This window comes from Hyaena hyaena, unplaced genomic scaffold, assembly GCF_003009895.1.
Source record: "Hyaena hyaena isolate Hyena2069 unplaced genomic scaffold, ASM300989v1 scaffold_609, whole genome shotgun sequence".
Lineage (NCBI taxonomy): Eukaryota > Metazoa > Chordata > Mammalia > Carnivora > Hyaenidae > Hyaena > Hyaena hyaena.
Genome location: NW_024081240.1, coordinates 850,581 through 994,759, shown reverse-complemented (window position 1 = coordinate 994,759; position 144,179 = coordinate 850,581).

The window sequence follows — 144,179 nt, the reverse complement described above, 5'->3', positions numbered from 1 at the left end:
GGACTCTGTGTTCCACTGTTTATAGAATCCCACTGGTATAGAAACCCTCTCCTTTCTTCCTGTCAATGGTCTTGGGGAACAGATTTTTTTATTCAGTCCCCTGTAATTTTCATTCTTTCTTTTACTCTCCAGCTAGTTTTTTGGAGGGAGTGCTTTCCTTGTATAATCCTGATGCACCACTCTCTCCCCCTTCCTCTTTTACTCTTGTTCCTCTCTCCATGAAAATGGCTATCTACCTTCTGTGGCTTTTCTCTCCCGCAGTTAACTCTCTGCACCACAATCCTGCCATGTTCTGTGGCTCAGTTTATACAGACTGTTGTGTTAATCCTCAAATAAGTTTCCTAGGTGTTCAAAAATGTTTTGGTGCTAATCTAGCTGTGTTTCACTGAAGAGACAAGCTCAGGGTCTCCATTCTGCCCTGCCATCTAAATAGTCTAAAAACTAATTATAAAATCTGTATGGTATGGAACCACAAAATAATCCCTAAATGACTTGAATCCTGAAAAGAACAAAGCGGGATGTATTTTACTATCTGAGTTCACACTATATTCCAAATCTATAGTAATCAAAGTGGCATGGTATTTAGTACAAAAGCAGACACACAGATCAATGGAACAGAATTGACAGCCCAGACTGTGCTGACAGCTCAGAGCCTGGAGGCTGCTTCAGATTCTGCATCTCCCTCTTTCTCTGCCTCTCCCCCACTTGCACTCTGACTCTCTTTTTCTCAAAAATAAATTAAAATAAAATTTAAAAATAAAAAAGAATTGAGAGTCCAGGAATAAACCCACATGCATATGGATAATTAATCTATAACTAAGGAGCCAAGAAGATAAAATGGAGAAAGGTCAGTTTCTTCAATAAATGATGTTGAATATTGAACAACCACATAAAAACGAATGAAACTAGACCACAATCTTACACCATACACAAAAATTAACTCAAAATGTTAAAGACTGAATGTAAGACCTGAACCATAAAATTTCTAGAAAAAAGCATAGGCAGTGAGCTCCTTGATATCAGTCACAGTAATATCTCTGTGGATCTGACTCCAAAGGCAAGGTAAACAAAAGCAAAACTAAACAAGTAGAACTACAAACTAAAATCTTCACAGCAGAGGAAATAATTTAACAGAAAAAAAGGTTTTTAACATTCCTTTATGTTAAAATACTATATTACTTAATTAATTCAATTAACTTCGGATTTCTGAGATTGTGTTTTATAATCCTTTTATATACTGGTATATTTAGTTGAATAACATTTTATTGTGGAGTTTTAAATCTACATTCCAAAAGGAAAATGGTCTGAAAAAATCAATAAAAGAAAAGGCAACCTATGTAAACGGAGAACATAATTGCAAACCATACATCAAATAAGGGGTTAGTGTCCTAAATATGTAAAGAACTCACACAGCTCAACAACAAAAACAAGTATCAAACAAATTAAAAATTTGAAAGAAAAATAACTAGACATTTTTACCCTAAATAAGTCATCCAAATAGTCAATGGGGACTGGAACAGATACTCAATATTACTAACCACCTGTGAGATGTTAATCAAAACCACAATGAGATATCAACTTCACACCTGTTAGAAAATCTATCGTCAAGAGTACAAGAGGTAAGAGGTGTTGGTGAGGATATGAAGAAAAGAGAACCCCTGTACATTGTTGGTGATGTAAATTGCTTAAGTCATTATGGAAAACAATATGGAGTTTCCTCAAAAAATTAAATACAGAACTACCATAAAATCCATCAATTCCACTTCTGGATATATATCTAAAGGAAATGTAAAGAGGATGTGAAAGAGTAAAATGCACTCTGATGTTTATTGCAGCATTATTCAAAATACCAAGATATGAAAAAATCTAAGTGTCAATCCATGGATAAATTGATGAAAAAATGTGGTGTGTGTGTGTGTGTCTGTGATATATAATATTCAGCCACAAGAAAGAAAAAGATTTTGCCATTTGCAATAACATGGATTGACCTCGTGGATGTTATACTAAGTGAGAGAGTCAGATAAAGAAAGACAAATAAATATTCTACGATGCCACTTGTACGTGAAATCTTAAAAATCCAAAATCAGTAGAGAGGCAAGATGGCAGAGAAGTAGGGAGCTCCGTACATTTCACTCACCCCCATCTCTCAAACGGACAGCCATAGGAACTCTTACAGAATCCAGGAGTTTGGGAGGAAAAGGAGACAGAGTCCGCTGAGAAAACCTTATAGTGTGAGTGAGGACTGGGGAAGACAAAAATGGGCCAGGACCAGAGGCACAGAGGGAGGGGAGGGAGCCCCGTTTGCGGAGAACCATGGTGAGTCTAGGGGGAAAAAGAAAGAGTGGCCAAAACTGCTCAAGACACTGTCCCTGTCACTGGAGAAGAGAAAAACCTCGGCTCAGGACACAGATAGATCCGGTATCCTGCTGTCCAGCTGATCCTAGGCAGGACGCACTCATCCCACGTGACCCCAACAGAAACTGTTCCTTGCTCGCCAGCTTGACCTGGAGGGGAAGTAGTGGAACCTGAAGCCGTGCAGCTGTGTTTCTAGCTAGACTTGATTCCCAGGTGGGAGGTGAGAGGCTTGAAACTGCTTGGAGAGACTTGCCTGCAAGTTTATATTTTGGGTGATATCAATGGAGCACGTGGACTAAGATCTGGAAACAAGGCCTGGCTTGGGATATAGAAAACGGCCCACCTTGGCTACACCCGTGTAATCAAGAGATTCCATAATGTTGCAACCATAAAGTTGGTTTTTCATATACTAATAATAAAATACTTAACAGGAAATTTAAAAATATCTCATTCACAATAGCATCAAAACTAATAAAATACCTAGGAATAAATAATGAAAGAAGAGAAAAGTCTATACAACAAAACTATAAGACTTCATTGAAGGAAAGCAAAAACACAAACAGGATTCTCAGATTTGTATGGAACACTGAAGACCCTGAATAACCAAAACAATCTTATGAAAGGAGAACAAAACTGGAGACATCATACTCCCTGATTTCAAGCTACATTATAAAGCTATTGTTATTAAAACAATGTGATATTTGCATAACAATAGACTCCAGGATCAATAGAACAGAATAGTAAGTCTAGAAATAAAACCATTAATATACAGTCAACTAATTTACAATAAAGGAGCCAAAAATATACAATGGGGAAAGGACAGTCTTTTTAGTAAATTGTGCTGGGAAATTGGATGACTATGTAATATTTTACACAGAAAAGAATTAGTTCAAAATAGATTAAAGACTTGAACAAAAACATGAAACCATAAAAATCTTATCAGGAAAAATGGACAGTAAGTTTTCTGACATACATCCTGATGATGATTTATAGAATCTGATACCTAAACAAAACAAAAGCAAAAATGTACAAATGAGACAACATCAACCTAAAAATCTCCTGCAAAGCAATGTCATCAACAAAATGGAATAGCAACATGCTAAACAGAAAAAAAATTGTAAATCTTATATCTGATAAAGAGTTAATGTCAAAACTTATACAGCACTCATAAACTCAACAGCAAACAATCTGATTTATAAATGCTAGAGAATCATAATGAAAATTTTCTAAAGCACATGTGCTTATGACCAATAGGCATATAAAAAAGATATTCAACAACACTCATCATTAAGAAAATGCAAATCCAAACCACAATGAGATATTACATCACAACTGTTAGAATGTCTACCATAAAAAAATAGGGGCGCCTGAGTGGGTCAGTCAGTTGAGCATCTGACTTCGGCTCAGGTCATGACCTCACAGTCCGTGGGTTAGAGCCCCGTGTCAGGCTCTGTGCTGACAGCCAGCTCAGAGCCTGGAGCCTGTTTCAGATTCTGTATCTCCTTCTCTTTCTGACCCTCCCCTACTCACGCTGTCTCTCTCTCTCTCTCTCTCTCTCAGAAATAAATAAAACATTAAATATTTTTAAAAAATAAAAAATAAAATAAAATAAATAAGACATAACAAGTGTTGGTGAGGATGTGGAGAAAAGAGGACCCTTGTACACTGTGGTGGGAATGTAAATTGGTGTATCCATTATGGAAATAAAACCATGATGTTTCTTCAAATAAGTAAAAATAGAACTACCTTATGACCCACAAATCCACTTCTGGGAATCTGTCAAAAATGAAGAAAGAAAGAGACAGAGAGAGAGAGAGAGAGAGGAGAGAGAGGGATGGATGGATGGAGGAAGGAAGGAAGGAAGGAAGGAAGCAAGGAAGGAAGGAAGGTAGGAAGGAAGGAAGGAAGGAATCAAAATAGTAACTCAAAAGTTACATATATCCCATGTTTATTTAAAATAAATAAGTTGTGGGTATGTAATGTATAGCATGGGGAATATAGTCAATAATATTATTAGGCACCTGGGTAGCTCAGCCAGTTAAATAACAGACTTCGGCTCAGGTCATGATCAAACGGTTAATGGGCTCCAGCCCAGCATTAGGCTCTGTGCTGACAGTTCAGAGCCTGGAGCCTATTTCAGATTCTGTGTCTCCCTGTCTCTCTGCCCCTCTCCATTTGCACTCTGTATCTTTCTCTCTCAAAAATAAATAAACATTAAAAAAAATTTTAATGTATATAGTAATTGTACATATATACACACCGACATAAAATGTAATATTATTCAGCCATAAAATAGATTGAAATCTTGTTATTTATGACAACAAATACAAATTGCAAACAGGTATAAAAACTGTTCAACACACTATTCATAAGGAATTCAAAGTATGCTGGGAAAACTGTATAACTACAGGTAAATGAATGAACCACCTCACTTCACATTCAAAAATAAGCTAAAAATTAGTCAAAGTATAAATGTAAGAAAGCTAGAAGTTTAACATTTCTAGAAGAAAACAGTAGTAATTCACAATCTTGGATTTGGCAAAGGTTTCCTAAGGTATATCACCAAAAGCACAAGCAATAACCTTAAAAAGAGATCAATTACTATGAAAAGTGAAAAGACAATCTACAGAACAGTAGAGAACATTTGAAAATCAATGTTTAGTATTCAGACACTATAAGGAACTATTCCATTCAACAACAAAATGAAAACCCAAGTAAAAAATTTGAGAAAAGACTTGAACTGACATTTCTCCAAAGAAGATATACAAATGGCCAATAAGTGCATGAAAATATGCTAAAAATGGTTTGTCATTTGGGAAATGCAAATTCAAACCACAATTAGATATAAGTTAACACTCACTAGGATAACCATAATTAAAAACCCAGAAAATAACAAGTCTTGGCAAAGAGAAATTGGAACACTCATACATTGCTAGTGGGAATACAAAATGGTAATCATTCTGTGGAAATCACTTTTGTGATTTTTAAATGATTTAAACTAAGAAAAACCCATCTGATCCAAAAGTTCCATCTTATATGTCTAAAATTTTAAAATATATTTAAACAAAACCTTATACACAAATGTTTATAGTAGCGTTACTCACAATAGAAATATACAGAAAACATCCAAATGTCCATCAATTGATAAATGCGAAAACATTATGTAGCTTTATAATGGATATCATTCAGCCATTAATAAATTCTGATACATGCTACAATGTGAATTTAAATCTTAAAAACTTTATGCTAAATGAAAGAAGCTAGATATAAAAGTCACATATTTTATTATTCCATTTATGAAATTCATTATGAAATATGTAGAATAGGTAAACTCATAGGGACTTGAAAGCAGATTAGTGATTTCCAGGGTCTGAGTGAAGAAAGAATGGAGAGCTTCTGCTTTCTGGTCAAGGAGTTTCATTTTGAGGTAATGAAAATGTCTTGGTACTAGATAGAGATGATTATTGTACATTGTGAATACAGAAAATGCCATAGAATTGTACATTTTAAAATAGTTGATTTTATATTATGTAAATTTCACTGCAAGCAAAAAATAGAGACCAGAATAGTCTTAGAAATGGGGTCAGATATTGAGAATGCTTACCATTTTCATTTCATTTATGTGAAAGCATGATGTGTATAGTCAAAATTGTATTAAATTAATCCTATTGAAGATTTATGTATTTTTGAGTGAATTTTATACTAACAAAACCACAGACCAGGGTATTTCTATTATTCTTAATACTACTCTGAGCTTATATTTATTGAATATCTACTGGGTGCTTTACTTACATTATATTACATAATCCTTAAAAGAGAAACATAGGTATTGCATTTTCTGTATTTTCAATGAGCAAACCAAAGCAAAGGGTGGTGACATAATTTTTCTCTGTTATACAGCTACTAATTGTCAGAACCACAATTTAAACTCCGCTTACCCCTATAGCCTATACTGTCTCCATGTTGGCACTCTGCCTCTTGTCACCTACTCATAAACAAGGTATATAGGCTCCCTCTAGATGTAAAATAATACTGTATTTGATGGCTACATTAAACAGAATTCTGTAATTCAGTCATTCTTCCTGGCTTTCAAACATTTCTGGTGGTAGTTGAGTCTGGGGATTAACAGTCTCAAAGAATATTTTATAAGCTTGAAAAATGGATACTTTATAGTGGTGCCTAGATTTGTGCTGCACTGTAGATGGGTGTTAAGAAAGCCTATTTATTCTAAATGGTGGAGAAAGAGCAGACTAGGAAAAATACAACTTTACTGAAGGTGATAAATACAGTTTTCTATGAAATATTGTGATGTTGTTGACACTGGACAAATTAAAAGTCTAATATTAAAATATTTTACCTTCTGATATCAGCTCAGATGTTAGGATAAAGTTTGTTCAAACTATTATGAGTTTTACAGTATGTAAAATGATAAACTGATTAGTAATGCTTATTTATATGGCATACATTTATCCACTAGTGGAGTTATATACTATATTAGTAGTCTCAGAGGTGATCTTTGAGTAACTCTCAAATCTTAAATAATATTTTGCTGATTTACAATTTAAGAAGTAGCATAGGAGATAATTTATATGTATCTACTTTCCTCTTTTTTGAGTGAAAATGACACTATATTTTAAGTAAATAAAATGTTAACATCAATTAAAATTCATATAACTGAATTTAAAAATGTGAAGGCTAGATCATATATTGAAAATTAATAGAGTTTTAACTACTAATATAAATTAGTTGTCCACAAGCTGAAAAAATACCTGTGTCAAACAGTATATCTATGTATTGATTTGAAGATAACTTTGCATGTTAAACCTAAAACAAGGCATTTTAGTGAAGTAGAAAAACAATGTTTAATTTGGAGCATAAGCTAACATGATCAAAATTCTACAGCAGAGAAATTATTTGCCTGTTTCTTTTGATTGCCTGTACATTTTCACCACTGCTATTTGTGGCATTGGGTGACATTAATGATCTTGTGATTCTAACTTAACAACTTCACACTTTGTGATCTTAAAGATGGATATCTATGAAGTTGTCTAGTTTTCACATTGCTTTCCTCTTAGAGAAACCCTATATATCATAAATAAATCAAAACAAATAAAGATTACAGGCAAATAATGCTTATATAATCTCTTTTGATCATTTACTTAAAATAATAAAATATTTATTGCAATATAATTCATCTCTAACATTTTTTCTCATGCCTACTTTGACTTCTCTTAATGTCACAATTGTGGCAATTTTATGTGCCATTTGTGTTACTTTTCATGGATTTATTTTTATTTATGATTAAATGATGTGCTATGTGTGTATTAGTGTGTGCGTAAAGAGAGGAGCATGCATGCATACAGGAATGGAAAAATAGTCTAACAATGATGTATTTCAGTATGACATAGTTCTACTCTAGGAGCCAAGCACTCTGTTTATTTTTTTCTTTTTTAAAATGTTTTATTTATTTCTGAGAGAGAGACAGAGACAGAGACATCGTGAGCAGGGGAGGGTCAGAGAGAGAGAGAGATATGAAATCTGAAGCAGGCTCCAGGCTTTGAGCTACCCGTCAGCACAGAGTCCGACGAGGGCCTCAAACCTACAAAACTGAGATCATGACCTGGGCCGAAGTCGGACACTTAACCAACTGAGCCACCCAGGCCCTCCTATATCTGTTTAATTTATACCATTCAGATACATTTAGCTGTGTGTACAATTATATGTACAAATATTAACATAATTTAGATATTATTCTATAGTTTACATTTACTCATTCAATATAATACCATGGGTATGATTCAATATCAGTGTTTAGGAACTTACAGTTTTCATAACATTTTTACATTAGTTTATGAATATACTATATTTTATATAAATATTGATAATCATTACACTTATTCCAGTCTTTTACTACTACAAATGCTATTTCTATAAACACTCAACATATTTCAACCACATAAAAGGAAAATATCTTAGAAATTAAATTTTGTAGTCAACATTTATACAAATTATACGGTTTGAAAGATTATGGCCAAATGCCTTCAAATGGGGCTATTTATTTAATTTTCTTCTTAGAATTATCCATTAATATTTTAAATTAACTCTTGTACATAGAGATATAAAATTCATTAGAATGGGGTACTGAATCTTATAGAGGACTCTATTCAATTGCTATCCTGACCTCAATCTTTGTAAATAAATAGCGGATTTAAAAGTATGCATCAGATGGGGAGAACAGGTCACTCATTCACAAAACCAGAAGCCATGATGAAAAGGAGGTGCTCCTTCCCTCATGTATTTTTTCACTCTCCACTATTAACCTAAAATAGCCTTTGCTACAGCCTTCACTAACCTTCATATGTTAACATCATTTGAAAAGTTACAGTCCTGATATCACTTGACCACCATTTATTACTTTTTAAATTTTTCCTGAGACAGAGGAGAGAGAGAGAGAGAACACTTGTGATTGGGGGAGAAGGGCAAAAGGAGAGAAAGAGACAGACAAGAGACAGAGAGAGAGAGAGAGATGCGGAGCTCAATCTCACCATCATGAGATCATGACCTGAGTTGAAATCAAGAGTCAAATGCTCAATGGAATGAGCCACTCAGGGGTCCCTGGACTATTTTCCTTTAAGTCAATAAAACTACTCTGTTCTTGTTAGCCTCTTACTTCTCTTAGCTCTTTTTCTAAGTCTTTTTAAATTCAGCTTTGTTGAATCTAAATCTTCAAATACTCATATTTAAAAAGTCTTAATAATATAAACCTCACTCAAGAATTTTCCAGTCCTATACAGTAGCCACTAGCCAGTCATATGTAGCAATTGAATACATGAACTATGGCTTATTTGAATTGAGATGTACTGAAGGATTAAATATATATCAGATTTCAGAGACTGTGAAAAAATTCAAAATATACCCTTAGCATTTTATATTTCTTACATATACAAATGATATTTTGAGTACAGTATTAAATATTTTATTAAAATTATTTTATTTTTTGTATTTATTACTGTAGCTACTAGGAAATTAAAATTATATATATGAGTCACATTTGTAGTTCAGATTATATTTTTAATATACTGTACTGTTCTAGAACATAAAATACAAAATGGAATATGAGGTTAGACTAGAATAGAATTGAGTAAAGATACTCAACCTCCATTCATATGTAAACAATTCTGGAATATATTACTTGCTGTCCCATTTGTAAAAGGTGTGTATTCTCCAGTTTGACATAAGATTACTGACCTTTACACTTTCTCTGATTACTTTCTTGGACTTTGTAAATATACTAGCTTGTAATATCCATGCTATAGAGGTTTATCTTTCAATCTAAAATATTCCATCGTTTATTTTCCTATAAAAGAACTTGTTCCTCCCTTAAAAGAAATTCCTCCACCAGCCTCTAAAATAATGCATTTTTACCTACCTATTTAAAATTTATTAAAATCATCTTTTAATAAGCTGAACTCATATTTTAAAATTAAATTTGTTCACACTTGGGTGAACAGGTACTTATACAACTTAAACATAGAAAATATGCAAAAATATGTAAAAACTATGTAAAGCTGATTTAATATTAATTATAATATATGTTCATTAGGATATATCATACTATAATTACAAATTTCCCCCAAAGATATTGAATGAGTCAAACAAACATATACATTATTTGGATAACAGTCACATATACATATTTCTTATCAGCAGGTGATCTTCCTCTAAAAGGACCAAAAGATCTGGGTGCCTTCCATGTTCTGGATTCATTACCAGTCATCATTTGCGTCCAGCTGGAAGAAAGGCTAAGTGAGTGCAGTGGAGACATAGCCAATTACTAAAAGTTTTGATCATTAAATTGCTTACATGGCATCCTGAAATTCTAGCAGCTATGCAACTCAGATACAATGATATACCTAATTTCAAGAAGATGTGATGCACAAGAGGAGGTACAGATTTTGTTGAGCATTTAGCAGTCTCTGCTATAAGTAGGATAGAATTATACATGAGCTGTCTCATAAATGTATATCAAAATAAAAATCATAGTTAAATTCTACCAAATACATTTCATTAAGTAAACGGGAGTATAAAGAGTATGTTCAAAGAATATATTTAATTTATTGTATTCATTTAGACTTATAACAGCCACATAAAAATAACTTCTTTTATAAAATAATGCATTCCCACACATATCAGAGAGACAAAAAGAGAAAAACACCATCACTTCAAAAAGACAGAAAAACAGCTACTCTGGAAAAGAGTATGGATGTTCCTTAAAAAATTAAAAATAGAGCTATCCAATGACCCAGTAATTGTGCTATGAGATATTCATCCAAATTATTAAAAAGCGTTAATTTGATGGGGCACCTGCACTCCAATGTTCATAGTAGCATTATCAACAATAGCCAAAGTAGGGAAGGAGCCCAAATGTCCATCAAGTGATGAATGGATAAAGAAGATATGGTGAATATATATATATGGAATATTACTCAGCAATAAAAAAGAATGAAACTGGCCATTAGCAACAACATGGATGGAATTAGAGTGTATTAAGCTAAGTGAAATAAGTCAGAGAAAGACAAATATATGATTTCACTCTTATGTGGAATTTAAGAAACAAAATAGATGAATATAGGGGAAGAGAAGGAAAATAAGAAAAAAACAAACAGGGAGATACACCATTAGAGATTCTTAAATACAGAGTACAAAATGAAGGTTCCTGGATAGATGTTGAAATGGGGGGAGGGTTAAATGGGTGCTGGGCATTAAGGAGGACGCATGTTGGGATTGAGCATTAAGTGTCATATAGAAGTGATAAATCACTAAATTCTATTCTTGAAAAAAAAGTTTAAAAGAAATAAAGCCCCCCAGCAAAAAGACAGAAATAAATTTTCATATATAATTAATATCTTATTTTACAACCGAAAATCATTTGCAAACTAGGAGTTATAAAGAATTTTATTTCAAAAAGCATTTTATTTTTAAATTGTTTTTACTTTTTACTTTTTGAAAAAAAATTATTTAAATCCACACTAGTTAGTATATAGTGAAGTAATGGTTTCAGGAGTAGAATTTAGTGATTCATCACTTCCATGTAACGCCCAGTGCACATCCCAACAAATGAAAGTTTGCGTTACTTTCTGTTTTAATCTTATTTTTCCTTCTCTTCCTGTATGTTCATCTTACTTTTTAAAGTGTATTTATTTATTCCGAAAGAGAGACAGAGTAAGTGAGGAGCAGAAAGAGGGAGAGAGAATCCCAAGGCTCCACAGACTGTGCTGAGCGCAATGTGGGGCTCAGTCTCATGAATCATGACATCATAACCTGAGCCAAAATCAGGGGTTGGATGCTTAATAGACTAAGTTACCCAGGCATCCCTTAAGAAAAAAAAAAAAATTTAAATCTAACCCAACTTTTGCCACCAAGAGAAGAAAATCAAAATACGCATATATATCAAGCCTTGAAGATGCTAGAACGGCAGTGATTTTTTTTTTTAATATTTTTATTTATTTCTAGGAGAGAGAGAGAGACAGCGTGAACAGGGGAGGGTCAGAGAGAGAGGGAGTCACAGACTGAAACAGGCTCCAGGCTCTGAGCTGGCAGTCAGCACATAGCCCGACGCGGGGCTCGAACCCACGAACCGCGAGATCATGACCTAAGCGAAAGTCGGACGCTTAACCGACTAAGCCACCCAGGCGCCCCAGAACGGCAGTGATTTTTACCCTTATGAACAATGATCTGATTATTTAACATAAAAAGACACATAAATAAAAGGTCTACTTTTTCAAAAAGTTAAAGTGGAGTTATCATGTAATAAGTATATATGATGATGATCAACTTAGAAAACGTAAAATATTCACTTATAAAGTCATTAAGACTAAGAAGAGTTTTAAGTTACATTTTAGGCTATGAAATACATATACATAAAAATAGTTGTCCCACTTAAAAATATGGAGAGTTAAAATTGTACATACATATGCATGCATTCAATAATTAAAACACTTTTAGAGGGAATAAGAAGTATGAAGATTATTCATGTCAGAAATTTACTACAGGATATAAAAAAGGAATTGTTTGTTAAAAATATAGTGTCCCAATTTTATTAAAAAATATATTATCTTATAAATTAATGTATAAGATTAATGCAATTTCTTTCTACTTTCAGGCAAAACTGTGGGGAAGTATTGGAGAGTGGAGAACACATTTCAAAATTTTCATGTTTTTATAAAAAGAAATAGTCAAGAGAATCATTCACCATAATTAAGTAGGATTTATTTCAGGGATGCAAATGTGAATGCAAATGTATTCACAAGTCAATCAATGTGATACATAGTCATGTTAACAAGAGAAAGGTTAAAAAAACACATGATCATCTCAATAGAAGCAGAAAAAACACTTGACAAATATTGCATCTATTCATGATAACTCTTAACTAAGTGGGCTTAGAGGAAACATATCTCAACATAAGACCATATATGAAAAATTCACAGCTAAGATCATGCTCAATGGTGAAAACCTGAAAGCTCTTTCCCCAAGATCGGGTCCACTTTCACCTTTTTTATTCAACATAGTACTGGAAGTTCTGGTGGACTTCTAGTCTTGGTGGAAAGCAATCACAAAAGAAATTAAAAGCATCCAGATTGGTAAGGAAAAAGAAAAGCTCACTGTTTGTAGATGACAGGATACTATATATAGGAAATCCTAATGATTCAATCAAAACCTATTAGAGGTAAAAAATATTTCATTTACAATAGCCAAATTATGAAAGCAGCCCAAGTTTCCATTGACTGATGAATGGATAAAGATGTGGTATATATATCTATGATGGGATAATATTCTTCTATAAAAAATAATAAAATCTTGCCTTTGCAAGGACATGCATGGAGATAGAGTATAATCCTAAGTGAAATAAGTCAGTCAGAGAAAAACAAATTGCATATGATTTCACTCATATGAGGAGCAAAGATTGAGAGAGAGAGAGAGAGAAACTCTTAATTATAGAGAACAAAATGATGATTACCAGAAGGGAGGTGGCTGGGGAAATGGTTTGAAAGGTGATGGGGATTTAGAAGTGCACTTGTTGTGATGAGTGTTGGGTGATGTATGGAAGTGTTGAATTACTATATTGCACATCTGAAACCAATGCATGCTAACTATACTGGAAATATAATAAATATAATTATTTACTACTTCCAGAAATAAAAGGTATCAGTAAATATCCCCTGGAATACACACACACACACACACACACACACACACACACACACACAGTATAAATAATGTTATGAACATCTCTTTGGCTGTAAATTTTATAACTTAGTTGTAATGGAACAATTCTTTGAAAGACAATATTTTCTAAAACTCAAGAAGATATCAAGAATCTGAATAGGCCTATCTATTAAAAGAATTGAATCAATAATTAATAGTCTCCCAAGAAAGAAAGCACCAGGCCCAGATTGATTTCCTTTAAATTCTACGAAACATTTGAGGAAGAAATTTTATCAAATTCTAGAATCTCTTTCAGAAGATAAAAGCAGAAGAAATACTTCTTAATTCATTCTACTGATGAAGACATTACAAGAAAAGTCTACAGACTAATATCTCTCATGAACATACATACAAAAATCCTCAACGAGGCATTAACCAAAAATCTAACACTGTATAAAAAGTTATACACCACAATTACGTGGAATTTTAACATTTAAAAAAATAATCTAATCTGGGCATCTGGGTGGCTCAGTCTGTTGAGCATCTAACTTCGGCTTAGGTCATGAACTCATGGTTCATTGAAATTGAAGTTAAAAACATATTCCCATTTATATTAGCACCATAAAATATAAAATACCTTGTGTATATCTAATAAAATATGTCCAAAATCTACATGAAGAAAACTAAAATACATTGATTAAAGAACTCAAGTGAGAAATACATATATGGGAGAATATTGTATGTGTATCAGTAGAATAAGAATACTCTCATGTCAGTCATTCCCAACTTGACCTATAGATATAGTGAAATCTTAATAAAAAATCTCAGTAATTTGTGAATAATGCCAAATTAATTCTAAATTTTATATGGAGAGGCAAAATACTAGAGTAGCCATCATAATACTGAAGCAGTTAAGTAAAGTCAAATGATAGACAGACTGACAGTTCCTGGCTTCAGGACTTATTATAAACCCGCAGTAATCAAGACAGTGTGGTGTTGGCAAAAGAATAGACAGATCAAAATAGAGAAATAGACTTTCATAAATATAGTCAACTTATTTTTTACCAAGGAGCAAAGATAATACAATGTAGAACAAATAGTCTTTTCAATAAACTGTACTGGAATAAGTAGACATCCACATTCAAAGACCTGCATCTAGACATAGGCCTTATACATCAGAAAAACTAATTCAAAATAGATTACAAGGAAACCTTGGTTAGGCCTCCAACACTTGATTTTGGCTCAGGTCGTGATCTCAAGGCTCCTGAAAGTTCGAGCCTCATGTGGGTTTCCCTGCTGACAGTGCAGAGCCTACGTGGAATTCTCTCTCTCTGTCTCTCTCACATCCCACACTTGCACACACACATTCTGTCTAAATAATAAACTTAAAAATTGATTATGCACCTCCATGTAAAACATAAACTTATAAAACTCCTATAAGATAACATAAGAGATAATCTAGTTGGCTTCGAGTTTGGTGATAACCCTTTAGATATAATAACAAAGGCACAATCCATTAAAGAAATACCTGTTAAGATTGACTTCATTAAATTAAAATGTTCTGCTTTGCAATAGACAATGTCAAGAAAATGAGAAGTCAAGTCACAGACTAGGAGAACATATTTACAAAAGACATATTTGATGAAAGATTTATCCCAAATATCATTAATAAGAAAAAAACAATCCAATTAAAAAATGAGCTAAATACCTAAGCAGACACCTCACCAAATAAGATCTACAAATGGCCAAAAAGCATATGAAAAGATTCTCCACATTTTATGTCACCAGGGAAATGCAAATTAAAATATGAATGAAATATCACTACTTACCTATGAAACATACCTAAATCTGAAGTAGATATGGAGCAGTAGGTGGTGGTGTTGATCTGCTTATTGTTGGTTGAAGTGCAATATGGTACCAGCACTGTGCAAGAGAGTTAGGCAGTTCCTCACAAAAGTGAACATATTTTAAAAATTTGTTTCAGTCTTTGTATTTCTTATTATTTATCCTAAGGATATGAAAACTATACATATAAACCATATATGTACTTTTCTTGTTAGCAATAACTCTTTTTAACCATGAATTTTAAAAGAGATTTACAGTGGGGTGTCTGGGTAGCTCACTCAGTTAAGTGTCTGCCTTTGGCCCAAGTCATGATATTACAGTTCATAAGTTTGAACCCCACATCAGGCTCTGAGCCTGCTTCAGATTCTGTGTCTCCCTTTCTGTCTGTCTGTCTCTCTCTCTCTCAAAAATAAACATTAAAACTGTTTTAAATGAAATACATTTACAATATATGTAAGAATATGTAAATATATATGTAATTGACATATATATGTATCTAATATGGATGGATCATTTTTCAGCAGTAACTATATTTCTATTTAAGTCATCTTGCTAGTTTAATTTAGCTCTCTGCTTCATCTGATATGTGTCACTCTTTTGGAAAATGTTAACTTTCTGCTCCAATTCACTTCATAAAAATTCAGCACATTATTTTGACACTTTTGATGACCCAAAAGGAAAAGAATAATTAGAAATATTATTGCTGTCATTGGAGATTACACAATAAATTGAATATCTGAAATTAATAGGTATTTGTACAGCTTTATTTTAACAAGCTGTTTGTAACTTTGTGCAGTGGCAGTATCTCTGCCAATGAGATTTATCCAAGGCATAATTATTGCTAATTAAGAAATTGTTTGTATATATCATTATACTGATAGGCACATTCTTTTTCTGAATTTTTTCATTTCTCTCTCCATAAATTTGTTCAACGTCTTTCTTTCATTCTTTTTTTTCTTTTTTGAGCATCATGAGTAAATAGTATTTTATACAATTTAAGAACTCAAAGCAACAAATGAATGACATGATTGCTGATCGTAAGCAATAATCTAATAGTAGGAACAGCCTCAAAATGGAGTAGAAGTAGGCTGACTAAAAGATAGTTGAGTTCAGAACTAAAGATTCTGTTAGCTATCTAATATGTTAGCATATTCTGTCTCATAGGCACAAAGTTTGTCAATATGATAAAATTAGCTCTCCTATTTATCAATATGACATCCACAGATAAGCATCTTAGTCCAAGGATTCATTTCCTTTCCACCATTTATTAACCTTCCAACTTTTTCATTCTCAAAGCAGAGCTTTACACATCTTTATAACCTGTACCATCCTCGAACATTCCCAAAGTGTTCATTCTACTAGAGTATTGCTATGGAGTTCGCCTATAATGACTAATAGTTTTACACTGTGACTCTTTTCTTTTTCTCATCAGTAAGTGAAGTAATTTTTGTACAACTTGTATCTGGATTGATCTTGTGAATGTCTTTGACCACTACAATATGGCACAAGTAATATTATGCGTTACTTCCAAATCAAGACCTCAAGAGGCTTTGCAAATTATACTTTGACATTCTTGGAAGACAGCTGCTGTGTACAGTAGTAGGTGGCAAGGCCTTGGAGAAGTACACCAAGATGTCTCAGCCACTAATACCACACAACAGCCACATTGTGAACGAGTGAACCTGTCAACAGCGTGCGTGAACCCTATTTAACACCCTAGGGAGCAGAGAAGAGACAACTTGCCTGAGAACTGCACAAATTATGAAACCACAGAATTGTGAAGAAAATAAACAGAAACTAAAGCTGTTGATAAAGGGTGATATTTTTAATTATAGATATATGATACAATACCTTTCACACATTTGGAGTAAGAGAAGAAGTGGAAGTTCCCCCTGAAATTTGTTATATGAATATATAATTATTATTATATTTTTAAATTTTTTAATGTTTTATTTATTTCTAGAAGAGAGAGAGAGACAGTGTGAGCAGGGGAGGGTCAGAGAGAGAGGGAGTCACAGACTGAAGCAGGCTCCAGGCTCTGAGCTGGCAGTCAGCACAGAGCCCGACGCGGGGCTCGAACCACGAACCGCGAGATCATGACCTAAGCGAAAGTCGGACGCTTAACCGACTAAGCCACCCAGGCACCCCTATAATTATTTTAATATATTTAGAACAATCCTTCCCTTTCTATATCATAAAATAACAGCAAAGCGTTAGATAATTCAAATTTAGTAGCTGCTGAATTTATGTTATTAATAACATTGTTAAACATTAAGTTTGTTCAAAATTATTACTATGTAAATAAAATGCTATCTATGAGAATTTTACATTCTAGATATCACAGCATTGCCTACAATACATGTTAAATATTTTTCATAAGGAATACTGAGAGTGGGTTCACAAATGTATTATTCTTAGAGGGTTATTTATATTTTTTGTCATGTGAATTAGCATTTAATTGTATTTTGTCATTTTAATATGTAGATTGTAGTTATTTTAACAATTTTTTGTCAAATGTTTTGATTTTTAAAACAAATATATTTTTAAAACAGTTTTATTTTCAGCAAAATTGGACAAAAGTTACAGAGATTTTATATATAGTGGAGGCCTCTGAACTTGTACAGCCCCCACCATTATCAGCATCCTCATCAGAGTGATACATGTTATATTTAAAAAAACTACATTGGCATATCATTGCTTAGAGTCCATTGTTAACATTAGGGTTTATTCTTGGTGGTGTACATTTCATGGGTTCAGACAAATGTATTGACCTATATCCACCATTATAGTTTTATACAGAGTAGTTTTTCTTAATAATCCATCCCTCCCCATTGTTCACTAAAAACTACTTATCTTTTTACTGACTCCATAGTTTTTTTTCCTAAAATGTCATATTGTTGTAATCATACACTTAATAATATGCATTTGTTTCCTTCATGTCTTTTCTTGGCTTGATAGTTAATTTCTCTCTAGCCCTGAATAATATTTCACTGTGTGGATGTACCACAATTTATATATCCCAACTGAAGATCACTTTGTTTGCTTCCAAGTTTTGACAATTATGAATAAAGCTGTAATATGTATATATATATCTGTAATAAGATTATATAATACATAAAATGAAATTATGCAAAACTATACACACCTTCTGAGGTTCATAAGGTAAGAAATTGTTCTGATGGTTGAATATATGTATAACTACACAGAGTAATACCTCTTAGTTACTAGTTACTAGCACAGTAGGTTTATCAGAGATCAACTTTAACTTTTCAGGTACTCTTCATTTTCTATTTTCTCTACTGAAATTCTACAATTCTTCCTGGAGGCTCAGGGTGTTTTATAATATCTTTGATAACTTTCAACTTTAAAAAGAGAGGCCCATTATCATATGAACAAAGTGGAGGCAATAAGTTTAATGATGAAGTTAATAAGTAGTATACCTACAGCACTGTCATATCCACAGAAAACTGTACCAAGCATCACAATATTAATGAAAATCATTTTCATAATTTATTTGTTCTGATGATAATTGACATCTCTTCCCTTTAAATCATTTTATAACTGTTAATTCAGGTAAGACTGTTAGGCATGTTTCATGATACCTAAAACTCATAATATGTGCATATATGTATATGCACTCAGAAATATAACCTGGATGGATATGCCTAAACATTTAAATCTGTTAATATTTTTATGTTTCATTATTACATTAACATTATACTTAATTCCCTTCATTTCAACATGTTTGCCTCAGAGGTCAGAGTGTAAGCAACTAAAAACTATTTAAAGTGACATTCCTGTACCTTACAGTTCGAACTGTCTATGGGCACCTGGGTGGCTCAGTCAGTTGAACGTCCAACGCTAGCTCAGGTCATGAACTCACGGTTTATGGGTTCGAGCCCCGCATCGGGCTCTGTGCTGACAGCTAGCTCAGAGCCTGGAGCCTGTCTTTGGATTCCGTGTCTCCCTCTCTCTCTGACCTTTTCCTTCTCTCTCTCTCTCTATCTCTCTCTCGGAAATAAATTTTAAAAAACATTAAAAATTAAAAAAAAAGAACTGTGTAAAGAGATTTCAGTGGATAATTTTCCAATGTCTAATCTATAGTGGATGCCACCACTGACACTTGACTACATACTAACCTAAACAAATTTTAGTCCATAGAGAAGGAAATGGGAATTGTTTGTGGGCCTCAAATAAATTAAAGTATGAAAAAGTTATGGTATTATTTTCTCTCTAATTTATCTCTACCTTTCTGGTATGAGACAAACTGGACACTTTTAGTTCTATGAGAATCCTTTTAGTTTTCTCAGTAGTTTAATGGAAGAAACAATCAAAGTACTTGTGTAGTTAATCCCAAATTTCATAAGGTATCCCATTTATTTCATTCCATGCTTGAAAATTCAAAAATGTATATTTCTCCCTGATTTTACTCTTAGAAGGAGAGCATAGTTATCTCCTTGACATATATAATCTAGGGAACATGATAAGTCAGACACATGCCACAGGTTTCGTGAGGATCATGGGCTCTGTGAGAATCTAGAACTATAGTCACTAGACATAGAAAAATTTAAATACATAAGTTTACATATACAATATATGATCAGGGAGCTTATAGATGTTATAAATCATTTTCATAGACCTTCTCATAGACATTCTAGAGTATATGGGCTAAAAACACCCATTCTGATAGTTGAATTCATATATATATTATATGAATAATATATTATATAATAATATATGTGCCATATATGAATGTTATACAATATATACAATATATTATATTGATGCATATTATGTATGAATAATACATGGTATATAAAATATTGTATTTTAATATATATTACATTTGATATGAAATTGTTATTGAATAGCTTGTGCACATATTAGCTATAAATTTCTGAGAAAACAAGAGAACTCTATTAGCAGTTTGTTTTTTTAAACAAAGATCAGGGCACCTGGGTGGCCCAGTTGGTTAAGCATCTGACTTCAGTTCAGGTCATGATCTCATGGTTCCTGGGTTTGAGCCCTGCATCGGGCTCGGTGCTGACTTCCAGCTCAGAGCCTGCTTCAGATTCTGTATCTCCCTCTCTCTCTGACCCTCCCCTGCTCAAGCTCTCTCTCTCTCTCTCTCTCAGAAATAAATAAAACATTAAAAATTTTTAAAAATAGATCAACTTATTGCCATCTTTAAACCTACCTACAACCAGAAATATATATGTATAAAAAACAATAAACACATATGATAAACAACAAAGCCACATACATTTGTAACCAAATATATTTTATCTCATTTTAAGTAAAGCTTTTTGATTGTTTTCTTTAAGCATTGTTGTGGGGTTGCAATGAGTCTAAAAAGGCAGCAAGGGAAGCAAAAATGATCTGAAAGAGATTTTTGCAAAAAACTTGAACTAAGTGAAGGGAATATGTTAGGGGCTTTAAAAAGGGATTGCTTTTGAGAAGTGGTAACTTGAACAGATTTCCAAGGATCAGATGGGTCATGGTTCTGTATGTCTTCAAAATGCCTGGGATCCAAGCTCTATTTCAAGGAATGATACTAAGGAGTTTTGCTAAACCTCTGAGAGAAACACTGGCCATTGTGTTTAGGAAGGCAAGGTTAGGTAAAGTGTTCCCTACCAAAGTCTGGCACAGAATTGGCAGGACTTCCTGAGAACACTGAAGAGATGTGCAAAGACAATAGAGATGGTGTATTAAGAAGGAAGCCATCTTTTGATGATGATATTCACTTGATGAGGAACACAGAGACAAAGAAGGTTGTACCAATGTGGAAATGATACAGTGGCATTAGATAAAATTATTATTTTATTAAAATAATTTGGCCCAAAATGTTATTAAGCCAGGAAGAGATATCTAATAGTCAGGTAGATCTATGAAACAAAAGCACAAAGACAACTGTGGAAATGTCATTTGGGGAACCATTATGTATCATGTCCAAATACCCAGACAAATTTGATCCAGAAAGATGATTATAACAGTATTATAAAATACTAATTAAAAATAATCTATTGTACAGTTCTGGTCATGCAAATTTCTATTCTCTGCATCACATTTTCTAAGAAATACTGATTACAAAACTCATATCCATAGTTTTGTTGGATTTTTAAAATAACTTAATTTTTATGTTATTCATTTAATATCCCAATGAAATAGTCTAATTTCAATGAAATAACTCAAAATATTTATTTATCACCATTTTCCACAAAGGAAAACACACACATACATATCTTCACCCATGTGTGCACACACACACATACAAGGGATATAAGGGAAAGAATAGAATGAAAGTTATCAGTCATTGATTCAACAATCTCTTGCTTTTAAAAATATCAGGCCATGATGAAAGTATACTTGTAGCTACTAGACAGAGTTCAAATGATTTGAGAAAGTTGGTGTTATGCCATTAAAAAAGTCCTATAAGTTTCCTAAGAGTAGATATTTCTCAGAGAAAAAAAAAATGTATGTGATAGTCCCTGATTAAAAATAAGTAGGGTTACATGCTTATTTAATCAAGATGTAAAGATTTGACCTGACCTCTTCAACCATGAAATTAGAAGTTCTGGTACACTATGCTAACTATGTGGTGGATAGAAAGTATATATAATTGCACAAAAGTGACTGTGAAATGACAGCACAATGTCTTTTTATTTGTAAAATGCCAGTCTTCATAAAGCCAACATTTAGCTGTCAATACTTTAGCATTTATCTTCCTTAATGTAAAAATCAATATTTCAATGGAAGCTAATTACACTGGGTATTAACTAGCAAAAACATCTTGTCTTTTCAAGTGCCTTGGAAATAAAAGATGCTCCAGGACATTCAGCTATGAGTTGATGCTAATTGACCTGTTGGCAATTTATTTATTTGTTACATGGTAAAAGTGATTTATTTTGATGATACAATTTTAATATTCTGCTCTTAAATTGGCAGAAGCTTCCTTATATTCAGCTACTCTAATTGGTGATCAGAATATCTAGTTTTGAATATGTGGAGAAATGAGGATCTATATACTTCTAGAAAAAGAAGACAGGATGTCCACTGCAGCTAAAGGAACTCTTTTGACTCAATGGAAAAGGCCAAAAGAAAATGACTGTGTTGTTTTCACTGAGATTCTTCATGTATCCTTATTCTTCCTTTTTAAGACCCCTTCCATTAATCTCTGGTCACCCATGCACATATTTTGGCATACTGACAGACATGGGAAGATTATACAATATCATGTTTCCAAATCAGAACATCCACTAGAATATGAATGTGGAATCACACTTATATACAATTAAAGTGAATATTTAAACACTCATGCAATTTTGTCATTCCTTAAAGGTTGATATTATCTATTTCCACCTAGAATGTGGAAAATCACATTTATGTGTACTATAGCTGCTGTAACAAATCACCACGAATTCCATAGCTTAAAATGCAAATTTGTAGTTTCATAGTTCTGAAAGTCAAAAGTCTAAAACAGTTCTCTTCAGGTTAAGATATCAACAGGGATGCATTCCTTTCTGGAGACTCTAAGAGAGAATCTGCTTCTTTGTTGAGGCTGCCTTGCATACATTGAGTCCTGGCCTCCTTTCTGCGTCTCAAAGCCATTGATGTTGCATCTCTGTCTTTTCTTCTGTATTTGAATCTCTCTCTGACTACTGACAGGAGAGTTTCTCAGCTTTTAAGGGCTAGCATGGTTGGGTTGGGCCCTCCTGAATAATACAGGAACATTTCACATCTTCATTTCCCTAGTCTTAATCACAACTGCAGAATCCACTTTGTTGCAGGTTCCAGGGACTAGGGTATGGACTCTTTTGTTGTTATCAGTGGGATGGGAGTCATTACTCTGCCTCTCACAATTAAACTTCCTCAAAAGAATTTTTGCTGTTCACTAATCAGGAACTTTCAGGAAACTTCTGCATATTTCATTTACTATCTCTCACTCTAAAGTGGATGCATGGAAAAGAAACAAAAGACATTGGAAAAGACTGACCATGAGAAATCCACATAACTGTCATCACTGCTGATTGGAAAGATAAAATGGTACTGATTCCCTTCCAAGCCTCAAGCTAATTCATCTCAAGGACAGAACATAAATCATGTAGAAAACTGGATGCAAATAAATCTGGGAAATGTAGTTCCTAAGCTTCCAACATTTGTTAAAAGATAAACACACACACACACACAGAATAGAAGAATACATATTGGTACTAAAGAAAACATAACCCTTGAGTGGATTAAAATCAAATCATTGACAGAGGTATGTCATGAGTCAGACTATTAGTGTGATAAAGAAAAGTTTTTTCAATTATGCTTGTTCTAAAATATGCTTCAGGTATTAAGTGGTAAAATAACAACTCATATTTCTCTCTGTGTGTGTTTGTGAACCTTTATTTTTGAGAATCATACTTCTCAGAATTGTGAACAATATTATGAGTTTACCAAATGAGTTTACTTTCCTATTGGCAGAGAAAGCTATATGTTTGAGCCACTTTGCATTTCACTGGGTTCATTACTAATTCCAAAGATTGAAAGATAGACAAAGCGTAGTATCCCTTATCTCAATTACATCCAGTAAATGAAACTTCATCTTCTTTCAGCTTTCATGATAAGTTATAGACCCGTGTGTTGGAAATAGGCCAGTTTCAAAAGGGAGAGAAGCATGCATGCATGTGACTTTTACTTTTTTTTCCTTTTTATTGCTTTAAATTTTTACATTTGAGTGTAGTTGACACACAATGTTACATTAGTTTCAGGTGTACAACACAATGACTCAACCTCACTATACATTGTGCTATGCTCACGATAAATGTCGCTATCATCTGTCATCATACGCAAGCATGAATGTGACTTTAACTGAAGGAGTAATAAGCGGTTATACTGTTAATCCGTAAAGTTTGAGGACTTTACTTGATACCATAATATGGATTACCCTCTTTTGACTTCTATAAAAATATTCTCTGATTTTTAAAATTATTGATGAGTATAGGAACATTTTGATAGAAAATAATAAATGTATCTAATACTTATCATTCCATTTGCTTCCTACATTTTCCTTAATTTTCTATCTGTGTATGGCATTGTGCTAAGCAGAGATGTGCCATATTACAAACGGACCTCAATGTAAAATAAAAAATTTTAAGTATATAAAAAATTATTGTGACATGTGAGATGTTATATCTATATCTATCTCTCTGTATATGTATATATGTTATTTCATATTCATAGATTATTTCATATATATTTCATATATATTAGCTAAGATGTTCATTGTGGAAACCTCAAATAACTTCAGAAAAGTTTACTAACTCCTTTGATACAAATGTGAGAGTGGCAAAATCTTACCACCCATTATATAGATAGTTATACAGAAGCACGTAAAGGCTAAAAGATGAATCCAACAATGATAATAGGAGGGTATCTAAGTCCCTTTTTCTGACCTACACATGTTTTCTATTTTTTAACTTGTATCAACTGATTCTCTGGTATATATTTGACATTTGGGAAATGAGAGAAAATTCTCTCTTGGGAGGATAATGACATTGATAAACTTTGCAGAGACCTGACTGTCATTTCCCCAATTTAAAAGACTTCCTTTCTGACACAGAAAATTCAGTAGGTATAAGAAAAAAAGGGGAAAAAAACTTAAAAGAAAATTTCTTCAAAGAAATAGTTTATATTAAAAAACGAATAACAAGAAATATAATTACTCAGGAAAAAGAGAGGATTTTCTTTTTTATTTTTTTACAAACAAATCTGAGTCATCTCTAAAGGTATAATTAACTGAGATGGAAAAGAGAACACGCACCAAACTACAAGTAGGTCAGCTCATTTGAGGTTCTCTGCTGCATAGACTCTGACAGCTGGTGGAGCATATATATATATATATATATATATATATATGATATACAGATTCCAGTGATTTATTGGTCTTTCTTTCCCTAATGCCTGTTATATATAAAATAATGGAAAGGAAAACCTATAGTTTTTCCTTTTTGCTTAGGATAAAACCTGCATTGGGGACTTGAGTGTAATTATGAAATGGAGCTAGCTGTACCCAAGTGCATGAAACACGTTTCTAATTACATTTAAACACAGAGGAACCATGACTGATGAAAGAAACTTTTGGTATTTTCTGGCTCTATAGATATTTAACCTAAATTTTACTTTATATAATAATTAATTTGTAACATTTTAAATATTAAAACTAGCTACCCTCCTCACTAAACATCCATAGACAAATAAACACATAATATTGGCATTCCTCACCTTAAATGTCCTTAAATTTTGTGAGTGATAAAATTCTAGAAAATTCAAAGTGACCTGTTTTCAAACACGGGCAAATGTCACCATGTTTGATTCATGAGGCTCATTTGTCCCATTTCAAGGACATCCACAACAATATATCACATGTGCCTCCCTAATTAACCCGTTATTTGCAATATTCCACTGGGGAAAGTATGCTTAATTGTATCCTCATTTTGGAAAACTAAATCCTACGCTCTGAACATATTTGAAATATTTTATCTCTGAATCTTGGCTCATAAGTTTGGAATATTTTGCACTATTCCCATTATCTCATTTTTGTCACTCTTACTCCAAGAAATTTTCCAATCCACTTTTGCTCAGTAGACCATGTTCTTCAACTCATGTCATGTAATATTTTGCAGACCCAGCTCAAGTGTAACTGATACACTCTCTTTACTACCTCAAATTTCTGCAAATCTCTGGGCATTTACTCCCCTCAATCTACTGATGATATAGATGATATAATTGCTAAGGGCTGTGGAAAATATGGCCCATGTATTACCTAAAATTGGCCAGAGGTGAGCTATTACACTCTGTATCTCATTTATTACTCTTTTCCCTTATATGGTTTCCAAGAAATTATAATTCTACCTCTCTTTGTCTTTTTTCAGAGCTCTTATTTTCTAGCCAGAGTCTAGAGTCAGAGATGCTGTAAAAAAACCCTCTGCTCCACATTTCATTTCCTTACTCTTTGAAATATTTGTGTAACTATAGGCTGATGATTATTACATTTATATATTCAACAAACACACAGATATGCTTACTAGTACTTCTTCATTATTATCTCATCTGCATATCAAACTCAACATATTTGAAATGGAGCTAATATTCTAAAAGTACTTAGACACTGGCCCACAATAAACAAATATTTGTTATGTAGAAATAAATTTTGCATAATGGAGTATTTAAAAGTACGAGCTTTATAGTCAGTCATGCCAGATTTGAATACTATATTTAATAAATATGAAATCATAATACTTGCTTCATGCTGTTTGTCTTCATGAAGATTATGTAAAATAGTTACCATACTGGACAGCATACAGAAATGCTTATATACAGGTTATTATCATTGTTAATAGCACTTAATCTTTTAATGTTTTATTTATTTTTGAGAGAGAGATAGAGACAGCTTTAGCAGGGAAGTGTCAGAAAGAAGGGAGTCACAGAATCCGAAGATAGGCTCCAAGCTCTGAGCTAGTTGTCAGCAGAGAGCCTGATGTGGGGCTCGAACCCACGAACTGTGAGATATTGACCTGAGCCCAAGTCTGACACTTAACTGACTGAGCTACCTAGGAGTCCCAACACTTTAAAATAGACTGTATTTCCTATTTAATTTTCCTTCTACATGTCCATTAAACTATCCCCATTTTATCATTCTTACTAACAATGCTTTAGATCAAGCCCTTATCATTTATTGCTAGTATTGCTGAAATGTCCTTCTAATAAGGTCCTAACTATTCAAGCTCACATCTCAAAAAGTCCATGAAAATATTCTTCTAAAATATCAAAATCAGTCATAATACTTTTGTTTTTAAATTTTATTCATGGTTTTTGCATATATTTACTCAATACTTTTAAACTCCTTGATAAAGCATTCAAGATTTTCTTCTACTTTAAGTTTACCTCTCTTCACTACTGCTCTTACTTTTGATACCACAATCATACTCAGTCACTTTTAGTACCCCTGATGGGTCATGTTCATTGTCATGTTTGGGCCTTTAGACATGAGGAACATCCTCTCTTGCCTTAAGTTTCACTTGGTTTGCATAGCACATTATTTTCCTTCCCTCAACAATTTTTTTGATCCTTCCATCTCAATTCTTAACCCCTTTTCTATTCTTACATAGTACTCTGAGTATTTCCCTATTGTAACACATAATAACCTATATTTTAACTCTTAGTTCACTTGTTAGAAGTACAGAGAATATGATTGTCTTTGTATTCTTCATGTCCAGCCCAGTATCTGTTGTATTGTATAGCAATAAAACTTATGGCAGAATATGATTAAAGTGATATTGAATCAAAGCATCATTGATTTTAATCTAAGATTTTGAGGACAAGGATTATATATTATTGCCTTGTATTCTTTATGGCTTATAACTAATAATAATTTATTAATATTTGCAACTTTTCCTTTTTGGTTTTAAATAATTTATTATTCATTTGTCTTTACCAGGGTAATAAGTTCTAGCAGGTTGATGTATAGACCTGTGACGGCATTACAAACTTAGGAAGTAGATTTGACAGGAAAGTTCAGTCCATTTCTCTCAAGAATGTTATAATAATGCCTTCCAATATTTGTCTTTTTAAAATTTTTTAAAATGTTTTTTATTTATTTCTGAGAGAGAAACAGCATGAGCAGGGAACACTCAGAGAGAGGGGGAGACACAGAATCTGAAACAGGCTCCAGGCTCTGAGCTACCTGTTAGCACAGAGCCCAACATGGGGCTCGAACCCATGAACCGTGAAATCATGACCTGAGCTGAAGTCAGATGCTTAACTGACTGAGCCACCCAGGCTCCCCAATATTTGTCTTACTATCATTGATTCTCCTAACCACAAATAGTGCCACAGTGAACAGAACCCCCAAAAGTTTCTGAAAAGAACTGTTGGTCCTTGAGGAATTAAGTACATAGATAAATATACTCACGAATTTACACAGAAATTTGATTAGGTTTTTCAGAAAGCTTATTCTAACATCCTAATTATTTCACATGAGTTTTTAATTGTGAGTATTAAAAGTGTTAAATAAAATATCCTAAAAAAAGTTCAATACATTTTATAAGTTAGTTTAACTGTAGCAATTTACTTGGTAAAAATCCCACAAATTTTAACTTGTCAAGCAGCCTTTGTTCTTTAAAGGAAGCAATTACCTTGTAAATTATTCGAAGGTCTCAGAGATGGCATTAATAGGGCTCCAAATATGATTTTGTTCCTGTCCTCACTGCAGAAAATTAAATAATTTGGAGGCATATTTTAAGAACATATGTACTTATATGAATTTAAACGTCCCAAATTTTTACTATCTATAAGGGCCATGAAAATTATTCTGTCCATTATAAATATTCAAGACAGTCTCGAATGCAGGTGTTAGCAAACTATGATCCACATGTCAAATATGGTCCATTCCTTTCATTTTATAAAGTATACTGTACCACAGTCATACCCTTTCTTTGCATTATCAATGGCTGCTTTCTCACCAGGATGGGAGAGTTAAGTAGTTGCAGGGATTATACAACCATCAAAGCCTAAAATATTTACCATTTTTATTTAGAAAAAAATTGTTGATAGCTGCTGAAACTCTTACAATAAATTATATCTGATGAAATCATAAAATGTCTTCCCAAGCAACATTCAACTAGTATAGATGTCCAAATATTTTGACAGGGACACACATGTGGGTGCACACACCATACACACACATATATGTACATGTATACATAGTATTTTTTTAATCTGACCACATAGAAAAATTTTTTACCATGACAATACAAATTGCCAGTGTCCTTTAACAACATTGAATAAGAGAGCCACATAAGATATTCAGGGACTGACCCATCATTTGATAAATGACTTATTAGGGCTGCCTTAGCTTATAATATTATGAAACTCATATTTGATTAGTGAAAAAAACAGATAATTCAGCCCAAGAGTATGTTTTTAAAATAGAGGTTGGGTTAATTTACAAAGGGCAGTAAATGGAAAATGAAACAAAGGGAAACATTAGACCAAGATGCAGTAACACAGCTTGAAAACTGAATAGCAACAGTGGCTTTCAGCTTGAAAACCTTTTATTTATTTTTTATTTTTATTCATTTCTGAGAGAGATACAGTGTGAGCAGAGAAGGGTAAGAGAGACAGAGGGAGATACAGAATCTGAAACAGGCTCCAGGCTCCGAGCTAGCTGTCAGCACAGAGCCCCATGCAGGGTTTGAACCCATGAACTGTGAGATCAGGACCTGAGCCTACGTCGCATGCTTAACCAACTGAGCCACGCAGGAGCCCTGAAAATTTAAAAAAAAAAAACAAACATGGATAATATCTATGCAATATGGAGTCTCAATAAACTGTATATCAGATAAGAAAGGACTATAATCCTTAAAAGGTAAAAAAAAAAAAAAAAAAATGGAGGTCAGTCCAACAATTTTTGCAGCTTTCTTGCAAAGTTGTTGTTGTTGTTGTTTTAATTCTTGCACAGGAAAAACAAACAGTCTAGCCCAGCAGTTTTCATGAGTTATGAAATGAGACTGGGCTTTTATGAAGGTCAAAGCAGAGTACTGACAGGGAGAGGACTGCAGAGAGAGAACTCTGAAGACTTTGAAGAGTCCTATCTTAGTATTCAGCTAAATGCCTCATCAGCTCCCATATATAAAGTAACTACCCAAGGCTGAGAGGAAAACAAAAACAAACAAAAATATTAGAGAAAACTCCTTGCATTTACCAAAAGCAGTGACTGGGGGCTGTTCCCAGTAGCCAGAGTAGAAACTCTCAAAACTTGTTAACATTGGATAAAGTATTCAGAGGGTTTAGTTTAATAAAAGACAAATAACTCTAGACCAAATACTGCTCTGGTCTTACCTCAAAAGGTTTAAAAGACAGAACCTAAAGGATCAGCAACCAGGTCCCAGAACAATTTTAAAAATATTTTAACAAATACAGCAATATTCACAATTCAACAAAGCAAAATTTGCAATATCTAATGACCAAATAAAAACAACAATAACAACAACAAAATTATTAGCATGCACCATAAAAGCAAGTCTATCAAACCCTAAGGGGAAAAATACCAATCATTTGAAAATGGCCTGACAATGAACATATGAGAATTAGTAGACACAGACACAGAAGTAGTTGTTAAAACTGTTTTCCATGATGGAAAAATAGAGAGAAGACTGCACATGTTAAATAGAGACATGGTAAATATAAATAAAATCCAAAACAATCCTTTAAATATGAAAATTATAATGTCTGAGATTAAAAATACTTTAGAGAGATTAATGCTGGTTAAATATTGCAGAAGCCAATTTCAATAAACTTAGAAGGCACTAGAAAACAAACTACAAAAAAAGAAAAACAAACAAATAAAAAAAACGCTGAAAAATAAGAGAACCAAAGTGAGAGAGATGTAGAACAGTACTGAAAAAAAACAGAACAAAACAAAAGATTAAATTTTTCCAGGTTTTATGAAACATAAAAATCTACTGACTCAAAAGTTAAGTCAATTACAAGCACAAGAACCATGAGGAAAACTAAACAAAGGAACATCATAATCCAATTACTTAAAATCAGTGATGAAGAGAAAAGCTTACAGTTTTTCAGTATACAGGTCTTTTGCCTGCTTGGTTCAATTCATTCCTAGGTATTTTATTCTTCTCGATACAATTGTGAATGGAATTGTTTTCTTAATTTCTGTTTCTGATAGTTAGTTGTTTGTGTTTAGAAATGCATCATATTTCTGTATATTGACTTTGCATTCTACAACTTTACTGTATTTGTTTAGTTTTAACATTTTTTTTCTTGAGTCTTTAGGGCTTTCTACATATAATATCATGTCATCTGCAAATAATGACAGTTTTAGTTTTTCCTTTCCAATATGTAGGCCTTTTATTTTGTTTTCTTGACTAATTGTTCTGGCTAGGATTTCCAACACTATGTTGAATAAAAGTGGTGAGATAGCATTGGTGTCTTGTTTCTGATCTTAAAAGGACAGTTTTCATCTTTCTACTGTTGAGTATTGTGTTAGGTGTAGGCTTGTCATATATGGTCTTTATTATGTTGAGGTATGTTCATTTTACATCTACTTTGTCAAGAGTTGTTAATCAAAATGTATGTTGAATTTTGTAGGAATATTTTTCTTGAACCTGTTGAGATGATCATATCATTTTTTATCCTTTTGTAAATGTGGTGTATTACATTGATTAGTTTGCAGATGTTGAAATATTTTTGGTTCCCTGGAATAAATCCCACTTGTTTATGGTGCATCATCCTTTTTAAAGTATTGTTGAAATTGGTTTGCTAACATTTTGTTCAGGGTCTTTTTCTTCTATGATCATCAGGGATATTGGCCTGTAATTTTTTTTTTCTTGTGTTACCCTTGTTTGTTGCTGGTGTCAGTTGTGAAGTGAGTTTATAAGTGCTTTTTCTTTTTCTATTTTTTTGTAAGAATTTGCAGATTGGTATTTATTCTCTGAATTCTTAGTAGAATTCATCAGTGAGGCTTTCTGGTCCTGGACTTTTGCTTGTTGGGACATTTTGATTGGTGATTCAACCTTCTTGCTACTAAGTAAAGTTTGTTCAGATTTTGTTTCTTCATGATTTGGTATTGGAAGGTTATATGTTTCTAGGAATTTATCAACTTCTAAGTTATCTGATTTGTGGGCCCGTAATTGTTCATGAAAGTCTTTCTGTGTTCCTTTGTATTTCTGTGGTATCAGTTCGAACACCTCCTCTTTCATTTCTGATTTTATTTATTTGAATTCTTTCTTGGTGATTTTAGCTAAAGGTTTGTTTTTTGTTTTGTTTTGTTGTTTGTTTTTTTTTTTTACTTTACAAGAATCAGCTCTTGGTTTCATTGATCTTTCTAACAGGTCTCTTAGTATCTATTTTATTTATTTCTGTTTTAAAACTTGTTATTCCTTTTCTTCAACTAGCTCTGGATCTTGTTTTTTCTTTTCTTTTCTTTCCCCTTAGTATTATGAAGTATAAAGTTAAGTTGCTTGAGATTTGTTTGTTTTTTTCTTCTGGTAGGCACTGATTTCTATGAGCTTCCTTCTTAGACTGTATTTGCTGCATTTTGTAGGCTTTGGTATGTTGTATTTTAAGACTATGTGAAACTGATGAAAGAAATTGAAGAAGATACAAATAAATGGAAATATATTATGTGCTCATGGATTAAAATAATGTTTTTAATTTTTTAACGTGTTTTCTTTTCTTTTTTTTTTTTTTTTGAGAGAGAGAAAGAGACAGTGAGGAGGGGAGGTATGGAGAGAAGAGACAGAATCCAAAGCAGGTTCCAGGCTCTAGGCTGTCAGTACAGAGCCCAGCAGAGGGGTTTGAACTCACCCGAACCATAGATCAGAACCTGAACTGATGTCAGATGCCTAACTGACTAAACCGCCAAGACCCCCCTTAAAAGAATGTTTTCAAAATGTCCACTTGCCCAAAACAATCTACAGATTCAATGCAATCCCTACCAAATGCCAATGGCATATTTCAGAAAAATGGAACAAACTAATCCACCCAAGATCAGATACTAGGTAGCTGGTACCTATGTGATTTAGATAGATCTATCATTTGATAGATTTTTATGTAAAACATTAAAGTATGATCCAAAAGAAAAAAATTGGCTAAATTTTTTAAATTTAATAAATTTTTGTTTGAGAAAGACTGTTAAAAAAATAAAATGACTAGAGCAGACTGGAAGAAAATATTTGTAAGTCACATATGTGAAAAAGACCTGTATCCAGACCATACAAAGAAAAAATATATCTGAAAACTCAACAAGTAAACAAAACAAATGGACAAATAAAGTTGGCAAACACCTTATGCACACACTTTACCAAACAGAATATACAGATAGTTTATTAGTGCACAAAAAATATTCAACATCATTGGCCATTAAGAAAATGTAAATATGAGCAACAATTAAATATAACTGCAAATCTATTTGAAATAAATGATGAAAAAAAATGTTGACAATACCAAGTCCTTATGAAAGTATGGCACAACTGAGTTTCTCATATTTCTGGTGTAAATGGGAAATTATATAATTACACAGAAAATTGGTTTGATAATTTTTTTTGGATCACTAGTTTCTTATATGGTTTTTACTAACATATAACCTAGCTATTCTTCTCGTGGTTATTCTCCAAGAAAAATTGAAGCATATAATCAAAGGGGAAAATACCGCTGTATAAGAATTACCATAGCAGCTGAATTTTAATAAACAAAAAGTTAAAATTCAAATGGATGAAAAAATAGTGGTATACATACAATAGAATATTACTTAGGATGGAAAAAACTGAAACTATTGATACATGCAACAACTTAGATGGATCTCAATAGCATTATGCTTGGTGGTAAAAGTTAACCTCAATAGGTTACATACTGTATTATTCCATTTTTAATATGACAAAATTACACTAATGAACAGATGAATATTTGTTGAGTTAAAGTTGAGTAGAAAGTTGGTTTATAAAGAAGAAATCTAAGCAATCTAAATTTCTCTGTGGTGACAGAACAATAATGGATCCTCACTGTGGTGGTGGCTACCTGTGGTATAATTTCATAGCACTATAAACTGAGTTAAAAAAATAATAAATGCATTTAGTGGTGCCTGAGTAGCTCAGTTGTTGGGTTATCCAGCTCTTGATTTCAGCTCAGGTGATGGTTTCACGATTCATGGGGTTGAGCCCTGTGGCTTGTGGCCCCTCCTTCTTTCTCAAAATAAATGAATAAACTTAAAAATGCATTTAAAAACTGATAAAATATGAGTTCATGTACAATATTGTACCGAAGTCAACTTCTTGGTTATGATGAATGTATGATGGTTACATAAGTTATCATTATGGAAGATTGGCTAAGAGGTAAATGGGAATTCTCTATACTGTTTTTCAGCTTCTAGTGAGTCTAAAATGATTTCAAAACATTAACTGGACTATAGATCTATACTTAACATTTCCTTCACTATAGTGCTCCATTATTTACAATATAGCACAAGTATCTTATTTTAAATCAGAAGCTCTATTGCTGACTTTTTCTTTTTAAGTATTTTTGTCTTCCACCACATAAGGCAAAACATGCTATTTCTTACACACATGCTTCTATTCAACAAAATCCTTGGTCTAGCATATTGCATTATTTATTTTTCTTCCACACAGTACTTTTAGATTCCCCTGAAATGTTACTACAAATACACTTTCATCATTCCTGGTTAAATTTGAACATTCATGACAGTTCTACTCTTTTAAGTCATACTGATTTAAACTCCAAGGCACATTAACCATAGGTTTCTATGACATCTCTAGAGTTTAAGACTTATCATTCTTTATTTATGTTGATTCCAATAGTTCAGTAAATTCCATTGCTGCAAGTCTAAGCCTAAGATGTCTTTGGCAGTAATTGATTCCAGAATCAAATGCCAGATTTATATTGATTATTACCATGAAACCCATCATGATCATTGTGACTCCTATAACATGTTGGTTAATTTCATGTGGCATATCATTCTAACCCAGAATAATGAGAACTGACAGCCTGTCTGGCTCAAAATGATTGTTTGATCTCCCAATAAGGTGAAAAATAACAGTTTTCACCACATAGCGAATTAGGTAATATGACAGAACCAAGGAGACTGGATTAAACCATGGCTATAGGTCAAAGTTAGAAATGGCTGGGAGAATGGTATATCATATGTTAAGACTTATTGAAATGTAACTAAAAATACACTAGCAAATAACTGTTTATTATTAGTTTCCAAGAAAATGCATATCATTGTTTTTTCTTTAAATGTTATTTCATTATTGTATCCAAAGTTTTGCAGGTGGTTGAAATGGTGATTATCAAACTAGGTGTTTGTATTTATGTCCAACAAAGATAATGAACCAATCTTTAAGTGTAGGATTTTTAATGCAAATTAATAATATTAGGCATAAAATAAAAGAATGACTGATACCCAACAAATGCATTTTGGAGTTTAATCACTGATTGTAGTATAAAATAAAGCTTCAAAGACTGGCATTCTAACTTTTGAGAGATGCTAGCATAACTAAGCTCAGACATAATGTCTTCTATGTAGGTCTATGTTCTCAAACAAAAAGAAAACTCGAGTCTCTGCCTGCCTGCCACACTTTTAGCATATGTTAAATTGTTTTGAAACTGTTTGTCTCTTATAGTTATTTGAGATTCCCTTGTGAGAAAGGGTTTTTGTGCTGTTTTATTCAATGTTCACAGCATTTAACACAATTTCTGGGACAAAGCAAGTGCTGATAAAATTTTTCTCTGAAGTAAATAAATATGTATCTAGAACCTGCCAAAGTGAAGAAAAATAGAAAATAATTGTGAAGAGACTAGAAAACATTGCACTAAAATATAATGTAATACTAAAATAATGATTCCATGAGTAATTGAGAACCTTGGGAAGAGGGATACTAAGGATATTTACTAATTAGCACATGTAGTCTGGCTAGTCAAACAGATTGTATAAATTGATACAATATACAGTTTTTTAGAATTATGTGTAATACAAGGGAAATAAAAACAAACAGAAGTCAAAATATGAAAAGAACTTTTACTTAAATAAAAAGTTACTAATACATGCTATTTTTAACATTTGTATTTAACATCCAGTTAGTGAACATACAGTATAATATTAGCTTCAGGTGTACAACACAGTGATTCAACACTTCCGTACACCTGGTACTCATCACAAGTGCATTCTTTAATCCCTATCTCCTATTTACCCATCCCCTCACGCTTCTCCCCTCTGGTAACCAGCAGTTTGTTCTCCTCAGTTAAGAGTCCACTTCTTGGTTTGTCTCTCTCTCTCTTTTTTATTCTCTGTTGCTCATTTGTTATGTTTCTTAAATTCCACATATGATTGAAATCATATAGTATTTGTCTTTCTCTGTCTTATTTCTCTCAGCAGAAAGCTCTCTGATGTTTACAGCAGCATTATCTGCAATAGCCAAATTACGGAAACAGCCCATGGAATATTACTCAACCACAAAAAATAATGAAATTTTGGCATTTACAACAACATGAATGGAGCTAGAGAATATTATGCTAAGCAAAATAAGTCAGTCAGAGAAATACATCTTCTTTAAGGTATAAAAACTGGAAGAGAATGCCTTTTACTCTGATAATGAAAATAAGTAACTTTAAAAAAATCATAAGTTTTGAGCCCCTGAGACATCTGAGGTCATAAGATAACCATGCTTTCCAAAGTTTGATAAACCCTTCCATGAAGACTAGGCATAAAATGAACTAATATTAAATTTTTTTACTCAATGAAACCCATGATGCTTTGTGGTGAGAAGTATTCTGTAATATTTTAATTTAGTCTCATTATTTAAATGGGCCTATGCCTCTTGGTTGTGACCTTTACTAATGCTTTAGCTTCCTATTCACAAGATTACATGGAACTAGAATGGGGAAAATGTTATTTTCTCCAGTAGAATAAGCTCTTCTACCCTAAAGAGTAGGCCTTTGTTATGAAGGTACTTAGGAGTATCTCATAAATATTATCTCTCCCCTTCTTGTAACAGAAGAAATGTTTTTCATTTTTGTATTTTTCAGATTTTTTGTTGTTTTAAGAACAGAATTGACAATTTCCAAGTTTGTTACATGTTGGAGCGAAAATTTTCTTCTTTCTTCTTTTTCTTTATTTATTGAATCACAGTCGTGGGTTATAGAACAAATGAATAATATTGTAAATTATATTTAAATTACACTTATTTACAATATTATTATTGTACATCATTTTTATGCCAATAATTGAGTATATTTTCTTTTTTCTTTTTGTCAAGCCATTACTGTAGAGTTTAAGTCCATCTCAAATATAGTTGGTCTTATTATGAGTATTTTTGCTATAATTACCTTAAGTGCAAAATAGACCTCAAATACGTACAGAGATGAATGGGCACTGTCTTAGGTTTAGTGTGAGGACTAGAATGCCAGACCTCTATATGCCTGTTCCTCAGATTTAAGCATGCCTGAATCATAGGGGTGACTCATGCAGCATTTTTGTTCTTTCCTTTGCAATAGATAACAATTGCTTGTCACTCAATGTAGAAAATGGATAATTTTGATTCTCCTACTTCCTTCTTAGTCATAGGCCCTGTGCATCTGTACCCCAGAGATGGGAATTTCTCTTTTGTTTCTCATAAATGGCAATTAATTTCTGTTCTTCTACTTATTACCAAGTCTAGCAGAGCAGACTTCCTGTTCCTCCCATAATAACAGCCTATGTCTCCCTGCTTCAGTGAATGTTCAGAGATCCAAGCTGCTTTCCCAACCCTGTCCCACCAGCAGCTATACTTTACTTTGTAGCAGAGAAAGATTAGTTCACTGGTGACATTTCCTGCCTAGAAGTCACCAGTACCTAATATTAATATGTAATCTAAAATGCTTCTATTGACCTTAAGATTATCTAGTTTCCTTTCAAATCTTGGCAGGCCTTACATTCATGCATCAGGGGAGGCTGGTGCCTATCAAGTTTCTAGCCCAACTCCTAGTTAGACATACATAAAACCTCATGCTAAAAGCCTAATTACCACAGTTTTTATTACTTGGTAACCATGTTTCACTTTCAACCAAGTTTTTAAGGCATGCTGAAAAAGAAGAAGAGCCAATACAAACATTAACAATATACACTGACATGACAGGTATAAGAATTATTGTAAACATAATTTAAAATATCAACCATTAATATGTTAAAAGTTTTAATAAAAAACTATACCATACAAGAATATGTAGGTAATCAAAACAAAAAGATGTGAGCTCTTTTTTAAAATTCTTAATGTTTTTATTTATTTCTGATATAGAGAGAGAGACAGTGTGAGCAGGGGAGGGTCAGAGAGCAAGGGAGACACAGAATCTGAAACAGGCTCCAGGCTCTGAGCTGAAAGTCAGCACAGACACCGACATGTGGCTCAAACCAATGAACCGTGAGATCATGACCTGAGCTGTAGTCAGACACTTAAATAACTGAGCCACCCAGGTACCCCAAGATAAGAACTCTTAAAAACCAAAACAGTGTAATAAAATAAAACCAGATAAATAAAAATTTTAAATGTTTATTTATTTATTTTGAGAGTGAGAGAGAGAGAATGGGGGAAGGATAAAAAGAATCCCAAGCAGGCTTCAAGCTCAGTGTGGAACTTGACATGAGACTTGATCCCATGACCACAAGATTGTGACTGAGCTGAAATCAGAGCTGGACCTTCATCTGACCTAGCCACCCAGGCACCCCTAGGTAAATAACATTCTTAAGAAATCATTTTAAAAGAAGGAAGAATGTATTTGATGGAGTCATTAATAAATTGGACAGGCCAAGGGAAGAATTAGAGAGCTTGGAGATAGGTTAATAGAAGTTTTCCAAATTGAAACTCAGAAAGGAAAAATGAAAACAAAACCACAGCAGAAGAAAATATCTAAAAACTGGGGTACAATTTCAAAAGCTTAGCATACTCATAGTTTAAATTCCAGGAAAGAGAGAATGGAGAAGAAATACTAGAAGTAATAATGGTTAAGAGTTTTCCAAAGTTAATTATAGGTATCAAATTGCGAGTGTACTAAGGTCAAAGGACACTGAGTAGACTAAGTACCAGGACACACACACACACACACACACACACACACACACACACATCAAAACAAAAACCCTTCATTAGGAATATCACAATCAAACTGCAGAAAACCAAGACAAAGGGAACGTCTTGAAAAAAAGCAAGAGAGGTGAAAAACCACCCCACCTATATAGAAAAAAGGATAAGTGCATCATCGACTTTGTGTCAAGAATCCATGCAAGTTTTAAAGAGTTGGGGCGCCTGGGTGGCTCAGTCATTTGGGCGTCCGACTTCGGCTCAGGTTATGATCTCATGATTCATGGGTTCGGGCCCGCGTCGGGCTCTATGTTGACAGCCAGCTCAGAGACTGGAGCCTGCTTCGGATTCTGTGTCTCCCTCTCTGACCCTGCCCTGCTCACACCGTGTGTGTTTCTCTCTTTCTCTCTCTCAGAAATAAATAAAGCATTTAAAAAAATCTTAAAAAAAAAAAAAATCCATGCGAGCAAGAAGAGAATATAATGAAACGTTTTAAGTGTTGAAAGAAAACCCACCAATTTAGAATGTGATGTTCATAAAAATTATTTTTCAGAAATAAAGAATAAATTGGGGCGCCTGGGTGGCTTAGTCGGCTAAGCGTTCGACTTTCGCTTAGGTCATGATCTCGCGGTTCGTGGGTTCGAGCCCCGCGTCCAGCTCTGTGCTGACTGCCCGCTCAGAGCCTGGAGCCTGTTTCAGAGTCTGTGACTCCCTCTCTCTCTGACTCTCCCCTGCTCACGCTGTCTCTCTCTCTCTCTCTCTCCTAGAAATAAATAAAAACATTTAAAAAAAAAAAAAAGAAATAAAGAATAAATATTTTTTTTTTCAGTCAGGTGGGGGGAGAAACTTGACATTCAAGTCCAGAAGGCCATACTGAAAAAATGTTTTTTTTTTTAAATTTCTATGGAAAAGGAAAATTATATATATCAGAAATTTGTATCTGAATAAAGAAAAAAAGATGACTGAGTGGCTCATTTGGTTAAACATCTGACTCCTGACTTTGGCTTAGGTCATGATTTCACAGTACATGAGATTGAGTCCTGCATTGGGCTCCATGATGAGTATCGAGTCTGATTAAGATTCTCTCTTTCTCCTTTTTCTCCCCTTCTCTCACTCATGCTCTCTTTCTCAAATTAATAAATAATTTTTAAAAATAAAGAAAAAAGTATTGAAGAATAAGCAAAGAAATATTTTATTTCTCTTATTCTTATTTTATCTAAATATAACTGTTTAGGAAGAAATGATAAAACTATATTGGGTGTTTGTAGTAAATATGTAATGCATATATGTAAGTAAATGAAATAAATGATGACAATATCACAAGGGACATAAGGGTGAAATTACAAATACTTTGCTACAGAGTACTTCCACTACATGAGAAGTAGCACTGTGTTATTTTAGGATAAACTTAGAGAAGTTAAAAAATGTATATAACAAAATCTACACCAACAATTACAAATAGTAAAACATACACAAAATTGGTTTTTTCAAAGAAGGGATTATTGGAATCGTAAATTCTTCTATTAAAGTCAAAGCAAGGAGGAAAAATGAGTAGAATTAAAATAAACTGGGAAATTAATTTTAAAAATAGTTACAAACATGGTAGATATTAACCCAAATATAGTAATTATCATTTTAAATGTGATATAGACACATTGACTAAATGCATAGATTGTCAAAGAGGATTAAAATCAAGACCTGACTATATCTGTTGTGTAAAAAATTCTCTTTAATTATAAAGACTCAAGTTTAGGAAAAAGTAAAAGTATGGAGAAAGACATAAAATGCTAACACTAATCAAAGAAAAGCTAAAGTTTCTTTGACTTCAGAACAAGGACAATTATGGGGATTAACATAATTACATTAGGATAAAGGGATCAGTTCTTCAAAAAGTAATAACTATCTTAAATACACATGCACCTAACAACAGAATTTTAAAATTCATGTGACAAAACTGATAGAACTACAAAGAGAAAAGACAAATCTGCTATTATAATAGGAAATTTAAAAACTCCAGTTTCATTAATTGTTAAATCAAGCAGCCAGAAACTTATTTAGAATATAGTTGACTTGAATATACTTAACAGAATCAAGTTAATCTAACAGACATATATAGAATACTGCAAAAAATGTAAAATACACATTCTTCTAAAGCTTATATGTAACATTCATCAAGATAGAATGTATTTGGGGCCAATAACATACTTAATAAGTTCAAAGTGAATCATACAAAATCTTTTCTCAGATCCCAGTGAATTTAAGTAGAATCAAAAACAGATTACTAGAAAATCCTCACATATCTATATATTAAACTATACACTTGTAATGATACATAGATTAAAGAAGAAATCAGGGGTGCCTCGGTGGCTCAGTCAGTTAAACGTCCAGCTTCGGCTCAGGTCATGATCTCACAGTTCATGGGTTCGAGCCCCTCGTCTGGCTCTGCTGACAGCTAGCTCAGAGCCTGGAGCCTGCTTCAGATTCTGTGTCTCCCTCTCTCTCTGCCTGTCCACTGCTTGCACTCTCTCTCTTTCAAAAAAAATAATAAATATTTAAATAAACTGTACACCTAACAATATTCTTAATGTTATGAAACTAGATACTTCTCTCTTTATTTTTTCTTCCTTAAATAGTTTATTGTCAAGTTGGTTTACATATAACACCCAGTGCTCATCTTAACAAGTGCCCTCCTCAATGCCCATTATCCCCTTCCCCTCTCCCTGACCCCCGTCAGCCTTCAGTTTTTTTCTAAGCATTCAAGCGTCTCTCATGGTTTGTCCCCCTCCCTCTCTCCAGCCATTTTACCCCTTCTTCTCCCGCTTCATCCTCCATTACCTTCTTCCTAATTCACCTATATGTGAAAACATGTGGTATTTGTCCTTCTCTGCCTGACTTATTTTGCTCAGCATACAATCCTCTAGTTCTATCCATGTAGCTACAAATGGCCAGATTTCATTATTTCTTATTGCCATGTAGTATTCCATTGTATAGATGAACCACATCTTTTTGATCCATTCGTCAGTTGATGGAAACTTAGATTCTTTCCATGTTCTGGCTATTGTTGAGAGTGCTGCTATGAACATTGGGGCCCATGTGCCCCTATGCATCAGCACTACTGTATCCCTTTGGTAAATTCCTAGCAGTGCTACTGCTGGGTCACAGAGAATTTCTATTGTTCTCTTAAGATCAGAAAAAAGAGAATAATATAATCTCTTATGAATTCTATTTGACATCGTAGTGGATATTGCAGTTGTGCAATAAAACAATAAAAGAAAATATAGCATACATCAATTGGAAAAGAAGAAATAAAACTCTCTTTATTTGTATATAACATGATTGTCTATGTAAAAAAATTATAAAGATATTATGGTACTAGTGAAAGAATAGACCTATAGGTCAACAGGACAAAATACAGAGACCAGAAGAAGATTCATACAATTATAGTTAACATATTTTTGACAAAGGAATAAAGACAATGATGTGGAGAAATGATGGACATTACAATAAGTGGTGTTCAGACAAAGATGTTCATAAGCAGAAAGAAAGAAAGAAAGAAAGAAAGAAAGAAAGAAAGAAAGAAAGAAAGAAAACAAAAGTACAAAAGAAAAAATGACCTGGATACTAACCTTACAACTTTCATAAAAATTAGCTTAAAATGGATCACAGACTAAAATATACAACATAAAATTCTACAACATAAGAGACAGTCCATGTGACCTTGAGTTTAATAATCAATTTTTAGATATTATACTAATCCATGATCCATAAAAGACAAAAATGATAATTTGAGCTTGAATAAAATTTAAGACCCATAAGGCTAGATGCAGATCTCTCAACAGAATCATGGCAAGCCAGAAGGAGGGGCATCGTATAGTCAATGTGTTGAATTAGAAAAATCTGCAGCTAAGAATAGTCTATCCAGTAAGCCTATCATTCATTATAGGAGAGAAGTTTCTCAGACAAGTAAAAACTAAAGAAGTTCATGACCAACTAAACCATTCCTGTAAGAAATATTAAAGGAAACTCTTTAAGTGGAAAGGAGAGACGAAAAGCGACAAAGACAAGAAAGAAATAAAGAAAATCTACATAAACAATGGCAAAATAAGTTTAAAAATGGCAATAATGACATATTCATCATAATTACTTTGAATATAAATGTACTAAACACTCCCATCAAAGACATGGGGTGTCAGAATGGATTTTAAAAATCAAAAACAAAAACAAAATCTGTCTATAGGCAGCAACGAGAGACTCCTTTTAGACCTAAAGACACTTTCATATTAAAAGTGAGGGAATGGAGAAATGTTTATCACATAATTGACATCAAAAGAAAGCCAGAGAAGCAATACTTATATCAGACAAACTAGATTTTAAACAAAAGACTATAAAAAGAGATGGAAAAGGGCACTATATCATAATTAAGGAGACTATCCAACACAAAGATTTAATTGTAAGTATTTATGCTCCCAACATGAAAGCACAAAAATATAAAAACAGTTAATAACACATATAAAGGAACTCATTGGTAATAACATAGTAATAATAGGGGTCTTTAACACCCCACTTACATCAATGGAGAGATCTTCTAAGCCAAAAATCAAGAAGGAAATAATGGCTTTGAATGACACACTGAACTAGATGGACTTAATAGATATATTCAGAACATTACATACTAATGCAGAAAATATACTTTCTTTTCCAGAATGTCTGGCATATTCTCCAGAACTGATCACATACTAGGTAACAAAACAGTCCTCAGCAAGTATAAAAAAGAGACCATGCACCTTTCCTGACACAACATGAAATCAAGGACAAGAAAACATTCGGAAAGACCACAAATACATAGGGATTAAACAACATGTTACTAAAAAATGAATGGACCAGCAAGGAAATCAAAGAAAAAAAATTTAAAAATAAACAAATAAATGAATAGACAAATAAAAATGAAAATATTATGATCTAAAACCTTTGAGATTCAGCAAAAGTGGTCCTAAGAGGGGTATGTAAGGCAATGCAGGTCTACCTCAAGAAATAAGAAAAATATCAAATAAACAGCCTACCTTTACATCTAGAGGAGCTAGAGAAAGAACAAACAAAGCCTCAATCCAATGGAAGATTAGATATAATAAAGATTAGAGCAGAAATAAATGTATAGAGCTACAAATAAAAAAAAATAGATCAATGAAACCAGGAGCTGGTTCTTTAAAAAAGTAATAAAATTGACAAAACCTTAGCCAGACTTACCAAAAAAGAAAAGAAAAATGACCCAAATAAATGAAATCAAAAATAAAAGAGAAATAAATACCAATACCATAGAAATGCAATTATAAGAGATTATGAAAAACTATATGCCAACAAACTGGACACCCTAGAAGACATGGATACATTCCTAGAAAGAAATAATCTACCAAAACTGAAACAGCAAGTAATTGAGAACTTGAATATTCAGACTAATAACCAGCAAATAAATTGAATCATTAATCAAAAAATCTCTCAACAAACAGAAGTCCAGAGCCAGAGAGCTTCACAGGTGAATTATATCTAACATTCAAAGAAGAGTTCGGGGTGCCTGGGTGGCTCAGTTGGTTAAGTGTCTGCCTTTGGCTCAGGTCATGATCTCATGGTTCGTGAGTTCGAGCCCTGTTTCGGGCTCTGTGCTGACAGCTAGCTCAGAGCCTGGAGCCTGTTTCAGATTCTGTATCTCCCTCTCTCTCTGACCCTACCCTGCTCATGCTGTCTCTCTCACTGTGTCTCAGAAATAAATAAAAGATTAAAAATATTTTAAAGAAGAGTTATTACCTATTCTTCTCAAACTATTCCCCCAAAAATATAGAAATGAAAGGAAAACCTCCAAATTTATTTTATGAGGTCAGCATTACAAAGATACCAAAATCAGACAAAGACTCCACTAAAAACAACATAGGCCAATATCCCTGATGAATATGGATTCCAAAATTCTGGGAAAAAAAACACTACAAATAGAATCAAACAGTACATTATTAAATGGATCATTCACTACCATCAGGTTGCATTTATTCCTGGGCTGCAAGTGTGCTTCAATATTTACTAAACAAGCAACACGATATACCATAGTAATAAAAGAAAGGATAAGAGCCATGTGGTCCTTTCAATAGATAGAGAAAAAAAAAAAAAAAAACATTTGGCACAGTACAATATTCATTCTTAATAAAACTCTCAACAAAGTAGAATTAGAGGGAACAGGTCTCAACATAAACCCACACCTGTAGTCACTATCAATGGGGAAAAAACAAGAGCTTTTCCTCTTTGGTCAGGAAAAGACAGAGCTATCCACTTTCACCACTGTTATTAAACATAGTACTGGAATTCATAGTCACAGCAGTCAAACAAAGAAAAATAAAAGGCATTCAAGTTAGCAAGGAAGAAGTCAAACTTTCACTATTTGCAGATGACATGATATTCTATATAGAAAACCCGAAAGATTGCACCATTTTTTAAGAATTATTACATGAATTCAGCAAATTCACAGGCTACAAAATCAACATACAGTCATCTGTTGCATCTTAACATATCAATAATTAAATGGCAGGAAGAGAAATCAGGGAATCAATCTGATGTACAATTGCACCAAGAAACATAAGATACTTAGAAATAAACCTATCTTAAGAAGTAAAAGATCAGTACTCTTAAAACTATAAAACACTGATAAAAGAAATAAAAAGTTACATAAAGAACTAGAAAGGCATTCCATACTCATAAATTGGAAGAGCAAACATTGTTAAAATGTCTATACTACTCAAAACGATCTAGCCATTTAATACAATCCATATCAAAATGCTATCAGCACTTTTCACAGAGCTAGAACAAACAATATTAAAAATTGTATGGAACAACAAAAGACCCCAAGTAGCCAAAACATCCTGGAAAAAGAAAAACAAACCTGGAGACATAACAATTCCAGAAATGATATTACAAAGCTGTGGTAGTCAGACACTAAGGTACTGGCACCAAAACAGAAACATAGATCAATGGAACAAAATGGAAAACCCAGAAATGAACCACATCTATATGGTCAACTAATCTTCAACAAATAAAGAAAGATTATCCAAATGAGAAAAGACAGTGTATTGAACGAATTGTGTTGGGAAAACTGGATAGCTACATGCAGAAGAATGAAATTAGACCACTTTCTTACATTATACACGAAAATAAATTCAAAATGGATGAAATATCTAAATGTGACATAGGAAACCATTAAAATCCTAGAGGAGAACACAGGCAAGAAGTAACCTTTTTGACATTGGCCATAGGAAACTCTTGATATATCTCCTGAGGCAAGAGAAACAAAAGTAAAAACACACCAATTTGGACTCCATTAGGATAAAAATCTTCTGCACAATGAAGGAAACAATCAGAAAAACTAAAAGGTAACCTTCGGAATGAGAGAAAATTTTGGCAAATGATACATCTGGCAAAGCGTTAGTATCCAAAATCTATAAAGAATTTATCAAACTCAACACTCAAAAAACAAATAATCCAGTAAGAAATAGACATAAGACATGAATAGACATTTTTCCAAAGAAGACACCTAGAAAGCCAACACCCTATGAAAATATATTCACTCTAACTGATAATCATGGAAATACTAATCAAAGCCACCATGAAATATGACCTTACATATGTCAGGATGGCTAGGATTGACAACAGGAAACAACTGGTATTGGCGAAGATAAGGAGAAAGGGGAATCCTCTTATATGGTTGTTGGAAATGCCAACAGTATGGAGGATCCTCAAAAAATTAAAAATAGAACTATCCTATTACCCAGCAATGGCACTAGTAGGAATTCATCCAAAGAATTCAAAAATCCCGAATTGAAGGAGCACATACACCTCAATGTTTATGGCAGCATTATCAATGATAGCCAAATTATAGAAAGAACGCAAATGTCCATTGACTAATGAATGAATAAGGAAGATGTGGTGTATAAATACAAAAGGAAATATTACTCAGCCATAAAAATAATGAAATCTAGGAGTACCTGGGTGGCTCAGTGGGTTAAAGCTCTGATTTCAGCTCAGGTCAATCCCACAGTTTGTGAGTTCAAGCCCCATATTGGGCTCTCTGCTGTCAGCACAGAGGCCACTTGGGATCATCTATCTTCCTATCTTTTTCACAAGTTGCTCTCTTGCTCTCTCTCAAAATTAAATAAACACTTTTTTAAAGAATGAAATCATTCCATTTGCAATAGCATGGATGGAGCTACAAGCAAAATTAGTCAAAGTAAGAAACACACCATAGGATTTCACTTGTATGTGGAATTTAAGAAATAAAATAAATTAACATGGGGGGGTGGGGAAGAAAGGCCAATGAGAAAAAAAGACTTAACAACAGAGAAAAAACATGGTTTTTCCAAATGAGTGATATGTATTAAGGAGGGCACTTGTGATTAGCATGAATTGTTGTAAGTGATGATCACTAAATCTACAACCTGAAACTCATTTTACACTATATGTTAATCAGTTGGAATTTAAATAAAAACTTTGAAAGAAAAAAATAATTAAAATATGCTCAGTGATAGGGGCACCTGGGTGGCTAAGTCGGTTAAGTGTCTGTCTTTGGCTCAGGCCATGATCTCATGGTCCATGAGTTGGAGCCCCATGTTGGGCTCAGTGCTGAAAGCTCAGAGCCTGGAGCCTGCTCCGGATTCTGTCTCCCTCTCTCTCTGCCCCTACCCTGCTCAATCTCTTTCTCTCTCTCTCTCTCTCTAAAATAAACATTAAAAAAAAAAAAAGAAATACTGGAACTAATGCTATTAAAAACAAACAAACAAATAAATTTTAAAAATGTGCTCTGTGAAAGACACTATTAAGAGACTCAAAGAAGAATCTACTTATATGGTGTCATTATTTTAAATTTTAAAATACATAAATATATACAAAAATTAATTTTTTAATTTCCAGAAGACTGTATCTCCCATTCCCCTCCACTAGTTTTCCCAGTTCCCCACCCTCTTCCTTCTTGCAACCATTAATGTATTTTCTGTATTTTTAGATCTGATTCTGCTTTTTGTGTTTCTTTACTCATTTTTTTTTTCAGATTCCACACATAAGTGAAATCATATGATATTTGTATATCTCTGACTTATATCATTTAGCTTAATATACTCTAGGTCCATCAATGTCACAGATTAAAAGATATCATCCCTTTTATGGCTGCAAATATTCAATTGCCTACACACACACACACACACATATGTATATGTATATATATATATATATAGAGAGAGAGAGGGACACTCACAAACATACTTACCATACCCTTTTTGTCCATTCATCTATCAGTAGGGATACTTATGTTGCTTCATCTATTAGTGGACATTCATGTTGCTTCTTTTTTTTTTTTTAATTTTTTTGGTTTTTTTTTTTTTTTACTTCTAGAGAGAGAGAGAGCGTGAGCAGGGGAGGGTCAGAGAGAGAGGGAGTCACAGACTGAAACAGGCTCCAGGCTCTGAGCTGGCAGTCAGCACAGAGCCCGACGCGGGGCTGGAACCCACGAACCGTGAGATCATGACCTAAGCGAAAGTCGGACGCTTAACCGACTAAGCCACCCAGGCGCCCCACATTCATGTTGCTTCTATATCTTGGCTATTTTAAATAATGCTGGAGCACACATGTATCTATTCAAATTAGTGTTTTCACAGAGAATTCACAAAAGTCAATAATTAAGTGAATACATGTAAATCATGGACAAAGTACCTGAACAGATACCTCACCAAAGAATATATACAATATATATAGTGTATGCAACTAAGCATATGAAAAGATGTTCAACATCACTGATGTTAGGAAATTTCAAATAAGAGCAATGAAATATAACTACACAGTTATTGAAATGGCTACACTGCATAACACCGTGAAAACTCATAGATGGTGTGGATGAGAAACAACAGAAATTCTCATTTGTTTCTGCCAAAATTGTAAACTGTTACAGGTACTTGGAAGACAGTTTAGCAGTTTCTTAATAGTTAACTATAGCTTTATTATATTACAAACGATAACACTCCTACTTCTTACCCAAATAGCAGGAAAAAATATGTCCATTCAAAAACTTGCAAACAATTCTTTATGTCAATTTTGTAATTACCAAAAACAAAACAAGACTGGAAGTAACTAAGATGAACTTCAACAGGTGAGGGGATAAAGTAACAATGGGATAGAAATTCAATCAAATACTCTTTAGCAATAAAAACATATATGCTAATAAACCATGAAAAGATATGGATGAATCTCAAATGCATATTGATGAGCCAAATAAGCCAGTCTAAAGAAGCTACCTACCATATGATCCCAACTATATGGTAATCTGGAAAAGGCACAGCTGTAGACACTATGAATCAATAGATAAGCGGTTTCCAGATGTTTTGGGAATGGGAAAGATAGGGTTGAATATGTAAAATATAGGATTATTGGGTGGCAAAATTATTCTGTACAATACATGATGGTACATAATTTTGCTACTTAATACTTGTTAAAACCCATAGAACTTACAACACAGAGTGAAATTTATGTGTGAAAATTAAAACAAAAAATTCACTTAGGATATTGCAAGATCCCATGAAAGATTATAGACTATTATAATACAATTTAACTCTATTACAAATATATGAAACAGTCTCACTGATGTGGATATAGGAGAAAGTTGCTGATCTTAAAATTTTGAAAATGAATGAAATATGCAAGACTAAAGGCAGAAGAAACTATACATAAGGATTGAATTCCAGTTAATAACTTTTCTCATCTTTGGAGGAATTGGTGAATGTTTTTATACCAGTATATCACTATGAGAGTAAAAGTTTATAGGCAACCTAGGAGAAGAGACTAGAATGATCACATAGAAGTGGAGTAGAATTAGAGATATTAGTATAAATTCGTGTCTAGCTTAGTAGAGCTATAGATGGTTTGATGTAGGAAAATATATAACTATGTATATATATTATATAACTATATTTATTTAATAAATATATATTATATAACTATATATACATGCACTTAGTTAGTTAGTATAGAAACATACATTATTTTTGTCAGTTGATATGCCCTAGAAACAATAATACTCCGGAAGCAAAGTACACATCTAGGCCAGATCTTGGTTTCAAGTATAATTCTCCAACAAAAGGAAACTGGAGCTGCTAGAGAAATGCCTAATTCTAGCACTAAACAGGAAATCTACCAGGTAATCCTGGAATATCTTGCAGTGCTAGAGAGTGCCAAAAAACAAAACAAAAGGAAAATCAAATAAAAGAAATCAGTGATGATAGAAGTAAATAAAGAGTGATAAAGGAATCAATTGAGAGAGTTTCCAATCACAAAAACCTGGGAAATTTTGAACCATAAAATCAATAAGATAGTATTAGAGTCTACCCCAAAGTATAAAATAAATATCTATGAGCCCACACCAATGCAATTAGATAATTGAATAAATAAATGGGGCAAGAGATGAGAGACTAATTATCCAAAGCAGAAAGTTTCCAAATAATTTATGTGGATATCTCATTATCAAGAGGTAGAGCATACTTCTCTATTGCTTAGGTCTGGGCTAGATACTGAACTCCTTTCAGACAGCACAGTATGAAAATTGGGGATGAAGAACATACAGCAAAGAAACTTTAAAACAGTATCTCAGGCAGTGATGAAGGTCAATATCAGTAGTGATCAGTCATCTTGGTAGTGTATATTCTTGATACCACATGCTAAAAAAATGGCACTTTATCTCAGTGGTCTTTCTTACATAGCTGCAGTCTAATCATGAGATAAATATTCAATTATAATTGAGGGAATTTCTGCAAAACATTTGGCCAGTATTCTTCAGGACTTTCAAGTTTCCTGAAAATAAGAATGTCTGGGAAACTGTCACAGCCTCAAGTTTCTAAAGATACGTGTTGATTAAATGCAATATGGTATCTTGGATGGGATCCTGGAATAGAAAAAAATGACATTTACGTGAATATTAACAATTTATGCACAAGATGTGAACTTTATTTAATTATAAATATTGGTTTTGAGATATAACAAGTGTATCATATATTACAAAATTTTAAGTATAAGGGAAACAGTACAAAATTTATGGAAATTGCCTCTACTCTCTATAAATTTTGTGTATAATATAAAAATGTATAAATTTTTATACATTTAATTTATAGTAAATGTTAATAAAAATGAAGTTGAAATATATATTTTTCAGATGTAAACAAAGATAATTTGTTTCTAGTAGACCTATACTACGTGAAACTTTAAGACTTGCGAAAGTTTATAACAGGTATATTTATAAAATACCTACCATCAAGAGAAAAGGAGGATTTTTTACTTGGAATATTAAGATTCTTATAAGTGAAGTGATAATATTAAACAGTGATAAACTAAAGTTGCATATCCTTAAAGTTGAAAAGAAATCCTTAAAAATAACAAAAAGCAATATAGCTAAGATTAAATATAGGAGATAGAATAGCTTAATAACAAAACTTCTTTCATTTTATTTTATTTTATTTTTGTTTAAGTTTTTATAAAACTTCTTTCATTTTAAAGAAGACAGAAGAAAAAGAAAATGGAAAGCATGCAATATCATGGCAAACATAAAACCAAGCTTACTAAGAATTATGTTAAATACAAGTGAAATAAAACATTGAAATAAAAGCAGAGATCATGTAATATGATTAAAAAAGCAAGCTGAAGCTGTAGAAGAGATGTAATTTTGGTATATAGACACTATTAGGTTGAAATGAATAAATTGAGGGAAAAGTGTAACATCCGTTTACATTTACACTAGGTACAAGACAGCTGGTATGGCTACATTAATTACAAACAAACCAGAATTCAAAGTAAGCAATATTAACAGCCATAAAGAGGATCATTTTATAATGATAAAAGGGCCAACCCACCAAGAGTTCTTAATATCTCTAAATGTAAATGTATCCAATTAAAAGTAATTCAAAATGCATCTAATCAATCCTTATAGCACAGAAAAACTACCTTCTATTTTCTGTATCCTAAGTTATGGAATGATAGTAGAGAAATCATATAAATGGCACCATCCAGTTATGTCAGCATAAATGTTATTCAATAATAAATAATTTTCCATTATAGGGGCACATGGGTGGCTCAGTTAGTTAAGTGTCTGACTTCGGTTCAGGTCATGATCTCACAGTTTGTGGGTTTGAGCCCTGCTCAGGCTCTGTGATGACAGCTAGCTCAGAGCCTGAAGCCTGTCTTTGGATTCTGTATCTCTCTCTCTCTGACCCTCCCCTGCTCACGCTGTCTCTCTCTGACTCTCAAAAATAAATAAAAAAACATAAAAAATAGATAAATAATTTTCCTTTATAATTTATCAAGTTAATATGATAAGATTGGACTTATTGAGGTATAATTTACATATCATTCATCAATTTTAAGTGTATAAATTGATGACTTTTGATAAAAATCTATATGCCTACAATTTGAGTGTAAACATACCACTCATTGTTCTTAAACTATGTCATATCCAGACAATTTTTTGACATTAAAATGTGCCTATTCATAACTATTAATTCACATTGTCTTTTACAAATTTTAGATTATGGAAGCTTATAAAATAAAAGTGTACCTCATTCTACTCCCATTTCTGTCCCCAGAGTTATCTTTTGAAAACTATTGATTTCTTTACATATTCTTAAGGTAAACAATATTGAATTACACACACACACACACACACACACACACATATGTACTTTGCTCTATTGGCACTAAATACATGCAAATTCCTAAAGAGTGACATTGAATCTCTCATTTATATTTTTTTTATACTTTCATAGTCTGAAAACTTATTTTCCCCTATTTTTCTGTCAAAAACAAAACCCAGTTTGGTTTAGTTTTCATTTCTATACACCAAGGAAGCGCAATGTGTTTAACTACATGAGAGTATTTAATGATTTTCTTATATTTGTCTCTTTACTTTCTAAATTACTCTGCTTTCTATAATTTTCTTTTCAGGGAGTATTTCATAATTCTTTGTATTCTCTAAACCTACAAATATGGGCAAGGTAAACACTTGTTAAATAAATATTAACTAACATGTAAGAGCATGTTCTGATTATTTATTTGCTATAAAAAGTGATTGGACCTCATAGCTGAGAGCTCCTAAAAACATGACTAATTTAGCATTCTTTACTTTGTAAAAATAAATATCACAGAGATGTTAGCACACTCTCAAGTAAATTAATGAAGACTTACAAACATACTTATTTATATCTCAATTCCACAAATGTATTTATACAGTATCTCCAACCAAAGTTTTTTTTTAAATTTTTAATGTTTTATTTATTTCTGAGAGAGATAAAGAGACAGCATGATCAGGGGAGGGTCAGAGAGAGAGGGAGACACAGAATCTGAAACAGCCTCCAGGCTCTGAGCTAGCTGTCAGCACAGAGCCTGATGCGGGGCTCGAACCCGTTAACCATGAGATCATGACCTGAGCCGAAGTTGGACACTTAACCGACTGAGCCACCCAGGCTCCCCTCTCCAACCAAAGTTTTAAAACATGAAAAAATATGTGAGATAATCCCACAAAAAGGGCTTATTTTGGTGGTTATTAAACATTAGCCTATTATAAAAAATGCAATGCATTTTAGAAAAGTAAAATGAAAATTGGAAAAAAGATTACTGTCAGGTAAGACTTAGGTGGGAAAAATTATAGGAAGAAAGTTGAGTGAGGTATAAACATGTAAGAAGTCACAGGGACATTTCAGAAAAGGTGCACACTGGAAAGGGAGAAAGCTTATTTGTAAAAGTATCAATAATGGGTAACTTTTAAGTCACTAAAAAAAAAAATACTCAAATTTTTTTTGTAGAAATGAGAAACACATAATATGTGGAGAGATTAAAAGCTGGTTTCAGAATTAACACTGAGGAGTTGTGACATGATTCTAGAGAAAACATTTTTATGTGTGGAAGGGTGGTTTTGCCATGGTAAAACATGAAAAAAAAAACAAAAAACAAAAACCCTGAGAATTAGAGAAGTTAATGAATTCTTTGCCACTACCTGAAAATACTGTACATTGGTTTATATTAAAATCGCTATTTCTTTATGAGAAAGGGCCATTGCAAATAGAGATTCACAAGTTTTAATCCTGTGTACTGAAGTGTTGTTAAGAGAAAGACTTTATTAAATAGATTGAGCAGTCTCATTATTAGTCAATGTATTTGCAATTGGGTGGGGGAAAAATGACCCATTTGTAGTGAGAGTAACAGAAATTAACCCTGTAAACAATCTAGAGATAAGCACCAAATGAACAGAAGGAAGTAATCAATCATTTTAACATTATTTATCGTCTTCAGCTGTAGAAATTCAGAATGAGTTTATAGTACATGCTATAGTTATACTGACAAAAGCAAAGTATGAGATAAAGGGATAAATTTGATAGAAGAAAATCTGTTGGAAGTACAGATTTTCTTCCACCTTGTAGTCCCACAGTCCATTAAGTTTAAATCCTAAACAAATTCCAGATTTTAATATAAATGTTACTTCTGCACAGTCTTTTTAAGCTATATCACACATTACATTTAGAATGCTTTCAATTTGGATGTAATTGGTTTACATAAACGTAGATTAGCATATAGGATTGTAAGTTTCTTTTCAATTAGTTGATGAAGCCTCTGTTCTCATTTCTTTGTATTCCACAGCTGGATTGCAATTTGACTTAAAATTTTAAATTTACATGTACAGGACATAATTAAAACATGAATGAGAGACTGTTGCAATCATACCAATTTAACCAGTTGTGTAGGTTTTCTTATAATTTAGTATTAGAGATATTTAGAAAAACATTTCTTTTGGTGGCAAAATATAGTTTGTCTATAAAATAGATTATACAGCAAAGAGCTGTCTTCGGATTCCATGTATAAGTAAATTTTACATGAAAATTTCTTATACAAGACAGTTCTGAATGGGTTCTCAGGAATTTAATTTACAGTTTTCAAAGAACAGGGAATTTGAGCTGTCCTTCAAATTTTCCTTCTTCCTAAAGTAAAAATTAGTCTACTGTTTCAACTGACTCTCAACCAAGGAGCTGTTTGTAAAGATGAGAGCAGGCCCTTCCTTTCCGATACTTACTTCTAGCGGATCTAGTTGAAAGAATAATAAGAATTTTGCCATTCTTAAAATATATATCCTATATTATAAGATGAAGCAATTCTAGAAAATAGATGAAACTGATAAAGGGAATTTATTGTGAAACACAACAGTAATTAATCAACACAGATTATTCACATGCTTACAGAGATTTGGAAAATAAAAGGCTCCTCTAATGGTCTGTGCTTATGGTATGATTTCTGAGTTTATTTCTTTCATGTGCTAACATTAATACTAATTATACCGATATAAGTTTTATCATTCTCTTTGCAGTTCATCTACTTCAACACTCAGAGTAACTGCATTAAAGTTTTCTCCATCACAGGAAACTATGCATTAGTGAATCAAACCATTTCTTAATGAGGCTATAATTTTTAATTAAATTTTTTTCCTATTTGGTAATTTACTGTCAGTTGCATAAGAAGAAACAATCTTAAAATGTTGCTTTAGAATAATAAGCTGAAGCAATTATTCAATGTATCAAAATTATAATTCTGAAAATGAATTTGCTGATATCTCTGTCATCTGGATCACTGATGTTTCAAATTCTTTGCTAGATGAATAATTTCCCACCTACACTAATTACCATAATTTTGCTCTCTAGAATATCAATTTATTAGATTTTACAAGTTCTTATATGCTTTGTATGCACATTTAATTGTGAATGTGAGACACATGTTTGCCAGCCTGTGACAAATGTCCAGCATTGTATAACAGCTTACAATCTGATGGTAAAGTTTGTATCCAAGGTGAGACACTGTCATAATCTCTTTGACCTTGCTCCCTTCAGTGGCAGAAGACCAAGACCTCAGATGTGAGAGTGGAGAGTCTGTCAAAAGTGATGCTCATTTTGCTTTGCATTCATATTGAGATGTGATAATGAAACATGGAGTAAGAAATTTTTACATACTTGTGGTCACGATCCATTAGATTTCTAAAGTATTAGTCTCAGTGTAGAAAAGGCTGAATAAAATATTGTTTTGCACTTCATGATACATGGTTGGCTAATGCTAACCTAAATTATAATCCAAACATATTTATTCTATTATGAAACAGTCTCAAAGTTATGAGGATCTAAAGAAAATAGAAAAATATCATCAAAAGAAATATAAAATATGGTTCTCACTGTGGAACTTTTCCTTTTGTTGAAACCATGTTATCAAAATGTTAAATATAAACTTACGTTGGAAATAACTTGATTTAATAGTAAATTGAATTTTAAAATTATGATGTAATCATACATTATGATGAATTTTATATTAAAAGCATGAGGTAAAATAATTATTTTGATATTGAAAATAATATTAAATGACAATATTAATGTATACATTAAAATACTTTTAAATGATGACTTCAAGAACTTAACAGGGTTATATTTAAAGAGAGACACCTGGTAATGGGAAATGACCATTTTTTTAAACCTTTTTAAGCATGGTTATTCTGCTTTAAATATGAAAATATATGTATATATTAAAATTTTTGATATTATATATAAGAAATTGAGATAATCTATATAATCTATAAACATTTCTAAATGTTTATATTATGTAAATTTTTCTAAATTTAAATATTAGTTCATGCCTTATAACATAGTAAATTATGAATTCAAAAGCACAATCTAATAACCTGTCTTTTATTTTATCATGGGAAAATTAAAATTTCATTCTATAACACTGCCACCCAAAGTGGTATTTCAGTTTCCTAATATTTATTATTATTTTTAATAAGGAAGCTTGCTTATAAAAGTAAATTATAAAGGAATCATTTTCTATAAAATCTATTGTAACTATAACAATCAAAACAATTAGACAATTCTTAGTAGAGTGTGGATTTTTTATCCTCTTCATAGTGCTTGCTATGTGAATGGAATGAGAGGAAATATTTTATATAAAAATTGTATTCAAAAATTGTTAAATAAATTATAATGTAAATAGGAGATATTTTAATGTAAAGGTTATTTTAAATTAGGGTTAATTTTAGTAAGAACATGTAATTTTATAGCATATTGAAAACAAAACTTTGAAAATCCAAAATAAGAGTTTTAATAATGGGTTTTAAATACTATGACATATAATGTGCTCAAAATCCCTTATATCAAAACAAGCAGACCCAGACTCCTTTGAGATTGTTTGGCTCCTTGTTGCAACTTTCCAGTGAAATTTCCAATGACCATGAGCATTGGATGTTAATTTCTATTCAATATATTTTTGTTCCAATAAATCAACAGACTTCGTTTGAAGGATATTTCATTATCCATGCAGATCAAAGTAAATTGTTGGACTACATCCAAATATAACTTTCTATCACTCAGCAATTGTTTTGTGATGGTCATAGCTGTTTCATGGTTGTTTTTATTTATGACTGGCTAGACATGCTTACTGTAATAAACTGAAAATTTCACCTCAAGTTATACATAGATGAGTTCTTACACTCAACATATGTTCTATAAATGGTTGTTTTATAGATTAATGAATATGGAGAACTCTTCATATTCTATTTGCCTTTGCATAGATTCTAAAAGTGACATAAGATATTCTACATACCTACTTACCATGATAAACGTCTTTGGAAATTTACCCTAATGTTTAAATGTTTTTGTAAACATTATAACTTTGATAATAATGAAAGTTTTTTTTTACAAATATTAGTCATTTTTACTATTGTCATGCACTCATTCATTCAAAAGGTATTTGTGGAGTGTGCACCCTGCGTCAGGCTCTAAGAGCTGGGATTTCCTCTGTGAACAAGACAAAGATTCCTGCCTTCATGGGGCTTCGTCAGTGCCCACGGTGGCATCATTTCCATGGCCATCATCTTCATCACCACGATCATCACCATCACACCTATGACCACCTTCATCATCGTCATCACCACCACCATGACCAGCGCCAACATTACTTCCATCACCATCGTCCTTGTCACCGCTGTCATTATCATCATCGTTGCCATTATTAAGCTCACCATCCCCATCACCACTACATACAATCACTATGACCATCATGACCATCACCCATCATCACCAACATCCTCACCATAAAACCAGTGCCTTGCATGGTGCATGTGGAATTCACAAATCAAGGTCAATCTTGTGATTCCATCTCTCTGAGGTTCACCTAACTCCCCACAAATGTCATTGATATCTTGCCTTTAATCAGATATTTTGGTTTTCATTTTACGGTTGGTAGCACCTTGAGTCCCATATAGGGTCACATGTCTCCCCTCAGAGGCCTATCTTCCTCCTCTGGGGTATTGGTGGTGGGTGCAGGTGTGCTGGGGGGCCGGGCTCTCTCGGCCAGTCTCTTGACAACCTCACCCAGCTGCCCCAGACGCCGGCTGGCCTCCACCAGCTGAGTCAGCCCCAGTCCCAGAGCTTGGCGCTGCTGCCAGTCCTGCTCCAGGACCTGGGTCAGCCTCTGCAGCTGGCCACTCATGTCCCTCACAGCAGCCGCCAGCTCTACCAGGGCAGGTGGCTCACAAGCCATGACCCTTACAGGTGGCATTGGAGCCACACATGGCTCAAGGGGGTCTGGGCTCCACCCAGGGGTTGGCCTCAGGGCAAGATGGTCAGGAGGAGGTTGTTCCAAGGGGTGGGCCATGGAAGACAGGTGGAGATCAGAGGTCAGTGTGGGGTCAGAAGCTGAGTGTGGGGTCTGGGTTGGTGGTGGAGTTGGTTTGGGGCTCTGGTTACTCAGTGGTTTGAAATCCTCAGTGGACAGTGTGTCCATGCTTGGGCCTGGAGAAGGCCCAGGGTGGCTGGACTCTGAGGCTGGAAAAGGCACTAGGCTGGACATCTCAGAGAGATGAGGGGTTCCCATGGAGGTCAACCAGGAGTGTAGGCTGGTTTTTATAAACCACAAGAATTATAAAATAATTACAGACTGTAAAGAAAGCAAAGACACAGAAATGTTTTATCTCTGTTAACTAACTTCATTTTCTAAGTAAAATAAAGAATTCAATGATATTAAGTATGCTGCTGCCGCTGCTGCTGCTACTACTAATGAGTAGGATTTAGGAATAAATAATCCAATTAAATTTTTTCCATGCTTATAAAGTCTTGAGAAGCATCAATGAAGAACAGGTTCATGTCTGATTATAAAATCAATGACAAGAAAATTGAGCCCAGGAAGCTATGGTGTATGGTCTCTTAATTCAAATGATCTATTTAAGTCTTGGAATTGGTAGCAGTAAAATAGCACTCTGAAAAGAAACACATCATCTCTAATCTCATCCAATCAGAGAGAACCCTTGGGTATTGAATATTAAGCATCTAATGTGGTCAAGGGGATTAAGGGTGAGGGAGGGTTGTAACATAACTCAATTTTTACACAATGTGCCCAAATCAGTGTTTTATATTATTTATTTATATATTTATTTTTTATAAAAGCTTATGTAAAGGGGCCCCTGGGTGGCTCAGTCAGTTAACCATGTAACTTCAACTCAGGTCATGACCTCATGGTTCATGGGTTCAGGCCCCAATTTGAGCTCAATGCTGACAGCTGAGAGCCTGGAGTCAGCCTTGGATTCTGTGTATCTCTATCTCTCTGCTCCTCCCCTTCTCATGCTCTGTCTCTCTCTCTCCTTCAAAAATAAACAAACATTAAAAAATATTTTATTTTATTTTTTTACCTGTTTCTTATCATGTTTTCTTTTCTTAAATAGTCTATTGTCAAGTTGGTTTTCATATAACACGCACTGGTCATCCCAAGAAGTGCCCTCCTTCATGCCCATCACCTCTCTTCCCCTTTCCTCCACGTCTATAACCCCTCAGTTTGTTCTCAGTATTCAAGAGTCTCTCACGGCTTGCCTCCCTCCCTCTCCCCAACTATTCTCTCCCCTTCTCCTCCCACATAGTCCTCCATTAATTTCCTCCAAATCTACCTAAACATGAAAACATATGGTATCTGTCCCTCTCTGTCTGATTATTTCTCTCAGCATAACAACCTCTAGTTCTGTCCATGTTGCTACACATGGCAAGATTTCATTATTTCTCATTGCCATTGTATAGATAAACCACATCTTCTTGATCCTTTCGTCAGTTGATGGACACTTAGGTTCTTTTCATGTTTTGGCTATTGTTGATAGTGTTGCTATGAACATTGGGGTCCATGTGCCCCTATACATCAGCACTCCTGTATCCCTTGGGTAAATTCCTAGCAGTGCTATTGCTGGGTCATAGGGGAGTTGTACTGTTAAGTTTTTGAGGAACCTCCGCACTGTTTTTCAGAAGGGCTGCACCAGCTTACATTCCCACCAAGAGTGTAGGAGGGTACCTGTTTCTCCACATCCTCGCCAGCATCTATAGTCTCCTGATTTGTTCATTTTCGACACTGACCCGTGTGAGGTGGTATCCCAGTGTGGTTTCGATCTCCATTTCCCTAATGATGAGTGACGCTGAGCATCGTTTCATGTGTCTGCTGGCCATCTGGATGTCTTCTTTGGAGAAGTGTCTGTTCATGTCTTCTGCCCATTTCTTCACAGGATTTTTTGCTCGTTTGTTTGTTTGTTTGGATGTGGAGTTTGGTGAGATTCTTAATAGATTTTGGATATAAGCCCATTATCTAATATGTCATTTGCAACTACATTTTCCCATTTTGTCAGTTGCCTATGAGTTTTGTTGATTGTTTTCCTTGCCATGCAAAAGCTTTTTATCTTGATGAGGTCCCAATAGTTCCTTTTTGCTCTTGATTCCCTTGCCTTTTTAGATGTGTCAAGTAAGAAATTGCTGTGGTTGAGGTCAAGGAGGTTGTTTCCTGCTTTCTCCTCTAGGGTTTTGATGGTTTTCTGTCTGACACTCAGGTCCTTTATCCATTTAGAGTTTACTTTTGTACATGATATGAGAAAGTGATCTAGTTTCAGTCTTCTGCATGTTACTGTCCAGTTTCCCGGCACCATCTGTTAAAGAAGCTGTCTTTTTTCCATTGGATACTCTTTCCCGCTTTGTCAAAGATTAATTGGCCATACATTTGTGGGTCTAATTCTGAGTTCTCTATTCTATTCCATTGGCCTATGTGTCTGTTATTTTTGTTGGTTTTTTTTTTTTTTTTTTTTTTTTTTTTTTTTTTTTGTTTTGCCAATACCATACTGTCTTGATGACTAGAGCTTTGTAGTAGAGGCTGATGTCTGGGATGGGGATGCCTCCCATTTTCGTTTGCTTCTTCAAAATTACTTTGGCTATTTGGGGTCTTTTGTGGTTCCATACAAATTTTAGTATTTTTTTTTTCTAGCTTTGAGAAGAATGCTGGTGCAATTTTAGTTGGGATTGCATTGAATGTGTAGATTGCTTTGGGTAGTATTGACATTTTAACAATATTTATTCTTCTGATCCATGAACATGGAATGATTTTTCATTTCTTTGTGTTTTGTTCATTTCCCTTCATAAGTTTTCCATAGTTTTCATCATACAGATCTTTTATATCTTTGGTTTGGTTTATTCCTATGTATTTTATGGTTTTTTGCGCAATTTTGAATGGAATCAGTTTCTAGATTTCTCTTTCTGTTGCTTTATTATATTAAAAAATTTTTATAACTTTATTTTATTTTGAGAGACAGAGAGCAAGCAGGGGAGGGGCAGCGAGAGAGGGAGACACAGATTCTGAAGCAGGCTCCAGGCTCTGAGCTGCTAGCACAGAGCCTGATGCGAGGCTCTAACCCACACACTGTGAGATCATGACCAGAGCTGAAGATGGATGTTTAACCAGCTGAGCCACCCAGGCGCCCCACTGTTGCTTCATTATTGGTGTATAAAAATGCAACCAATTTTTGTATGTTGATTTTATGCCCTGCGACTTTGCTGAATTCATAGGTCAGTTCTAGTAGGCTTTCGGTGGAGTCTGTGAGGTTTTCTATGTAGAGTATCATGTTGTCTGTGAAAAGTGAAAGTTTGACATTTCTTTACCAATTCTGATGCCTTTTATTTCCTTTGTTGTCTGACTGCTGATGCTAGGACTTCCAGCACTATCATAAATGACAGTGGTGAGTGGATACATCTTTGTGCTGACAGCTAGCTCAGAGCCTGGAGACTGTCTTCAGATTCTGTATCTCCCTCTCTCTCTGACCCTCCCCTACTCATCCTGTCTGTCTCTCTCACTCTCTCTCAAAAAATAAATAAAAGGTTATAAAAAATACTTCTCGAGGGTCTTTATTAAGAAGAGATGCTGTATTTTGTCAAATGCTTTTTCTTCATCTATCGACAGGATCATATGGTTTTTATCTTTTCTTTTGTTGGTGTGATGTATCACATTGATTGATTTGTGAATATTGAACCAACCCTGTAACCCAGGAATGAATCCCCCCTGATCATGGTGGATAATTCTTTTTATGTGCCGTTGGATTCGATTTGCCTATATCTTGTTGAGGATTTTTGCATCTGTATTCATCCAGGATATTGGCATATAATTCTCACTCTCTCTCTCTCTCTCTCTCTTTGCTGGGTTTCTGTCTGGCTTGGGAATCAAAGTGATGCTGGCTTCATAAAATGAGTCTGGAAGTTTTCCTTCAATTTTTATTTTTTGGAGTAGCTTTAGAGAATGGGTATTAACTCTGATTTCAATGACTGGTAGAATTCCCCAGGGAAGCCATCTGGCCCAGGGATATTATTTGTTGGGCAATTTTTGATAACTGATTCAATTTCTTCACTAGTAATGGGTCTGTTCAGATTTTCTATCTCTTCCCCTGTGAATTTGGGTAGTGAGTATGTGTTTAGGAATTTGTCCATTTCTTCTAAGTTGTCCAGTTTGTTGGCATATAATTTTTCATACTATTCCCTGATATTTGCTTGTATTTCTGAGGGATTGGTAGTAATGAGTTCATTTTCATTCATGATTTTGTCTATTTGGGTGCTCTCTCTTTTCTTTTTGAGAAGCCTGGCTAGAAGTTTGTCAATTTTGTTTATTTCTCCAAAAAATCAACTCTTGGTTTCATTGATCTGTTCAACTGTTTCTTTGGATTTTATATTGTTTATTTCTGCCCTGATTTTTATTATTTTTCTCTTGGTTCTGAGTTTGGGGTTCTCTTGTTGCTCTCCTTCTAGTTCCTTTAGGTGCACTGTTAGATTTTGTATTTGTGCTTTTTCTAATTTGTTGAAATAGGCATGGATTGCAAAGTACATTTCTCTTAGGAATGCCTTTGCTGCATCCCATAGAGTTTGGGTTGTTGTATTTTCACTTTTCTTTATTTCCATATTATTTTTTAAATTACTTCTCTAATTGCCTGATTGGCGCATTCATTCTTTAGTAGGGTGTTCTTTAGCCTCCATGTTTTGGAGGTTTTCCAGACTTTTTCCTGTGATTTTTTCAAGTTTTATAGCATTGTGGTCTGAAAGTGTACATGGTATGATCTCTATTCTTTTATATTTATTGAGGGCTGCTTTAAGTCCCAGTATGTGATCTATCTTGGATAATGTGCCATGCGCACTTGAGAAGAAGAATTCGATGGCCTCAGGATGTAGAGTTCTAAATATAGCTGTCAAATCCATCTGGTCCAATGTGTCATTCAAGTCCATTGTTTCTTTCGTGATTTTCTGTCTAGTTGATCTATCCATTGTTATGATTGCAGTATTAAAGTCCCCTGTTATTAGCAATTTCTTATCCATAAAATTGTTTCAGTTTGTGATTGTTTTAATGTATTTGGGTGCTTCCATATTGGGTGCATAGGCATTTATAACTGTTAGCTCTTTCTGATGGAAAGACCCTGTAATTATTATAGAATGCCCTTCTTCATTCCTTATTACTGCCTTTACTTTAAAGTCCAGTTTGTCTGATATAAGTATAGCTACTCCAGCTTCCTTTTGACTTCCAGTAGCCTGATAGATATTTCTGCATCCCCTTACTTTCAATCTGAATGTGTCTTCAGGTCTAAAATGAGTCTCTTGTAGACAGAAAATAGATGGATTTTGTTTTTTTATCCATTCTGCTACCCTATGTCTTTTAATTGGAGCACTTAGTCCATTTGCATTCAGTGTTATTATTGAAAAATATGGATTTAGAGTCATTGTGTTCTTTGTAGGATTCATGCTTGTGGTGGTGTCTCTGGTACCTTGTGTTCCTTGCAACATTTCCCTCATAGAGTCCCCCTCGGGATTTCTTGTAGGGCTGGTTTACTAGTGATGAATTCTTTCAATTTTTGTTTATTTGAACAGCCTTTTATCTCTCCTTCTATTCTAAATGACAGGCTTGCTGGTTGGAGGATTCTTGGCTGCATACTTTTTATGTTCATCACATTGAAGATTTCCTGCCATTCTTTTCTGTCCTGCCGTTTCAGTAGATAGGTCTGTAACTATTCTGATAGGTCTCCCTTTGTATGTTAGGGCCCTTTTATCCCTAACTTCAGAATTCTCTCTTTGTCCTTATATTTTGCCAGTTTCACTATGATATGTTGTGCAGAAGATCGATTCAAGTTACCTCTGAGGGGAGTTCTCTGAGCCTCTTGGATTTTATTGTCTGTTTCCTTCTCCAGACTGGGGAAGTTCTCTACTATAATTTGTTCAAGGACTCCTTCAGTGCCTTTCCCTCTCTCTTCCTCTTCTGGAATTTCTATGATAAGGATATTGTTCCATTTGATTATATCACTCAGCTATCGAAATCTCCTTTAGTGTTCCTGAATCAGTTTATCTCTCTTTTTCTTGGCTTCCTCTTGTTCTATAATTGTGTCTTCTAGTTCACCTCTTTTCCTCTCTGCCTCTTTAATCCGTGCATTGGACGCTTCCATTTTATTATGTACCTCATTTTTAGCATTTTAAAATTTAAGCTCCATAGTCTTTGTAGCAATAGCTTTTCTGATGTCTCCCATGCCTTTTTCAAGCTGAGCGATTAATTTCATGACTATTGTTCTACATTCTTTTTCAGTTATGTTGCTTATATCTGTTTTGAGCAGTTTTTCAGCTGTCATTTCTTCCTGGAAGTTTGTTAGAGGAGAGTTCTTCCATTTTGTCATTTTGGCTAGCTTTCTGTCTCTTATTAGTTTTAAAAGCTTGTTATGCTCTCTGCACTTGTGAGTACTGCTACATTAAAGAAGGATCATTGACTGTCCAGGGCCTGTCCATTCAGGAAGTGTTCTTTTAATGGTGTCTCTTGGTCTCTCTTCTTGAGACTTTGGTTAGTTTATTTCCCTGCTCATAGTGGTATTTGGGACTCTCCACCATGTGTACTTTGGCTTGCTTCTTGAGATAGTCCTGAAAAGGAAAATAGACAAACAAACACACAGGGGAATGCACGCAAACACACAGACAAATCCAACAAAGAATCAAACCAAAAGGGAAAAATAAAAAGAAAAAAAGATGGGAAAACAGAGAAAAAAAAAAAAGAAAAGAAAAAAGAAAAAAAACCCAAAAGACAAAGGACAGTCTAAAAGCATAAAACTAGAATTCCCAGCTACAAACAAAGAGCAGGGTGTATGCAGTGCTGATGGAGGAGCATATACAAAGACAAAAATGACAGGGCGGGGAGGAAACGAAATAGGACAATGACCAGACATAGAGGCTAAGAGACAAGAATTCATCTAGTATTAATCATAGCAGTGCATCTATGTTGGTCTTGCCCCGAGCTCCAATAAAAAATAAGCAGCTCTCTAGTGGTGATGGGCGTGGTTTGGTGTAGGCAGGTCTTAGCCTCCACTGCTTCCCAGGGGTCCCTCCCTGGTTGTTGTGGGGAGAAAAATGGAGTTACCCCAGTCTCTTCTCGAATCAAGTTTTGCAATCTCTCTTTTGGGTCTGATCTTCCTGTGCCATGGGCGTAGCCAAGGTGGGCCATGTTCTATGGCCCAAGCCAAGCCTCATGTCCAGATCTTAGTCTGTGTGCTTTATTGATACTACCCAAAATGTAAAACCACAGGCTGGGTCCTTCCCAGCCAGGAGAGTAGCAGAGAAGTTTCTCCTGGTGCCATCTGGGACCGGGGCACCCAGCCAATGGTAGCACCACAGCTTGAATCAGGATCACTCTCAGTCCCAAGCCAAGGTTTTTCTCTTCTCCGGGGATGGTTCTATGAGTAGATTCAGCTGCTCTTTCTTTTCCCCTTGAGTCACCGTGGTTCCCCACAAAGGGGGTTCGTTCCCCTCGCTCTGTGTCTCCGGGTACTGACCCATTTTTATTTTCCTCAGTTCTCACTCAGGCGCCTATGAGGTTGTTTTCTCAGCAAACTCTGTCTCCTTGCCTCCCAAACTCCTGTAGTTCATTGTCCTATGGCTTCAGGCCTTCTTGGTTTGAGAGATGAGGGCAAGTGAAATGTTCGGAGATCCCTACTTCTTTGCCATCTTCCTCCTATGTTATCATGTTTTTTAAAAATATATTTTAAAAATGCTTTCGTAAAATGCTAAAGTTATGGGCCATACTGGGATGTCAATATAATATTTATAAATAGTTTTCCCTGACATTAAATTCTCTACTCATTCAGGATAAACTGAAGGAATAAAATTATATTTTCCTTTAATGCATTAATAATATTTAATAATAATTACTGCAATATGCCAAGGTTTGTTTTAAGTGTTGTTCGTGCATTACTCCATTTAATTTTCACAAAGTCATCCTAGTTCTAGGAGTTAAACAACATTTTTATTATCAGCCCTTTCTTAAAATAGTTTCCTGATCTGTTATTTATTTCTTTTAATTTTATGTTTTAATGTTTTATTTATTTTTGAGTGAGAGATAGAGACAGCGTGAGCAGGGGAGGGTCAGAGAAAGAGGGAGATACAGAATCTGAAGACAGGCTCCAGGCTCTGAGCTGTCAGCACAGAGCCCCACGTGGGTGTCAAACCCACGAACCATGAGATCATGACCTGAACTGAAGTAGGACCCTTAGCCGAATAAGCCATCCAGGCGTCCCTGTTATTTATTTATTTTGCTTTCCAAGATAATATAACAAGTTATACAATAAGTTATAACTTGCGATTTTATCTTATAAAGCTTTTTAATTACTCTGGACATTCCTTTTATCTGCTAAAAAGTATTCTTGCTATGATTATAATTTCAATACAGTCAGTATGGTTCCTAAATCCATGTCCTTAACCAAACTCTTCTCTTAAATAAAAAATAATATAAATCATAGTGTTTTTTCAAAAATAGAAACTATATAATTTAACTTAAATGTGGTGTATTTTATTTTTCCTCAATCGCATTCTTCCCTCCTATTTCTGTAATATTCACCCTTTATAAATCTTTCATTGTAGACCAACCTGAAATGTTTTTTCATGTAAATTAACTTAGAATAATCTATAATAAATAAACATCGCAAATAATTTATTTTTCTTCTTACAATTAATTGTTTAATTACTGTTTAATTTCCCACTATATTAGATTGGCATTTTAAAAGCTTTCGCTGTTGTTTCAGGAATATTTGGGTAGTACAAGACAGAGGAAGGGAGACCACTAATAAGGCTGCTGTGGTGATTAAGGTAGCTGATAGTGACATAAACTATTTTAGTGTGCTAGTGATAACACAAGAGTTGCAACTGTAAAGGAGGGTATGGATAACTTGACTGAGGTATCATACATGGAGTGAGAGCACAATGGAATTGAAACAGGTGATAGGTCTACAGGCAGATGATAAATATTGTTTTGTGCTTGTGTGAAGCATCCAGGAACAGGTGACCACTCTGAAGGTAACACAAGATTGGAGGCCTGGAATGAGATTATGGATATATTTAGAATTAATAAAAGAAATGGTTGACATGTGAAGCTATGCACATGCCTTCTACTGGCAAGCAGATGGCCTCAAGAAGAAAAAGGTGGTTTTATAAAATTATGTAAGTGGCAGTAATATTTAAAATGTAGATAGAGGGAGAGATCTTAACTCGAGACAAAATACAGAAGGAAAAATACAAAACCCTTTAACTAAATGTAACCAAGTATTTTCTTGATATAGGTTAAGGGTAGCAAATATTGAGGGAAGGAGAGGTCAGAGTGAGAAACATAAATCTTATATCTAATTAATAAATACACAAATGACTTTATAAGCAATGTTATATTTTGTTTTAGCATTATCAATACAACATAGTTATTTGTCTACTGTCTATTAATGTATCATGAAAGGGAAACTGAAAAGATTCTCACTAACTTGGAAAATTATCTTGAATGGACTCATTTCAAATAAAAGATAATTATGGAAGGCCAATGGAGGTTTCAAATTGCTATAAAGTCATATATTAAGACAACCAATGTTAAAATATGAGAGTCAAATGACCTCAATGAACAAAAATACATATGAGGTATCAAATATAAATACAAAGAGAAAAACACTAGTATAGTCAGAAACTTGCATATTGATTTTTCAATAGAAAACTCTCTGACACATGTTGCAAGACATGTAAAATTACAATATCCCCAAGTGATGGTTGAAAATTGTCTTGGCTGCATGATTATTTGAACTATATGTAGGAAATCTGATCTCTAAAAATATTGTGCCACATACAATAGATTTTTCTGTTTTATATATATATGTATATATATGTATATACACATATATATACATGCACACACACACACACACACACACACATATATATATAAACTTTATGGTGGAATTAATGAGAATTTATAAACTGAAATTTGAAGCAAAGCTTTAAAATGTTGATGAATGAATCCATCATAAGAATCCCATTTATAGCAATCATAAAAGCAATTTGTTGATGGAGGATTTACTTCAGGATAAATCTATTCCAAGAGTTGTTAATCAACATAATGGTTTTGGAATCACCTATGTTTGAGACTATACTATTTGCAAAATGTCAAAATCTACTCTGTAGAATTGCTTGTGATAGGTTTATTTACAGATGCTATATGGAGCTATACAAATTTTCTTTTTAAATAAGTACTGATAAAATTGTTAGAACTTTATATATTAAATACAAGTTCTAATTTAAACTTTTTATATAGAAAAATAAATAATGAAAATAATTTAAAATAAAGATTAAAGGAAAGCAATTAAATGGAAGACAAGAAGAAATAATTAAATTTATTAAATTAATTTTTAATTAATAATTTTCATCTTCAAATATAAATCTCAGACCAATTACTTACATAGAAGCAGAGAGGCAAATATATTTACATCTTTGCATATGCAAATATAAACTATGCTAAATCTCAACTTTACCTTTCTTTCAACTTCAATTTTGAATTTATCTCAAATCTTGTGGTATGATTACAGTCTTTTTGAATTTGATGAAACTTGTTTTGTTGCCTAATATGTGATCTATTCTGGAGAATGCTTCATGTGCACTTGAAAAGAATGTGTATTCTGCTGTTTTATGATGGAATGTTCTGAACATATCTTTTAAAACCACATAATCTAGCGTATCATTCAAAGCCACTGTTTTCTTGTTGACTTTCTGTTTGGATAATCTGTCCATTGCTGTAAATGGAACATTAAAGTTTCCTATTATTATTGTATTGTTATTGATTAGTTCCTTAATGTTTGTTATTGTTTTGTGTTTTTGTGTTTTACATGTTGGGGGCATAAATGTTGACAATTGTTAGATCTTTTTAGAGGTTTTCCTTTTTATTATATACTGTCCTTCTTTGTCTCTTTTGACAGAATTTTTAAAGTTTATTTTGCAGAATAATTATTGATAAATATGTATTTATTGTCATTTTGTTCCTGGCTTTGCAGATGTTCTTGTAGTTTTTCCTCTTATCCTTCTCTTTATCTCTTTCATACTTTGCTAGCATTCTTGGGTGATATAATTGGATTTTGTTCTCTTTATTCTTTGCATATATATTACGGTTTTTGATTTGGGTTGTGTATATATAGCAGTATATATGAAATTGATGGTTGTTTAAGTTTGAACCCATTCTTTACTCCTCCCTCCAATATTTTAGGTATATGGTGTCATATTTTACATCTTTTATTCTTTGAATCCCTTGACTAATTTTTGCAGAAATACTTATTTTTTTTACTGCTTCTGTGATTCCCACTCTTCATACTCTCACTTATAGTCTTTTTTTTTCCCCACTCAAAGGGTTTCATTTAATATTTCTTATAGGGCTGATTTAGTATTCATGAGTTCCTGTAGGTTTTTTTTCAGAAACTTTACCTCTTTCTTTCTGAATGATAGCTTTACTGGATAGAGTATTTTGGGCCACAGAATTTTCTCTCTCAGCATTTTGAATATATCATGCAAATTTTCTACTGAAAATTCAGCTCATAGCCTTATGTCTGATGGATTATTTCATTTCTTTGATAAGGGTCTCACTGATGTCCTCCATTCTTTTCTCAAGCCCAGTGAGTATCTTTATGACCATTAATGTAAATTCTCCATCAGGCATGTTACTTATATCTGTTTTGCTTAGGTCTCTAGCTGTGGTTTTACCCTATTCTTTCATTTGGGACATATTCCTCTGTTTCCTCATTTTGTTTACCTCTCTGTGTCAGTTTCTATGTGTTAGGAAAGTCAGCCATCTCTACTGATCTTGAAAGTAATGGTGTTATGAAGATGAGATCCTGAAGTACCTCCAGTGTAGTGACTATTTTCTAGGACCTGGCACTTCAGGGACTGTCTCATATGTGTTTTGCCTATGCCCTGCTGTTGTGTCCTGACAGCTTTATCCTTCGGGCCAGTCCTCTGCAGAGTTTTTTTTGCCTGTTGTAAGCAATGTCTGTTTTTTTGCCATGGTGGAGTGCATTTTAACAAGGTGTGTGCTGGTCTGCTTGGAAAATGAGACCTGCTGCCACTCCTGCCAGAATGGAAACCTTTTAAAACATGTGGGTTGTAGTTGTGTTGTTGGTAGGGTCTGTGCTGACATTCTGGGGAAAGGACCATAGCACCAGGACTAAGGCAAACATGACTAGGAAGGGAAGATCCACCAAAATATGGAGGTGGGGGCTTATCATAAGCAACTTAGGTAGTTAGTGTTGGTGCTGCTCTATTTCCTACAGGTAGTTGTGTGTTTATACTAGGGGAGAGGGAGAGGAAATGGTGTCATCTAGCTCTGTTACTCCTGGAGAGGTCTCCCTGAAATCCCTGCCTCTCCAAGACATGCTCTGAGATGAGTAAATAACTCTCCCTTTTGTATGCTCCAGATGTTTTTCAAACTGCTGCTTCTATGCTATATCTGCTTGGGTTGTCTTGCTATCTCTTTAAGGGTGGGGACTCAGTTTCCAAATGTCCTCTGGATTTCCCAGAGCAAAACCTTCTGATTTTTAAAATTCCAAGCTTTAAGTCATGTTGGTTGTAAGAACTAATGAAATTCAGCCCTTATCACTTTCAAAGTAAAATATAATGGTGGCTTGTCTTTTCTGTGTGGACTTCCCATTGTGATAGTCTGTTACTTGCCCTTCTTTGTGCCACTGATTCTTTCCTGACAGCAGCTGGCCATGGTTTATGTATATGTTGTCTACAAGAAACTCACTTTTAAATTTACTTTACAAGGTAAATGGATGAATATATGTGTGTGTATATATATATGTGTGTGTGTGTGTGTATGTATATATGTATATGAATGTGTGTACGTATATATGTGTGTATACCATATATTAATATTCATATATTCATATTCATATATATACCATGCTAACAATAAACAAAATAAAATAGGAATAGCTATATTAATATAAGACAAAGCAAACTTAAACTAAGGAAAGTTGTCAAGAAAAAAGAGGGACACTACATAATGGTATGGGGCCAATTCTCCAATAAGAAATTAAAATTCTTAATGTGTATGTGTATGTGTCTAGAAATAGAGCAAAAAAATGAGGTGGCAAAAACTGATACAATTACAAGGAGAAATTGGTGATTTTACCCTAATATTTAGAATATTTATTAGCCCTCTCTAAGAAATGAAGAGATCCAGCAGGCAGAAAATCAATAAGGACATAGTTGAACACAACACCATAATCAAATAATATAATGAATATCTAAAAACTACCTCATCCATTTATTTTTTATTTTTTTAAATGTTTTATTTATTTCTAGGAGAGAGAGAGACAGCGTGAGCAGGGGAGGGTCAGAGAGAGAGGGAGTCACAGACTGAAGCAGTCTCCAGGCTCTGAGCTGGCAGTCAGCACAGAGCCCGACGCGGGGCTCGAACCCACGAACTGCGAGATCATGACCTAAGTGAAAGTCGGACGCTTAACCGACTAAGCCACCCAGGCGCCCCAACCTCATCCATTTAGAACATTTACCAAGATATAACACATCCTGGGCAAAAAAAAAAAAAAAAAAAAAAAAAAAAAAAAAAAAAAAAAAAAAAAAAAAAAAAAAAAAAAAAAAACAAAAAAACAAAAAAACCAGCTAAAGAAATTTAAAGCAATAGAAGTTATACAATGTCTATTGTCAATCATGGGATTAAACTAGAAAGAAATAATAGAAAGATAACTGGAAAATTCTAAATAGATGGAGATTAAGCAACATACTTCTAAATGCGAGTCAAAGAAATCACCAAAGGAATTGAAAATATATGAGCTAAAAGAAAATGAATGTACAATTTATAAAAATTTGTAGAATTCTGCACAACCGATGTTTACAGGGAAATATGTAGCATTGAATGCATAGAATAGAAAAGACTTAAAATCAATAATCCAGGTTTCTATCTTAGAACTAGAAAAAGAAAATCGTTAAATCCAAGCTAAGCACAAGAAATTAAATAATAAAAAATTAAAGCAGAAATCAATGACATTAAAAACAGGAAATCAATAAAGAAAATCAATGAATCAAATGTTGTTTCTTAAAAAAAAAGATCAATAAAATGAAGGACTTAGTACTTTAGGGGTACCTGGCTGGCTTAGTTAAGTGCCCAACTCTTGATCTCAGTTCAAGTTTTGTTCTCATGGTCATGAGTTTAAGCCCCACATTGGGCTCTGGGCTCTGTGTAGGTATGAAGCCTACTTTTAAAAGAAATGAGGAGCACCTCAGTGGCTCAGTTGGTTAGGCATCTGACTCTTGATATAAACTCAGGTCATGATCTGATGGTTCATAAGATCAAGCCCCTTACTGTCAGCATGTCTGCACAGAGCCTGCTTGGGATTCTCTCTCTCTCTCTCTGACCCTCTCCCCCTGCTCACTCTCTCTGTCTCAAAATAAGTAAACTTTTTCAAAAAATGAAAGATTTTATAGCAAGACTAAAAAATAAAGACAGAAAAAATAGAAAAGAGAGAGAGGATACAAATTACCAATATCAGAAATTAAAAAGAGGACATGAGTACAGGTTCTAAGGAAAATGAAAGGATAATAAAGGAATATTATGAACAACTTTATGCCAGAAAAATTGATACCTTAGATGAAATTGACCTATTTATTGAAAGATACACTTGCCAAAATTCACAGAAGAAATAGGCAATCTGAATAGGACCATTTCTACTAAAGTAATTAAATCAGTAATTCATAACATACCCAAACTGAAAGCACCAACCCGAAAAGGTTTCACTGGTGAATTCCACCCAACACTTAAGAAAGAAATTATGTCAATTCTCCACAATCACTTTCAGAAAATTTTTACAGAGGGAATACTTCTTATCTTATTCAATGAGGTCAATACTATCCTAATACACACACACACAAAAAAGATAGTGCAAAAAACTGCAGATTATTATCTTTCATAAACACAGATGCAAAAATATTTAATCAGGTATTAGCAAATCAAGTCCAAAATAGGTAAAAAGAATTATATACCACAGCCAAATGGGACTTATCCCAGGTATACAAGGCTGAATCAACATTAAAAAAATCAATTACTATAATTTATCGCACTTCAACAGACCAAAAAATGATCACGTGATCATTTTAAGAGATGCAAAAAAAAAAAAAAAAAAAAACCAGCATTGGCAAAATTCCAATGCTCAGTCATAATAAAAACTTTCAGAAAAGTAGGAATTCAATGGACTATTCACAACTTGATAAAGATTATTCTCAAAAAATCTAGAGCTAACATTATACTTAATAGTGGGATGCAAAACTTTTCCATTTAGATCAGTTACAAGACGAGAATCCTTCCCTCATCAATCGTTTTCACCATCTTACTGAAAGCCTATGATAAAACAATAAGGAAGAACAAAGGGGAAAATATATACAGATAGGCAAGATGGATGTAAAACCGTCTTTGTTTGCAGATGACATGATGATCTATGTACAGAATATGTAAAAATCAACAAAGAAGATCCCGGAACTAATAAACAATTATAGCAAAGTTGCAGAGTAAAATATTAGTATCAATACGTTCCTATATGCCAAATAGAATTTGAAATTATTAACAATTATTTTTATATTAGCACCCACAAAAATGTAATACTTAGGTATAAAACTAACAAAATGTGTACAAGTTTCATATAAGGAAATCTACATGAAGACTAATGAAATGAGAGAATAAATAAATCAACATTCCATATTTAGAAGTAGTAATAGGCAATATTGTCAAGATACCAGTACTTTGCAAATTGTTGTATAGATATTTGCAACCTCAATCAAAATTGTTGCAACTTATTTTATATATATCAACAAATCATTCTAACGTTTATATTGGGGAGTCTAAAGAATAGCTGAGAAAGTATTGAAAAAGCAACAAAATTGGAGGACTGACTCTACTCAACATTAAGACTTACCAAAAAGCTGATCAAGAGAGTGTGATATTTGTAGAGAAATAGAAAAAAAGGGGCACCTAGGTGGCTCAGTTGGTTAAGTGGCCAACTTCAGCTCAGGTCATGATCTCATGGTTCGTGAATTCGAGCCCCACGAAGGGCTCTGTGCTGACAGCCTGCTTCAGATGTTGTCTTTCTCTCTCTCTCTCTCTGCCATACCCCCACTCACACTATGTCTCTCTCTGTCTCTCAAAAATGAATAACCGGTAAAAAAGTAAAAAAAAAAAAAAAAGAAGAAGTAATATCAGACAAACTGGACTTTAAATTAAGGACATTAACAAGGGATGAAGAAGGGCATTATATAATAATTACAGGGTCCATCCATCAGGAAGAACTAACAATTATAAATTTCTACGCACCGAATATGGGTGCACCTAAATATCTAAAACAATTAATCACAAACAGAAACAACCTTATAAATAATAATGTGCTAATAGCATGGGACTTCAATACTCTGCTTAGAGCAATGGATAGGTCAACCAGACAGAAAATCACTAAAGAAACAATGGATTTGAATGACACAATGGACCAGATGGATCTGACAGATATATTTAGAACTCTGCATCCTGAGGCCAAGGAATTAACTTTTTTCTCAAGTGGGCATGGCACATTCTCGAAGAAAGATCATATACTGGGATATAAAACAGCCCTCAATAAATATAAAAGGATTGAGATTATACCATGCACACTCTCAGATCATAATGCTTTGAAACTTGAAATCAATCACAGTAAGAAGTCTGGAAAACCTCCAAAAACATGGAGGTTAAAGAACACCCCACTAAAGAATGAGTGGGCTAATCAGGCAATTAGAGAAGAAATTTAAAAATATATGAAAACAAATGAAAATGAAAACACAACAATGCAAACTCTATGGGATGCGGCAAAGGCAGTCCTAAGAGGAAAGTAAACTGCACTCCAGGCCTATTTCAAGAAATTACAGAAAGCGCAAGTGCAAAATCTAACAAATTGCCTAAAGGAACTAGAGGCAGAGCAACAAGAGCACCCCAAACCCAGTAGAAGAAGAGAAATAGTAAATATCAGAGCAGAAATAAACAACATAGAGACCAAAGAAACAATTTAATTGATCAATGAAACCAAGAGTTGGTTCTTTGAAAAAATAAACAAAATTGACAAAACTCTAGCCAGACTTATCAAAAAGAAAAGAGACAGCACACAAATAGACAAAATCATGAATGAAAATGGACTTATTACCACCAAACCCTCAGAAATACAAGCAATTATCAGGGAATACTATGAAAAATTATATGCCAATAAATTGGACAACTTAGAAGAAATGGACAAATTCCTAAACACACACTCACTACCAAAATTCACACGGGAAGAAATAGAAAATCTGAACAGACCCATAACTAGTGAAGAAATCGAATCAGTTATCAAAAATCTCCCAACAAATAAAAGCCCTGGACCTGATGGCTTCCCAGGGGAGTTCTACCAGACATTTAAAATGGAATTAATCCCAATTCTTCTCAAGCTATTCCAAGAAATAGAAATCGAAGAAAAACTCCCGGACTCATTTTTGAAGCCAGCGTCACTCAGATTCCCAAGCCAGACAGAGATCCAGCAAAAAAAGAGAACTACAGCCAATATCCTTGATGAATACGGATGCAAAAATTGTCAACAAGATCCTNATAGATGCAGAAAAAGCATTTGACAAAATGCAGCATCCCTTCTGAATAAAGACTCTAGAGAAAGTCGGGATAGAAGGAACCTACTTAAACATCATCAAAGCCATCTATGAGAAGCCTTCAGCTAACATCATCCTCAACGGGGAAAAACTGAGAGCTTTCCCCCTGAAATCAGGAACACGACAGGGATGTCCACTCTCACCACTGCTGTTTAACATAGAGCTGGAAGTCCTAGCATCAGCCATCAGACAACAAAAGGAAATCAAAGGCATCAAAATCGGCAAAGAAGTAGTCAAACTTTCACTTTTCACAGATGACATGATACTCTACATAGAAAACCCGACAGACTCCACCAGGAGCCTACTAGAACTGATCCAAGAATTCAGCCAAGTTGCAGGGTACAAAATCAACGTACAGAAATCGGTTGCATTTTTATACACCAACAATGAAGCAACAGAAAGAGAAATCAAGAAACTGATCCCATTTACAGTTGCACAAAAAACCATAAAGTACCTTTGAATTAACCTAACCAAGGATACAAGAGATCTGTATGATGAAAACTATAGAAAACTTAGGAAGGAAATTGAAGAAGACACAAAGAAATGGAAAAACATTCCATGCTCATGGATTAGAAGAATAAATATAGTTAAGATGTCATTATTACCCAAAACAGTCTTCACCTTCAATGCAATCCAAATCAAAATTGCACCAGCATACTTCTCAAAACTAGAACAAACTATCCTCAAATTTGTATGGAACCACAAAAGACCCCGAATAGCTAAAGTCATATTGAGGAAGAAAACCAAAAAGGGAGGCATCACTATCCCACACTTTAGCCTCTACTACAAAGCTGTCATCATCAAGACAGTATGGTATTGGCACAAAAACAGACACATAGACCAATGGAATAGAATAGACAACTCAGAATTAGACCCACAGATGTACAGCCAACTAATCTTTGACAAAGCAGGAAAGAGTATCCAAAGGAAAAAAGACAGCCTCTTTAATAGATTTAATAGATGGAGAACTGGACAGCAATATGCAGAAGAATGAAACTAGATCATTTTCTCACACCATATACAGCAATAAACTCAAAATGGATAAAGGACCTGAACGTGAGACAGGAAACCATCAAAACCCTAGAGGAGAAAGCAGGAAACATCCTCCTTGACCTCCACCGCAGCAATTTCTTACTTGACACAATCCCAAAGGCAAAAGAATCAAGAGCAAAAATAAACTGTTGGGACCTCATCAAGATTAAAAGCTTCTGCACAGCAATGGAAATAATCCATAAAACTAATAGGCAACCATTGGAATGGGAAAAGATAGTTGCAAATGCCATATCAGTTACAGGGTTAATATCCAAAATCAGTAGGGAACTCACCAAATTCCACACCGGAAAAACAAACAACCCAGCGAAGAAATGGGCAGAAGATATGAACAGACAGTTCTCCAAAGAGAATATCCAGATGGCCAATAGACACATGAAACGATACTCAGCATCCCTCCTCATCAGGGAAATACAAATCAAAACCATACTGAGATACCACCTCACGGCAGTCAGAGTAGCTAAAACGAGCAAATCAGAGAACTCTAGATGCTGACAAGGATGTGGAGAAATGGACCTACTATTTATAAGCTGAGTGATTTGGAACAAATCGGTTAACCTTATTAACCTCTGTTTCCTCCTCCAGAAAAAGAAGGTAACAAAGTCATAGCACGGTCGCCACCAGGGTTGTGTCCAATACTCTAGGGGAAGTGTCTAGCAAAGTGCCTGATGTTATCATTGCTAAATAAATGTTACATTTTATTATACTATCAAAAAAATCAGAAGTAGACAAATAGGTCAATAAACAGAATAGATGACTCAGAAATAGACTCACAGAAATATACTTAAGTGATCTTTAACAAGTGAGCAAAAGAAATACATAGGAGAAAAGAGGATAGTTTTTCCTTTCCTTTTTTTAAATGTTTATTTATATTTGAGAGAGAGAGTCAGACAGAGAGACACCCACAGAATCTGAAGCAGGCTCCAGGCTCTGAGCTCTCGGCACAGAGTCCGATGTGGGGCTTGAACCCACGAACTTCGAGATCATGAGCTGAGCCAAAGTTGGATGCTTAACCAGCTAAGCCACCCAGGCACCCAAGGATAGTTTTTTCAACAAATGAAATAACTGAATGTCTACATTAAAAAAAAATCAATCTAGACACAAAACGTACACCTTAAAAAAGACTAACTCAAAAGATCATAGAGAAATGTAAAACTATAAAATCCTAGATGGTATATAGGATAAAGCTAGGTGATTCTGAGTATGATAATGCCTTTTCACATATATCACCAAAGATATAATCTGTGGAAGAAATAGTAATCTGGACTTCATTATAATTAAAAGCTTCATTATAATTAAAAAAAACAAAAACGAAAGCAAGACACAGACTGATAGAAAACAGTTGCAAAGGACTGATTTAATGGAGGAGTCTTACCACAAAAATACAAAGAACTCTTAAAAGTCAATATTAAGAAAATTAAAACCCAATTAAAGGGCACAAAAAACCTTAACAGACACTTACCAAAGGTGTGCAGAAGGTGATAAATATATAAAAAGATGCTGTACATATGACATCTGGAAATGCAGTTAAAACAATAATGATATACCATTCCACACTTTTTAGAATGACCAAAACTTGGAACACTGACAATACCAAAGATATGTGAAAATATGAAGTAACAGGATCTCATTCATTGATGGTGGGAATCCAAAATGGTACGTACAACCACTTGGAAGACAGTTTGACAGTTTCTTACAAAACTAAACATAATCTTCCCACATAATATAGCGGATACTGCTCCTTGGTATTACCAAAGGGGCTGAAATCTCATGTCCACACAAAAGCTTACAAAGAATGTTTATGATCAGCCTTTTTTCATAATTGCCAAAACTATGAAGCAAACAAAGTTTGCTCATGTAGGCGTATGAATAAGTAAACTACAGTACATCTAGACAACAGATTTTTATTCAGCACTAAATAGTAAGGAGCTATTAACATGAAAAGAAATGTAGGAAAATTAAATTCATGTTAACAAGTGAAAGAACCCAATATGAAAACACTATATATTGTTATGACTGTAACTATATGGCATTCTAAAAAAGGCAAAACTATAGACACAATAAAAGGACCAAGGGTTGCCAAGGAGAAGGAACAAATGAATTGGCAGATTAGAGAGGATTTTAGGGCAGTGAAAATACTCTATATAATTTGATAATAATGAATATATATCATTATACTTTTGTCCAAGCCCACGGAATGTACAACAGCAGAAGTGAACCCTTAGGTAAACTATGAACTATGGATGATTATTGTGTATCAATCTAAGTTTATTCTTGATTTTAAAAAAATGTGCTATTCTGGTGAGTTATCTTGATAATGGGGGAGCCTATGTAAGTGCAGGGGCAGTGAGTACATGTGAAAACTGCATATGTTCCCGTCATTTTATTATAAACTTAAAACTGCTCTATTAAATGAAGTATAAAAGAAAAGCCTGTTATTATACTGGATAATTTTTGTTGGTGAGAAATGCATATAAAACATATGAGATACAATAACAAGACATACAAGATCTATACCTAAAAAATAAATATATGACATAAATATAAGAAATATATGCAAAATATATGTAGGAAATGTACCTAAACATTAAAAAAGCAAGGCAAATGGTACATAAAGATATATTAGCTATAAAGCAGTCAATATGAATTTGGTACAGCTGTATTACTATCAGCCCAATACATTGTGAGGCAAAACAAAAACAAAATAAAAATAATTGCTATTTATAAAGATGATTTCTATGTAATAAACTTTTATGAAATTAAAATACATAACAATGTCAAAATAGTGGATCATTAAAGTCTCAAATAAAATTAAATTGTGTATAGAACTATAAGTAAAAGAGCAATCTATAACATTAGGGGACTAAGGAGAAAAAATATAACAAAGTAAAAAAAATAAAAGCAGATGAGCCTAAGTTTCAGACACACTCTTCATGGAGAAACTTTAAAAGATAATGAAAAATCCTAAAGAATATATAAATAAGTGAAATATAAAAATAAATATCATGCTCTTGGATTAAAGAATAAATTCCATAAACTTATTATTTCTTTGTAAAAGATCTATAGATTCAATTCACTTTCAATTAAAACTATAAACTTATAAATGGTCTCACAGAATGAAAGTAATAATTACAGGTTTAGGGATGTGGAGAGATACACATTTCTTATGACAAGTAACCAGGCATATCTTACGGCTCATGAGTTGTCCTTTCTTTTCGCCAAAATAGTTAGATAGCAATAACTCCAAACAGCTTTTATATGACTTTAATATAAATTAGGAAGCAAGTGGCCTAGACAGAGACAAGTTCAAAGCCAGGAGAGGGGAGGGAGTGAAAATGAAAACAAAAACGGTAAAAGAATAAAGGTTTTTAGAATAAAACATAGATATAATACCTTGAGGTTAGTAAAGATTTTTTAAATATTACACAGAAAGTATTAATCAGCTTAAAGATTAAGATTAAAATTATCTTTTAAACTGTATTAAAACTAAAAATATCTATTCATCAAAAGAAACATGGGTAAAAAAGTGAACTTACACAGTGATAAAATATATTTGAAAATGCAACAATTAACATCTAGTAAGACACTCAATAGAAAAATGGATGATGCATTGAATAGGCACTTCACAAAAGAGAATTTGTAGTTATTTGATAGATGAAAATATATTTAACATCATTTGTTATCAAGAAAATGCAAATGTTCATGATGATACTGCATGTCAACCAATGAGGATAACATGAAAAGGCAATACAAATTTAGTTAGGATAAAGATAAACAGAATCCTCTGCTTTGCAGTATCTACTAAAGCTGAACTAATGTATACCTAGTAACCTAGTTCCCGTTCTTGGATATATGAGCAAAAATGTTTACAGATGATATACAAGAATGTTCATAGAAACATGATTCATAATTACTAAAATCTGGAAATTATCAAAATGTGCATTAATGCATAAGTGGATAAATTTTGGCATATTTATGTAATGGAATGATCTACAGCAATAACAATCTTTAAATTTATAGAACGATATGGATTATATTCTATTAGTCTGCTTAAACTACCATATATAACAAAACCCTATAGACTGTTGTGGCTTAAACAACAAAAATTAACTTTCGTACATTTTTGGTGGCTGGGAAGTCCAAGGTAGAATTTCTGGCAGTGTTCTGTTTCTGGTGAGAGTTCTCCAATTGGCTTGTATATGACTGCCTTCTTGCTGTGTCCTTATATGGCAGAGAGAGGAGATATGAGTGAATGAGCTAGTAAGCAACCTCTGTGGTTTCTCATTTATTCGTTTGTTTGTTTATATGTTTGACAGTAGTTGACACATATTATGTTGGTTTCAGTTATACAACAGTGATTCAAAAAGTTTCTACATTATGCTATGCTCACCACAAGTGTAGCTGCCTTCTGTCACCATATAATGCTATTACAATACAATGTTATTAAAAAATACTGACTATATTCCCTACACTGTGCTTTTTATTCCCATGAACTATTCATTTGTAATTTCTCTTTAATAAGAAGACTGATGCTACTGGATAAGAGTCCCACACTCCTAACCTCACTTAATCTCAATTATTTCCTAAAGGCTCTATTTCCAAATACAGTCACATTGTAGGTTAGGTTTCAATATATGACTTTAGGGGAAAATATAAATATTTAGTTTGCCACATGGATGCATCTCACAAACTTAATACTGAGTAACAGAAGCCACATACAAGAGTATACACGATACACAAATTCTACTGATATATACAAAATACATTTATGTACAAAATATGGAAAGAGAAATCTATGATGTTAGAAATCAGGATAGTGTTTACCCTTGAGGAATGGGCTGCTGCTGACTGAATGGGAGCATTAGCTGTTTCTACAGCTGGTAATATCTGATTTCTTAATCTGGGTGCTGATTATACAAGTGTGTTTGGCCAGTGAAAGTTCATCAAGGTTACAGTTATTACTATATATTTTCTATATGTATTTACTTCAATAAAATGCTTATAAACCTTATTTCAGGTGTTTAGTCATATACATAATATATATTTTAACTTTTTTAATTTCAACACTAATTTATTGTTGAGAGACAGAGAGAGATGGGGCATGAGCAGGGGAGGGACAGGTAGGGAGGGAGACACAGAATTTGAATCAGGCTCCAGGCTCTGAGCTGTCAGCACAGAGCCCGATGCGGGGCTTCAACCCCCAAAACGTAAGATCATGACCTGAGCCAAAGTCAGATGCTTAACTGACTGAGCCACTCAGGTAACCCTAATTTATCCTATTTTTAAACCAGGTACATATAAGACTGATCTTCAATAAACACAATATTTTTAAAATATGTAAAATGTAAAAATTGAGAATAGATGCAAAAGTGTGAATACAAAAATAGGACTAATGGAACAATTTTAATATCAGACAAAATAAAAGATTTTCAGTAATAAATAACCATAAAGATTGCCTTAAATGAAACAGTAAGCAAAATGTATAACAAAATCATCCTTATATGTTGTCAGTGAGAGTAACTTCCAATATAAAAATAAAAAAGTGACAAAATTAACAAGGGAAGCTAGTGAATTCATGATTATAATAGGAATGCTAATATGTCTATATCAGAGCATGAGGCATCTTGTTGATTAAAAAAAGTGGAAGAAGCATGTCAATATATTAGAAACTTGAATAAGAAAATTAGATTTTTCAAGTAAAAATATGGCTATATGAAATAAGCCAGGCAGAGAAGAACAAATATCATATGTTTGCACGTATAGGAGGATTAGGAGGAACTTAACTGAGGACCATGGGGGAGAAGAAGTGGGGAAATGGTGGGGGAAAGGGAGAGAGGCAAACCATGAGAGACTCTTGAATGCTGAGAACAAACTGAGGACTGATGGATGTGGGGGGGAGTGAGGGGAGATGGGCATAGAGGAGGGCACTTGTGGGGATGAGCACTGGGTGTTATATGGAAACCAATTTGACAATAAACTATTTTTTAAAAAAAATATGGCTATAAAGAATTCTGCCACCAAGAAAGACAGAGCATAAGTATTTACTAACTGAATAAAAAATGTAGAAATTTTATATTTGTGTTGATTGGTTTAAGTTGAATATTTAAATTACAACTCCAGTATGAGTTTAAAATCTAGATATTATGCAATGTTTTTCTATTTGATAAACTTAATGTATCATACATCTAAATACCTTAATATATTTACATATGTAATTTCCCCAAATAACATTTTAAAAATCTTTAAAACACAATTATTTATGTTTCTCGTTTGAGATTAGCATTTTCTCATAGGATGAAATTATAATTTTTACCAACCACACACACACTTAATATATGACTTAGCTGTACCTTATTACAGTTTCACTCACGGTTATTTTAATAGTACAGCAGTCATGTGTATCTATGTTGAGATTTTATTAAAGAAGTTAGTTATATTTTCAACATTAGCAACGGTAAGTGCCAGGATAATGCCTAAATCTAAAATATAAATCAATAAAAGTACAAGTGTGTTATCAAGAGATGAGATAAATACCAAAAAAAGAGGCTATAAGTCAACCTCCAGGATATAGGTGTACATGAGAGGGAAGCAAGACCAATGGAAAGACCTATGTCTGTATAATTTTGTTACAACAAAAGTTAAAGTGAAGAAACATGAGGTACATTATTCTGTATCAATAATGAAATGAATTTTATATATTCTTTGCTTTGTGATAGTATGAATATTATCAATGTTTCCTCATACTAGCAATTATAAACAAAACAACAAAATTGTAAAGAAGTTTTCTTTTATTACTTCAAAACTACTTCTATGAATACCATAAGTAGATTCATTTTTTTTTCAAGTTTGTATGTTTTGCTCTTTATTATTTTATGGTCATGATAGTTTATAGTACTGAATTATATATTTGAAAATTTCTTAGAAAGTAGATTTAAGTTGCTAAGAAAGTATATCTCAAATGCCCCTCTCCTACAATGTTGTATGTCAACTTTATTTCAATAAGCCTGGAAAAAGAAGTTATTAGACTGGAAAAAATGTCAGCAGCTTGTTTTTGTATATGCATTGATGCTGATTAGATCGTGGTACACTTGCCCTTGTTAGCTAAACAAAAAATTTAATGAACTGAATATTTAATAGAAGCCAGTTAACATAGCAGATAAAGCCATTATATAAAACAATCTGCCCTTTATGCAAGATCTACTCTTCTCAAGTAAGAAAAATCTGTGAAATGGGACTATATATCTTTTAGAACTAGAGTCTGAACTTCTATTCCATCCAGTTTTTGTCTGACAAACTTTCTTTTGCTTCAGAGGCTAAAACATATTCCTTTTATCTATCATCTATCATCTATCTATCTATCTATCTATCTATCTATCTATCATCTATCATCTATCTATGTATCATCTATCATCTATTTAAATCCAAGTTAGTTATCATAAAATGTAATAATGATTTCAGGAATAGAATTTAGTGATCCATCACTTACATATGACACCCAGTGCTCATCCCAAAAAGTGTCCTCCTTAGTATCTATCACCCATTTAGCCTATCCTCCCACCCAAAACCCTAAAAAACCAGTTTGTACTCAGTACTCAAGAGTCTTACGGTTTCTCTTCTTCTCTGTTTTTATATTAGCTTTTCTTCCCTTCCATTATGTTCATCTGTTTTGTATCTTAAATTCTACATATGATTGAAATCCTGTGATATCTGTCTTTCTCTGAATGATCTATTTCACTTAGCATAATACACTCTAGTTCCATCCATGTTTCAAATGGCAATATTCCATTCTTTTTGATCGCTGAGTATACCACGTCTTCTGTATCCATTCATCAGTTGATGGACATTTGTGCTCTTTCTAGTGTTGATAGTGCTGCTATAAGAGTGCAAAAAGTTCCTCTTTCTCCACATCCTCACCAACATCTGTTGTTTCCTGAGTTGCTAATTTTAGTTTCAGATTTTGATGAAATAATTCAACATTTTCATACAACACCTGGTATTCATCACAATAAGTGCAGTTCTTAGTCACCATCACCTATTTCACCCATTCCTCCCACCCACCTACCCTCTGTTATCCATTAGTTTGTTCTCTATAATTAAGAGCCTGATTCTTGGTTTGCCTTTTATTTACCTAGGCTCAATTTTTTTGTTTCTTAAATTCCTCATATGAGTGACACCATATGGTATTTTTCTTTATATGACTGATTTATTTTGCTTAGCATCTGGCTCCTTCCATGTCATTTAAATGGCAAGGTTTCATTATTTTTTATGTCTAATAGTCCATTGTACATATATGACATCTTCTTTATCCATTCATTAGTTGATGGACACTTGGCCTATTTCCATAATTTGGCTATTGTAGATAATGGCTACAACAAACATCGAGCTACATGTATCACTTTGAATTAATAGTTTTGTATTATTTGCATAAATTCCTAGTAGTTAAATTGCTGGATGGTAGGGTAGTTCTATTTTTAACTATTTGAAGAAACTCTATACTGTTTTCCAGAGTAGCTGCAAGGGTTCCCTTTGCTGCATATCCTCGCCAACACATGTTGTTTCTTGTGCTGTTGATTTTTAGCCATTCTGACAGGTGTGAGGTGATATCTCATTGTAGTTTTGATTTGTATTTTCCTGATGATCAGTGATGTTGAGTATCATTTCAAGTGTCTGTTGACTACCTGATGTCTCCTTTGGAAAAACATCTGTTCATGTCTACTGCCCATGTTTTGATTATTCATTTTTTGTATGTTGAGTTTATAAGCTCTTTGTGTATTTTAGATATTACCCCTTTAAAAGATGTCATATGCAAATATATTTTTCCATTCACGAGGTTGATTTTCAGTATACTTGATTGTTTCCTTTGCTATGCAAAAGGTTTTTATTTTTCTGATGTCCCAATAGTTTCTTTTTCTTGTTTCCCTTACCTCAGGAGAATATCTATAGAAAACAGTTGCCACACTGTATCAGAGGTTACTCCCTGTATCTAGGATATTTATGTTTTTAAGTCTCAACATTTAGTTCTTAATCCATTTTTGAGTTTATTTGTGTGAATGGTGTAAAAGATTGATCCAATTTCATTCTTTCTCATGTTGCTGTCCAGTTTTCACAACTCCATTTGTTGAGGAGACTATCTTTTTTATTTTGGGTATTCTTTCCTGCTTTATCACAGATAAATTGACCATGTAGTTGTGGGTTCAATACTGTGCTCTCTGTTCTCTTCCACTGATGTGTCTGTCTATTTTTGTGATTGGGCCATGGTCTTTTAATTACTACAGCTTTGTAATATAAATTGAAGTCTGGAATTGTGATGCCTCCAACTTTTCTTTTCTTTCTTTCTTTTTTTTAATAGTTTATTGTCAAGTTGGTTTCCATATTTGCTTTTTTTTTTCAAGCTTGCTTTGGCTATTCAGGGTTTTTTGTGTTCCCATATAAATTTTACAATCGTTTGTTCTGCATGACAAATGCTGTTGATATTTCGATAGGAATTGCATTAAATGTGTGGACACCATTAGGCAGTATGGACTTCTAACAATATTTGCTCTTCCAATTCACTAACATGCATGTTTTTCCATTTCTTTGAGTCTTCTTCAATTCTTTCATCAGTGTTTTAGAGTTTTCAGAATATAGGCCTTTCATCTCTTTGGTCAGGGTTTTTCCTAGGTATCTTACGGTTTTTGGTGCAACTGTTTATGGGATTGATTCCCTGATATCTCTTTCTGCTGCCTCATTTTTGATGTATAGAAATGCAACGGATTTCTGTACATTGATTTTGTATCCTATGAATTTACTTAATTTATTAGTTTCAGCTGTTTATGGGTGAGTCTTTGGGTTTTCTATATAAAGTATTATGTCATCTGCAAATAGTGAAAGTTTGATTTTTTCCTTGCTGATTTGGATGCCTTTTATTTCTTTTTGTTATCTGCTGTGGCTAGGACTGCCAATGCTATGTTAAATAACAGTCACCAGAGTGGCTATCCTTTTCTTATTTCTGACAGTAGAGGAAAAGTTCTGTTTTTCCCCTTTGAGGATGATATTAGTTGTGGACTTGTCATAGATGTCCTTGATTATATTGAAATATGTTCCTTCCAGCCCTACTTTGTTAAGAGTTTTTATCATGAATGGATGTTTTACTTTATCAAATGATTTTTTCTGCATCTATTGAAAGAATCACACTGTTCTTATCCTTTCTTTTATTAGTGTGGTGTATTATTTTGATTGATTTGCAAATACTGAATCACACTTGCAGCCCAAAATCACACTTGACTGTGATGAATGATCTTTTAAATGTAGTGTTGGATTCTATTTGCTTGTAGTTTTTTGAGAATTTTTGCATTCATGTTCATGAGGCATATTGGCCCGTAGTTGTCTTTTCTGGTGGACTCTTTATCTGGCTTTGGTATCAGGGTAATGCTGGTCTCATAAAATGAATGTGGAGTTTTCATTGCATTTCTATTTTTTAGAATAATTTGAGAAGTATAGGTATTAAATCTTCAGTAAATGTTTGATAGAATTCCCCTGGAAAGCCATCTGGCCCTGGTTTTTTGTTTGTTGGGAGATTTTTGATTACTGATTCAAATCTTTGCTGGTTATTAGTCTGTTCAAGTTTTTTATTTCTTCCTGTTTCAGTTTTGGTAATTTACAGGAGTATAGGTATTTCTCCATTTATTCCAGGTTGTCCCATTTTTTGGCATACAGTTTTTCACAAAATTCTTTTATAATTGTATTTCTGTGGTGTTGGCTGTCACTTTGCTTCTCTCATTTCTGATTTTATATATTTGGGCCCTTTGCTTTTCTTTTAATTCTGGCTACTTGTTTATCAATTTTATTTTTTTAGAGAACCAACCCTGGTATAATTGATCTAGTTTTTTTTTTTTTTAATTTGTGTATCATTTATATCTACTGTAGTATTTATTATTTCCTTTCTTCTGCTGGCTTTAGGTTTCCTTTATTTTCTTTTTCTAACTACTTTACGTGTAAGGTTAGATTGTTGGAAATTTTTCTTGCTTCCTGAGATAGGCCTGTATTGTTATATACGTCCCTCTTAGGACCACTTTTGCTGCATGCCAAAGGATTTGGACATTATTTTTTCATTTCCATACATTTTCACTTATTTTTAAATTTTTTCTTTGATTTCTTGGTTGGCCCACTCATTCTTTAGTAGCATATGTTTATGCCCATGTATATGTGATCTTTCCAAATTTTTTTTTTCTGTGGTTAGCTTCTATTTTCATAGCATTATAGTCAGACAAAGTTCATGTTAGGGGCACCTATGTGGCTCAGTTGGTTAAGTGTCTGACTTCGGCTCAGGTCATGATCTCATGTCTTGTGAGTTCAAGCCCCATGTCAGGCTCTGAGCTGTCAGCACAGCTTTGGATTCTGTGTCTCCCTCTCTCTCTGCCCCTCCCCTGCTTATGTTCTCTCTCTCTCTCTCCCTCTCTCTGTCAAAAATAAATAAACACATTAAAAAAAACAGGGAGGGGGACACAACTTAAGAGACTCTTAAATATAGAGAACAAACGCTGGAGGCATTGTGGGAGGGGGGATGGGCTAAATGGGTAAGGGGCATTAAGGAAGATGCTAGATGTGCAGACTGTTATACATAGGGGGTTTATTTTTTACGATTTTTTATTTAAAATAAATTAATTAATTTAAAATAAATAAATAAACATTTAAAAATTAAAAATATAAGAGAAGTTCATGGTCTGATTTTAATCTTTTTGTATTTTTTTTAATATTTTTATTTATTTCTAGGAGAGAGAGAGAGAGAGAGAGAGAGACAGCGTGAGCAGGGGAGAGTCAGAGAGAGAGGGAGACACAGACTCTGAAACAGGCTCCAGTCTCTGAGCTGGCAGTCAGCACAGAGCCCGACGCGGGGCTCGAACCCACGAACCGTGAGATCATGACCTAAGCGAAAGTCGGACGCTTAACCGACTAAGCCACCCAGGTGCCCCTCTTTTTGTATTTTTTGACTTCTGTTTTGTGACCTAATATGTGATGTATTTTGCAGAATATCCCATGTGCACTTGAAAAGAAAGTGTATTCTGCTGTTTTGGGATAGAATGCTCCTTAGATATCTGTATGGTTCATCTAGTCCAGTGTGCCATTCAAAGCCATTGTTTCCTTTTTGATATTCTATTTAGATAATCTGTCCATTGATGTATGTGGGTTGTTAAAGACCCTAGTAATTCTGTATTATTATTAATGAATTATTTTATATTTGTTTTATATACTTAGGTGTTTCATATTGGGGGCATAAACTTTTACAATATTTACATCTTTTTGGATTGTCCCCTTTATGACTATATAACACCTTTCTTTGTCTCTTTTTAGTCCTTATTTTAATGTCTAATTTGTCCGATATAAGTATTGCTACTCCAGATTTCTTTTGACATCCATTTGTGTGACAAATAATTCTCCACCCTCTTACTTTCAATCTGCACGTGTCTTTAAATCTTAAATTATTCTCCTATAAGTAGCATATAGTCTTGAGTCCCGTTTTTCTTTCCATCTGACACCCTATCTTTTGATTGGAGTGTTTAGTCTATTTACATTCAAAGTAATTATTGATAGATACCTATGTATTGGCATTTTATTACTTGTGTTGTTTGGAGATTTTTTTCATCCTTTCTTTTCTTTGTCATTCTTGGGCTCTCATATCATAGTGTCCTTTAATATTTCTTGTAGGGCTGGTTCAGTAGTCATGAACTCCTTTAGTTTTTGTTTGCGGAATTTCTCTTCTCTCCCTCTATTCTGAATGACAAAGTTGTTGGTTGTAGAGTTTTCCCATTTAGCCTGTGAAATATATCTATCTCTCCGTTCTGTGTTGTTAAGTTTCTGTTGAGAAATCGTCAGCTAGCCTTATGGGTTTTCCCTTGTAATCTAAGGACTTATTTTCCCTTGCCGCTTCGAAAAACAACAACAACAACAAACAAACAAAGGTCTTCTCATACCTAGCTCTATTTCAGTGGTTTAATCTTTATGCATTTAATGTTTCCTATGTATTGTCTCTCTTTTTGTATGAATATTTCTTAAGGACATTTTAAGCAATTTCAACAAAACTCAAAACAATATTGTCAGCTCAGATCTCTAAGTCTTATGAAAAATAAAGATCATTCATTTATAGGGGGGAAGAAAACATAGAAATAGTTACATCACACTTTTGATGTGACTCCTGTTCTTGTTTCATTAAATTAACCCTAATAGATTCATTTTTTTGCCCATGTTTTTTATTCCTTCCTGTCACATAAAAACTTCAAAAACATCTTGGGTATTCACAGACCCAGTATGAACTATGTTTCTGAATTTTCTCATTTCTCATTTCTCATGAATCTATCATGTTCATTTAAAAAACTCAATTACAAAGTACTGTGTGAATAATTTTTGTTATTTATACACTATCATGAATATTTGGAATAAGAAATAATTTACACTCTTTTTATTTTTGGTGGTACTGTAATGGTGATTTTAACAATAAAAGCATCTCTGTAGCTTGAACTATGTTTTTTGAGGTGGTTTGAACTATGACAAAAAAGGAAATATCACTTAAGGAATATAAATGAATCCTAAGTATTTAGAGATAGCTCATTAGACATATTTGACGTTTACTACATGCATCCCACTTCAAGGTAATCAGAATGAAGTGGAGACATAGTGTGTGTTAAGACAAATGCTGCTGATAAACACATATGTATAATTAAATTTCTAAAAGAAATATCAAGAAACTTGTAAGCACTGAAGAGGAATAAAGTTAAATGCAAACTTAAGTGTTATTTTAAATTAAATTATTAAATTTGTTCTATTTTGCCATAAATAATATCAACTTTGCATTGAAAAACAAACCTATGAACTATAGCAGCATAACCTCAATATTATATTTAGATAAAATCTATTTACAGCTAAAAACTGCAATAAGTATACATATAAATATTTTCTCATAAAATAAGTTCAAGGGGCTCCTGGGTGGCTCAGATGGTCAAATGTCTGACTTTGGCTTAGGTCATGATCTCATTGTTTGTGATTTCAAGCCCCATATAGGGCTCTCTGCTGTTGACATAGAGCCCATTTTGGATCTTCTGCCTCCCTCTCTATCTGCCCCCCCTCAACTGTTTGCTCTCTGCCTCAAAAATAAACATTAAAAATAAGAAAATTTTATGTACTATTTTCTTAGTTTCATTCATAGCATCTTCCTAACTGAAATATCAGGTGTTCTGAAAAGTCATCAGTGATTCCTCAAAATTTCTGCTAATGAAGCAAAGATATTCCAAATGGGAAACAAGTATCAGCTCTATTAATCTATGTATGAGATATTTATACTTATACAAAAGACATACTACTAAACGCTCTTTGGATGAGACATATTAAGTATTTCACTTTGCCTAAATCCTCATAAGTTTTGCCTTTGAATTATCAAGACCTTTTACAAAATAGATCAAATTTGCCACCTTGTGCCTATGGAATGTTGTGATTAATATGGGCAGCAGATTGTGTCTAGTCAGGAAGAGAGAAGAAGATAAGATATTGTATTTGAGTGAAAGAAATTATAAAACTTTTCTGGATCCTTCTTTGAAACAAATTAATAAAAGTTGATCATATTTTATTAAAGATCATTTTCCAATTAGTCAGCTTACACACTCTTCTTAGGGAAAGATGAGTTAACAAGATAGAACCTTAACAGAAATCTCTTCTCTTAAGGATTAAAAGTAGGATATGGAGAGAAATCATCAATTGTCCTTCCAACTCTGAACACACTTTTCTGGTATTCTTGTCCTTTTAACCTATATGTATTGAAATTTAGATTAGTTTTAGAAAAGCAGGCATATATTCAAAGTTTCTATCTCAATGGCATAATTCTCTTCTGCTGCCGCTTTAATAATCAGCATTGGTCTTTAAGAATTTCAATTTAATTTTAATTTCAGAGTGCCTGGGTGGCTCAGTTGGTTAAATAAGGAACTCTTGATTTTGGCTCAGATCATGATCTCATGGTCATGAGATTGAGTTCCATGTCAGGTTTCCACTTGGGCATAAGGTCTGCTTAAGATTTTCTCACTCCCTTTCCCTCTGCAACTCCCCCAATCGCTTGTGAGTGCACGCTCTCTCTCAAAAAAATTACAAAATTTTTAAAAAGGATGTCAGTAAATTTTAATAAATGGGAAACTTGACTTCTAAAGGCCTTCTACCTTTTAAGAAGACTTTCAAAATGTTTATATCTCTACCATATTTGCATGTTCTTGTGTGTGTGTGTGTGTGTGTGTGTGTGTGACATGTGAGACTCTAATTTTAATATATGAACCTTTCCCAGATTCCAAAACTCAGATCTTCTTATATTTATATTCTGTACATAAAACATGAAAGAAAATAAAATGTTATGACAATGACCTCTATCATTGTCAAATCCTTTCCCACATTTCAAATTATATGCAACTCTCAAATATATTCAAAGGGTTAAATGAGAAAAAAGTGAGTTCTGTGCTTTGGTGCTCTTTGGACCTCATTGTTTTTTATATACATATTTTAATAAAATGTATCCATTTAAAATGATTATGAACCAGGTCTGTAAGAAGCTTAGATGTTGCTAAGCTGTCTAACAACAAAAATGAAGATGAAAAAATAAAAAATATTAACTTTTTTTAGATCCTTGAGAAGGGAGTTCACAGAAAAAATAATTGCTTATATAATTGGAGAGATGAGCAGGCAAATATAGATAATCAAAATTTACCAGAGATAAAATATTCCTTAACCAGTGCTATGTAGGGAAACCAGACTATAATTTACAAATTGTTAGAGACTCAGTGTGGATTCATTTAAAGTAAAAAGAAAAACTCATAGGGACCAAGTCACTGGGGATCCACCACACTCTTCATGGAACTCTAACCAGTTCTCATAGTTGGTATATGAGAAAAATCCCCTCATTTTTCCAACACATGGGGGAGAAAAATGAACCATTTAAGATGTTCAATCATTCTGTTATCAAGAAGGTTATGCTTTAGAAGAAACTAATTAACTTGTGCCTGCTGGTTATTTATCAGAGCCTAATTGATAAGGGGAAGGGAATTATCCAACTTCAGGTGTATCTTTACTACATAGAGAAAGAAAATCGTCCATTTCAGCCCCTTTCTAGCCTTCCACCTAGAGGAAGGGAAATACCCAACTCTAGTCTATTCTAGCCCTCTTGTCCCACTGAGTGGAAGAGGTGAACAAAAAACCTCATATGTGAAGCTTATAGTCCAGAACTTAAATACTAATACCTAATTATAGGAGTACAGAAAATTTCCCACTCTGACACCTTATCTCCACATTATAAAGACCTATTTACAGCAGTTTCTTTTATACAGCACATCATGTCTAGCTATTTAGAATTGGATTTGGACAAATTATAAACATACATTGATAACTCTAGGGCAACCACTGAAAAAGTTTAAAAAAAAAACAAGTGTAACATATATGCTAATAAAGGGGAGGAAATGGAAACGTATTAAATGCTTGATTATAACCAAAAAAGGCAGAATAAAATGGAACACAATTATCAGAGCAAAGAACAATGGCAGCAAAGGAAAAAAATGTAACAGATGCTGTAGTTATTAATACAACTATATCAATAAATGATTTGAACATTAATGATCTAAATGCACAACTCAAAGACAGACTATTAGAGTGGGTGTAAAATCGAGTCCTAAGTATATGTTGTTACTTGGGCCAACATTATAAAGAAATATAGGGGTGCTTGGGTGTCTCAGTCTGTTGAGCTTCAACTCTGGATTTCAGCTCAGGTCATGATCCCATGGTTGTGAGATCGATCCTCAAGTCAGGCTCAACATGGAGTGTGAAGTCTGCTTGGGATTCTCTCTCTTCCTCTTTTTCTTCCTCTCCCTTCATCATGCTCTCTATTTCTAAATAAAATTAAAAAAAAATAAATATAAGGTAAAAGTAAATGGAAGCAGAAAAATATACCATTCTAACATTAAACTAAAGAAGTGGGAATAATTAGATTAATTTTGGATAGAACAACTTCAAAGAAAAAAAGAGTCATCAGAAGAAAAGAGGAGAATCACATAATGTTAAAGGGGCAAAATCTACAAAAAGATATTGAAGTATATGTATCAAACAAGAGAGTATCAAAATATGTAAGACAGAAATTGGACATACAGACCTTCAAGAATAAATAGATGAATCTACCATTATAGTAGAGACTTAACAACCAATCAGAAATGGACAGATTCAGCAGGTGGAGAATCAGCAAAGACATAGTTAAGTTCAATAACAGAATCAAGTAATCATATATAATGGACATCTGTAGACTAATCGATCCAATAATAGCAGATTGTACATTCTTCTCAAGTTCATAAGAACACATTTTTGGCCATAAAACACATATTTAAAAATTTAAAAGAAGAGAAATTGTACGAAGTCTTCTCCTAGATAACCACAGAATTAAACTAGATCAAAACCAAAAGGATACCTTGAAAATCTCAAAATATTTGAAAAGTAAACAACATACATCTAAGTAACACACTTGTCAAAGAAGAAATATTAAGAGAAATTTAAAAATGTTTTTAAAATAAAAATGAAAACACATGTATCAAATTTTGTGAGATACAGTGAAAGCAGTACTTAGACATGTTTAGCATTGAATTCATACATTAGATAAGAAGAAATATTAAAATAAAAATCTAAGTCTCTATCTTAGCACCAGAAAAAGAACCAATTAAATCCAAAGTTAGCACAAGAAATAAATAAATAGAATTGGAGCAAAAACCAATAAAATTTAAAACATGAAATCATTAGAGAAAATCAACAAAGCAAATGCTAGTTTTTAAAAGAGATCAATAAAATGAAGAACTCATATATCTAGACTAACTAAAAAGCTGGGGGTGGCAGAAGGAGATACAAAATACAAATATCAGAAACAAAAAAAGGGATCATGACTAAAAGTCCCATGAAATTAAAAGGATAATACACGATTACTATGAACAACTCCATGCCCACAAATATAATAACCTAGATCAAATGGACCAATTTTTTGAAAGACACATCTGCCAAAACTCACAAAAGAAATGGGCAATCTAAACACGTCTATATATAGTAAAAAAAAAAAAAAAATTCAATCAGTAATTACTGACCTACAAGAACAGAAAGCACCAGGCCTAGATGGATTCACTGATGAATTCTACTAAATAGAAAGAATACCTCTTATTTAATGAAGTCCACATTATCCTAATACAAAAACAAACAAACAAACAAAAAAGGCATAACAAGAAAATAAAATACAGACCAATACCTAGCATGAACATAGATGCAGAAATTCTCAATAAAATATTAGCAAATCAAATTTAAGAAAGTATAAACAGTTATATACCATAAACAAGTAGGATTTATCCCAGGTATCCAAGGCTGGTTCAGTGTTCAAAAATCAATTAATTAATTCTTCACACTGACAGGATAAAGAAAGAACATGATTATATCAGTAGATACAGAAAAAGTATTTGACAAAATCCCATACCCATTCATAATACAGATTCTTAGTAAGTTGGGAACAGGGGGGAGCTTCCTAATCTTGATAAGAATATTTGTAAAGTATGTCAATTAACATCATGGTCAATGGCGATAAGATCAAAACTTTCCTACTTACATGGGAAATAAGACAAAGAAACTTCCTCTCACCATCACTTTTCCATATCATTCTGGAGTTCTAACTAATGCAATAAGACAAGAGAAGAAAATCAGGTATAAGGACTGGAAAGAAGAAATAAAACATTTTGTCCACAAAGGATATGGTCATTTATATAGAATATCTAACAGAATCAACAAAGAAACTACTTGAACTAATAAACAATTATAACAGGTTTGTAAGATACAAAGATAATACACACAAAAAAATCTTCACTTCCCTTCATACCAGCAATGGTCAAGTGGAATTTCAAATTAAATACACATGCCATTTATATTAGCAACCCTACAAATGAAATATTTAGAAATAATATGTAAAAGATCTATACCAGAAGAACTACGAAAGTCTGTTGAAAGAAACTAAAGAACTAAGTAAATCAAGAGATATTCTATGTTTGTGGATAGGAAGACTCAGTATTATTAAGGTATTAATTGCTTCCAACTTTATAAATTCAATCTCAACCAAATTCCCAGCAAGTTATCTCATAGATATCAACAAACTGATTCAAAATACATGAAAATAACCAGGTTTAAAAACTGAGTCAAACACCAGAAAAAGACACCTCAAAGAAGACATACAAATAGCAAATAAGCATATGGAAAGATGCTTCATATCTATGTCATCAGGAGAATGTAAATTAAAACAATGAGATACCACTACACATTCGTTAAAATGGCCAAAATCCAGAACACTGACAACACCAAATGCTAGCAGGGATATGGAGCAACAGATATTTTCATTAACTGCTAAAATGCATATAGAATGGTACAGACACTTTGGGAGAAAATTTGGCAGGTTTAAAAAAAAAACTAAAACATTTCCTTACTTATGATCCTACACTTACGGTCCTTGGAATTTACTCAAAAGTTTATATCCACACAAAAACACATATGTGAATGTCATTTGAAGCTTTATGCATGATTGCCAAAACTTGGAAGTAACCAAGAAGTCCTTTAAGAGGTAAACTGATAAGCTGTGCTATATCTAGAAAATGGAATATTATTCTGTGCCAAAAGGAAATGAGTTATAAAGCCATGAAGGACATGGAAGAGCCTTAACTGCATATTAGTAAGTGAAGGAAGGTGATCTGAAACAGCTACACTACTACATGATTCCAACTATGTGCCATTCTGGAAAAGGTAAAACTATGGAGGAAAAAAAGAGAGAGAGAGAATATCAGTGTCTTCTAAAGTTTGGAAGTGGGGAAGGATGAATAAGCTAAGCACAGAAATTTTAGTTTACTTAAACTACTCCGGAAGACATTATAATGGTGAAATCATGTTATTATACATTTGTCCAAACCCATAGAATACACAACACCAAGAGTGAACCCTAATATCACCTAAGACTTCAGGTGATAATGATGTGTAATGGATGTCCATTATTAATAAGAAATGTATGACTTTGGGGCTCCTGGGTGGCTCAATCAATTGAGCATCCAGCTCTTGATTTAAGAGCTCATGGTCATGATCTCATGGTTTGTGGGTTCAAGCCCTGCACTAGGCTGCACTGACAGCACAGAGCCTGCTTGTGATTCTCTCTCTCTGCCCCCCGACCCCGACTCATGCTCTCACTAGCTTTCTCTCTCTTTATCTTTCTGTCTCTCTCTTTGTCTGTCTCTCTCTCTCAAAATAAATAAATAAACTAATAAAAAAAAATAAATGTACAACTTTGATAAGGGATATTGATAATGGGAGAAACTATGCATGTGCAGGAGCAGAGGATATGTGGGAAAACTGTATCTTCCATTCATTTTTGCTGTGAACCTAAAACAGCTCTACAAAATAAGTTCTACTTTTTAAAAGCTTGTGTATTATTTGTATGTATGAATAAAAAGTATTGTGCAATTGAAGATACTAGCATAGCAAAAATATTTAGAATTCTGCTTCAAAAATTATAATAATAAAGAAAGAAATCCTCTTTTTGCTTTTGTCTCACCTCCCATGATGATTAGTCTATACAAAACATAAATCAGGATTTATAGGCCATCTATTACATTTGGAATTTCACAATGTTTGCAAATATCTTATTTTTCTCAGAACGGCTTGCAGAACAGAAACTACTTTATCAACTTGACCTCCAGGCCCCTGTAGGGCTCTGCACTGGACATGGAGCCTGCTTAAGATTCTCTCCCTCTCCTTCTGTCCCTCCCCTGCTCTTATAATTGCTCCCTCTTTATCTCTTAAATAAAATAAATAAATAAATAAATAAATAAATAAATAAATAAATAAGAAGTAAATAACATATATAGATGCATGAAACCATGCATATTCTTAGTTTTATGTTAGTTTCAAATGCATATTTTGGCTTATTTAAGTTCATAGGGATGACGAGGTACCAAGAAAATCCCCAAAATATTTGCAAAAATATCTCATGCTCTAATGAGTTTTAACCTTGCACCAGTTTGTTTCTAATTGATCTTCCTTTTTAGGAGAAATCCCTTTATTAGTGATCCCTTCAAGCATCTTATAAAATATGAGAAAATTCACCTCATGTAGGTTTTTCAAGTGTGAGCATTATGTAGTCTTAATGAGCAACTTTCTTCTATGGTTCCCTTTTGATTTTACCAGAGACTTAACACTCTAAGTTAACTAGATGTCGGACAATGTGTAACCTGCTGCTTTGTTTAGCATCATTAAATTGGTAGTTTTCCTATATTGTTGATCTTTTATGAATACATTCAAGTTAGTAAAGCCATTCTGGTTTAGACAAAGATTTGTAATATCTTTTTTGCTTAAAATACAACACATACAATTACAATTATGTTTTATTTTTCCATTATTTGTTTAGGATTTGGATCTTTTACAAACTACACATGCACACAAGCTAAAAATTAGCTTGAATCAACCTATTTAGAATATAAATAGATGAATAATAAAATTTAGAGACTCTTATCTTAAAGCTATTAACGAAAGGGTAAAATGCAAAAATAAATTATAAAAGTGGGAGTTAGAGTATATCTGGAAGCAGAATACTATTTCTACTTGCAATTTTAACTTTTGGATTCAGTGTCTACATGTTCAGTTTTGTCTTAACTTTAGTTTTTCTTATAATGCCTGAATCCTGGCCTATGTTTGTTGGAGAAATGATGTTAAGGGAACTTTAAATAAGCATGAAATTTAGATTTTTTTGATAGGCATGGAAAAATGGAAACATGTATATGTGTGCTACTTTAATAGGACGTAAGGAAAAAACATAACCTGTTTTTTAGTTCATATAAATAGAGTTGTCTGAGTGTTAGAAAAGTCAGCATTATGGGCAAGTCTTATCTAGTATTTATGGAGATATTACACCAGCAACATTGACTAAAGTGTGTTTCTATCTTGTTTTGGCTTCGAGGGCAAATAAGAAAGTTTCTTTTGTAGCTGACATAACTAAATCAAGAAGGTAATTGTTTGACTATTTTACCTGAATATAGAGAGAGTCAAAATGTGTCTTAATTCAGTCAACTGGTGTTAAGAAAGAGATTATCATGTTAAGTGACTAAATGATTAAAGGGAAATTAGAAATTTGCACCATTCATTATTTGATTTATGTTTCCCAAAAGAAAATTAAAAGTCTCTTAAAGAATGAGATTTGTTTTAAGTTAATTCTGCTTCCTAATTTGAACTTGTTATTTCCTAACATCATATTAAGTGGTCATTGCAATTGCTGATGACTAGTGCATAACCTGGAAAAACACATTTCCACCTCATTAAGTTCCTATCTGGTGATAAACTAATTTAACCTAACATAATGCACATACTTGCTGGACCTAATTACCTTACCAATGCAATCTATAGATATAAACACCTGCAGTATTATAATTAGAAAAAATATCATCAACAAATTCAATAAAAGTAATTTTCTCCTTCATTACACAGTAACTGTCTTTGTTAACTAATCATTGTGTGGCTTAAGCACTGATAAAAATATTAATACCATTAAATTTTTTGTGTTCCTGTGATTTGAACATAGAACATCAGGTCTCTGACTCTTAGGTTACTTAGGAGGTAAATTGTGCATATGAGCTGGGGAATAAATGGAAACAAAGGTAGATAACACTCCAAACCCCTTATCTTCTATGATTGGTGAAACCATATAAAAGGAATTCCTGAATAGGCAACAAAGTAAGGTGATCAGGGAAGCATAGTTTTATTTTTTTTAAATGAAGACATAATGATATCCTATTTATTTGACATCAACAATTACATCAGTGGTGCTGTTTTAGTTAGGACATTATTCAGGTAAGGTTAGCTAACATTTCTCAAAAGGCATTTTAAGAAAATTCAGTGTTTTTAGCACTATAGAGTGAAAGCATTTTCCTATTGGATGTTCTTTGCTCTGTACTTTGTGGGGTTTTTTTTTTTCTCATCTTAATGTTTTATTTTTTCTGAGAGAGGAGAGAGAGAGAGTCAGCGTGAGCAGGAGAGTGTCAGAGAGAGAGGGAGAGACACAGAATCTGAAGCAGGCTCCAGGCTCTGAGCTAGCTGTCAGCACAGAGCCTGACGCGGGGCTCGAACCATGAACCCTTGAAATCATGACCTGAGCCAAAGTCAGATGCTTAGCCTACTGAGCCACCCAGGCGCCCCTCTGGGTTTAGTTTTCATCCAGATGTCTGCCTATAGGAGCAGACTATAATTTACAGTCTGGTTTGTCTTATGAATAAGAGCTACTACTTATTGTACCAGAGGGTCCTCGACATGTTCTGTGAGCAGTAGAAAATGAGAAGGAGAAGTTAAATGTATTATCTTGTCTTTATTGGCATGGGATCTTACTGTAAAAAATTCCCTCTGAATACTTTTTTGGAAGCTGTGGAATGTCTCGTTCTGGATTCTAAAAAATACTTATTTTGCTCTATTTTGAGCAGATATAACACTGTATCTGAATGAGAAAATTGTTACAACTTTATCATCAACTGGTAATTAAGGTTCTAGAAATGTTACCCACAATTTTAAGTGTTTTTATTATCCCATTTAGAAAGTGATACTTGTTCTTGCAAATAGCTTACTCTTATGGAGTGCCTATAAAGACACATTGTGATATTTGGACTGAAAATATTGAAAAAATATTCTGTCTCCTTACCATATACCTATCTACCTATGTATAAACATACCTACTAATTTGTCATCTATATACCTAAATTGATGGCTTCCACTCAAACTAAACTTGCTATTTGTACAAATCTCATCAATTATTTATAAGCTAAGCACTCAAAAATTTGAAAAGCTTCTGTCATCCTTCCAGGAGGATGTAAAAAAAGGCTTACCCCTTTCTTATTGTTGATTAATTCTTTCTAGTTTCAAGACTTCCCATATAAAAGACTGGTATAACAAACTACCTGGACACTAATTTTGCCTACTGGCTAGCTTTGGAAGAGGTAATCAAGAGGATGTGACTGCAAGTTGACCTTTGAGCTGGACCCAGACAACCAGAGGCTCCTCATTCCCTGCCCTGTCCTCAAATTGTATGCTCTGCTTACTATTACTTCAGTGGGAGCTGTTCCGAGGGCATAGCCTTGAGGGAGTAAGGTGTTGTCAACATAATAAGATAGTATACATGACAACTCAGTTAAGGCTTCTATAGAAACTTTAAAGATTTGATACCAAGTGCCTAGGGTTGGGGAGAGGGCAGTAGAGATCTGCTCCTCTTGCAGCCACCTGAAACAAACCTTGTAAGGAAGTTCCCTTACTTGTTAAAACTGTCACCTAACAATCCAAAGTCGTCTGCTTTTTTTTTTTTTTTTGGTCTCTCTCTCCTTGCCCTCCGTGTGAGGTGCCAGTTTGCAAACTAACAGCTAGAGAATAATTTATCCATATATAGAATGCTGCACCAGCATTCTACTCTGAAAAATTGCACAGTAAGGAAATGGATTAAAAAGCATAAGTTTTAGAAAAACATAACCGTGTTACAAATATTGTTCAGGATCAGTAACTTTTATATCAAAGTACTTTATTTTATATGTAATATAATTTGCATATAATATTTCATTTGCTTTTTACATCAATACTCTAAAGAAGATATGGCTCAGCAGTGTTACTCACTAGCATTTTATTGGTAGCAAATTATGCTTTTTAAGTAAATTCCAAAAATATATGCTTATCCCCTTGCATCTTTTGGTAAGATTTTGTAATATGTATATGTGCATTTATCTTCTTACAAATACTGTATGTGCTTACAGTTACAATAAATAGGCACATATACATACACAACCATGTATGTATTCACACAAATTTACTAACTTTCAAACTAATTGAGGTCTGAGGTTAAGTTCATCAGTCTATAATGATACAGGCTTCTCAGGAGAAAGTAAGACAGGTTTTTAAGCTAGTTGATAAATCGATAACTTAATTATTCATACTGCTAAAGATGGAATTTCTTAAAAGTTTATTTATTTGAGTCCAAGTTAGTTAACATATAGTGTAGTATTGGTTTCAGGAGGAGAACCCAGTGATTCATCACTTACATATAACACACAGTGCTCAAGTTGGTGCAATACAATTTTCTAGCAAGTTGTATTGCATTATTTGTAATGCATGGAAAATTTTAAATAATGAAATTCCATGAGACTATGTTCTGTCTTTACCCATAAAATTTATGATGCTTGGTTTAAATAGAGAAAAGGAAAAAAAAAAAACATGTACAAGGCTCTGGGGTAAATCTGCAAAGCAGTTGTGAACATCAATGAGAGTAGTCCTTTGGGGACTTAGAGACTTTTTACTGTTGTTGCTATAGATAGCTAATGCTTCTCAGAGTACACTTATTTTTTGACATGCAATGTCTGACATGTATATATGTTTGTGTGTATATATGTGTATATATATAATATTCATAAATGTAATACATATACATGTATTTTCTGACATGTATGTACGTATGTGTATAAATACATATACATATATATGTAAATCATTCTATCTAAAGGCAACATATTATTCTCAACACATCAAGCTAACATTTTCTCTCATTTTGCTTGCAATTCTTGTTTGTTGTTGTTATTGTTCAGCAATCCAAGAAGAGCCCAGATATTGGATGCAAAAAGACATGTCCCCAAATCAGAATCTTACCCCTTCAATCACAAGGCCAAATTGTGATGGGATAGTTAACCACTTCCGTCTTTATTTCTTTCATCTTATTGAAGGGATAATGGTTTACATGACAATGAAAGTTTGTTCAGTTTGGGAATGCAGGACAGTTGAGAGCAATTTAGTATTACTGAAAGAGCTGTAACTCTAAATAAAGGGAAAAATTGCTGCATTCTATTTTTTATGGGTTAGAAAGTTGTACTTTATCCTTCTGATCTTGTGGATTAGCATGAATCTGATAATGGTTCAGTTTATCTTATAAGAATTAATTAAGAATTTACTATGGAATAGGAAAGTGAAATATTTTGTGTGTGGTTGCATGATGAATTCGTGGATAGCAGGAAGGATAGTGCTCAAGTATTAAAACAGGAAATATTTTCGGAGCAACACAAATCTGTCTTGCCTTGCAAACAAGGCAAACTCTACAATTTATTAGCTATTTGCCATTGGGCAAGCTACTGAATATAGTTTAGAATGAATATCTCCAAATATTAAATGAGCTTCATACCATTTAATTTCACTACAGTGTACTTACAAACATTAAATTATGATTGATAATATTAGTATTTTCTCTTAACCCACACATGCACACACAAATACACATGCAACTTAAACTTTAACTTATCTCCTAGTAGCACAGATATTGGTGGTTTTATTTAATAAAATGAGGCATGATTGGTTGTGGAAGCTCTATGGAATTAGATGGGAACCATCACTGTTCATCATTTATCTAAACCTTTCCATATACATTTTGTGAGATCATTAAAAAAAACCTTAATCTTTCTTAATCATCTAATTTTACTTGTCCTAAAGTAAAAGCATCTTTCATTTCCCCTTTACTTTTATTTCTATTGAAATAGAATGAAAGAATTAGGAGATAAGTTATAAACTTAATTTATCCTTAAAATGTCTACTATTTGTGCTTCTAGTATATATATATATATGTGTGTTATATATTCATACATGTAATACATATTCATGTATTTTCTGACATGTATGTATGTGTATATAATAACACTTTCACTAAGCTTAAATTAACTGTCTACCCTATTCTTTCTATTATCTCTAACCTAAAGTAATATTCAAGATCCCCATGCATTAAAAACAAATGTGTAATTTATTATCTTCCTATCTTTCAGTTTAAAAAACCTTGGGTGTCTGGGCTTTTCAGTTGATTGAGCATCCAACCTGATATCAGCTCAGGTCATGATCTCACAGGTTGTGGGACCGAGCCCTGTATCAGGTTCTACACTGACAGCTTGGAGTCTGCTTGGGATTCTCTCTCTCGTTCTCTCACTCTCTCTCTCTCTCTCTCTCTCTCTGCTTCTTCCCCAGTCATGCTCAGTCTCTGTCCCAAAATAAATAAATAAACTTAAAAAAAAAAAACAGCTAATCTCTGAATGTTACTTAAAGGATGCCATGTTAAACCATCAATCTAATGCTTGAATTTCTATATTACAAACTAGCGGTTAAAATGATGTTGTTGGACAACTAAAACTGGAAAAATCAACCCAAGATAAGATTTATTTCAATTGAAAAATATCCTTGGTTATTGGATAGAAATGGCAGGGTCATAATCAGAAAAATTAATTTTTTCCTCCATAAAATGGTGCTTACCGTTTAACTACATTATTTTTCAAGCTTAATTCAAGTTATATTTTTGCCTTGCCATGAACCGTGTTTCTCATACAGACATGCCCAGTGCCTCACAATTTTACACCTGTCTTCATTTCTAAAACATGAAAACTTTATGGCCACGAATTTGACAACTTATTTTTTTTAAGTGAAAAATAAAACATACCAGAAATAGAAAATAAATAAATATTTGAATAGTCCCATATTAGCTAAAGTTGCAATGTGGTGCAATTTAAAAAAAATTTCCACAAGAAAACTCCTGATGCAGGTGGTTTCAATTATTAATTCTCTCAATATGTTAAGAAGAGTATCAGGAAAACTTTTCACACACACACACACACACACACACTCACACACACACGGGAAACTTTACACACCCTTTTTCAGAAATGGAGAAAGATGTATGGCCTGAAGATTCATAGGCCTGTTTTTACCTAAATGTTTTTAGGGCAGAAGTTCAGAAGTAAACTTTTATATGTTTAACCACCTACATTGTATCACTGAATCAATAGATTTATGGACACTGTGATAATTTTGGATCCTAATTATGCTATTCAACATACAGTTAACCCTTGAACAACACAGGTTTGAGCTGCATGGGTCTACTTTATACATGAATTTTTCTCATGGTACTGGAATGCATTTTCTCCTATGATTTTCTTAACATTCATTTCTCTAGCCTAATTTTTATAAGAATACAGTATATGATACATATAAATATATATATATAAATCAACAGTTTATGTTATCAACAAGGCTTCCAGTCAACAGTAGCTTATTAATAGTTATGTTTTTAGGGGAACCAAAAGTTATACACAGATTGTCAGCTGCACAAGGGTCAGAGCCCTTAACCCCTCCATTGTTCAAGGGACAACTGTACTTGTTTTCCTTCCCAGTTATGTATCTTCCATGTATTTAATGAGATGTGTATTTCCTGCCAATGTATTTTATAAACTTGAAAAAGGCAGGACTAAAGATACAATTCCCTGTAGATTTACTCCCAAAAAGGTGACCACAATTTATTAGTATTTTTAAATTATGTTAGTTCCACTGATTATCAGACCATCCATGTAACTGTTCTTAATAGGCCTATTTTTTCCTAATTTACTCAAAGCTGTGATGAAAGACCACAAGTCTACTGAGTTTACATCACCTGTTATTTCTTGCAATGAATATGTGATTAATCTAATGTGACTCATATTAAGGAAACCCATGCTAAGATCCATGAACACTGTTTCCTGTTTTGGTTTTCAAATTCTATCTTTCTAGCAGTCACTAAGTCTGCCTTCCCCATGAGGCTCAATGATTTGTCCTTTTTACTATTTCACCTAAGCTTATCTATCCCTAGATGATGAGAGTATTAATTTAACATGATTCTCCATTTAAATGCAGAAAGTATCAGTTTGTTAGCAGGTTAGATAAAAGGTCTACCTTTTATCAACTTATTGATTCTCACTTCTAGTTAAGTCTTTGTAACACTTCATGATAAATCTAAACCTAGTGCTGAATTTTAAGGAATTAAGTTCTTCACAGGTGGTTAAATCTTTTATCATCAGACTGTGAAATTTATCTTCAATAATATATTTTTCTATCAAGTACATTTTTGGTAGGTATATATATTAAGTCAGCACTCATAAATGACTTCCCTAGATTTTTGTGAAAATTTGATGAAATCAGAGTTCAACTTTTAACACAAAATCTCTCTACCAACATTCAATAAAGACTTTGTTTACTTTTTGTGGGTCAACAGCTAATATTTTTTACAAAGAAAACATAATTGTATTCTAAGAAATAAAAGGTAAAATCAGCCCATACCTTATCAACAAACAACATCTTGTAAAATATACCTCTCAAGTTATTTTTCTCATAATTCTATTAACTTATTAACTTAAAGTAGTGAAACTGGCCTCATGTCAGCTCTTGGGAAAATGTCTCCGTGAAATTGGAGTTGACATATAATATCATATCTGTGTTGAAGTGTTTTTAGGTTGTGTTTTACCTACTCTTAGAGATTAATGAGATGACAGATTAGGAGGCATAAACAGAAAAAAAGCAGTGTATGAAAAATTCCAAAAGTTGAAAAACCTTTAGTTGGAGCATAATGCTAATCCATCAGCATTTTATGATCTAATAGAAAACTCTTCAAAGATATTTAACAATTAACAAAAAAAAGGTAAAAAACAAAAGAGAATTTAAGCATAAATCCATCCAATAGGTCCATGAATATCAAGAGATTGAATATTTGGTTTGCAAAAACAGAAGACATTGATTGTATTACTATTTTTTAAGAAAAGCAGACTGCTACATGCAGTGCCTCATTTAGATGTGTCTAGAGTCTTGGAGGTTTGACTACCTATACTCTCCTACAAATGGACCTTGAGAGCTTGTCTGGAGGTTCTAGCAGAAAACCACAGCTACTCCTATAACCTTGACCTAAGAAGTGACCTCCTCAATCAGGGAAGATCATCCTCTTTAACAAAGCATGCAGCTCCAGGAGAAGTGCACATGGGGTGCACATGGGACAGTGGAGGAAGAAAAGGACACCTGCCCAGATAATCAGATAAGCAGAATCAACCCTGGTGATCAATGTGGTGACAGATGCTGCAGCCAGATTGCCCTCAAATCCAACATTAGTTTTATTTTATACAGATCTTTTACCTACAGAAACTTATTAAGCCCACTTAGCAAAAGTGTACAAGATTTTTGTTTTAATAGGCATTTCTTCCACTAAAACACTTATTTTTACTTTTAATCCAATCACCAGCATTATTTTCAAAAGCTTACTATATATAAATAAATGCTACTCTAAATGCATATACTAGGGGATTTATTCAATACATATTACCTTCCATGAAATCCTCTTTGTGAGAATTATACAATTGAGATAGACTTGACCTCTTCATCAGGAAACCTGTATTCCAGGACTGGAATTCCACTAACTAGCTATGAAAAAGAGAAAGACTCATAACTTCTCTGGGTCTCAATCCATTGACCTATATTTTTAATTTTTTTCTCATTTTTTACATTTATTACACAATTGACACCTTTTGAGACCTTTTTATAGAGTTATGCTCATTTTAATCTTATAATCATGATACTAAACAATTCTATTACTAAAACAACAACAACCAACTTCTTATACTATTTCTTTAATGTCACTGCCCCCTACTACATTTAACCCCTGGCAAACAGTCATTTATTCTACTGTTAGAATCTATTATTATCCTAATAATTTGATATTTTCAAGAAAGTCATGTCAATAGAATTATGTAGCATTTAACCATTTGAGATTGCTTTTATTATTTTTTCTTGTCAACATATTTTTGGGATTTTTATCCAAATTGTGGCAATGATTAGAAGTCCTTTATACTGCTGAGTACTAGACAATGTATGGATTCAACACAAAATTTTTTTCCATTTATTTGTTGAAAACTTTGATTTGTTTCCATCTTGTGGCAATTACAAACATGTCTGATGTAACTATTTTTTACTAGTTCATATGTAGACACACATTTTCATTTCTCTGGGTTAAATATGTAGGTGTATTTACTGGGTCATAAGTGTATGTTGCAGCATAATTTACAATAGCCAAGTTATGGAAGCAATGTAAGTGTTCATCTACAGATAAATGGACAAAGAAGATGTACACATGCACACACACACACACACACACGAACGCACAGGAATACAACTCAGTCACAACAAAGCATGAGATCTCACCATTTATGACTACATGGATGGACCTATTTAATTTTATGCTAAGTAAAGTAAGTCAGATAGAGGAAAACAAATGCCAAATGATCTCAATTATATGTGAAATCCAAAACAAAGAAACAAATGAACAGAAAAACAAACAAACAAAATTGCATGAGACTCAAATACAAAGTGGTGGTTTCCAGAAGTGAAGAAGGAGAGGGATGGGTAAGATAGGTGAAAGGGATTTTCAGTTTTAAAATAAGCCACAGAAATTCAAAGTACAACATAGGGAATATAGTCAATAATATCGTAATAGCATTACACACTGACAAATGGGAACTACACTTAACCATGTTGAGCATTGCATAACATGTAGAATTGTTGAATCATTATGTTCTACACTTGAAACTAATATAGTAGTGTATGTCAGTTATACTTCAATTAAATATATGTATATACACACACCACCAGTTGTAGTCAAGGATATGCAGCAACTAAAACTCACATACATTGCTGGTAGGAATGCAAAATGTTTTGTTCAGACTACTGATTTCAATTATAGTAATTTGACTAAATTGCCTTCATAGTCATTTACAGTTAAGTATTTAAGTTTACCAAGATGCTTGAACAACTGTGAAAACAGTATGAACATCTGTGTCTAGAACACATGCACTATAATAGAGTTAAATATGAAAGGATCAATTAAGTATAAAGTATACTCATAAATTGTAACAACCCATCTTAAGAATCTGTAAAGAATCAAAATATGCATATACATTCAGATGGTATTTGGAATATATTATTTGTTATATATTAAAAGTAATGAAATTAGGCAAACTATACAAAAAATCATTTATTACCCATTGACTGTTCATATTATAATACATATCTTATTAGATATATTGGATACATTGCACTATCTGCTTGAAATACTATAAATATCTTTAAGAAAAAATTACAGTTGAGAAGTACATGAGCTCATGAAGCTAAATTTGGTGGTTTTAAATAATACAGGTTAAATGGGAAAATTTATCTTGCTTATGTAATTAGTTCTGGCTCATTACATCATGATAAGTTTCCTCAGGAAGTCTAAATAACACAGATGTGAGATCATTTAAGGGCACAGATACATAAAATAAGTATTTCTACATGTATCCCAATTAATTTTAAAATCTTTGTTTCAGATATTAAAACAGACAGACATAACTTGGTTTTTATAGACTATAACTTTTGTTTTACTAAAACTATTTCATATTTTTCCAAATTTTGAATGAGTATAAACTTAAATAATTGGTTATTATTGCCAAACTGATACATAATATATTGTCTACATTGGTTCTTCCCTTAGCATTTTCCTTTCCTGAGGAACAATATGTCTAGTTTTAAGACAGAAAAAACGACCAGTTGAACTGGTTAGATTGACAGTAACTTGACCTACATACTTCCCCCTTTCCATCTCTCTCTCTCTCTTTTTTTCAGAATAAATTTTTTAAGTTTTTATTTTAATTCCAGTTTGTTAACATACAGTGTTATATTAGTTTCATGTGTACCATATAAAGATTCAGCAATTCCATACATTACCTGGTACTCTTCGTAAGTGCACTCCTTAATCCTCATCACCTATTTAAGCCATTCCTCTCTTTTAAATTCTTATGGATAATATTTAGCAGTTTTGCTGAGGACATTCTGAATTACATCACTAGTCTATCTATGGATTTGGAACAAATGTTCTACCAGACAGATCCAGTCCTAGCTATAGTTGCTATGTTTCCTCATAAAACTTTCAGTCCAATAGTTGTGGAGAAATATGTGCAATGATAACAGAGGCAGCACTTAGTTATGTGGATACAAAAGAATAGGATTCCTGAAATGTAAATGTGCAAGACTAAAATGCTTTCAAATTTTTGCTATAACATTCAATAATCAGTTTGACATTTATTGAGCACAACCTATTTCCTGCTATGAAATCTAAGTTGTAAGTACGGAGTGCGTTAAGAAATCATACAGGCCTGTACTTTCATAGGTTGCCTGAGAATACTGCAATACTCATCAGCAGGATAGAAAATAATCATCCTTCATTATAGAATTCTATAAAACACTGGTTTCAAAAGCACTAAAATATCCAAATTATGTTTTATCTCTCTATCCTTTCCCAGGGAATGTTGGAAATTTTAAAGAAAAAGCTTCCCAAAATGAGTTAGTAACTGTGACAATTTTCAGGTTTGAAGTGTTTAAAGTGAATAAATGCTAATTCAGGCTATGTTTTATAAATTTGTTAAGACTTGTTCTGTAATGTTCTTTGTGATTGTGAAGAATTATTCTGTTGTTGGGTGGAAAATTCTGCATATGTCTGTTAGGTCCATTTGGTCTATAGTGTTGTTAAAGTTTGCTGTTTATAGATTTTCTGTATGTATATTCTATCTTTTATAGAAAGTAGGGTATTTAGTCTCCTGATATTATTTTATTGCTGTCTATATTTCATTCCAGGTTTGTTAATATTTCTTTATACATTTAAGTGGCTTGATGGTTGGTGCATATATATTTAATAATGGATAAAATAAATGATTTGTTCCTCTTTATTTCTTTAGAATTTGCATAAAATCAAAAAAATATATATTTTCCACCTGAAGATATGTTTCTTCTTTATTTGCAGATGGATTAACTTATTTTTAAGTTTGAAGCCGGATAAATATTAGCAAATTTAAATGTTTCAACATAATCCAAAAATAAAATGGTTACGCATTGCCTCCCTTTAAGAAAAAAAAAGTCACAAATTCACAATACATGACAGAAGAATGTAGCCTTTTAGATTTTTTTTCCACACAGAGTGAAGTCTACAAAAAATGAAACCAAATTCATGCTTACTTACCAATTTTTCTTGTTAATCTATTATCAATGCTCACATTATTCTATTCCCATTACCCTTCAAATGTAAGCTAATATGTAAGAAACAGAATATCAACAAAGAAAACATGCTCTGGGGTAAAAAAATGAGTAACTAGGAAACAAGAAAGAATAAATTATAAAGACTTAAATAGAAAGCAATATATATTTTTCAAGATTAAAATACATGACAATTTATTCTATAGGTGGGCAGAGGCTTGCTGCGAAATTGCCATAGCAAAGTTATAGAGGAATTGATAATATTGTTTCTGGTTCATTAGATTATGATAACTTTCCTTTGGAAACACAAAACAAAGATAAAAGATCATCTAAGGGCATACTTGAATAAAGTATTTGTTTATATACATATCCCAGTTAATTTTAAAATATATTCTTGAATGAAACATATATAACACTTTTTAATATACTACTTAAGACTAGAAAAGGTTTTAAATTACTTCCTATTTTCCCTAGTTTTGAAGAATTATAAACTGAGCAACAATAACATGAATACTCATGTAACCCACAGGGGCTTTATAATTCAATAGGTTAGGCTAAAATATTAAGTAAACTCAAAAAGAAGTAAATGATTTTGGTGAATTATGAGGCCAGAAAGGTCTTTTAATTCATTTTTCACACCACTGCTCCCACTTGTTTTAGGTTCTTGAATAGTCTACTTAATTAAGTCAAACTTGGTATTTTCTTTTTTTTTCTAATGTACTCATATATAACAAAAGGAAATTTTAAGAAGAGTAAAATGCAAGCTACATCTTGTGAAGATCATTAAACACCTTAGTACTGGCATCTTTTATTAACTGGCAAGGTTCTAGTACTGTGACATGAGGGAAATTTGTGTGTGAGACATAATAGTTTGGTTTTAGATGTAAACAATTTATTCTTCTGTTAAATGTCATCAAAATAGACAACACTTTATTTTACTTTGCTCCAGCACAATATGATATTTTCTGGCAGAATGAATGTAAATAACTGTTTAAAATTCCAAAAGCTCCAAATGATAGATCTTCCCCAATTCCTCCATATTTCCAAAAGTAAATAGAGGCTATGCTTTCCTCTTACATCTTAGGGAATTATTTCACAAATATAATACATGGTCATAACCTGGCACACAGAGCAAATTCTTAAGCTTTTGAATGAAAACATACTTTATATTTTTGTTATTACATAAGTCATATGTAAATGTTTCTTCTACTTCTTGTTCCTCTCTTCTTTGGTCTCTCAAGTAAAAGACAGGATAATTCTATATTCTAGTAATATTTCCACTAAAACATAATATGAAATATAGAAGCAGGAAGACACTTGTAAATATCAATTCATCATTTTACATTTTCTTTGTTCTTTACCACTCTCCATGGATATTTTACTTCATTTATTAAAGACATCCATCTGTTAATAATACGTTTAAAGTGTGTAATGAGATGTTTGGTTTAATGCATAAATATACTCTCAGGAAACCTTGCCAATTAGAATGTTGGGAAATGGTCTTTCCTTAAGGCTACTGGGAGCATGATTTTAAATGGACTGTGACACCCCAAATATGTGGTACTGAGCTGTCAATAAAAATTCACCATTTAAAAATTAATATGTTGATAGAAGAATGGTGTTATTTAAATGGAAACTATTTAACTAAAAAGCAAAGGCATAGGCAGTAAGCTCAAGATTTAATTTCTCAGAGCAGTATTTGTGTGTTTCTTTGTCTAGTGCTATCACTATATGTAACTATATAGATTTCAATGTTAACTTTTAGTGTTTTTATTGAGGGATAAAATTTTTTCCAACAATTTCCAGAAAACTCCACTGAAGTTCTCATATACAGTGTAGAATTGGAATTGGTAGCATATGTGAAAGTGTGATCTGAGATTGGAACAATATTTAATTAAATACATTGTTCAGGATGGTGGGGGGAAGTACTGTTTATCTTTCAAAGTAATTGGCTAGTTTCCAAGGATACGAGATGAACTGTGGTCAGGCATAGCAACTTGGTATGTGGGAAAGTTAGATAATTAATTTCTATACTAGGGAAGTTAAGAACCAAAAGGGAGTGAGGGAAGGAATGAGGATGAATGAATTTTGGGAAAAGCACTAGGGATATTCTATTCCTCTAATCTTTAGAAACTTTAGCAAAAGGTTTAAGCATAGAATAAAAGTCAATACTGGTAGAACCTAGGTCATTTAAAAGTGACTAATTTCACAATGCTCTATGAGTTTCATCATTAATTAAGAGCTAACACTAATTCATTTGTGGCTTATTTATAGCCTGCATGGTCCATGAATTGAATGTGTTTCTTCTCAGAGAAGAAAATTCAAAATATATCCACACTGTCATAATCACATTCTCAAAATCACATGTGATCAATATTTATCATTTCAGAGTTGTAGCTATTATGAGAAGCTTAAACATGATTTAAATTTCTGACAACTTAACTGCTTTTATTTAACTCTATAAGACCTGAGAAACACAAATAAACCTTGAGGGTTACACGAGTATTCATGTTATTGTTGTTCAGTTTATAATTCTGCAAAATTAGGGAAAATGTGAAGTAATTTAAAATCTTTTCTAGTCTTAAGTAGTATATTTAAAGTGTTATATATGTTTCATATTTCCAGAATGTATTTTAAAATTGTGATATGTGTGTAAACACTTTAATGCTTCTGTACCCTTACAGATCTTGTATCTTTGTTATTTTATGAAAATTTTAATAATCATTCTCTCTTTCTATAAGGTTCAGCAACTTTAACTTCATTGAGAATAATATGGTAATACTAATTATCTTTGTTAAGTAATGATATAATGGAAATATTTTTAAATGTATAGTTACTATGTAGACCACTCAACCGGAAAACAATATTTGTCTATTAAAACAAAATTTAGCTGAACAAAATATTAGCAAATCAAATTAAAAAGGTAAATTAAGAATTATATTATGTAACTAAGTCATATTTATCCCAAGTATGCAGGGATAGTTAAACGTTCAAAAATCAGTTACTATATTCTATCATATCAAAAACTAAGAAGAAAAATTACACAATCATATTAATAAATTTAGGGAAAAAACAGACAAAATCCAAACACCATTTATGATAAACTTTCAGCTAATAAGAGATAGAAAGGAATTTTCTCAGTTTGACAAGAGTATCTGCAAAAATCCTACAGCTAATATTAACTTGATGGTGAGAAACTCAAAACTTTCCCATTAATATTAAGTTCAAGTTAAGGACATCCACTACCATGACTCCTATTGAACATTATACTGGAAATCCTTACTAATGCAGGAAGTTAAAAAAAAAAAAAAAAGAGGAGTGGGAGAAAGATATATAGACAGGGAAGACAGAAAGAAAACTTCTTTTGCAAATGACATGACTGTCTTTAGAGAAAATTCAAAATAAAAACAAAAAAAAAACCTAAATATACAGGCAAAGCATAATTATAGCAATGTTGCTAATGCAAGGTTAATATACAATAGTAAACTGCTTTCCTATACGCCAGTAATAAACCAGTAGAAATTGAAATAAAAAAAAATACCATTTATATTAGCATGCAAACATATATTAATACTTAGCTTTAAATCTAACAAAATCTATACAGGATTTATATAAGGAAAGCTACAAAACTCTGATAAACTAAAAATGAAAGAACTAAGTAAATGGATATTCCATGGTTATGCATAGAAAGGCTCAATGCTGGGGCACCTGGGTGGCTTAGTTGGTTGAGCATCAACTTCAGCTCAGGTCATGATCTCATGATTCCTGAGTTCAAGTCCTGCGTAGGGCTCTGTGTTGACAGCTCAGAGCCTGGAGTCTGCTTCAGATCTTGTGTCTCCCTCTTTTCTTTCTTTGTAAAATGGAAGAAAAACTTACTTAAAATAGGCAAAGATGAGGCTTCTGGGTGGCTCAGTCAGTTAAGCATCCTACATCAGCTCAGGTCATGATCTCATAGTTCATGAGCCTGAGTCTGTGTCAGGCACTGTGTTGACAACTCAGAACCTGGAGCCTGCTTCTGATCTGTGTCTCCTCTCTCTCTGCCCTTCCACCACTCATGCTTTGTCTCTCTTTCTCACACACAAAAATAAAATAGACATTAAACAATAAAAAGAGAAAATTTCAATACTATGAACTGTTGCTTTTCCTCAACCATATCTATAGATTCAATGCAATCTCAAATTACAATCCAAGAAAATTATTTTTTGAGATATTGAGGAAACTTGTTTTCTAAAGTTTATGTGGCAAGGCAAGAGTCCCAAGATAATCAGTACACTGTTGAAGGAGAAGAGTAAAGTTAGAGGACTGACACTACAGGACTTCAAGTCTTACTCTAAAGATACTACAGTAAGCCAGACAGTGTGGTACCAGTGTAAGAACACACAACTAGAACAATAAAACAATAGAGATTCTAGAATTAAACCCATATGGTCAACTGATCTTTGACAAAGGAGAAAAGGCAGTACCATAGAGCAAAATAATCTTCTCAATAAATGGTGCCCAAACAACTGGACATTCACATGCCAAACACACACACACACACACACACACACACACACACACGGATCTATCTTACTCTTTTCATGAAATTTAATTCGAAATACTCAAAATGGATTTTAGACTTACACATAAGTTGCAGAACTGTAATATTAACTCCCAAGTAATAACAATGGAGAAAACATAATATTGAGTGCCATGATGCACGTTTAAGTATAAGAGTAAAAATAAAATCTACATAGGAAATAATGATAAACTGAACTTAATTAAAAATACATTATCAACAGAATGAGAATAGAAGACATGAGTAGAAGAAAATATTCGAAAAACACACATCTGATAAAGTACTGTTAACCAAAATGCAAAGATCTCTTAAAACTCGTCAGTAAAAATCGGCCTGATTGGCCTTGGCATTTACCAAAAGGAGTTGAAAATTTATATCCATGCAAAAACCTGCACATGGATATTTATAGAAGTGTTGTTTATATCGGTCAAAACTGTGAAACAATGAAGAAGTATTTCAGGAGATAAATGAATAAACTGTAGTATATCCAAAAATGGACTATTTCTAGCACCAAAGGAAAAAAAAAAGTTAGCAAGCCTTGAAATGACATAATAATCTTAAAAGTATGCTGCTAAATGAAAGAAAAGGTACAGATTGTAGAATTCCAACTAAGATGTTCTGGAAATGGTAGAATCATGGAGACCATAAAAAGATCAACATTTTCCCAGTGTGAAGAAGGAGGAGAGATTAATAGACAGAGCAGAGTATTTTTAAGCAGTGAAAATACTCTACGATAGTAAAATTATGTATATATTTCATTATACATTTATCCAAAACTGTAGAATACATAAAACCCAAAGTAAACAACACTAAGATAAACTATAGACTTTGGGCAATTTTGCTGTATTAATGTAGGTTCATCCTTGGTAAAAACTGATGTTGATAATGGGGGAAGCTATGGACAGAGGGCATTTAAGAAATCTCTATACCTTCCTCTCAATTTTTTGCAAACCTAAAACTGCTCTACAAAAAGTCTTAAATGAAGTAAATACAGCTCAAACTTATTTTTAATATTTCACTATAAATATTTCTTCTCATTTTGAGTTTTGAGTTTTTTTACTACTTTTAAAATGGGAACAAAAGAGTTGATTCAAATGTGATGGAAGGGGTTCCTTCTCATTGTGACTATTTTCCTGTTAGGTCTCAGAAGTTCTCAGACGTAAGGCTCTTGCAATTTTAAATAACATTTTCTGCTTTCTCTTTTAATGTCTGCTATACTTCACAACCATAAACTTATTCCCTTCATATCCACTATTCTTCTGAGACTTCAAGCATTCCCTCTCCTCTTGCCTGAAACTCTTTTACTCATTTCATAAACATATAAAATCTACTCATTCTTCTGACCTTAGATTGAGGGTGACCTCTAATAAAGATTTTCTCCGACTGTAAAAATTAGGTTAACACACTTTATATTTTTATATCTCTGTATAAGTCCCTTTTATCAACTATTTTATATTTGCTTTGGTTTTACCAGAGCCTCATGGGGACAGAGATTTTTGTCTTATCAGCAATATTTTCCCATGCCTTGTACAGTGCTTGGCACATAAAGTATACAAATGACTATGGGTTAAATATTAAATAATAATGCTTTCATTTACAGAATCCTTAGGAAAACATTTACATGCACAAAACTTTCAAATATTTCTGGCCTAGAAGCACATGTAGATATAATTTGCTATGGATCTTAAATGTATTATAAATATATTCATTTCCTAATAACTAATTTTCCTTACAAACATTCCTTAACAGTTTTTAAAGAAAAATCACAAAAATTGTACATTAAGAAGACTAAACATCTGTCATATTTGTTTGCAAGAACCAACATCAAGTTATGAACTTTGTTTGGGAGAGAACATGAATACACACTGTCCCAAAAAATACATACAGAGGGAAAACAGAAACATGGAAAGATGCTCAACATCACTGGTCATCAGGGAAATTAAAATGAAAAACAACAGTGAGACATCACCTCACACGTGTCAGAATGGCTGTTATCTAAAAGAGATAACAAGTGTTGATGGGGATGTGGAGAAAAAGGAACTCTCATGCATTATTGGTGGAAAGGTAAATTGGTGCAGTCACTGTGGAAAACACTATGGAATTTCCTCAAAAAATTAAAAATTAGAAATAGCATATGACCTACTAATTTCCATTACTGGTTATTTTCCCAAAGAAAATGAAAATAGTAATTCAAAAATATATGAACTCCTATGTTTAGTGCAGCATTATTTACAATAGCTAAGATAAAGAATTAACCCAAATACCCATTAGTAGTTGAATGGATAAATAAGATGTGATTGATGCACAAACACATGTGCGCGCGCGCGCACTCTCTCTCTCTCTCTCTCTCACACACACACACACACACACACACACTGGAATATTACTCAGCTATAAAAAAGAATGACATTTTGCCATGTCTGACAGCATAAATGGACCTACAGAGTATTATGTTAAGTGAAAGAAGTCAGACAGTAAAGGACAAATACCATATGATTTCACTTCTGTGTGGAATCTAAAAAACGAAAAAAGAAACCAAAAAGTGAGTAACAAACAAAAAGCAGAAACAGACTCAAATACAGAAAACAAACTGATAGCTTCCAGAGAAGGGAGAGAGAGATAGGCAACCAGTTATAGAATAAGTCACACAAATAAAAGGAACAGCATAGGGAATGTGATCAATGGTACTGTAATAGCATTTGTAGGATCACAGATATAAGCTACACTTGTGGTAAGCATAAAGTATAGATTTGTTGAATCACTATGTTGTACATCTGAAATTAATGTAAGAGTGTGTGTCAACTTATAGTTCAATTTACAAAAAAAAGCCCAAAACAAAAAATTGACAGCCTATGTCACAACATATTGCCTGATTAAAAGACACTTTGTAATTATCAAAACATTCTGGAGCAAACACGGCAGAGTAGGGAAATCCATACTTCCCATGTTTCTCAAACAAAGAAGGGCTGAGGCCAAAGGGCTTTAAACCCCATGAGTCTGGGAGGAAAAGAGACAGAATCTAACAAGAAGAAAATGGGAAAACCAGAGGGCCCCATAGATGGGTGATTGTGAACTGCAGGCAATAAAATGGGCTGTGTAGGACCAGAGTGGAGTAATTCCCTTCTGCAGAGACAATGAGAAGAGAAAGAGTGGCTAGGAAAGCTTAGGGCTATATCTGGACAAGAGAGAAACCTCAGACTGGGATGGAGAGGGATCCCAGCTCTAACTGCAGGGCTTTCTTTGGACTGGGGTGGCTTCCCTGTTCACATACATGGGGAGGAGTGAAGCTAGCCCCAAGTTTGGTGGTAGATTAGGGGCATAGTCTGCAGCAGGAGAAACCAGCCCCCTTCTCTGAAGTGCTGCAGCACAGCCAGTGGACCAGGCACAGGGAGTGGGATTTTAATTCCCAGCTAATTGTGGGACACAAGAGATGGCAGACTGAGGCAGACTGCCACGTCTGCACCCACAGCACAGTTAAGACAGGTCCAAAGGAGAGATTTGGGACACCTGGTCTATGAAGAAAGGATTAGGGGGTTGCCGTTCTTCTCCCCACAACCACGAAGGTGTGGCCTCGGGGATCGGCCCACAGTGGAGGTGGGACCTGCCTACACCAAAGAACATCTCTCCACACCAGGGAATCACATATCTAATAGCTGCATAGATGTTGTAGAACCAGACAGCCCCTTTCCCCAGACCACCACTGTGGCATTGCCTAGATTAACTCTAGGACAATTCTTTTTATTTAGATTTATTCTCCCTTTTCTCCTTCTTATCTCTTCCTTCCCGTACTTTTGTTATTTGTTTGCTTAAACAGAAATATTTGATCCATTCCCTTGATGCAAGATCTACACCTCATTCTTTCCTTCTCTCTGTCTGGAATAATTGGGCCATATAATTTTGTTTTATCTTCATTTCTTTTTCCTTGCCTCCTTCCTTACTCTCTTTTCTCTGTCTTTAGATTAAGCCTTTTAGTCTCTCTGCCAGGTCAATATTCTTTTTTTTTCTATTTCCTTGCCCCTGTCATTTCTCTCATTGCTTATGCTCTTCCATCAGCATTACCTCCACTTTGTTATCTACTTGTAGCTCGTTTCTGGTTTTTTGCTCTTAGACTGATTTTTTTTTTTTGTTTTTTGTTTCTTTGATTGTTTTATTTGTGTGTTTGCATGTTTTTGTTTCCTGTTTGTTTGTCTGTTTGTTTTCCTTTCCAGGGATACTATGAGGAATAAATCAAAGCACAGCTGGTTGAGGGTCCAAATATTACTACAAGTAGGGAAATAAAATAACCGAAGTCACAAAAACAGAGAGCACACAACACTATCCAAAAAACCACTTCCTGAACAGCCAGACCCGGACAGTATATGCCCCCCCCCCCACTATAACAGTGCTCACAGGTGCAGAGCACATAACAAGCTTTTAAAACTTACAAGGGACAGAGAACTAGCCAAAATGACGACATGGAAGAATTCTCCTCAAAAGAAATTCCAGGAAGAAGTGACAGCAAAAGAATTAATCAAAACAGATATAGGGAACATAACTGAACAAGAATTTAGAATAATAGTCATAAAATTAATAACAGGGCTTGAAAAAAAGCATAGAAAACAACAGAGACTCTATTGCTGCAGAGATCACAGATCTTAAAAATAGTCATGATGAGTTAAAAAATGCTATAAATTAGGGGCAAAATAAAATGGAGATGGGTACAGTGCAGACTGAAGAGGCAGAGGGAAGAATAGGTCAACTAGAAGATAAAGTTATGGAAAAAGAGGAAGCCAAGAAAAAGAGAGATAAAATGACCCAAGATCATGAAAGGATTATTAGATAACTAAGTGATGCAATCAAATGGAACAATATTCTTTTCATAGGAATTTCATAAGAAGAGAGAGAAAGGGGATGAAGGGGTATGAAAGCATACTTGGGCAAACCATAACTGAGAACTTCCCCAACCTAGGGAAGGAAACAGACATTGAAATCCAAGAGGCACAGAGAACTCCCCTCAGACATAACTTGAATTGATCTTCTGCATGACATGTCATAGTAAAACTGGCAAAATACAAGGATAAAGAGAGAATTCTCAAAGTGGCTAGGAATAAATGGGCCTTAACATACAAAGGTAGACACATAAGGGTAGTAACAGACCTATCTACTGAAATTTGTCAGGACAGAAAGGAATGGTAAGAAATTTTCAATATGATGAACAGGAAAAAATTATGCAGCCAATAATCCTTTATCCAGCAAGCCTGTCATTCAGAACAGAAGAAGAGATAAAAGTTTTCCCAAATAAACAAAAACTGAAGGAACTCATCACCACTAACCCAGCCCTACAAGAGATCCTAAGGGGACTTCGTGAGTGAAATGTTGCAAGGAACACAAAGTACCGGAGACATCACTACAAGCATGTAACCCATAGAGAACACAATGACTCTAAACCCATATTTTTCAATAATAACACTGAATGTAAATGGAGTAAATGCTCCAATCAAATGACATAGGGTATCAGAATGGATTTAAAAGAGAAAAACAAACAAACAAGACCCATCTATTTGTTGTCTACAAGAGACTCATTTTAGACCTGAGGACATCTTCAGATTGAATGTGAGGGGATGGAGAGCCATGTATCATGAATGAAGTCAAAAGAAAGCTGGAGTAGCCATACTTATATCAGACAAACTGACTTTAAATTAAAGGGAATAGCAAGACATGAAGAAGAGTATAATATAATAATTAGAGGATCTATCCATCAGGAAGAGTTAACAATTATAAATGTTTACACACTGAATTTGGGAACACCAAAATATATAAAAGAATTAACTACAAACATATCTTGTTGATAAGATTGTGCTAATTGCAGGGGATTTAATACTCTGCTTGCAGCAATGGATAGATCATCTAGACAGAGAATCAGTAAAGAAACAATGGCTCTGAATGATACGTTGGACCAGATGGACTTAACAGGTATATTTAGAACTCTACATCTCAAAGTGGTAGAATAAATTTTCTTCTCAAGTGCATATGATATATTCTCAAAGATGGATCACATATTGGGTCATGAAGCAGCCCTCAATAATATAAAAGAATTGAGATCATACCAAAGACACTTTCAGGTCACAGTGCTATGAAACTTGAAATCAACCACTGGAAAAAAAAAAAAGAAAAAAGAAAGCCCCCAAAAGCATGGAGGTTAAATAACATCCTACTAAAGAATGAATGGGTCAACCAGGCAATTAGAGAAGAAATGTTAAAATGTATGGAAAAAAATGAAAATGAAAACACAACAATTCAAACTCTTTGGGACCCATCAAAGGCAGTCCTAAGAGAAAAACCATTGTAATCCATGCCTACCTCAAGAAACAAGAAAAATCCCAGATACAAAATCTAACAGCACACCTAAAGGAACTAGAAGCAAAACAGCAGAGACACTTCAAACCCTGCAGAAGAGAAATAATAAAGATGAGAGCAGAAATAAATAATATAGAAAAAAAACACAGTAGAAAAGATCAATGAAACCAAGAGTTGGTTTTTTGAAAAAATAAACAAAATTCACAAGCCTCTAGCCAGGTTTCTCAAAAAGAAAAGAGAAGGGACCCAAATAGATAAAGTCACAAATTAAAATGGATTAATTACGACCAATCCCTCAGAAAGACAAGCTTTCATCAGGGAATATTATGAAAAATTATATGCCAACAAACTGGACAACCTAGTAGAAATGGACAAATTCCTAAACACACACACTAGTATAAATCAAACAGGAAGAAATAGAAAATTTGAACAGATCCATAACTGATGAAGAAATAGAATCAGTTATCAAAAATCTCCCAGAAAATAACAGCCCTGGACCAGATGGCTTCCCTGGGGAATTCTACCAGGCATTTAAAACAGAGTTAATACCTATCCTTCTCAAGCAGCTCCAAAAAACAGATATAGAAGGAAAGATTCCAGACTCATTCTATGAAGCCAGCATCACTTTGATTCCCAAACCAGACAGAGACCTGGAAAAAAGAGAAAAAAAAAGAGAATTACAGGCCAATATCCCTGATGAATATGGATACAAAAAATTATCAAGAAGATACTAGCAAATCGAATTCAACAGCATATAAAAAGATTATTCACCATAACTAAGTGGGATTAATTTCTGGGCTGCAGTGGTTGTTTAATGTTTGGAAATCAATCAATCAATGTGATGCATCACATGAACAAAAGAACCATATGATCCTGTCAATAGATGGGGAAAAAAAACATTTGACAAAATACAGCATACTTTTTTAATAAAAACTTTTGAGAAAGTCGAGATAGAAGGAATATACTTAAACATCATAAAAGCGTTTTATGAAATGGCCATAGCTAATACCATCCTCAATGGAGATAACTGAGAGTTTTCCCCCTGAGATCAGGAACACAACACGGATGTCCACTCTTACCACTGTTCTTTAACATAATGTTACAAGTCCTAGAATCAGCAATCAGACAACAACATGAAATGAAAGGCATCAGAATTGGCAAAAATGAAGTCACACTTTCACTTTCTGCAGACGACATGATACTCTACATGGAAAACCAAGAGATTCCACCAAAAGTCTGCTAGAAGTGATACATGAATTCAGTAAACTCACAGGGTACAAAATCAATGTACAGAAATCAGTTGCACTTTTATACACCAATAATGAAGCAACAGAAAGAGAAATCAAGAAACTGATCCCATTGAAAATTGCCCCCAGAATCATAAAATACCTAGAAATAAATCTAACCAAAAATTTAAAAGATCTGTATGCTGAACTATAGAAAGCTTATGAAGGAAATTGAAAAAGACACAAAGAAATGGAAAAAAAATCCCATACTCATGGATTGGGAGAATAAATGTTGTTAAAATTTCAATACTACCCAAAGAAATTGGTAGTACACATTCAATGCAATCCCAATCAAAATTACACCAGCATTCTTCTCAAAGCTAGAAGAAACTATCTTAAAATTTATATGAAACCACAAAAGACCCCGAATAGCCAAAGTAATATTGAAGAAGAAAACCAAAACGGGAGGCATCACCATCCCAGACTTTAGCCTCTACTACAAAGCTGTCATCACCAAGACAGTATTGTATTGGCAAGAAAGAGACACATAGACCGATGGATTAAACAGAAAACCCAGAATTGCACCCACAAATGTATTACAGCCAACCATTCTTTGACAAAGCAGGAAAGAGTATCCAAAGGAAAAAAGTTAGCCCCTTTAACAAATGGTGCTGGAAGAAAGGGACAGCAATATGCATAAGAATGAAACTAGACCAATTCTTCACCATACACAAAAATAAACTCAAAATGGATGAAGGACCTGAATGTGAGACAAGAAACCATCCCAACCCTAGAGGAGAAAGCAGGCAACAACCTCTTTAACCTCAGCCTCAGTAATTTCTTACTTGACACATCTCCAAAGTCAAGGGAATCAAGAGCAAAAATGAACTATTGGGACCTCATCAAGATAAAAGCTTCTGTGCTCAAAGGAAACAATCAACAAAAGTAAAAGTAAACCAAGGGAATGGGAAAAGATATTTGGAAATGGCATATCAGATAAAGGGCTAGTATCCAAAATCTTTAAGGAACTCACAAAACTCCACACCCGAAAAACAAACAATCCAGTGAAGAAATGGGTTGAATACATGAACAGACACTTCTCCAAGGAGGACATCCAGATGGCTAATAGACACACGAAATGATGTTCAACTTTATTCATCATCAGGGAAATGCAAATCAATACCACACTGAGATACCACCTCACAGTGGTCAGAGTGGCTAAAATGAACAAGCCAGGAGACTATAGATGCTGGCGAGGATGTGGAGAAATGGGAACCCTCTTACACTGTTGGTGGGAATGTAAACTGGTATAGCTGCTCTGGAAAACATTGTGGAGGCTCCTCAAATAATTAACAGTAGAACTCCCCTAGGACCCAGCAATAGCACTGCTAGGAGTTTACCCAAGGGATATAGGAGTGCAAGGGGTGCAAGGGGTACATGTACCCCAATGTTTATAGCGGCACTTTCAACAATAGCCAAATTATGGAAAGAGCCTAAGTGTCCACCAACTGACAAATGGATACAGATGTGGTTTATATATATAATGGTATCCTACCTGGCAATGAAAAAGAATTAAATCTGGCCATTTGTAGCAACATGAATGGAACTGGAGGGTGTTCTGCTAAGTGAAATAAGTCAGTCAGAGAAAGACGTATACCATATATTCTCACTCATACGTGGATCTTGAGAAACTTAAGAGAAGACCATGGGGGAGGGGATGGGGGGGTAAAGGTTACAGAAGGGAGGGAGACAAATCATAAGAGACTCTTAAACACTGAAAAAAAAAAAAAACTGAGGGTTGATGGGGGTTAGGATAAAGGTGAACATGGGTGATGGTTATTGAGGAGGGCACTTGTTGGGATGAGAACTGGGTGTTGCCTTATTGTTAAATACAATAAATTGTATTAAAAAAAAACAAAATAACCCATTCTGCTTCATTACAATTCCTCTATTCTTTATATACAATAATATAATTTTCTGTTATCAGTTTTCCCTAGTATTTATTTCACAACGGATACTGAGCCCAGGTTGAATACCAATATGTCTTAAATGCCTATATTTATAGTCATATTTCTCTATTGAGACTAAATATAATTATCCTATTGATTTTTTTTAGAAAAAATGAGACCTATGGGATATAAGAAAATAACAGTAGTTGGTACAAACTAAATTAAACTGTGAAATATACTCTCATTTTCAAAAAAAGTATGATACATATTTTAATATGTTTCTACATTATTAAGTTGAATATATTTGTTATTAATTTTTATTGCAGTAAATTGGCACATATTAGTTTCAGGTTTCCAACATAATGATTTCATCTTTGTATAAATTGTGAAATGAGAATCATAGTAAATCTAGTTAACATCCATCACCATATGTAGTTAAAAATTCCATAGTGGCAAAATTTCTTGTAATGAGAACTTCAAGATCTACTCTTGTAGCTTTCAAATATACAATACAGTATTATTATCTTTAGTCACCATATTGTACACTAGATACCCATGACTTATTTTATAATGGAAATGTCTACCTTTTCACCCCTTCTTCCCCCCAAATTTTATTGAGGAATAATTGATAAACATCTCTGTATAAGGTTAAGGTGTACAGCATGATTTAATTTACATATATTGTGAGATGATTAGTCTAATAGGTTCAGCCAACACTCATCTTCTCATGTGGATTCAATTTAAAATAAAAAAGGAAAAAGAACAAAAAAACAAAGCTCTCCTTGTGATTATAACTCTTGGTATTTAGTTTCTTAGCAACTTTCCTGTAAGGCATCCACGTCAAGCAATTAGATTTTTTTTGTAATCATTTTTTAAGTGCTTATTTAAATTCTAGCTAACATACAGTGTAATATTGGTTTTCAGGAGAATTTGATGATCCATCATTTATGTATAACATCCAGTGCTCACTCATCATAAGTGTCCTCCTTAATGCCCATCATCCAGGGGCGCCTGGGTGGCTTAGCCGGTTAAGCGTCTGACTTTTGCTTAGGTCATGATCTCGCGGTTCGTGGGTTCGAGCCCCGCGTTGGGTTCTGTGCTGACTGCCAGCTCAGAGCCTGGAGCCTGCTTCAGATTTTGTGTCTCCCTCTCTCTCTGACCCTCCCCTGCTCACGCTCTCTCTCTCCTAGAAATAAATTAAAAAAAAACATAAAAAAAAATTAATGCCCATCATCCATTTATCCTATCCCCCTATCAATTTTCTCTCCAGCAAGCTTGATTGTTTCTCTATAGTTAGGAATCTCTTATGGTTTGTCTTCTTCTTTTTTTTAACCCCCTTCCCCTATGTTCATCTGTTTTGTTTCTTAAATTCCACATGAGTAAAATCATATGGTATTTGTCTTTCTTTGACTGACTTATTTCGCTTAAAATAATACACTCTAACTCCAACAACGTTGTTGCGAATGGGAAGATTTCATTCTTTTTGATGAATAATATTCCATTATAGGTAGATGGTGGATAGACCACATCTTCTTTATCTATTCATCAGTTGATGGAAAGTTGGGCTTTCTCCATAATTTGGCTGTTGTCAATGATGTTTCTATAAACATCAGGGTGCATGTGCCCCTTCAAAGCAATATTTTTGTATTCTTAGGGTAAATATCTAGTAGTGCAATTGCTGGATAAGAGAGAAGTTCTATTTTTAACTTTTTGAGGTAACTCCATACTGTTTTCCAGAGTGGTTGCAACAGTTTTCATCCCACCAACAGGGCACAAGAGTTCCCCTTTTTCCATATTCTCACCGACACTGGTTGTTGCCTGAGTTGTTAATTTTTGCCATTCTGACAGGTGTGAGGTGATATCTCATTGTGGTTTTGATTTGTATTCCCTATGATGAGTAATATTAAGCATCTTTCATGTGTCTGTCATCTGGATGTTTTCTTTGGAAAAATATCTATTCATGTCATGTGCCCATTTCTAAACTAGATTACTTTTTGGATGTCAACTTTGATAAGTTATTTATAGACTATACTTTTTGTATACTTATCAGATATGTCATTCCTTGATTCCATCAGTTGCCTTTTAGTTTTGTAATTGTTTCTTTCACTATTCAGAAACATTCATCTTGAGGAAGTCCAAATAATTCATTTTAGTTCTTGTTTCCCTTGCCTCTGGAGACGTGTCTAGTAGACCCCTTTTACCCATTTCACTCACCCCTCCCCCTTACATCTGGAAACTATCAATTTCCTCTCTCTATATAGGAATTTTTTAAATTAATGTTTCCAGATAGAAGTGAGATCACAACTAATACTTTAATCTTCATCTACCCACTCAAAATTCATTTGAAATTTATACATATCCATATTTTAGGCTTTTTGTAACCTACAAAAAGAAACAGTGCATGGATAGCTCACAACATGGAAACAGAGACATGAATGGGTAAATTGGGTGAAAACCAATAATCTGAATTAGCAACAAGAAGGACGACAAATTCACATATAAGATACTTTCTAAATGACAAAAAGGGGTGGGGCACCTGGGTGCCTCAATCGATTAAGCGTCAGACTTCAGCTCAGGTCATGATCTCATGGTTCGTGGGTTCAAGCCCTACATCGGGCTCTGTGTTGACAGCTAGCTCAGAGCCTGGAGACTGCCTCAGATTCTGTGTCTCCCTCTCTCTGACCCTCCCCTGCTCACACTGTCTCTCTCCTTCTCTAAGAAATAAATAAAGCATTAAAATTAAAAAAAAAATAAATGATGAAAAGGGAAAATTTAAAGAATATAGTAAATTCAGAGATTTCAAGTGCCAATTTCCAAAATTCCACTTTATTTTAGCATAAAATTTAAATAGTCTGTTACTGAATTAAATATTTAAAAGACATAGGTTATTGTTGACAAAAACCTAACATTAACAGTTGGATATTTTGATATCTGATTTTGTTCTGTCTGCAATTAAGATATTTTTAAAGATTTCACTTTTCTAGATAACATGTTTTGATAAAGCTAATCTAATCTGATTGTTTATATATATCCTTAAAAATTTTCTTTGGAGTGATTTCTAATTGCAATCACAATAAGAGTATCTGATGTCCAACCTGTTCTTATATGGTTAAAATAATATAAAACTGGAATAATCTACAAAGTAACTAATTTAATATATTAGAAAATGAAGGTAGAGATTTCTGAAGAATGTACCTGAGGTAACCTCCACATTCACTCCCAATGCATGTCTGGGGATGATCTATAAACTACAACACAGGCAAATGGATCATAAGCATAGAATGGTAGTATGACTGCACATGGGAAATGTTGGTCAGAATTCAAGGATACTGCTGCTAAAATGGTTATAATCCTGAGGGTTTATGGATTCCCCACAATTATTTGTCTGAATTATAAATTGTATTTTTAGAGCAAGACTCCAGTAAGTAAAAGCCATTGAGAAGACAGATGAATGAAAATGTTCTTCACATATGCAATACTTCTAAGAGAATAAAGCTTTAACTAAGTCAGCTTGGATGGAATCCACAGAAGAAAGATGGGCATGTTAAGCTGAGACAGGAAAGATGTAAATTTATCCAATTCTGAGTCTAGAGCAGTGGTTCTGAATTGGGAGTGATTCTGCCCCCCACTCTTCAGTGGTATTTGGCAATGTCTGGAGATATATTTGATTATTACAACTTAGAAAATGGTTTTAGCATGTAGTGAATAGAAACCAGGGATATTGTCAAATGTCTTAAAAATGTGTAGGAATACTCAACACATAGTCAAAGAAAGTATCTAACATTAAACATGAGAGAAAAATATTAACAAAATTCAAACAAACCATCAGTGAGCTAAGACCACTTCAAAGAACTCAATATTAGTATAAATGGAGTAACTGAAGGAAAGAAAAATATTTGAAAAACTAGGTGAATATTTTCCCGGTATGATGAAAACTGTGAACTCAAATTCAAAAATATCAACAAACTTAGGGTGCCTGGGTGGCTCAGTCATGTAAGTGTCTGATTCTTGGTTCCCCTCAGGTCATGATCTCACAATTTGTGGGTTTGAGCCCACTATTGGGCTCCACACTGATGGTGCGGATCCTGCCTGGGCTTCTGTCTCCCTCTCTCTCTGTCCCTCTGCTTGCTCTCTATAGCTCTCTCAGAATTAAATAAACACACAATAAAGGAAAATAATGTCAACAAACTTACACATAAGGACATGAATAAAACTGTGTCAAAATTATATTATAAACAATTTGCTTCAATAATAGAGAGAAATCTTAAGAGCAGCAAGGTTAAATGAATGCATTATGTGTAAAGAAAAACGGTTAAGGTTTAATGGATTTCTCATCAGAAAAAAGGAAACAAAGACAGTAAAGCAATATTATTAAAGATCTGAAATAAAATAAGTTTAAAATTCGGCAAAAATGAACATAATAGACAATATGAAATAAATGCTCTTCCTGGTCCTCTCCACTAAGTACAATATAAGCCCTGGAAATAATACAAAGGCAACCAAGTAGGACTGGGAAAGGTGGAAAGAAGAGCAATTGCTTCTGGATCTCAGTCTAGAGCTACTGCGTTACAGTGGGGAGTTCTGCAAGCCCCAAAACAATAGCAGAAGTCAGTCCAGGTAGGCTTCTTAAGGAAATGCATCTTCCAACCACCCAGTGAACTAAAGGCAGACCAGGTCAGTTTATTCCTTCCAAGATTATGTAGGAGTGTCGGCAACAACACCAGGTAAGACCAGCAATTTGGGGAGGCAGTTGGGAATCTCATTAACTATAAATGGTCAAAGAAAGAGTACTGTTTCCCTTCTGGGCCTCATAGTCCTTTCCTTCACCTTAAGATACTAGGCAGCTTTAAGATACTGGCAAGGAGAATCACACCAGAACAAGTGCCCTGTCTGGGAAGCCTCTTTATCTTCATGGTTTTAAGATAGCCCCCAGCTCAGCATAGAGGCATCATGTGGCCAGAGTACACAAAAAAGGGGATCTTACCACAACATGCAGCCTCAGCCAAAATATACTTCATCTCCATGGACTAAAGAACCCCTTTCCCCACTGGGACGCACTAAGCCACAAGGTGGCTCTAGCAAGGAGATTCTTTCACAATTGCCTAACTGGAAAACAAACATCATCTTTATAGGTCAGAGACTATTTTCTTATCTAGAGGCACAGTTTGAGAAATTTCTATTGCTTCCTCAAGCAGCTCCATCAGGGAATAATCTAGAGATACCAAGCTGACCAAAATAGCACTGTGAAGTCTCTGAAAATTGAATTGTCATTAAAACCACATAAAAATAAACCAGGACTCATATGCTAAACCTAAACAGAGTGACTGACTGATGAATAGAAGACTTAAATAAGATTCAAAGTCTCCTAATAAAATATCCTGGGCATACATACATATATACATACATAAATCACCTGTTACTCCAAGATAGAAAAAAATCACATGGAATGATACAAAACAAATAACTGACATCAACAAGAAGAATCACGTGGTGGAATAATCTAATAAGGCTTTAAAGCAGCTGTCATAAAATGTTTCAAGAATAGATTACCAATCTCTTGGAAAACAATAAAAAATTTAAATCTCAGTAAAGACATAGAAATTAAATGGATAAAATGGAAATAGTGAACCTAAAAAAAAAAAAAAAACACTGAAAAAACTCACTGGGTCAGTGCTATAGTAGTTTATACGGGACAGATGATATAATTAGTGAATTTGAGGACAGTCCAATAGAATTTCCAAATTGCAACATCAGAAAGAATATAGAATTTTTTTTTAAATGATTCTCTAGGACTTAGAGGACAATGAAAAGTATCATTATCCAAACTATCAGAGTCCCAGAGGGAGAGGAAGTAGAGTGGCTAAAATAATGGCTGAACTTCCCACATTTAATGAAATATATAAACCTACAAATTCAAGAAACTAAGCAAATACAAATAGAATAAATCCAAATAAATCTTACTAAGACACAGCAAAATTAAATTTCTGAAAACTAAAGAAAAAAATAATCTTGAAAGCATCCAGACAGAATTAATGCATTACCTATAGGAGAACACAAATTCAAATTACAGCAATATTTTCCATGGAGAAAGTGACAATATTGATCAATTTTGAAAGAAAATAACTTCCAACTTCTAATTCTAGGTCTGCCAGGGCTAATTTTGGAAATGCAAGTGTTTAAATAAATGAAAACAAGCAAGGGATATTTACTCAGTGCTTACTATAGCAAGGGAGTCAGACATCACTTAAATTTGTCAGAGACTCCATGGCAATCAGAGAAAATGGACAAAATTATAATAAATAAGAGGAAACACTTCAGTTATGCCCTTGTTCAAAGTTGCTTAAATTAAAAAGCTGGAAGCAAGCCAATTTGTAGCAAGGCATTCTAAGGGATTAGTTAGGGAAACTAGATTTGGCTTTCACCACTTGTCATTCATTGGAAACAAGGACAAAAATATAAACTCATTTATTGACAAAGTCCTGACTGTTTGGGGCTGACTGCTACAGAGGTTGTGGGTTGGCTTCCTGGACTGGTTGTGGCAGATAGTGGTTTGGCTTCCTATGCTAGTTTCTGCAGGTTGTGAGATAGGCTTCTATTTTAACATATGTGTGGCTGTTGTCTGGTTGTCCAGTCTCTGCAATGAGAAATACAGATATTCTCCAGATAAAGAGAAGCTGAAGGAATTTGTCTTCAGCAGACCCACTATCAAAGAATGTCTATATTGGGGTGCCTGGGTGGCTCATTCAATTAATTGTTCCACTTTGGCTCAGGTCATGATTTCACAGTTCATAGGTTCAAGCCCCATATCGGGCTGTGTGCTGATAGTTCAGAGCCTGGAGCCTGCTTTGGATTCTGTGTCTCCCTCTCTCTGAACCTCCCCCTGCTCCTGCTCTGTCTCTCTGTATCTCTCAAAAATAAATAAAAGTTAAAAAAATTTAAAAATAATGTCTGTATTAAGTTCTTCAAACAGAAATGAAATAATTTAAGATAAACTCAGGAAAAAAGAGAGAACAACAGGAAGAGTATGAATATGAGTAATAGTCTATACTTCTACCAGGTTTCTGAATGATACTTGACAGTAGAAATAAAAATTACAAAATAGTTGATAGTGAAAACCATAAATTTTAAAAAGTGGCAAAGGTAAAGGGACCATTTGAGTACAGCCACTATGGAAAATAGTATGGAATTTCCACACACAAAAAACTAGAAATAGAACCACTGTTTGGTACAACAATTCTACTTCTGGGTATATGTCTGAAGGAAATGAAATTACTTTCAGATATCTGTTCTCTCATGTTCATTGCCTTATCACACATAATAACAAATACAAGGAATCAACCTAAGTGCCCATCACAGATGAAAGGATAAAGGTGTGTGTGTGTGTGTGTGTGTGTGTGTGGTGTGTGTGTGTGTTTATATTCAGACATAAAAAAGATGTCCGACTATTTGCAATACCATGAATGGAACTTGATGGCATTACACTAATTGAAATAAGTCAGACAGAGATAAATCTTTTATAATACCATTTCTATGCAGAATCTAAAAAGATCAGCTTATAGAGAGTAGCATGACAGTTGCCAGGGCAAATGAGGAGGTTTTGGGGAAATGAGGAGATATTGCTCAAAGAATAGAAACTTTCAGTTATAAGATGAGTAAGTTCTAGGGATCTAATGTACTACATAGTGACTATAATTAACTATATCATATTGTATAGTTGAAAGCTACCATGAGAGTGGAGTGTTAATGGTCTCACCATACCACCACCACAATAGTATTACAAGAGGTGAAAGATTTGATTACTAACCTTATTCTATTAAACATTTCACAGCAAATACATGTATCAAACCATCACATTATACACCTTAAACTCATACAAGGTTTTATGTCAATTATATCACAATAAGCCTAAAAAATAAATTTTAAAAATAACAAAATAGTCAACTTGAGTGTTCCAGTGATGGAATGGTTACCTATTTTGCCTGTGGTGGTAGATACACAAACTGCAAATGTAATTAAGTTGCAGGAACTAAGTACACACACACACTTAAATGGGGTTACATAAAACTGGAAAAGAAAAACTGAGTAAGATTAATGGATTTTAATAATTTCAAGTTCCTGGATGTGATGCATTACATATGTGATGTATTGACCTATATGAAATATAAATGTTATTTATTTCTGTCTTTATGATATAGAATTATAATATATTGTTTGAAGGATTAACCTTAACTAAAATCATTGACTCTACCATTCACTAGTCATATCACCTTCAGCAAATAGTATTTGTGAAATATAATTTTTCAATCTCAAATAAGGATATCAATATTATTCTTACACTATTAGTTGTGGTGATGAGGTAATTAATATACATCAAAATCAGCTGGTACATCAGATTCATAATGGTTAATCCTTAAATATGATCTTATTTTCTTTCTCTTACCCGGATTCTGTATTCCTAACTATGCCGATTATTACTGAGTTGTCAAAAAGCTTGATTAAAACAACAAAACAACTTATTTCGATTGTCATACAGTTTTCTTATCTTTCATAGTTTAAATAAAATATCTTTGAGTTTATAGAATACATGTATCAGGGGCGCCTGGGTGGCTTAGTCGGTTAAGTGTCCGACTTTCGCCTAGGTCATGATCTCGCGGTTCGTGGGTTCGAGCCCCTTGTCGGGGTCTGTGCTGACTGCCAGCTCAGAGCCTGGGGCCTGTTTCGGAGTCTGTGACTCCGTCTCTCTCTGACCCTCCCCTGCTCACGCTGTCTCTCTCTCTCCTAGAAATAAATAAAACATTAAAAAAAAAAGAATACATGTATCAATAATTTTCTTGGAGCACCTCTATACTATCATTGTTTATTGACTTGAACATTTGTTTCTTTGCTATAACCTGTTAGAACCTGAGAGACTAGGTACTTTACGAGAGACTAGGGAAAAAATGTCAACAACTTCAAATATCAGTAATTGTTTCGTTCTGTAAAGTCCCCTTAAAGAGGGGGATTAGGAGATCAGAGAAGTTTAAAGTTGATCTTCACAGATTACAAGGACAGTTTGCTGCCTCTCTTCACTGAATTGTCCACAGTACTAAAGAATTTCTTAGGTAGAAAATATGTTTCTGAGACAGAGGTTCATTACCATTTTGGTGACAATGACAGTGCTTTTACCCAGGTCAGATTGTCAGATTGTCAATTGACAAATGTCAATTTTACAGTTCTGTTATGTAATTTCCTGAACATTACAACCCAATACAGAAATATTTATTAAACACCAACTTTATGTTACCCTTAGTATTGTTAGACAACTTATGGAAAATATGTTCTCAAGGAGCCAATGTTCACATTCTTGCTGACTTCCTTAAGAAATATATTTCCATTTAAGACTCTGTTATCTTTAAGCAATTTTATTAAGCTGTTAGAGTACTTAAAATCCGCTGTTCCACCTCATATAAAACAGTAAGAGAGAACTGACTGGTATTACTAATAGTGAAAAGGGGAAATATAGTCACTAGAATTGTATGTTCATGCAGGTCTCATGAAAATTTAAGTGTATCAAAGATATACTATTTATTGATACCACTTATCTGTCAAGATAAAAAGTGAATTCCAGTGAATTCATATTATCAGTTAAACCCATTTAGTTTGTGCTAAATTTTATATATCTGCCTCCCCAGCAGCTTATAAGTCCTTAGTTAATTTATAATAAGAAAAATAAACATAAATTTAAAAAATGCTATAATTTATTTAATAGCATGTCTTTATAACTTGAAGGTATTAAAAACAAAGCTCTGATTTCATTAAAATGAACCGTAGAATTTCATACTATTTTTAGATCTACTTTTAGACTCAGTCCAGCAGTAGCAAAAGCATCTATTCCTTTGGGGGAAAAAAAATCAATAGGACAGGAGACACAGTCCTTTTGCATGTTTTTTTTTTTCCTTTTAAAGACAGCATTTTTATTCCTGCAAGATGATTAAAACCAACATTTTATCAGCATTTATGCAGAATAGCAATTTAAGTAGGAGTGAATAATGTCTCCTGATTTATATTTTTGGATTTTAAAAAATCTCATTTAAAAAGCATTTTCATTACTTAGCAACGTCTAGATTGCTTTTCCATATGAGTCATATTGCTTTTATCCATCTATTTTGAATGAAAATCTATATTTATACCCTATGTAATCTCCTCTGTAAGCAACACATAATTACTAACAACATATAAACAAGTAGAATGTCGATAATGCAGAAAAACACATTCAATATATTTAGTTGCTATGAGGTCATAGTTCTGCAAAAGATTTTAGTTCATAAACAACTCATAAAGCCCAAATATGTAAAAAGATTATGTAACCATTTTCAGTAGCCAAAGTTCTCTTCAAATATGTATCATCAATATGACTGTTATATTACCAAATGTCCTATTGGATACTTTAAGCAATGTGCAAGCTTATTTAAGAGGGGAAATACTTTAAGTAATGCTGATTATCTCCTTATATTAATATCCTGATAGTCTATCTCAATACCTGAGTGTTTTTGGGTTTCCATTAACAGCAATGTTTATCACTGCCTATTCAAATAGAAGGAAAAATAATTACCTCCAAAATGTTCTCCTTTTCCTTCTCACATCCAAAGTACAACAACAACAACAACAACAACACATATTTACCATGTCAAAATTAGAAAACATCATTACAAAATACTATATTTTCCAAATGGGTGAACTAAGAATTTCAGATCAAATGTAAAGATTTTGTTTCAAAAATTTAAATTTATTTATTAATTAGAGATGATTTAGATTGGTGTTATTGATATTTACACATTCTTTATTTTGAGGTCCAGAAAACATTCACTATAAAAAAATATCTTTTCTACTTCTGTCCTTACAATTTTAGATAGTAAGATAAACATACAAGTGTGTTTGGTTTTTTAATTATTGTTTAGGAAGAACTTTTTACATTGTCCACCAAATATTTACCCCATTCATCTGGTAAGAATATTCCTTCCTTAATTAAAAAAAAACTAGCTACATTAGGTTATTAAAAGGAACATTTTTATTTAAAACTATCTAAGAACCAATAATGGTGATTCTAGTCATTCCGAACTCCCTTAGGCCTCAACCCTATTGTTCAAAAGACATGAGAAGTGGATTCCAAAGGAGGATGTCAGGCTTGAAGTCATATAATTTTATTTAAAAATTTTTTAATGTCTTATTTATTTCTGAGAGAGAGAGAGCAGGAGAGGGTCAGAGAGAAGAGAGGGAGACACAGAATCTGAAACAGGCTCCAGGCTCTGAGCTGGCAGTCAGCACTGAGCCCAACGGGAGGCTCAAATCCACGAACCATGTAATCATGACCTGAGCTGAAGTCATTTGCTTAACCGACGGAGCCACCCAGGCACCTCTGAAGTCATATAATTTTAAGAATGACTATTTGAAGCAACAATCAACTTTGTATTAGTACTAATCCTCTTTTTCTGTTTTTCTCACATAGATAATTCTGGGATAATTCTGGTTCCAGGTCACTGAAAGGCACTACACTAATTCTCTATTTGTAGGAGCTTTCCACCCTTTAAACTTACTCATGTTCTTTCAAATAAAACCTTATTTCTCCTGAAGTAAATATAGCATGTTTTATTTTTCTGTTTCTGAAATTTTGTGAGTCCCAAATTATTAAAAGCCCATGCACATAATTCAAAAGAGTGAACAATATTTCTAAGAAAATGAAGATCTAATTTTAAGAAGGAAAATCTCTGAATTTAAGTTGAATAATTGTAAACTTCTTAGAATCTTCTCTCGCTCACGTTTGTAAATTCACTCTCCTTAACTTGTTCACTCCCTGAAACCCCGTCTGAGTTTCAGTCTTCCTACTTTGTCCCTAGATAGTTTTAAACAGGTCACGGCTTCATTGATACCTGTACACAGATATCTCACTTACATTGATCTCCAGCATAAATCTCCCTCCTGATATTCCAGATCCATATAGCCACTTGTCTTATCAAAATTGGCTTCATTGTTGTAATGGCCAGATGGCCCCCTTAGGAATTAGAGACTTACTTACACATTCCCAGAAATACTACCAGCAAACAACTCTCAGCTGTTAGTCCTTTTAAGACTATAATCAGCTCATGAGACTCAATACTGTCAAGAACTTTCCCTCTATCTGGGCAGCTTACATAAAATATCTTGCTATATGGGGACATAGTGTCCAAAACTCTCCCTATATGAGGATCACTGTATCTCGATCAGCATCAGAGTGTTTGGGTGAATTCTTCTGCTGAGACTACAGTACAAGGCACCTTTTTTTCTCTACCCGATACTGCCTTTTCTCTTTTCCTTCCACAGGTGGCTCTCCATCTAGAACTTGCTTCTTGTGGAGCACAATCTGTAGCAATCCATACCAAGCATGATTCAAAAACCAGATACTAAAATCAGTTAAACAGCTGGATCCTCCCTTACCCAGCTGGCAATGAAGAAAGATACCTTTACTGGCTCAGGCAAGCTCAGACAGTATATGACACAAGAAGGTAGGACAAGGTTAAAACTTTCCCTAGTGATGAACTAGGATGATAATTTGATACAGGAGAAGCTACTAGCTTCTGTGATGTATCAAGCAGTTACAAAATGTCTAGGAAATAATCATTAAGAGAGAGAATTTGGTAGTTGTTACTAACGTCAGCTGCTATCTGAGGCTTTGAAAAAAGATAATTAAAGGGTAAGAGTGACTAATCAGCAATGAAAAGCTAAATATGAAGCCAGAAGACCTTCCCACGTAAAGAGAATTGTAAAAAGGCTATCATTTCCTGAGGTGCCTGTGTGGCTCAGTCAGTTAAGCATCTGATTCTTGATTGGCTCAGGTCAAGATCTCACAGTTTATGAGTTAAAGAGAGCCTCACATTGGGCTCTGTACTACCTTCTTGGGATTCTCTCTCTCTCTAACAAAAAGAGGCTATCATATCCTGTAACCTAAAGACAGAGAAAGCTGAAAACAAGATTTGGGCTTATCATAATTGAAAATCCAGAGAAATTCAAAAGGAGTTAAACCTCCAGCTCTGGCCTGCCAGACCATCAAGGCCTGAGAGTGGAAAAAAAATGTGACCCTGACGTATGGATAAGGATATCTAGATTGATGCATCTGAAAATCTTGAGGTCCCAAATTGCCCTAACCCCTCTGACACTGAGGAAGATATTCACTCCTCCCTATTAGAACCTGGCAGTGCACCCACATCCTGCTTGAATATGATAGAGCAGATGCCAATAAATAAGGCATGTGGCATCATTACCCATGTGGAGGAATACATACCTAAAAAGTTGTAGCTCCTAAACAATAGGTGCCAACAATAGCCTTGTGGAGTACCGCAGGACTATATTCTGAAGGTGTGATATCAAAGAAGAGTGGGACAGAAGGCTGGATAAGGAAAGATTTATTAATGTGGGATCACTCGCCAGGAATCAAGACTGAATACAATGGCAGAATCTTGGGGGATGGTGCTAACACGTTATACACGATATCTCATACAAACATGAAGATATAAATGCCAATGCTAAGGGAGATAAAATGACACTGTGGGAGACTGTGGAAATTATATAAAGGACCGCCCACTGGCCCCCAACGCAGGAAAATTCTGAAGATCTATCCCAGCATCAAGTTCCCCAGGGTTTATTTTGAAGCCTTCATTGGGACTGCTTGGCCACAGACCAAATTTTTTTTCCTTTGTCTAGGCCTGTTTCCTTCTAAGAACATCCCTGATATAAATCTGCATATAATCTCCATCTCATTGGTTCCTGAAACTAAATTTGAAACTCTGTCTCAGGGCTGTCTCATGTCTAAATACAAACTCATGATACTAAAACCTAAACATCACCAATTCAGACCATGGCCTTATCCCTCATTTCATTACCCTTGAGCAGAAGCCTAGGATTCACCCTCAACACTGCTCTCTTATTCATGGCTCCTATATAACCTCTGAACACGTCCTATCTAGTTTACCTTCTATATGTATTTTAAATACACTTAGATTTCTCCATGTTTATTGTTTTAATTCAAAACTCACAAACTCATTTCTCCCTCAAAGAGCTAAGAAGCAATTGATCTTTGAACTGTTCCCATTACATCCACTATTAATTTCTCCAAACCATTTGTCAGAAATGTTTTTTTTTAATTAAAGGTATATTAATACAATTTTAGAATCCTTAAATTACTTTCCTTTGCTTCTAAGAGCAAAATCTTTACCATCACTTCAAAGCCCTGAACAACCTCATTTATTTCTTTTTCTGCAAGTCCATACACTTATCCTCATTGTTACTGCTTCTGGCTCAGAAGGTCAGATTCTGAACAGTGTTGTGCTTTCTCATTGTGTGGGGCCTTCAAACATGCATATCTTTTTTGTCTGAAGTTTTCCTTCCTTCCACCATCTGCTTCCCATGGTTAATTACATTGTTAATTATGTTTATTCTGGTAAACTTTTTACCTAGTCTAGATTAAATCTTTCTGTTCATGCCTTCATTTTATTACCTTTCTTTCTCTTTTACTGGTCATTGCACCTAATTTTTATTTACTTGTTTAATAACATTTACCAGATTATTATTTGTTGAATCAATTAAATTGTTTTTTATCAATTTCCAAAGAAAGCAATTTGCACTGTTGATATCTGTTTAACATGAATTTGAAGGAGTCTCTTGTAAAGCGAAATTGGATGTGATGAGCATCACAGAGATATACACAGTAGGTAAAATGGAAGAAACGTTGGCAGTTTACAGTGACACAATTCCTTGGTAATAGGAATGTTTGGCAGTAAAGAAAAGAGCAAAATATATAAAGAGATATAGCAGTTTTTCATAGCACCTTTTTAATATTTCATTTGAATTTTTTTGTGGCTTCTGGTTAATTTCCAATTACTTACTTATAGTCATTTGATACCACCCCAAAAAGTGGGATCCACAGGATAGCAAGTATTTGAGAGTCAACTAATGCCAAAATTGTCATAGTGTTTGAGTAGCATAGTAGAAAAAGTCAAGAACTTTTGAGTATTAGGTTCAAATACTGGCTTTGTAAACTTACTGGGTGTGTATTCTGCAGTCTGTGTCAAACTTTTTTTTTTTTTTACCTTCTCTGAGGTTTAAGATGATGTTACCCACTTACTTCGCATGCATAACAAAAATGCATATGCCAAACAACACAAATGGGGTAAACGGGTTATGTATCTATATACAGTATATACATACATTTGTGTAAAAACACATACACATATGCAAACATGTATTCATATGTTAACACACATATCAAGCCAGTAATTTTCCTGCTATCTGTCAAAATCACTGTGAGACTTGAGGATGTAAATTTTTCTTTTACCACAATTCACTTTTAACTGCTCATTTTCAACAGTGCTAACTGAGTCTGTCACAATCTACTTATAATCTAACTGACTCTGTATTAGTGTTTGATGTCTAGGATTTGTGAAATCCTTCTCTGTTGAATTATTCCTACATGCAAAATTTTGTATGTGTTAATACAGTAGTCATATAAGAAAATGACAGCTATTTTATTACTTTGTATGATGGTATTTTAGTTTTTAAATTTAATTATTATAATCAATAATTTATGAGGAAATGACATTTAGAGAGAATAAATAACAAGAATTTTTATTTGACTTGCTCACAATTATTTTATTGAATTCTGTTATAGGTTTGTGATATATAGCAGGGGCTTGGAAAGTGTGTGTTAAATTAATGAAAATTACGTGATAGGGCCCAGTTTGCATTCAATCTCACATTTGTCTAATTCCAAATCCTGGACATAATCCAAAATCTCATCTTTCCTCTCAAATATGGTGTACAGCTCTCAGAGAGGAGATCATATTAAGGATATCAAGCAGCTTTAAAATTTCTCATTTTGTACATTATTCATTTTTGAACAAACATCCACTTAGAGTGTGCTCAACTTCATGTTTAGGAGCCTCATTCTACCTTAGCAGTGTTTTCACAGTTAAATAATAAAGGGTACTTTCATTTTCCTTCTTAAATTAACTTTTGGATTTTATTGAGTATTTCTTTGTTCTAATCCCATTGATACTGTTGTCTCTTGGATGCTGATATAAGACTTCTGTAGTTCTCTCTAAAAGAGAGACTGTAGGGATGCCTGGGCGGTTTAGTCAGTTAAGCATTGGACACTTGATTTAAGCTCAGGTCATGATGTCAGAGTCGAAAGATCCAGGTCTGTGTCATGCTCTTGCTGGGCATGGAGGCTGCTTAAGATTCTCTCCCTCTTCCTCTGCCCCTCTCCCACTTGCACTTTCTCTCTCTCTCAAATAATAAATAATTAAAATTAAAAAATAAAAAAGGTAATGTATTAAGGTAGGATGACAGTTATTATTAAATTCTCTTCAAGATACATTTCAAAACCATTAAATATAATGATCCCTTTAACTAGTATTTTTGGTGATGTGGCATATCACATATATACATATATATTATCATATCTTTAACAAATTCAAACAATTCTAAAGTCAATAGAGAATTTTAGTTATTCCAACACACTTTGATTATTTTTATAAGTGGAACCACTACAGTGAGACACGGTATAAATTTTAACAAATATGTATAATAGAAAAGTGATATTTTATAATTATATGACACATAACCCAACATATTAGAGAGTATAGTGATACAAGCAAGTTTGGAATATTTGCAAATATCCCATGTTGGAGAGGTTATTTTTTTAAAATAATAAAATCTGCTTTCATTAGCTAAGAGCATCAAATAATTTCATATTTCAGGGTTTCATAAAAACTCTGATAATGTGATGGATGCCAAGGTAGTAATTTTCTCATAATACTTTTCAGACAAGTCAATAGTTTATATCAATGAATTTTGTTATATATCTCATTTCATTGGTAGCTAATCACCGTAACTATCTACTAGGTTATTTCAATAAACCTTGAGTTTTTGAATACTTATTTGGGTTTAGGGTAAAGATTATTACACAAGATTTAGTATATATAAAATTCAGAACCTCTATATAGGAAGAAAAAGAACTTGTTTCATTTTCAATTTTATTTCAATTCACACCCTAGATATTGTTTCAATTCTGAGATGGAAAAATCAGAAATTGGAAACAGAGTGAGGAATAGCTGGACAAATTTCATTTTATGTGATACATGAGATGAAAAGATATATATTTAATGCTTTAACTTCTTGAGATTTGGGATTATCGTTGTCTCCAAGGCAAAGAGGGAAAACAGCTATCTTCTTTCATAAGCAGAATCTGTCATGGTAATTATTGTTTTAAGTATTTATTCTTCACTACCATATGGATTTAACCTTGTGCTATGATAAAAAATAGTTGCTAAGGATTAGAATTAACATGGTAGAATATATTACAACAAAACACTGCAAATAACATCTCTTATTAGAGATTATATTAACATGAGAGAGGAACTTTGTCTGCAATATCAAGAATTATAATTCAGCTACATTGTTCTCACAGTCTAGCTAGCAGGCCATGTCCAATTTTGTGAGCCTACCATTCAGAAGAGACTTTTCCTCCATACAAATTTTAAATTTCTTAGATGAAAGGTGTTAGGCAACCAGAGATATATTGTACAATCCATAGGATTCAGATTCACATGAAAGTAGAAAGATCCTCCCCAGTTATAATTATAGATTTAAAACTCTGGGTTTGGACTTAAAAATTGGTGGGGGGGGGGTTGAGGATGATAATTAACCAGACATTGCATCTCACCATTTTTAAACATCACACACACACACACACACACACACACACACACACACACACACACATTGGAATTAGTCAAGGATCAATTATTTTACATTTAAAGCTAGATTGGAGAATCTTGTATACAAAGAAAAATAAGCTTCTTAATCTTTTCCTTAATACCTCCATGCAAAGCAGAATGGCACTTTAGAATCTTCGGTCCTTCCCCAGTGCTAACTGCATGGAGAACAAGAGCTAAAAGAAACCACATTATTTTCAGACAGATTTTCTCAGTCCCATAATTGAAGCATGCAGGAGCTATGCAAGCTGAGTGCCTTGTCTCAACTTCAACAATTATGTATCAGTCCTTCTGTGAGGAAGAGTAAGCCACAGAAGAGAGGGGTGGACTGGAAATATTCTTCCAATACTACTTTGGAGGACTACTATACTATTCTTCCAATACTCCTTTCTGGAAATGGGGTGCCATTTTTGGTATTCCCTTCTGGATAGAGGCTGCAATTTACTTTTCCTCTGTGAAGATAGGGAAAGGGAAATATAAGCTTCACACATAATGCATGCATAGTAGTAGCCTTTATATTTTCCTCTGTACATTTAGCTCTATCTCTAACTAGCTTTAAGACTGTTTTTATATTTGTATTTTTTCATCTATGATATTATTTCTTCTTAAAAGACAATTTGAATCTGAGTGAAGATTTATGAGTTCCAAATAGGCTCTGCGTTAGGAATTCAAGTACTCTGGTGTCTTGTGGGAGAGACAAGTGAACAAATCCAAGTCAAATGAAGTCCGGACCTGTGTAGGTCAGTTGCAGAGTGCTTCCCCTTTCAAAAAGCATAATGCAAAATGTATTCTGGTTTTTACTTCCTTTCTTTCTCTTGAAGAAACTTCTAAGAATGAAAGAAACAATGATCTCTTCTTTTCCAATGTCTTTGTCTCTTCAGAGTTTCTCTTTCCTCATGTATC